Raw genomic sequence first — 139769 nt, forward strand, 5'->3', positions numbered from 1 at the left:
AGATAATGTTATTGGTTGTATGTATGTAAAAATGTCAATAACAAAAATGTTATAGCAAGATTAGTCAAAACAGACTTTAAGGACAAGGCAGTATTGTACTTAGTGATAAATGGCTGAGTTCACTAGAAAGCTAATACAATTCTAGATGTTTGCATGTATCTGATAAAATAGCTTTGAAAATACATATATAAGCCAAAACAACAGAATTATACTATAGCAAGAGACTTTAATGTCTCTCTATATAATTGTTATGTCCAAGAGAACATGAAACAAATAAACAAGTAGCCAGTTATGATGACTCAAGCCTATAATGCCAGCACTTGGGGGAGGCTAAGATAGGAATACTGGCAGTTTGAAGCCAGCCTGATCTACAGCCTGGTCTGCACAGGAACACTGTCTCAACAACAGCAACAACACACACACACACACACACACACAGCAAATATATTGATTTGACCAAGGTAGTCTATAAACTTGATTTATTGGATACATGTAGAACAATAAGCCCAATAATTGAAGTATAGACATTTTCCTCAACTCCTCTTAGAGCATTTGCAAAAACAAACTACACACTGTATCATGAAGTAAACTTCATCAAATTTGCAAAGACTGGTACCATTGCAGAAACTAAGGATACAAAATGCAATGACTGGCCCTTCCTACTGAGCTGAGAAGGGGCAAGGCTGGCCTCTCTTAGCCCAGAGTGCATGCAGTTCCAAGTCATCCAGCCAAGGATGCGTTTTAGGGTGAGAAAAAGCACCCAAGTGAAGGGGTTTGGGAAAGGTGACATCATATGGGGGAGGGCTATGTTGGAGTGGATTTTGCTGCTCTCCAAGCCTGATGTTTTCCAACAGAAAAGTGAGGTCTGGATTCCATATTTGCATAGGTATCTATCCAAAAGGAAGATATGCAAAGTGACCTCTGGGAGTCAGTTAGGGTATACAAATCAGTGTTGACTCTTAGGCAGAGTCAATGGGATGCAAAGAGCCTGCCACTCAGAGAACCTTTGTGGACTGAGGCAAGGAGTCTGTTGTTTTAATTTAGTTAAATGTAAATATTATTATCCTACTATTTCAAGGAAAACAATGGAGACATTGCAAGGTGAAGGTGAAGGCCACCAATGTGCAAATGACACATTTGAATCTTTAACCAGAGAACCTGGAGGCTGAGGATATAATGCTAAGGAGATAAGTGGGAATACATTCATTTGGCTGTTAAAAGCTATCCTTGACATAGGTGTGGTGAGTCAGGCCTATAATCCCACCACAGTTGCTGAGAATTCAAGGTCAGCGCAGGTAAGCAATAAAAAGGGCAAAGTGGTCCTTGACAATAGCAAGAATTGAACTAGTCCTCTCTGGGCCAAGGAACTGAGATACTAGACTAGTGACAGTTGCAACAGCACTCCAACCAGAAGCCAGAGGTCCTCTAGATGCTTGCATGCTTCCTCTTTCAGCAGCCAAAGGATTGAAGAATCACCAAGCAGAACAGGGCCAATTACAGAGAGAAGAGTTCCAGAGATGGAGGCCAGAGAGCAGTTGCAGGGAATATTGAGTGCTTTACTGGTGCGTGGGGGAGGGGAGATTTCAGACCTAGAACAGTACTCCTTGGTGCATTGGAGATAAACTGGACAGTTTCAAGTTGTTTTTGCACAGGGGTGAAGCAGCCTCACCCTCCCTGGGTTCTCACTGGAGGGGAAAGCAAAGCTTGTCTGGTGACTGCCCTGGTCACTGATTTCCAACACCTGAAATACAGTTTCCCAGGCCTCCAGACAAGAATTCATGGTGCTAGCAACGCATCCTAGAAAGCCAGCTCTATCAGACATCATTTCTATATATCACCAGTGCTTGAAAAGCCTCCCTGTGTCCTTAGTGCTTATCGGAACAAGCAACAAACGGAGCTTCTCTTCATCCTTCCTTTTCTTCATCCTCCCCCTTTTCTCCCCCTTTTTCTTTTACTTTCCATCTTTCAAGGTATAGTTCAATGCCTGTCTCATTCAAGAAGCCTCCAAAAACAAATCTAAGTGTATTAGTCTGTCCCACCTTTTTCTGAATGTTTCTCACAAACAGTTTTTTTTCCTTTTGCTTGTTATTAATTAATTAATTAACTTATCTATTGTATTTTCCCTGTGTACCTTTCTACTGCTTAGGCTGGTGACATAAGAAGAAATGGCTGTCTTTTGTTGGTTGGTTGGTATGTTGCATAGCAACTAAAAAGTGTAATTTAGTCACATATTAAAATGTATTCATTGAGCACATACTATATGTCAGAACAGGTCTGAGTGCTGAGGAAGAGTTGGAAACATAAGGGAGCTAGAGGAGGGAAAGTCAGGGAGGCAGTGGTATCATACAGGTTAGCATCATACAGGTTCCTGTGATGGCGGACATTCTTCTAAGCAGATGGGAGGAAGATCAGGACTAAGATGCCCACTTAGAATGTATGAAGCCCTAGATTCCCTCCTCAGTGTATACACACATCTAAGTTAATTTGATGATTGCTATAAAGTTGGGAGACTTAGGAATCTCTGGGCTTTAGGACATTGATCTGGTACCCACCGCACCATACCTACTGTACCTCAGGCTGTACTGAAAGGGTTCTTTCAGAGGCCTCTTGCACAAATCACACTCCCTTCAGTGAGCTCCATGACACCTATAAAAGAAAACCACTTGCTAAAGAACAAGGGCTTTCAATTTAATTAACTATGAACGATGAGGGCATGACATGTGCCACTAACCATGCTATAGTCATTGGTATATTCTTTGTGGCATCAGGAAACGTTTTGCTCAAACCACTCCGGGTCAATTCTGAACCTAAGTAAATGCAGAGAACTTGCTCTACACACATGGCTTTAAGGCAAGCTCCATTATGGTTGTCTTTTCAGCCCCTTCCCCCCCCCCCATGCCAAGCTTCTATTAGGTAGATATCTCAAGTCGCCTTGGCTTGAATCTGATAGCAGACACACACACACACAGACACACATACAGACACAGACACACACAAACACACACACACACACACACACACACACACTGTATTGCTGTAACAGCAGAACTTGTCTAGTGCCATGAGTACACAACACATGAAACGGAGCAAAGAATTTGGCACTGATGGGCAATACAACAACAGACATATGTGATATCTGACAGAAAGAAAAGCATCCATGCCTAAAAAAAAAATGTTTGTAGTGGAAAAATATGAGATGACAAATAGGAGCCAGGCAAATTATAATGGAGGCAAGTGGACTTGGTCAGGGAGCAACAGGGGCTCACAAGGCCTCTGCTGGCGGGGAGCACATACTCTAAAGACAAGGCACTTACTTAGAATCCGCTGGCAGCACACTGCAACACAGTCCCAGTGAAATGACAACACATTTGATTTCTTTAAAGCAACTGTGAATCTGGGGCCTTAGGTAAATACCTATTCCCTCCCTCCCTCCCTCCCTCCCTTTCTCCCTTCCTTCCTTCCTTCCTTCCTTCCTTCCTTCCTTCCTTCCTTCCTTCCTTCCTTCCTTCCTTCCTTCCTTCCTTCCTTCCTTCCTTCCCCTCTTCTCTTTTCTTCTCCCTCTCCTCCTTTTATTTTATTTTTTAAGTCAGAGTTAGGGTGGGGACATGGCTCAGCAGTTAAGTGTGCTTCCTGTGAAAGCATGAGAGCCCAAGGGGCCTGAGATCACCAGAGTTTGAATCTCACATGAATCCCATGTGAACAACTGGATATGGTCAGTCCAGCAGGGGAGCAGAGACCTGGGAATCATTAGAACCCTACAAGCTCTGGAATCAGTAAAGAGACTCTATCTCAAAACAAGACTGGCTCCACCCACCATAGGCAAACACCCCTACCCACAGGGGAGTGTATGAGGCACTACATGGGCACATACACACGCATACACCATACACACACACACACACACACACACGCACACGCACACGCACACCCCATTGCACACACAAGCAAAAGAATAAAAAAGAGACTGAGAAGATTCCTCAGTGGTTAAAGGCACTTGATTGCAAAATCTGATGGTCTGGGTTAATTTCCCTAGTACCCACATAAAGGCATATGCACAAATTGGTGTATGTGTCTGCTTGCAAATAAAAATAAATAAATAAATATATTTTTAAAAAATAATAAAAATAACAATAAGACAGAGTCTTGCGATGCAGCTCTGGCTAGGCCTGACACTCACTATGCAGTAGTAGCCCTTTACTCAACACAATCATCCTACCTCAGTCTACCAATTGCTAGGATTACAAGCATGAGCCACTATGCCTAGCTTTCCTGAGGTTTTTTTTTTATTTTTTATTTGATTTTTTTATTTTTTATTTTTTAAAAAATTATTTATTTATTTATTTGAGAGCAACAGAAACAGAGAGAAAGACAGATAGAGGGAGAGAGAGAGAATGGGTGCGCCAGGGCTTCCAGCCTCTGCAAACGAACCCCAGATGTGTGCGCCCCCTTGTGCATCTGGCTAATGTGGGACCTGGGGAACCCAGCCTCTAACTGGGGTCCTTAGGCTTCACAGGCAAGCGCTTAACCGCTAAGCCATCTCTCCAGCCCTTTCCTGAGTTTTTGATACCAAACAAAAGTGCTCACAAGGAGACTGGGAGATACAGAGAGCACTTAACCTCCCATGAGTGAGGCTCTGGCTTTCATCCTCAGAACAGAAAATAAAAGCTACATTGTCCACAAGGAACACTGAGCCTGAAGGTGGCCATCCAGTAGTGATAGCATTCCCAGTGCCCCGGGAACCAGGCTAGACATGATGCCAAATGAGACTCTGGGGAATCAACCTCTACTGACACGGCAAGCCTGTAAACAAAGAAACTGGGACTTAAGTAGCTTTTGAGGGGAGAAGAGCCACTTAAGCTTACATGGGACAGTTAAATGATCAGATTTACACATTGAAAAGCTTTGCCTCATGCTCTTCAGGACCAATTAGAAGGTAAAGGCTAGAAATAAGGTCATGGTGTGTGTGTGTGTGTAGTGGGGAGGGGAGGTAGATCTAAGCGATACTTTATAATATAATAAATGACTATGATTAAGCAAAGAAATGGGGGATCTGGGAATGCTACATACAGGACAGGGAAGTGTCAAGACTAATTTCAGCCTTCCTCTATCACTGATTTGGCAAACGCGGGATAATGAGTAAGTGGGAGCCAAGTACAAAAGACCACTCAGAGTATTCTAACCCAGGATTTCTCCACCTTGGCATCACTGTCATGTTGAGCGGGTTACATCTTGGTTGTGGGAGTATCTGGTTAATTGTAGGATGCTTAGCAACAGCTCTGGCCTCTATCCACTACATGTCAGGAGCATACCACCTCCCCCCTCCCAACAGCCATGACAACCAGAAATATCTCCAGACATTATCAAAGGTCCCCTGGGATGCAAAATTGCCCTGGTTAGAAGCCATTGCTGTAGAGTCAGAGGGGAATTCCCCGTCCAAGACTTCTCCTTTTTCTTTATTCCACCATGGTATGAGTATCCGTTTAGATCTTATTTAATTGAAGATAGAATGCTCAGTATGAATTTTTTCCTAAAGAACCAGCATTTTTAGCTAAATTCATAGTGTATTCTGGTGTCTGTGTCCATTTTGAACTTGTAAAGATGCTTCTCACTGTTGAGAGGGAGAGCTGACTTTGGAAAGTGGGACAACATTCTTTCTTGTCATGTATCTTGTCTCTGATGCTTTCCAGCTGCACTAACAGAAAGGAGAAAAGCCTTCGTGAGAAAGAAAAGATTAAAGCCAGGAGTGGTCTGGGAGTTTGAACCTAGGAGGCTGAAGAAGGAAGAATACACAAAGTTCCAATCCAACCTGGGCTACATAGTTCCAGACCAGCCTTGGTTATAGAGTGAGACTGTCTCAAAACACACAACCAAAAAAAAAAGTCATATGTGCAGTACACATAGACACACATGCATGCACATTAAAAGCTAACAAGCTTGGTGTGGTGATGCACACTGGGTACTAGGAAGGCTGGGAGGATAGAGTTAAATGTTATCCTGAATTGTATAGCAAGACCCTGTCTCAAAAAGAAGGCAGGGGGCTGGAAAGATGGCTTAGAACTTAAGGCGTTTGCCTGTGAAGCCAAAGGACCCAGGTTTGATTTCCCAGGACCCACATAAGCCAGATGCACAAGGTGGCATGTGTATCTGGAGTTCATTTGCAGTGGCTGAAGGCCCTGGCATGCCCATTCTCTCTGCACCCGCTCTCTCTATCAAACTCTCTTTCTCTGTGTGTGTGTCTCAAAAATAAATTTAAAAAGAAGGGGCTGGAAAGATAGCTCAGTGGTTAAGGCACTTGCCTAAAAAGCCTAGTGACCCAGGTACAATTCCCTAGCACACCCACACAAAGCCAGATGCACAAAGTAGCACATGGATCTGGTGTTTGTGTACAGGGGCTGGAGGATCTACACACCCATTCTGTCTCTCTTCCCACTCTCTGTCTGATTGCAACTAAATAAAAAAAAATTAAAAGAAGGCAGGGAGAAAGGGATGGTGAGGGAGAGAAGAAAGGAGGGAGGAAAGGAAGGAAGGGAGGGAGAAAACAAAAGCAAAGTCCCCCCCCCCAGCTAAGTGGCCTAAATAAGTTTTACAGGTTGGCCCAGAACTCCAGCCACCTCAGGGCCACGGTACCAGAGAGACAACTAGTAGTATCTAGCCCAAGTCATCAGGGCTCTTGGGGTTAAAGTGAAACTTGGTGTTGCCTCATCATGATTTTGATTACTGAAAGCCAAATGGCGTTTCTTGTTTACTGCAGTTCCTGGAAAGCTTTCCGTTCATCTTCATTATTTTTGCACACCAGTGCAATAATGTAATTTAACCCAAAGTGCCCTCTGAATAAAAGCACACAGAGACTACAAATAAAGGTTCAGTGTTGAATAAACATTACTACACCTCTTTGGCTCTAACCATTAATTATTTTATTTTATTTTTTGAGGCAGCACCTTGCTCTAGCCCAGGCTGACCTGGAATTCACTATGTAGTCTTGGGCTGGCCTCAGACTCACAATAAGCCTCCTACCTCTGCTTACTGAGTGTTGGGATTGTAGGCAAGTGCTGCCATGCCCAGCTCTACATATTAAATGTATTTACTTATCTTTATTTATGTATAGGGGGCATGTGTGCCACGACATGGTTGTGGAAGTCAGAGGACAACTTGAGGGTGTTATTGCTCCACCTTCTTTGAGTCAGGGTCTCAAACCAACTACCAGAATGCAAAGGAATATCAGACAACCCTGACCACAGGACACTCTCCTGGCTCCACCTCCATTATTATAGACATATTGGAAACACAGATGCATGGGGTACTTTGCATCTAGCTTCATGGTTTACATGGGTATTAGGGAATTGAAACCAGGCTGGCAGGCTCTGCAAAGAAGCAACTATAATTACTGAGCCTTCTCCCCAGTCCCCTAATTTATTTTTTAAATTGTTACTTGATATTTAAGGTCAGAAAGAAAGGGAACACACTACATATGTTTACTCCCGGACAGTAGACTAGAATTATCTGGATAAAGAGAAATCACTTCCTTCGCCTGCCTTCCCTTCGCTACCCTTTGTCTTTTTTTTTTTTTTTTGTATTCAAACTCTCAGTCTTAACTCAAAGTTAATTATAAGTACCAACCATTATTTTTTTGTAATCATCTGCTGCTATTCCTATTTAATTTGTTAAGTGTTGGCTCAATCTAGGTAGTCAGTGCCCATGATGGCACTTAGCCAGTTTCCAGGGCCTCTTAATCCAGCTGGAGGCTCCTTAAAAGGCAGTTGACATAATCATTTTGGAAATGCTATCATAAACGTACTGTATTTACAGTTTACAACAAATGTTAACAAGTGTACTTGTCTAAGGTGCAAAAGGAAGGGAAGCCTGCATGTAGGTTGTCATTCTGTAATCCAAGGCTATTACTATACTGAGTCCTATGAACTTTGATAGTGTTGTTTTCAAAAACATTATTTTATTCAGATATTTATGAAGAGGAGGTAGGAATTGATACTGAACTTTTAACTGCAAGAATCAACATCCCAAGACTTGCTGCAAATAATCTCTTCTCTTCAGAACCTTCCATGCCTTCTTCTATCTTTGTATCCCAAAATTCTGGCCTTTCTGATAGCCTCTCAAACTTTCTGGAGCTCTTAATTGGCAATATGTGCCTCATTTTCTCTTGTTGCTGAGGAAAGAACCCAGGGCCTTATGCATGCTAAGCACACCTTCTACTGCTGAGCAAGATACCCCCTGCCAAGCCTATTTTTAATGGTTGTTTTCCACAGTTTTTGGACTGCATAAATATTTACTGAATTCAAGAGCCTTCATTCCAGAGTAGAGCCTTTGTTTAGCTAGGTTAAACATCCCAATGACCTTTAGGTGAGGTGAAGACTAGGTATATTATGAGACTTGTTTTGTTTTGTTTTTTCTAGGTAGAATCTCACTCTAGCCCAGGCTTATCTGGAATTCACTTTGTAGTCTTAGGGTGGCTTCAAACTCACTCCTACCTCTGCCTCCCAAGTGCCGAGTTAAAGGTGTGCACTATCACACCCAGCTATTATTAGCTTTAAATTTTTTAAATACTTATTTATTTCTTTGTGGGGGGGGAGCGAGAGAGTGAGCAAGCAAGCAGTCAGGGCCTCCAGCTGCTGCAAACGAAATACAGACTGATGCTCCATCTTGTACATCTGGCTTATATGGGTACTGAGGAATTGAACCTGAGCCCTTTGGCTTCACGGGCAAGTGCCTTAACTGCTAAGCCATCTCTCCAACCTAGCCTTTTTTTAAAATCACTATAGTTTCTCAGTTGTTTTCATGTATAAATAGTGGCTTAATTTGACCAAAATGTACCCCAGTGGGTCTCATCATCCATTCAAATACACCTCTTGATCAGGGACGTGACCAAATAAGGCTGCTTTCAGTCATGTCCTGATGACTAACGCCTGGAGATGAGTTACCTTAGCTAGTAAATGTGACTTTGCCGATGTGATTGGATCAAAGGCTCAAAAAATTATTTATTTGAGAGAGAGAGAGAGAAAGAGAGGGGCGCAGTTAGAGGAAGAGCATGGGCACACCAGGGCCTCAAGCCACTGCAAACAAACTATAGATGCAATCGCCCCATTGTACATCTGGCTTATGTGGGTAGGAATCGAATCTGGGTCCTTAGGCTTCGCAGGCGAGTACCTTAATTGCTACCCCATCTCTTCAGACCCTCAAAGGCTTTTTTGATGAGGAAAGTATTGTGTATTATCTGGTAGGCATAGTCTAATCCCAGGGGTCTTTATAAGAGGAAAATTGAAGTCAGTGGATCAGAGTCTGCGAAGGAGATGTTACAAGGGAAGCAAGCAGAGAACTGAGTGGTACGGCAAGGAGCCAAGGACTATGGGCAGTCTCAGAAGCTGGAAAAGTCAGGGGAAAAGATTCTACAGTTGAGTCTCCACAAGGAACTCAGGAACATGGTTCTGCACATACCTTAATTTTAGCTCACTAAGACATCTGACCAGCATAATACAATAAAACTTCAGTTTCAAGACATTAAATTGGTGGCAATTTGTCACAGCAGCAGCACAAAACTTACCAAGGTTATTTTCTGTTCCCAATCTCACTGACCCTCAGTGCCCAATGTCATAGCCTTTGGACTCATTCCATGCAAATGCTCTTTTCATTGTATATTGTTTTCTTTCCTTCATTTGAGACTGAGTCGCACTCTACTAGCCCAGAATGGCCGCGGACTCATATATACAGCCCAGGCTGGCTTGGAACTGACCGCAGTCCTCCTATGGCAGCCTTTCAAGTGGAGTATTGGAATTACAGGCATTAGCCAACACACTTGCTTTATGGTACTGTCCCTCAGTTTTGGAATGTTGCTTTTTTATCCAAATCAATGTAATGCATTACCAGTCTTCAAAGTTTCCCATTTGTCCTTTTCACAAACCATGGTACCACCAAGACCCTTATTTGGACTTTCAAGCCAACTAAAGGCTCACTTTACTAACCCTGGAGTCTGAGCTCAGAAAATAAAGGCTCAGAGGCCAAAGGCTGGAAGCCAGGTTTCCAGACTCCTGGGCCAAGGTTCTTTCTGCAGATGACTCTGCCCCAGTGTCCAGTAGGGCACAGCCCTTGGCACCGCTGAAGTCCTGCTAGGGCGCTGACTCAAGGGCCAGGAAGGAGCAGGGGTTGTCAGGCACTCTGAGCTGGGTCACGACTTGGTCTAAGACGTGGTGTTCGATGTGACAGGGGCCTGCTGGCAGGTGGCGACGCGGCGGGAGACCAGGTGTCCTTCCGTGGGAGCCGCTGGGCCACGCCCCGTCCGCCCGCGCTGGCGCTCGGATTACCTGCGGCCGTGGGCGGGGCGGCTCTTCCCGTCTACGCTGGCCCCTACAGCCTCCCGGGCGGCAGAGCCGGGAAGTGGGAGAGGGAGCGCCGGAGGCGGAGACTGCTGAGGCTCCAGCCCCGGCCGGGCTCCGAGGCGAGGGGCTGCATGGAGCGGCTGGCGCGGCTCTGCGGGCTGTGGGCGCTGCTGCTCTGCGCCGGCGGCGCCGCGCCCACAGGTAAGTGTGGCCCCGAGGGTCCGGGGGTGCCAGGGATCGCGGGCCCGAAACGCCTGCGAACGCACCCAAGGCGCGGAGAGGGTGGGTTCTGGGGACGGCGCCCTAGCGATCGTAGCTTCCCACACCCGGCCTGTGGGTCCGGGCGCTGGGGACCCAACTCGAGGTGGGGGACCCGGGGGCGCTGGGGCTTTCCCCGGAGCCGTGGCCGGCCAGCAGGACGACGACTTATTTCTCGCTTTCCTTGCTCAGTCGGGAAGAGCCCTGGAGGCTAGCTCCTGGAGGCAGGACCGGAATGTGCCCGTGTTGCCTGGGTGAGGGGGGAATGAAAGACCAGAGGAAGGCGACCCCACTCCAGAGGAGCCTGGAACTTTCCGGGGCTCCTTGCCCAGAGCCAGAGCCGCTCCTCACTTCTGAAGTGTGGCTTTTGGCAATGGAAGTTGAAGGGAGGCTCGTATGATCCCAGCGTCTGGAACGTGAGGGTCCAGGCCTCGTATGGAAGCTAAGAAATCCGTTGAGAAATGCAGCAGTCTCTAGGCAGATGTCCACCCCCACACCTTTAAATAATCCTTACGTTCTAGACTACTGTTAAATTTATGGAAAAGTTAAAAATTGTTCGGGGAGTTCCTCTATTCCCCTCATGAGTGCACAACTTTTAATTTTAATTAATCAGCCCTGCAGAGTTGCTGAGAAAATTGAAGGGTAATGATTTCTTTCTGGATTGTGCCTGGCACACCAGGCCCTCTAGACAGTTTGAGCGACAGTAGTACCTCCAAGTTTTATAGGTTTCATTTTCACATCAACACAAGTATTCACAATTTGCTTATTTCGTATTTACCAATGTGTTGTGTTTTGAAATGCAAGCTCACGTATTAATTTGGAAACTTCCATACTAGTCATTGCCTCTGTCAACAAGATGTATGTAGTGCCTGTTCTGTTATATCCATAGTTTCTAGGGGCTGAGAATATCACAGTAAACAAAATAAATCAAGCTCTTACCCTGTGGAGCTAGCATGCTATTGGCAGAGGAGAGGGCGTGTGTGTGTGTGTGTGTGTGTGTGTGTGTGTGTGTGTGTGTTAAAATACATGGTAAGTCACATGGCACTAAATACCATGAAGAAAAAAAAGGCAATTCAAGAGGGTTAACAGTGATAAATGGGATGGGAAGGTTTCACTAAAAAGTTGGCTTTTGGGCTGGAGAGATGGCTTAGCTGTTAAGCGCTTGCCTGTGAAGCCTAAGGACCCCAGTTCGAGGCTCAATTCACCAGGACCCACGTTAGCCAGATGCGCAAGGTGATGCATGCATCTGGAATTCGTTTGCAGTGGCTGGAGACCCTGGTGTGCCCACTCTCTCCCTCTCTCCCTCTCTATCTCTCTCTCTCTGCCTCTTTCTCTCTCTGTCTGTCGCTCTCAAATAAATGAATTTTAAAAAAATGTTGGCTTTTGAGGAGATACTTGCGGAAGGCTTGAAGTTTGTCTGCAATTGTCTCTTTTCCCCTTGGGGTGTTGGCTTCTGCATGAAGTCTAGATGTTTGCTCTACTGCTGAGCTACACTCCCAACCTTCAGTAATTATTCAAGTGTTGGCCTTGCTTATTTAGTACTGAGCCAGGCTCAAAGGTTTAGAACCTTAGAGTACACAGAATAATCCTTGTGTCCGATGCATCTCTAGTTTAGTGGAGGATACCTGATTTCCATAAGTATATGTGTAAACTGCAGTCTGCAGAAAGGAAGGGACTTATCTAAGGTCACCTGTGTCATTAGTCCCCTAATTTTCACAGCACCATTCTAGCACACTCCCTACATCAGGTACCCTCCTACACACACCTGAAACAGCTGGCCTTCTAGACAATCCTGTTAAACCCCTAACTTAATCAGTTTTGTCACAATAGTTGGTTGGTTACTTGGTCACTTTTCTCCCCATTAGAAATATCCATAAAATTTCATTTGAGGTATGCTATTAAAAACATTGATATAGCCCTGGCGCACCCATTCTCTCTCTCTCCCTCTATCTGTCTTTCTCTCTGTGTCTGTCGCTCTCAAATAAATAAATAAAATTAAAAAAAACATTGATATATTTAGCTACTCAGAGATCAGAGTTTTAATAAGTATGGCATTTGCTAGCCGTGGAACTTACGGCTCTCTAGTCATCAGTCCCCATACAGTTTACACATTGGTAAAAATGTAGAGGTTGAGCTCTATTTATTCTAAGAGTTCCTCCATCCCTGATTCTGTTCATTGTTCAAAAATGATTATGTAGCTTATTTAATTTGATCTTTAAGCTTAATAGTCCACATAGTGGCATGACTTAATAACAGCTAGCATTCACACTGTTTTTCTACATGTCTTGCTTCTTTGTAATTTTGTTTTGTTTTGTTTTTGCTTTAGTGTCTTGAGACTATGTGTTCCCAACTGGCATTGAACTCTGCCCAAATCCTTCTGCTTCAGCCTCCTCAGTGCTAAAATTATAGATGTGTGCTACCGTACCTAGCTCTAAGTATTTTATTTCTGTTTCATTTAATCTTTATGAACAGCCTAAAATGTAAGTGCTCTTAGTGGTTCCCTTTTGTATATGAGGAAGCTAAACATACTGAGGTAGAGACTTACTTAAAGAAAGTGGAGGAGCCAGGCTTGCAACCACAGCAGCCGAATTCCAAAAGCCATGCCTTTAACCACTGTACTCAACTATACCTCTATGGAAAGGAGTGAGGGGTGTCTTTGGCAGGCAGAGAAATTAGGTACCTTCCAGGGTATCAGTGCAGGACTGGTTGGGACCAATGAAAATGTATATGCAGACTAGCCATTAAGAAGGAAATGATAGGCTACAGAGATGGCTTAGCAGTTAAGACACTTGCAAAGTCTAAGGACCCAAGTTCTATTCCCCAGAACCCACATAAGCCAGATGCACATGGTGCTGCTTGCTTCTGGATTTTGTTTGCAGTGACTAGAGGCCCTGGTGTGCCCATTCTCTCTCTCTTTCTCTGTAAATAAATAAATATTTTTTAAAAAAAAAGAGATGAAAAATAAGGAAATGATGATTTTGGAGACTGGCTTTATACTGGCTTGGCTATGTAATCCAAACAATACTCATTCAAAAGAGAGGAAACTTAAGAGTTTGGTAGTTTCACAGAACAGAACAAACAAGCTAAACCTTCAAGAAGGGTAGAATTTTCATATATAAAAAAATAATTGCCAGTGGTGTGTGTTGGGGGGCTGGCAGCAGGAGTGGAGACTCAGAGAAATAGCCAGAGAGGGATGTTGGCAAAATCAGTCCATGCAGAAGAGCTTTATTTTCACTTGAAGGCTTTGAGCTAGGCACAGCATGAGGAGAAGCAGGCAGGGAAGGTGGGGGCATCCATGCACTGTGAAGCTCATCATTAGAAAGGTGGATTTTAGATGGACACCTTCTGTCTAGGACCATGACATACTGTCTGCCTACCTTGTGGGGCTCAGGAGAGTACATTATTGTGATTGTGATTTGGAGTGACTAAGAAAGATGCTGAAGGTATCACAAGAAAAAGTGGACAAGAGTTGACCATTGGATGTGAGGAAAGGAGATGGATGACTCACAGATGATTTACAGTTTCCTTCACAATTCCCGAAATGTATGAGCCTCTGCCAGCTCCTGAGGTTGAAGAGGAGGCAGCAAAAGCTGTCAGCTAAGCTATGTACTTCACAGTGCAAAGAATATTGATTTAGTAACACCCAATTCACGGAGGATATGGTGCTAGATGATAAAGAGACTCACTTGAGGCTTGCAGTTGAGTTAGGGGAGACTCTTGGGTCCCTTCCTCCTCCGCACTTCCCTTTCTAAAGCCAGCGACCAACCAAGAAATGACTGAAAGTAGAGGCCTAAGAAGGCAGAAGGGCTGTCTTGTGTCTGGCTCCAAGCCTGTGAATACAAACAACAGTTTCACAGCAAACTAAAGCAACTGTTAGAACCATTCAGTCTCTTAAAGAGGAAAGCAGCTAGCTAACACTTGTATACTATAACACTTGTGTGTGTGTGGGGGGGGGGGCGGGTTGTAACATATGTAGCTCAGACTGGCCCCAAAGTTTTAGCAATCCTCTTGCCCCAGTACTTGCTTTACAGACACAAGGATGTACTTGTCTTGACTCATGTAATCCTTATAGTAATCCTTTGAAATAGGTTACCATTGTCATCTTCATGTTATAGATATGAATGCTGAGGAATAGGAAGGGTTAAGTAACTTGGCAGTTAGCAGTTGCAGAGATGGGATGTGAGTTTGGCCCCACAGTTAATGCTATTAACCATTATGCTATTCTGCAATTAAGCATGAAATGCCAGAGTCTAGAGAGTATTGCAATTGCAGTCTCCCTTATTTATGTATATGTGTGGATGTATCACACACAATTTACATGTGTTAATATATATTTACATTTTTAGAGACTGTATTTTATGTTTTGGAGAGTGTGTGTTCTTTTTGTATTCTTTTGCTGTGTATGGGTTTGAGCTCAGAGCCTCATGCACTCTATGCATGATGAGATAACTTTTGCAACTCTTGTTTTCACTTAAAATTATTTTTGGGGGGTTAACATACAAGGTAATGCCAGCCCCTAGTTTTTTTTTTTTTTTATTGTGGTAAATTACTGATGACTCCAAACTTAGCAATGGTTTTACTTAAGACTTTTCAGTTTTTCAGAGGCGTGAAAGTAATACACATAATAGTAACTGTATTTCAAATTATGAATTTAATCGTTTCAATAAATTACATGTCCTGGAACTTGCTGTTAGCCCACACTTGCTGTGAAAGTAATACATGTAATAGTAACTGTATTTCAAATTGTCAATTTTCGGGCTGGAGAGATGGCTTAGCGGTTAAGCGCTTGCCTGTGAAGCCTAAGGACCCCGGTTCGAGGCTCGGTTCCCCAGGTCCCACGTTAGCCAGATGCACAAGGGGGCACATGCGTTTGGAGTTTGTTGGCAGAGGCTGGAAGCCCTGGCGCGCCCATTCTCTCTCTCTCCCTCCCTCTATCTGTCTTTCTCTCTGTGTCTGTCACTCTCAAATAAATAAATAAATAAATAAATAAATAAATAAATAAATAAATAAATAAATAAATAAAAATACTAAATGCACATTAAAAATAAATAAATAAATAAACAAATTGTCAATTTTCTTTTTTTTTTTTTTTTTTGGTTTTTCGAGGTAGGGTCTCACTCTCTCTAGCTCAGGCCAACCTGGAGTTCACTATGGAGTCTCAGGGTGGCCTCAAACTCACGGCGATCCTCCTACCTCTGCCTCCCGAGTGCTGAGATTAAAGGCGTGTGCCACCACACCCGGCTTGCAAAATGTGAATTTTAATTGTTTCAATAAATTACGTGTCTTGGAACTTGGTATTAACTCACACTGGCCTCAAACCCTCAGTCATTTTGTCTCAGCCTCCCAAATGCTGAGATTATAGGTATGTGCCACCATACCCAGCCTTGAATGTTTTACTATAAAAGGTCATTGATTCTGGTGGCAGGATTGTTCCTGAGGATTGAATCCAGTGTCTCATGCATGCTAAGCAGTTTGCTGTCCTGGTAAACCCCTGTCGTAGTTGGTGAATGTTGTCAAATGTTTTTCTGCACCAATTGAGAGATGATCACATGAACCTTTTCTGTTTTCATTGTGTTATTGCTTGACACATTTTCATATGTTCAGTCATCTTTCCAGGAACAAATCTGACTTGGTCATGATTTACAACCCTTTTGATATGACCTTTACTTGATTTTGCTAGGTTTTTGTTGAGGATGTGTACCTTGGTTCATAATGGACATAGACTTGGAACTTTTTTCCCTTTTAGTTGTCTGTTTTTAGGGTTGGGAAATGCAGCATCATGGAATCAGTTAGAAGTGTTCTTTGGAAGTATGTGAGAAAGTATGGTATTGTTTTTTTTTTAAGTGTTTAGTGTTTGGAGTAATTTACTCTAAAGCCATCTGGTCCATGGCTTTTCTTTGCCAGGTGATTTTTGGTTTCTAATTCAGTCTCCTTAATTACTAATAGGTCTATCATTGTATGTCTCTTCGTGATTTAGTTTTAGTTGATTTTGTGTTTCTAGGAATTTGTCCATTTCATGTATGGCATCCAATTTGTTAGTGTAGAATTGTTCATACTACTTTCTTATAATCCTTTTTTTGTCTCTTAGAGTTAGTGGTAATATAACTCACTTTCATTACTGATTTTAGTATTGTAGTGTTCTTTTTTATAGAAAATTTTTACTTGGGATGGGGAGATGGCTCAGTGGTTAAAAGACCTTGCTTGCAAAGTTGGCTAGCCTGGTTGCAATTCCCCAGTTCCCACATAAGGCCAGATGCCCAAGTAGTGCATGTGTCTGGAGTTTGTTTGCAGTGGCAAGAGGCCTTGGTGTGCACATGCATTCTCTCCTCCTTTCTCTCTCTCTCTTTCTTTCTCAAATAAATAAATAAATAATTTTTTTTTCAGTTAGGGTTTCACTCTAGTCCAGGCTGACCTAGAATTCATTTTGTAGTCCCGGGGTGGCCTTGAACTCAGCAATCCTCCTACCTCTGCCTCCTGAGTTCTGGGATTAAAGGCATGTGCTGCCACACCCGGCTAAATAAAAATATTTTTAAAATTTTGCTTATCTGCTTTTGAGTTCATAAAATTAACATTGTAGATCTAGATTTTACGGAAACAGATTATGGTGTGTTCTATCTTATAGAAAATGATAGTAGATATTTTTATATATTATCATAATGCATAGCTTCTATGAACAACATAGATTTATATGACTTTCTGATAAGGGGTCTATAAAGACATTACTGAAACCTCTAAGTTAGGGAAAATGTTTTAGGTTCAATATCATTATATAATAGTGATTGGCAATTATAAAAAAATTCATGTCCCATTTTTGCTACTAGCTTTCAAATTCCTGTCCTGTTAGAATTTCATTTTTTAAAGAAAAGAGAACAAGATTTTTCCTAGTTCACAGGAGTATAAAATATGAAACCAACCTACAAAGTTGCTTTTAAAAATCTTTTACCATGCTGGGCATAGTGGTGCATGCCTGTAATCCAAACACTTGTGGGAGGATCAGAGGTTCTAGGTCATCATTAGCTACATAGGGCTCTTGTCTTTTTTTCTTTTTCTATCTAGCAAAGATTTGTTTTAATTGGTAATATTTATTTTTATACTCTTTATATCATTTATCTCTGTTCTAATAATTATTTCCTTCTTTTTCTTTTTTTCTTGTATTAATCTTGCTGAGTTTATTTATTTATTTTTGTAGTTTCTTAAGGTTGTAAAATTAGGTTGTTGATGTAAGATTGTTATTTGTTCATTTGTTGAGACAGTCTTTCTGTATCATTTCGGTTGTACTTGAAATCCTTCCACCTCAGCCTCCTGAGCAGTGGGATTGCAGGTATGTACTACCATGCCTGTTAGTTTTTATTTATTTACTTATTATTTATTTATTTATTTTTATTTATTTGACAGAGAAAGAAGGAGGGAGGTTTATTATTTATTTATTTATTTTTATTTATTTGACAGAGAAAGAAGGAGGGAGGGAGGAAGAGAGAGAGGGAGAGAGGGAGAGAATGGGTGTGCCAGGGCGTCTAGCCATTGCAAATGAACTCCAAACACATGCAGCCCCTTGTACATCTGGCTAATGTGGGTCCTGGGGAACTGAACCTAGGTGCTTTGGCTTTGTAGACAAATGCCTTAACCACTAAGCCATCCCTCCAGCCCAGTTTTTTTTTAACAACTAACCATTCCCTTTCTTCCTTCCCTCCCTCCCTCCCTTTCTCCCTCCCTCCCTCCTTCTGCCCTTTCTTTCTTTTCTTGATACATAGCCCTGTTTGGCTTGGAATTAGCCATATAGACCAGTCTTGCCTTGAACCTGAAGTAATCCCCCTTTTTTCTTAGGTAAGCCCAACAGACTAGCTTTTTTTATGCGAGAGAGTGACTGTGAGCGAGCAGGAGAGAGAGAGAATTTGTGCAACAGGGCCTCCAGCACTGTAATTGAACTCCAGATGTGTGTGCCACCTTGTGTGCATGTGCAAACTTGTATTACCTTGCACATGAGTCACCTTGTGCATCTGGCTTACGTGGGATCAGGGAGTCAAACATGGGTCCTTTGGCTTCACAGGCAAGCACTTTAACTACTGAACCATCTCTCTAGCCTTTCAGTAATCCTTTTGCCTCTATATACTGTAATATGAATATTTACAGTTAAGTATTTATCTATTAGCAAAGTTTTCACTGTGTCCTTTAAGGGTTAGTTGTGTATAATCATGGCTTTCTTAATATTTGGGAAGTTTTCAACCACCTTTTGTTTTTTGTTTATTTTGTTTTGTGAAACAGGTTTAATGCAGCCTAAGCTGGACTTGAGTTTGATATAGCTGAGGATGGCCTTGTACTCCTGATCCTCTTGCTTCAATCATCTGAGGGCTGGGATTATAGGCATGTGCCAATAGGCCTGGATCCATTATTTCTTTTTTATTTATGTGTTAGTATACAAAGAATGATGTTTCATTATAGTATTTTCAAACAATTATTTTCTCTTCCCCTTGTTATTTATTTATTTATTTTTAATTTTTGAATTAGGGTCTCACACTAGCCCTAAGTGTTAGGTCAGGACCAAATGGATTTACAGCAGAAGGGTGAAGTGAATCATCCACATTCCTCAAGAAATTGTCCAGCCATTATCCCTCTCCTGCCTAACAAGACTCCAGGCCTTGTTAGTACTGGCCCCTTTATCTCTCACTGGGTCACTTCTGGTCTCACCCTATGGCTAATGTAAAGAACAGAGATTTACTGCCCCAACAAAAAATTCCTTCCCTTCCTCACCTTTCTCCAACTGAAGAGCCTATAAATCCCACTATCTGTAACCCCCAAGCTGACTGCGCTGCTCTTGAGAGTCAGTTCTGGCAGCTCATGTTTTTCTTCCAAATGAAAACTTCCATCTAGCCAGGCATAGTGGCACACGCCTTTAATCCCAGCACTCGGGAAACAGAGGTGGGAGGATCGCCATGAGTTTGAGGGCACCCTGAGACTACATAGTGAATCCCAGGTCAGCCTGGGCTAGAGAGAGACCCTACCTTGAAAAACAAAACAAAACAAAACAAAAAAACCTTCCATCTTTGCCTCAGAGTGGTCTCTGTGGTCCTTGGTCACTCCTGAACCTTATACTAAGGTGACCTAGAATTCACTCTAGTCCTGGCTTCTTCCCCTACTTATTTTTTAAAATACTCGTTCTGCCCCTTTCTCTCTTCCTTCTGACCACCACTCCAGTGCAAATGCTATTCCAGCGAAGGTAGCCAACAGATTTTTGAATGTCTTTTTACTTTCCTTCAGACATTTTGCTTTCTGTTCTTTTGATTGAATAGTCTTCATTGTGCTGTGTTTGAATTTGCTGGTTATTTCTTTTGCTTAATAAAAATTTACTTTTTAAAAATATTTTAATTTATTTAAGAGAGAGGCAGAGAGAAAGAGGCAGATAGAAAGATAGAGAATGGGCGCACCAGGGCTTCCTGTCACTGCAAGCAAATTTCAGACACATAACACCGATTTATGCATCTGGCTTTCCATGGGTACTGGGAAATCGGACCCAGGTAGTCAGGCTTCATAAGCAAGTGCCTTTAACCAGTTAACCATCTCCCCAGTCCACAACTTTTAAATGCCTGTAGTATTTTTTTTTTTAAATTTCAGTTAGTTCATTTTATTTTTACTTCCATCTTGACACAGGATCTTACTTTGTATTTCTGACTAACCTGCTCACTATGTAACCAAGGCAGCCCTTGAACTTCCCTGTGATCTTCCTGTCTCAGCCTCCTAAGTGCTTGAATTTCAGGTGTGAACCACTCTTCTTGGATTAGTTATTTTATTTAACATTTCTGAAATCTTGTTTTCATTTCTTGTAGGTTTTCTATCTACTTATTGCTGTTTGCTGTGTTTATGCCTTGATTTGAACGTCTTTACTTTTCCCCCAGCTTCCTTCAGTTCTTTGGATATCTAGAAGTTATTTGCTTTAAAGTCATTTTCTAACATATCTGCTTTTCTAGGAATGGTTTGTCCTGAATTTTTTTTTCCTCTTTGCCCATACTTGCTGAGGGTGCCGTTCAGTGGTAGAGTGCTTATCCAGTATATGTAATGTCTAGCACTGTCCATTCTTTCATGGTTTTTATTTTATTTTATTTTTCTCAAGGCAGGGTCTTGCTTTAGCCCAGGCTGACCTAGATTTAACTAGGTAACACTCAGGGTGGTCTCGGACTCACAGTGAACCTCCTACCTCTGCTTCCCAACTGCTGGGATTAAAGGCATGCACCACCACACATGGCTCTTTCCTGTTTATTTTTATGTCTTATCATATTTTTGTTAAAAAGTGGATGTTTGGATCAAATGTGGTGGTGATTCTGGAAAGCAGGTCCTTTACCTTTTGCAGGTTTAAAAAACATATTTATATTTATTTTTTGTAGACAGTCACTATGTTGAGGACCAGCTTGATATAAACATCAAAATTTTGGGGCTGGAGAGATGGCTCCTCAGTTAAGCTGCTTGCCTGCAAAGCCTAATCATCTGGGTATGATTCCCCAGCACCCACATAAAACCAGATGCACAAAGTGGCACATGCATTTGGAGTTCATTTGTAGTGGCAGGAGGCCCCAGCATGCCCCTCTCTCTGTGTCTCTCCTATCTCCCTCTCTGCTTTCAAATAAATATTTTTTTAAATCAAAAAATTTTCTCAGGTATTTGGGGAACTACCTGTGAGTATAGCAAGTTCCTTTCTATTTTCCCCCATACATGCAGTGATTTCTGAATGTCCTCATTTTAATGTCTGCTTTCCAAAAGGGGCAAAGGAGGAAAATGAGGGAGAGGAAAGTTGCCAATATTTTAAATGCCCTGGAAGTTATCCTCATATGTGCTTCAGTTTTTGAATGTCCTAGTCTTTAATGTTTGGCTTCCAAAGAGAGGGAGGAGAAGAAAGAGGAAGAGGAAGGGTGCCAGTACTTTAAACCCCCTGGAAGAGGGGGGAACTTAAAATGCTGAGGGCAGTGTCAAACAACAATGGCCTTGGCCTTTGTGTCCTTGCTTCTGTAGTCAGAAGTGGCAATCAGTGATCAGAATAGAAATCACTAGTATGTAACATGGCATGGTCCTTTTTTTTGTTTGTTCTTTTCTTATTTTTATTTATTTGAGAGTGACACAGAGAGAGAGGGTGAGAGAGAGAGAGAGAGAGAGGGAGAGAATGGGCGCTCCGGAGCCTTCAGCCACTGCAAATGAATTCCAGACGCATGCGCCCCCTTGGACATCTGGCCAACATGGGTCCTGGGGAATCGAGCCTCGAACCGGGGTCCTTAGGCTTCACAGGCAAGCGCTTAACCACTAAGCCATCTCTCCAGCCCTGGCATGGTCCTCTTTTCCTACCCTGACTCCAGCAAACCGTATGACATCTAGTCTAGTGCACATCTACCTATACAGGGTGCTAAATAATTAGCCACTGCTAGGCTGAAAGTTAAAACTGACCAAACATGGATTCAAATTAAACAGCAATTTACCTGGTCCAAACCATTCTCTGAAAATGTCAAACCTTCAGTAACTTCTACAGTCTCAAAATAGTTACACAAGAGAGTTTATTTTCTTTAAAAAATTTTATTTGTATGTGTGTCCTGCCCATGTGTGTGCATGTCACAGTCTCTTGCTGCTACAAACAAATGCCCATTTGGCTTTACATGGGTGGCTGCGGCCAGCAGGCTTTGTAGTGATCCATGTCCCCAGCACTGTCTTGTTTTGTATTTTATATTTTCTTTCTTTTCTTTTTGAGAAAGAATCTCACTTTGTAGTACACAGCGGCCATCAACTCATGGCAGTCCTCCTACTTCATCCCCTCATGTACTGGGCTTACAGGTATGAGCTACATATCTAGTCAGGCTATGTCATAATGTTGCCTGGCATCTGTCAGGCTATCAACAAGCAATACAAAGAAATTAGAAACTTTTTTTTTTTTTTTTTTAGTTTTTCAAGGTAGGGTCTCCCTCTAGCCCAGGCTGACCTGGAACAACTTTTTAAAAAAATTTTTTTTTGTGTATTTTCATTTATTTATTTGAGAGTGACAGTCAGAGAGAAAGAGGCAGAGAGAGAGAGAGAGAGAGAGAGAGAGAGAGAGAGAGAGAGAGAGAGAGAGAGAATGGGTGCACCAGGGCCTCCAGCCGCTGCAAAGGAACTCCGGACACATGTGCCCCCTTGTGCATCTGGCTAACGTGGGTCCTGGGGAATCGAGCCTCGAACCGGGGTCCTTAGGCTTCGTGGGCAAGCACTCAACCCCTAAGCCATCTCTCCAGCCCAACTTTTGTTTTTTGAGACAGGGTTTTACTCTGTAGCCCAGGATATCCTGGAACTCACTATGTAGCCCAAGCTGGCCTCCAACTCCTGAGTTGCAAGGATTACAGTACAACAGGCAATTCTGTCAATTTGCTTGTTGTGTAGGTGGGAAGACATATTGCTGATGCTTCCTCTTCTGCCAGCTTCCCAGAATCCATGTATATATTTTAAAGTGTAGGACACTGAATCTCAACAGTTATAAAGGAACTATAAGAAGACGTGAATGTACCAGGTAGTTCTGTGTAGCCTAAAACACAAATGAGATAGAAGATCTGACTAAATGACATTTCACAAAAGATGGAAAAAATTTAATCTAATCACATTTGAGAGATTGGAAACAGGACAGGCTCTTGTTCTGCTTCAGAACTAAGGTTTAAAAATAAGGATTAGCAGGCTGGAGGGATGGGTTAGTGGTTAAGGTGTTTGCCTGCAAAGCCAAAGGACCCAGGTTCCATTCCCCAGGACCCACGTTAGCCAGATGCACAAGGTGGTACATGTGTCTGGAGTTCATTTGCAGTGGCTGGAGGCCCTGGAGCGCCCACTCTCTCTCTCTCTCTATCTTTCTCTCTGTCAAATAAATAAAAATAATTTAAAAAATAAGGATTAGAGCCGGGTGTGGTGGCGCACGCCTTTAATCCCAGCACTTGGGAGGCAGAGGTAGGAGGATTGCCAAGAGTTCAAGGCCACCCTGAGACTACAGAGTGAATTCCAGGTCAGCCTGAGCTAGAGTGAGACCCTACCTCGAAAAACAAAACAAAACAAACAAACAAATAAATAAATAAATAAAATAAAATAAAATTAAGGATTAGCCCAGCACTCAGGAGGCTGAAGGAGAAGGACCTCTGCAGGTTTGAGGCCAATCTGAGCTACTTAGTGAGTTCTAACCCAGCCTGGGTTACAGACTAAGACTCTGTCTCAAACAAGCAAACAAATAAACACAGCAACAAACATACCAGGGTTTAAATATCTAAGGTTTCCTTAAAGGTTGGAGTCTAATTCAAGTGAACCATTAATAAGCAGTATTATTTTTAATCAGGTCCTAATTGTTTTATGTGGGAGAAACATGGGTGGGTAGAATGATAGGGAGTATCAAATCAGGTATCTTTGATTTCTGTTCAAATGTATTTCTGGAAATTGCTGTTTAAAGCAGATAGATTGTCCAAAATTAGATATCGTCTCCAGAAGGGACAAAAAAATTATTAAAGGCTTTCTACCTGACAGATGATTTCTCTTTAGAAATACCTTTGACTTGATTGTAAGAAGTCCCAAGAAGAATAGCCATAGACTCCTAAAAATCAGTTAAAATTCTAGGTAGTGACCCACTTCCTGAGCCATTGTTGTTTCCAGTCATTAGCTTTGTGGTTTTGTTTGATTTTGAGCCAGGGGCTCATACTGTAGCTCAGGCTGGACCAAAGCTCATTGTGCAGCTCAGGTTGACCGTAAACTCATGGTGATCTTCCTACCTCTGTCTCCCATGTGCTAGAATTACAGGTATGAACCACCATAGCTGTCTACTAGTTTAGTTTTCAGGCAGTGCATTGGGTATTCCCCGTTTTGGCAAGGCATTGTCCTGCTCAGGGCTGTTCCTTCCTGTAGCTGGGCCTTAGGAAAAAACTATCCACAGCAGAGTCAGGACAGAGAATGAATATTAAGGGTCAAGGGCCTTTTGAGCTGCTATGTATGAAATTGACTATTAGGGAAACCTCAATAACATATTGCCTGTGGGATTGCTGTTTGGGCAAATGAAGTTTTTCTCATGGTAGAAGTATTGCTAATTTTATAACTCAGTGTAATCCAAGGTGTTAATGTAGAGTATACAATTTAACTATATAATTTGCTAAAATACTATAATTATAGTCCTTAAATAATAATAGTTGTCATTATTATTTGCAGTAGTAGGGATAGAACCCAGGGCTTCACAAACACTAGGCAAATGTTCTTTTGAGCTAACCCCTCAGTCCTTAGGGAATTAGTATTTATTTTGTTGGCTATTTTTTTCTTGTTATTGGTTTAGTTTGATTTATGAGATGGGGGGGGTTCTCCATGTGTAGCCCAGGCTGGTGTTTAACTGTAGATCCACCTGCCTATATCTTCTAAGTGTTTAGAACACAAGCATGCCTAACGTGCCTGGATAAATTTTTTAACTTTTTTATTGACAACTTGCATAAAATAGATAATATACCGTGATCATAATTCCCTTTCAGTACTTCTCCCTTAAGTCCCCTCTCTACTGAACCCCCTTTTCTATTTTGATGCCATCATTTCCCCCCTCCTTTTATGTAGGTAGCTTCTTCTTGTGTAGGTAGCTTCAGCCACTGTGAAGTCATGAATGCCAAAGTCACTTTGTGTCTAGATGACAGCATTGTAAGCAGTTCTCCCTTTCCTTTGACTCTTACATTCTTTCCCTGAGCCTTGTAGGGTATGATAGAGAAGTCTCAGTGCTGAACACTCCACTTTCACTTCTTTTCATCACTTTGGCCATTTTGAATCACCCCAGTGGTTACCTCCATCTGAAAAGGGAAAGAGTCTCTAACCAAAAGTGAGAGCAGCATTAATATATGGGGCATAAACACAAGTGTTTAGAGGGCAGTTTGATAGTCATAATATACCCATTTACTGACTATAATTAATTTTAAGAGAACTTTAATAAAATTTATTTGGAACACTGTAAAAAATATTTTATTTATTTATTTATTTAGAGAGAAAAAATGGGTACACCAGGGCCTCCAGCAACTGAAAACGAACTCCAAACTCATGTACTACCTTGTGCATCTGACTTACATGGGTACTGGGGAATTGAACTTGGGTCCTTAGGCTTAGCAGGTAGCTACTTTAACCCCTAAGCCATCTCTCCAGCATGGGAATAGTTTTTGACTTACAGAAAAGTTGGAAGAATAAGACAGAGAATTTCTGTATACTCCCTCCCAGTTTTGGGATTGTGACTTTGATAGTCCTGATCTTAAGGAGAAGTCCTCAACAAAGTTTAAAATGGTATTTCAGTTTCTTCTTTTTCCCTTCCCTCTTCAGACTAGTTCAAGGTCCAGCTCCAGCTGCTAAGTGTCAGACCTCAGGGGAGCAACAAAGGCTACTAAACCTCTTTCTTGTACTTCTTTGGAAAACTATATTAAAAAACAAACCAAGGACAAGATCATGTTAGCTTAGCAAGTACAATGGAAGATGAGTTTCATAAACTCACAGGACTGTTGAGATACAATGTCTTGATTGAAATGTGGATCCCAAGTGTAGGGAGCCCCCAGTTCCTGGAATAGGACAAGCTGGAAATGCTAGTATTAGAGTATACTCTTGGGGTTAGGGAGATGGCTCAGCAGCTGAAGTGCTGCTTACAAAGCCTGATGGCCTGGGTTTGATTTCCCAGGACCCATGTAAAGCCAGATGCACAAAGTGGCTCATGTGTCTGGAGTTTGGTTGCAATGGCAGGAGGCTGTAGAACACCCATTCTCCCTCCTCTCTCCCCTCTCTACTTGCAAATAAATACACAAATAGAATATTTTTTTAAAAGTATACTCTTCTCTATAGTTACAATATAAAAGGTACATTTGGTGCTGTGTGCATAGGTCCCTTATCAATGATCTATGTAGTGGCTACATTGAGTTAGGAATTATAAGTAATCTGGAGATTATTTGAAGTCTATGGAAAGGCATATGCAGGTTCTATGCAAACCCTACACCATTTTGTAGAGCACCTACAGATTTTGATATTCTCAGGGGGTCCTGGAATCAGTCTTTCATGGATACTAAGGAAACAATATAAGGAAGAGTATGACCTTGGGACTGGGTGTGGAGTTTAGTGATAGAGCACTTGCCTGTCATGCAGGAATCCCTGGATTCTATCCTCAGCAACACACACACACACACACACACACACACACACACACACACACACACGAGTTGGATGTAGTGGTAAACACCTGTAATGCTTGCACTTGGGAAGTGGAAGCAGGATGGTCAGGAGTTCAAGGCCAGCCTCAACTACAAAGTAAGTTCAAGGCCACCTTGGACTACATGAGATTCTGTCTCACAAATATAAAGAATTTGACATTAAAGCTACATTTCCTATGTTGTAATCCCAGCTCTGCTGTTGACTGATCATAGGTTGTGGAGAAAGAGACTGAGCTAGCTACTGACCTCCCTGGACCTTAGTCACGTTGTTGTTGTTAATTTTGTTTATTTTGAGACAAGGTCTTATTCTGTTGCTCAGGCTGCCCGGAACTTACTATGTAGCCCATACAGGTCTCAACTTTTGGCAATCCTCCTGCCTTAGCCTGCTGAGTGCTGGGATTATGGGTATGAGCTACTTTGCCCAGCCAGTAACTACATCTTTAACAGGAGATTAACAGTTGTCCCTCTCTCAAAGTTTGCTGTGAGGATTCAGCAGATTAATATGTGCAAGTAATTACATAACAGTGACTGTGTCAGTAAGTGTTAGGTATTGTTACCTAAGCTTTGTTATTGTTTTTTGCCTCTACGATGTGGGAGACTGTGTTAAATGAACCATTAAAAATCTTGCTGGCAATGATAAAACATTTTTTCCATATGTTTGATTTGAACAGAAACTCAGCCACCTGTGACGAATTTGAGTGTCTCTGTTGAAAACCTGTGCACAGTAATATGGACATGGAGTCCTCCTGAGAGAGCCAGTCCAAACTGTAGTCTCAGGTATTTTAGTCATTTTGGTGACAAACAGGATAAGGTAAGTTTGCTAGAACATGTGCTATTGCTGAGGTAAAGTGAATACTATGGCTCGAAGCCAAGAATGAGTCAAATTCTAATCTTACTTCAAAGTGGGAATTCTACTCTTACTTCAGAGCAGGAATTTATTTTGAGTTGTATTCAAATTTCCGTTGAGGAAGAGTATAGAAAAGGCTATTGATGAAATTAAAACAGTAAAAAAAAATTGCTAATTATTTGATCATTTAATGTAATTGAAATTTCTCTGATAGAAAATACTAAGTATCTCTTTTAAGCACCTAAATAATTATGTTGTTGTTCTTGGGGGCATGGAGGGAGGAATGGCTCAGTGTTTAAGGCACTTGCCTGCAAAGCCTAACAACCTGGGTTTAATTTCCCAGTAGCCACATAATGCCAGATGCACAGAGTGGTGCATGCATCGGAGTTCATTTGAAGTGGCTAGAGATCCTGGTGTGCCCATTCTCTCTCTGCCTGTGTCTTTTCTCTCTGTCTCTCTTTGCTTGCAAATATTTTTTTTTTATTGTTCTTGGGTAAAGTGCTTGCTGTACAAACATGAGAACCTGAATTTAGATCCCCAGCACCCACGTAAAAGCCAGGGATGATAGTATATGTTTGTAATCCCAGAACTGTGGAGGCAGAGACAGAAGGATTCCCCAGGACTTGCTGGCTAGCTATTCTAACTGCATTGGTGAGTCCCAGGTTCTGTGGGAGACCTATTTCAAAAAGAATAAAGTGGATAAGCTATTATGGAAGACATTAACCTCTGACCTCCACACACATGTGTACACACTTACATGTGCATCTGTACATACATTTGCACCTGAACATATATGAACATGCACAAACCACACATATACACCAAAAAATTGTTCTTACGTTCTTGCTTGTAGCTGTATCACCTTGTATCTATATAACACTCAATTTCCAGGGAAATTTGTTATTTGTCAACTTGCTAATTACGTGTATAGACAGAGAGACAAGAACTGTGATTCTAAAAATTAATGGTCAGTTGGAAAGTGGAAAAACAAGATATTGGTGGTGGGTGGACTTAGAAGGTTTCCTGATGCCTGTGGGAAAATGGGAGGAAACTTAAACTTTTAAAATTAGATGTAATCAGTTGATTTAAATGAATTTTTGTTGACAGGATTGGAAAAATTCTGGTTCTTACAGTAAATCTATTCAATTCTTTTATATGTTTAAACCTTCTTTTGTTGTGTGTGGTGAGGGAGAGGTGTTTGGGGTTGAATTGGTCAGGATTGCAAGGTGGCAAAATTAGAAGCTTTTATTAGTGGCAGTACTTTGGATTAGTGGATTATGACACCACCACTTTCCAATGAACTTTGGTGGCAGGAAGACATGGGCGAACTAGATTCTGGTTAACACACCTCTCACCTGGCCCCTTGGCTGTGATAAGCAGCTCACCCTCTCAGTGCTTCCATGTGCTTGTGTATAGACTTGCCCTTGACCACTCCTCTAGCTTGTTGGTCCACAGAAAATAATGAATGTGAAACTTTAACCGTGAGATTGGAACAGGCTCTTCTTCCAGAGGAAATAATTCCACTCTGCCTTCCTATCCCTTTCCCTGCTGAGGTGTTAACTATGGCTTAGATATTAGCTGCTGAAAAGTTGAGGTTTATCAGAACTACTTAAGATTCAGGTTGTCTAATATGCTACGTGCTGATGATACTTAGCTGTGAAACCCAAGCTCCTCTTATGTACTAATGGCTTTCTCTTGTCCCCTGAAAAAGGGCCCACATTTGAAGTCTTAGTGCTGGTTTCTGGTAGTTCAGCCTTGTAAAACACATTAAAGCTCCTTTTGGTGTAGATCCTCCAGCCATTTGAGTTTAATTAAAACTCTGATGAGAGGTTACCTTTCAGCTCTCCATTAGCTTGTCGAGGATGTCAGACAGAAATGTTGATTATTCCAAGAAATGGAGCCAGCCAATTCTTCAGTGCACATACAGAAATTTAGAATTAAAGGGGGGCTGGAGAGATGGCTTAGCAGTTAAAGCACTTGCTTGCAAAGTCTAAGGACCATGGTTTGATTCCCCAGTACCCATGTAAAGCCAGATGCACAAGGTGGCACATGTGTCTGGAATTTGTTTGCAGTAGCTAGAGGTCCTGGTGTGCCCATTCTCTGCCTCTCCCTCCCCCTCTCTCTTTCTGTGCCTTTTTCTTCCTCATAAATATATATATTTAAAGAGAACCTTAGGAGGCAGTGCAATCAAATAGAATTGAGTCTTGAAAATTTGTTTGTTCCCCTTTATAGCTTTGTTGTGTTGAATAACTCATTTAACCTGTTGGAACACACATTTCATTGTTTTAAACATGTGGGGATGTGGAGGATAATAATAGTATTTGTTTAAGTGGATGGCAAGTATATTAAAGAAGACAAAGTCTTTAGTGAACCTGATATAGTTGGTGCATAAATGATTACTAGCTGATATTAATATTATTATTTTTAGGTCAAAACATATGAACTTGCCATTCTTGGGCTGGAGAGATGGCTTAGCGGTTAAGCGCTTGCCTGTGAAGCCTAAGGACCCCAGTTCGAGGCTCGGTTCCCCAGGTCCCACGTTAGCCAGATGCACAAGGGGGTGCACGCGTCTGGAGTTCGTTTGCAGAGGCTGGAAGCCCTGGCGCGCCCATTCTCTCTCTCTTCCTCTATCTGTCTTTCTCTCTGTGTCTGTCGCTCTCAAATAAATAAATAAATTAATTTAAAAAAAAAACATATGAGCTTGCCATTCTTATGGGACAAAATGGAGTGTAGTACGACAATGTTCCTTTTCTCTTCTTGCCCTTGGGATACCAAGTCAACATCATAAGCAAAGCAGAACTGTGCATATCCTTGAGGATCTTGAGCAGAGATATCAGGATGGTTTGCACATGGTAGAGGGGTAGGCAGATGTCCAGTGGTTCCACGATGAATTAGATAAGCTGTGCATGCCATTTTTAGTCTTTCCATGGGAGGTCTATCAAGATGACAGACAGAGATTTGCAGATGATTTTTCAAGTGGCAAAAACTAGCATCAGTGATTGTCTTCCACCACTGTTTTATCCATGTCTATTAATTCCCTCATCTGGCAACTAGAAGGTGGTTTTGGCAACATATTTTAGGTATATTTTATCACAAGAGATAGGGAAGTCCCACTGAGTAAATTATTCAAAGGCTCTTCCGTCTAGACATGTAGAGAGGCAGAAACCAAGGCTGACTCCCTTTTCTGCTAAGAAAGGAACTTTGTAGTTGGAAATGATGTAATGGAGCCAAGTGGACATTGGTCTTTAGGGGGACAGACAAGTTCAAAACTGTAAACTTGGTTTTTGTTAAGTTCTCAAATCAGGCATGATTCTCTGATGGGTGGAGAATACTCTCATAGCAGCTACCAGTAGAATGATTCATCAGAGCTGAAAGTCACACATCTATCATCAGGAGCTGGGAAGAATGTAGTTCCTTGTCTGATCAAAGAGAGACATGTTTGACTTGGTAATGATTGATACACAGAGTCCCCACTTTATGCATAGCAATTCAATATTGTTTACCTTGAATTTAGAAAGGTATATTTATTTGAAACGGGGTCCATATCCTCCTTCCTCTACTTTCCAATTGCATTGATTACAGGAGTGTATACCATGCCTGACTTGGAAGGAGATTTAATTTTTATTCTGAGCTGTTACTTATATACTAAAAAGATAATATTCAAATTTAGATACTAAAGTATTTTTACTTTTTAAAATATTTTATATATTTAATTATTTAATCGATAGAGAAAGAGAGAGAGAGAGAGAGAATATGAATATGAGCACACCAGGGCCTCTAGTCAATGCAATCGAACTCCAGACACATGCACCACCTTGTGCATCTGGCTTACATGGCTACTGGGGAATCGATCCTGGCTCCTTAGGTTTCACAGGCAAGTACATTAACCACACAAAGCCAACTCTTCAGCCCTACTAAAGCATTTTTAACCCAAAGATTCCACTATATTAAAATGTTTATGTAATAAAATTATTTAGTTCTCTAAGTGGAATAATATTTGATATAGTAAGAGAACTGAGATTCTTCCCCCCCCATGGTCCTAATTTGTGGTATTTTAAAAATTACTTTTAAAATTCAAACATGCTTAAATTTTTTAATAGTACAATTTCAATACTGAGGATTGAACCCAGAGCCTCACACTTGCTAGACAAGCACTGTACTACTGCATTACTCCCACAGCCCTAACTCACAATGTTTGGCATGGTGTCTTCACAGAGCTAAATACAGCCCCAGAGCAAGAGTTATGAAGGATCCTTGAGTTATCATGACTCATTTCTGGGCTGTAATTAGTAAAATAGTGAAGTTGATGAAACTCACATTAGAAGCCATTCTGCCACACTTATCACACTCCTAAAGACAGGTGTCCAACTTCATTGGCTCAGAAATGTTTCCTTGGCATACATCCATATGTCAAGGGCCAATCCTTACTTTACCATGGAAATTAAAGTAAGGAAGCATTCCAGGAAGACTTCTGTCAAATGGTACATTCCATCCCAACAGGCAGAGCCTATATGGGAAGCCAAATGATAAAGGAGGTTTCTTGGCAAGGAATCAGGAATTCGTTGTGAAAATATCCTTGGCTATGAATAGTTAGAGGCCCCACTGAGGATAACCAAAACTATACTGGATTCTCCATGTCCACATGGCTAAATCATTGCCTCTTTTCTCCCAGCCAGGATTTTATTCAAAGTTCTCTCTTTTCTGACCTACTCCCCTTTCAAGAATGTTATCATAATTGTGCCTAAAAACTAATCTGTCTCTATACTCATGTTATTACTCTGGTATACTCATTGGTGATTTGCCAGCTGCCTTTTTGAGGGTATTCTCATGTTCTGGTTTTAGAGGTATCTCAGTCTGCATGCAGGCACATGAAATGTCACAATATGTACTTGGGGTGCTAGATGGAGCAAATTTCCCCTTCATTGTGACCAGCTTTCCCCTCCATGGCCACCCAGATCATATGAAAGGAAATACTGTCAGGAACATGAATCAGAAATTATTGCAAAACAGGAAATGTGCTTCTTGGAGCTTTGATTAAAAACAGTTCCATTCCTAACTATCCCAACTCTTTCACCTTCAGAAATGTTTCCTAGAGAGCCCTTTGATGGCATTATCCCAAATCATAATAAAATTTGTGATTTTTGTGTTAACATATGCTATCTGCTGTATGATGTGTGTAAGTTGGTCTCTGTGATTCACAAACCTTATCTACTTTTCCTAATAAGCATATTAGTGCATTTAACAGTCCTTCAAACTTATAGTCAAATAGCAGAGAAAAATAAAATATGCATTGAAAAAAAGTGTCTCTTTGGAGGCCCTCAGTCCTCAGAGTTAAACATGACCATTAGAGTCTGAATTCAAACATGTGTGTGAGTAGACACACATGTCCCATGTGTGTGCATGTGGAAACCAAAGAACATTAGCTTGGAATTTAATTTTGGTAATCATATGCTGGTTCCTTTAATTTGTTTTAGAAAGTTGATGTTATCATGGTAGACTTATTGTAGGTAAATTTTATGATGTTTATACAGTTAAATGTGGGAAACGATCTGTGTCTATACTAGTGTTTTTTATTGCTTTAATTTTTTAATTTTTTTATTAATTAGTTTTGTATTCAGCAAATACAGTCAGTTTGGTACCATTATTAGGCTCATCCATGACCTACCCCCTCCCCTTAGCCCCTCCATGTTGAGGTATATGGGTCATGCATTGTGGAGTTAGCCCTCAGTTATGGGTAGGATAAATGTCTCTGCATATCATGACCCAACATGTGGCTCTGACATTCTTTCCGCCCCCTCTTCCGCAAAATTTCCCTGAGCCATGTTGGGTTCATTTTGGATCTGCTTCAGTAATGAGGTGTTGGGGGCCTCTGGGTCTCTGGCTGTCTGATTTGGTGGGAGTTGATTTTTCTCTGTGTTGATCTCCTTCACCCTTGTGCTGGTTCCCAGTTCACCAGGAAAACAGCACCCTTGCTTGTTTCACCAGTTTTTCTTAGTTTCAGCTGGGGCCCTTTTGAGGTATGATGGGGTGGCTCTCTCCTTAGGATCTACATCTATCTGAAAAAGAGAAGCAGATTCTCCAATGGAGAGTAAGTTAGCTACTAGTGTTTCTTGATGGTGTCACTACTAACATTTGTTGCAGGATAATTCTCAATGGTAGAAGAAGACTGAGCTGTCTGTAGGATATTAGTATCATACCTGGCCATACTCATTACATGCTAGAAGTGTCTCCTTTTTAAAGTTATGACAACCAGAAATGGCCTTAGACACTACTGAATGTCTTCAGGAATGGCAATTGAGTAAAATTACTCCCGTTTGTGAATCACTGAGGAATATCATTTGAGAATGTACCATTTTCTTATATATTTGAACTTTACTATTTAAATGTCTTTTGTGTGTTTACTATAGCAATATTTTTGTCTTAATTTTCTGACCTCAGCAAATTGCTCCAGAAACTCATCGTGAAATGGAAGTAGCCCTAAATGAGAAGATCTGTCTGCAGGTGGGGTCCCAGTGTAGTGCGAATGAAAGTGAGAAGCCAAGTATCTTGGTGGAAAAGTGCATCTTACCCCCTGAAGGTAACAATCTAAAATTTAATCTCTTAGTGTTTAGAAAGTATCCAAGTGCTCCATTTGCTTATGTTTATTGTTTATAAATCCATTTAATGCTCATATCTTGCTGAGTCTCATAAGGGTCAAACACTTTACTAGGTGCTGATAAGCCCGAGGGTGTCTCTGCTTCTAGGAGCTCACAGACAACTTGAATAACAATGCCAAGTAGTTATTGTATAATTTGAAAAGAACACACACACACACACACACACACACACATATGTGCGCATGCACAGATCTCCCCTCAATTGAATATAATAAGCATGTATTAAGTGAGTAAGGCATGTGTTATTACTCTGACCTGTTTCATGAGGAGGAAGGAAATGGAGTGACTTGCCCTGGAACTTGAGAGTTTAGACCTTGTACTTTAAAGAAAACCATAGTACTGGGCTGGAGAGGTGGGTTAGCAGTTAAGGCGCAGTGGCTGGAGGCCCCTGGTGCACCCATTTTCTCTATTTGTTCTCTGTATCTCTCTCTCTGCTTGCACATGAATAAATAAAAAATATTAAATTAAAAAATAATAATACTATTTACTTATTTAGAAAGTCATAGTTCTATCTTGCTCATGATATATGGAAATAAGTTTGGTATATACAATGTATTGGGGAAATATGTTAAAGATAAGCATGCCTCTGTACATGACTGGTCCAAGGAAAAGCTATGGAATAATGAGGATGATCATTGCCCTCAATATTACTTCACCCATGGTCATTTTGGCTCTTATATACAGGGAAGAATATATACTGATTAAAAGTAAGGCTTCTAGACACTAACAACCTAAGTTTAAATCCCAGCTCTGACAGCTACAAATTGTATGACCTTGGGGGAAATTATTTATTCCTCTGTGCCTCAGTTTCCTCATCTGTAAGACAGGGATGATGGTACCTACCTCCTGATTGTTGAGAGAATTGCATTGTCAGTATATATGATGTTTTTATATTTTTTTGTTTGTTTTGTTTTTCGAGGTAGGGTCTCACTCTGGCTCAGGCTGACCTGGAATTCACTATGTAGTCTCAGGGTGGCCTCGAACTCACGGCAATCCTCCTACCTCTGCCTCCCGAATGCTGGGATTAAAGGCGTGCACCAACATGCCCGGCTTAGTATATATGATGTTTTAAATATTGCATACATGGTATTTGTTAATATCATTCTGTCCCTTGGTTAGACACGCTAAGCCCCATCTCCTGCCTTCAAACCCTAGCACTGCACAGCTTGTTCTCCAAGACACTCTTTTTTTAAAACCTGTTTTGCATTATTCAAACGCATAGAGAGTAACCGGGCATGGTGGCACATGCCTCTATTTCCAGCACTCAGAAGGCAGAGGTAGGAGGATCACTGTGAGTTAGAGAAAAACCTGAAACTTTAGAGTGAGTTCCAGGTCAGCCTGGGGTAAGTGAGACCATGCGTTGAAAACAAAACAAACAAAACCAAAACCAACCAACCAACCAACAAACAACAATAACAACAACAACAAAGAACCAGAGAGGAATGAGGAACAGGCAGGTCACAATAGAGAAACATAAATGGCCCTTCAGTAACCTCCTCTTGCCGCCTCTTGGGCAAGAGCTCTGCATTTCTTCCTTCTCTTAAGATCTGAGCTTCCCTATTTTGGTAAACCTTCTCATGTCTTTAGGTATGAGTTCTGTCTTCTTTCCTTCTCTTAAGATCTGTCTATAATCTAATAAAACCTGTATACTTAAAAAATGGCCAATAAATATTTTAAAATGTGTCTAGCATCCATATACATCAGAGAAATGTAAATCCAAACCACTTTGAAATACCATCTCACTCCAGTCAGGATGATTCATCCAGAAAAAAAGACAACAAATGTGGGTGAGGGCATGGGGAAAGAGGAACCCTAATTTACTGCTGGTGGGAGTGCAAACTAGTTCAGTCACCATGGACATCAGTATGGAGGTGTCTCAAAAAATTAGAAACAAAATTGCCATATGACTCAGCTATACCAAACCTGGGCATATACCTTAAAGACTGTACTCTACTTCTGAGATAATTGCTCAGCCAAGTTTATTGCTGCTGTGTTCACAACAGCTAGAAAATGGAATTGGCCTAGATGCCCACCCATGGAGGAATAGATAATGAAAATGTGATACATATACACAGTGGAATTTTACTCAGTAATAAAGAAAGCAAAATTCTGTAAATTTCAAGAAAATAAATGGATCTGGAAAGAATTATATTAAAGGGGGTTGACCAAAACTCAGAAAGCCCAAAACTTGCCAAGCTGTTGGCTTGTTTTCAAGCAGGAGCCTAAACTCGTGCCTGTATATTCTAGGTGATCCTGATTCTGCTGTGACTGACCTTCAATGCATTTGGTACAACCTGAGCTACATGATGTGTTCCTGGCTCCCTGGACGGAATACAAGTCCTGACACAAATTATACTCTTTACTATTGGTGAGTATTGCTGTATTTACAGTAGATTAACTGGAGCAATGATTATGGTTGTGTTGGGAGCTCTTGGATTCAACCTCATTAGAAAAAAAAAAGTCTTAGCCAGGCGTGGTGGCATACATCTTTAATCCCAGCTCTCAGGAAGCAGAGGTAGAAGGATTGCCGTGAGTTCAAGGCCACCCTGAGACCAAATAGGGAATTCTAGGTCAGCCTGAGCTAGAGTGAGACCCTACCTCGAAAACAAAACAAACAAACAAAAAAATAGTCTTTAAAAATATTTTATTTTATTTTTTGTTTATTTGAGAGAGAAAGAGGCAAAGAGAGAGAAGGGAAAGAGAGAGAGAGAGAATGGGTATACCAGGGACTTTAGCCACTGTGAACAAACTCCAGATGTATGTACTACCTTGTGCATCGGGCTTTACCTGGGTACTGGGGCATCTAACCTGAGTCCTTTGAATTTTCTGGCAAGCACCTTAAATGCCAAGCCATCTCTCCAGCCCAAGAGTAGTCTTTTATAATGTATGGTGGTAGAGCTGAAACATGGTGTCTTGCATGTGCTATGCAATCACACTACTGAATTATATTGTCAGCTCCAGCCTACTCTTTTTCTACAAAGGCAAGATGATGGGCAATTCATTATGCAACTTATTACATAGCATGCCAATTAAAAAAATCAATATAGGGCTGGGGAGATGACTTAGCAATTAACGTGCTTTCCTGCAAAACCTAAGGACCCATGTTTAACTCTCCAGATCCCATGTAAGCCAGATGCACAAGGTGATGCAAGCACACAAGGTCACACATGTGCCCAAGGTGGCACAGGCATCTAGAGTTTGATTATAGTAGCCAGAAGCCCTGGTGAACCAATTCCAATTCTCTCTCTCTCTCTCTCTCTCTCTCTCTCTCTCTCTCTCTCACACACACACACACACACACACACACACACACACACACACACACAAGGCCAGTCTGTTGGGGGCTGGGAGAGATTGCTTAGTGGTTATAAGGTGCTTGCTTGCAAAGCCAAAGGATCCTGGTTCAGTTCTCCAGGACCCACGTAAACCAGATGCACAAGGGGGCACAAGCGTCTGGAGTTCATTTGCAGTGGCTGGAGGCCCTGGTGACCCATTCTCTCTTTCTTTCTCTCTCTCTCTCTCTCTCTGCCACTTTCTCTCTCTCAAATAAATAAATAAAATATTGTATTAGTCAGGGTTCTCTAGAGGAACAGAACCAATAGAACTAACTGTATTAAAAGGGAATTTGTTGGATTAGTTTACAACAGTCCAACAACTGCAGGTTATATGCCTGAGAGTCAAGGAACCTCAGTCCACGAGGCTGGATGCCTCAGCAGTCCCAACCCAGCAATGAAGGCCTGGAGGTGTCCTGGAGAGATGCTGCTCTTCAGTCCACTCCACGCTGGTCTTTGGTCCACCCTGGAAAGCAGCAAAACAGCAAAGCAACAAGCAACAAGCAGCACTGGCAGTCAGGTGGGAGGGGAGGAGAATACTTTTCTTCCCAGAGCTTTTGATAAGGCCTCCCTGGGAGAGGGGCCAGCCACTCTGGGGGAACGGCTCACCTCCTTTAGTTAATCCTTCCTGGAAGCAACCTCAGAGACCAATTTATGAGGAGTGTCTGTGGATTCCTAAACAGATCAAGTTGACACAAACTTAACCATCACAAGTTTTATATTTTACATATATATGTATGTATGTATGTATGTATGTATGTATGTATGTATGTATGTATGTATGTATATATATATATATATATATATATATATATATATATATATATATATATATATATTTAAAGGCCAGTCTGTTGGGCTTGCCTCAAAAATTTATATAAAAAACAAAAATTTCCTGCCCCCATAAAAAAATGAGCGGTTTAATTCAGTAGCATCTACTTTAAGTATCTACTTAAGATTTTGTATCTTTTGTTTTCGAGGTAGGGTCTCATTAGCCCAAGATGACATGAATTCACTGTGTAATCTCAGGGTGGCCCTGAACTCACAGAGATCCTCCTACCTATGCCTCCTGAATGCTGGGATTAAAGGCGTGGGCCAACATGCCCAGCGATTTTATATTTTAAAATATAGACCTACATGGTATTGCAAAAGGTATATAGGAAGAACATCCTCCACTTCTCACTTCTCTCCCATTAGGGAATTCTAATGTGTTACTACTGGGGAATTAAACCCAGGCCATCAGGCTTTGCAAGCAATCACTTTAACTGCCATCTCTCCAGCCCTTGCTTTGCTTTTGAGGCAGGATCTCACTGTAGTCCAGGCTGACTTGGAACTTACTCCAGGCTAGCCTAGAACTCAGGATTAGCCACCTTCTTTAGTCTGCCAAATGCTGAGATTATAGACATGAGCCATCATACCCAGATTAGTTTTTGATCATTCTTTTTTCTTTTTGTAATTCCTTCAGAATAAATTCCCTAAAATAATAAGCCACAGAACAAGGAATAAAGGGCCAGGTTAATTCAGATTCAATTCAATTCAATAAACACTTACTTAGCACACATCATGGGTAAGGCATTGAGTATGTAGCAGAGAAGGAGGCTGTCTCTTTGTTCCTAAAGTTTAAAGTATAGAGGAGAGGTAGATGCCAATGCTCTAAAACAAAAATGACAAAATAGTGTGGAGTATGCTGAATCCTGCTGTGGAAGTATAGGAAAGCCTTTAAGAGAAGTTAGGGTAGAATCATGGGACTGTGGCAGAGGAGGCTGGAAGTCTTTGAAGAGGGGACAAACAGCACCAATATGAAGTTTCTCAGAGGTTGGTCTCTAGTGGAGAATGTTACAAGGAGCTTTTTTTATTTTATTTTTGGTGTTAGATTGGTCAGGACTTCAGTATCTAGTTCAGATTGGCCACAAGCTCATGCATTTTCTGCCTCTACTTCTGGAGTGATTGGAATGCTAGGATTACAGGTATGTGTCTCCACCTCCATTTCAAAGTGGTAAATTTATTTGGACTTTTTGTTTGAGACAGAGCCCAATATATCTCAGATAGGACTTAAACTTGCTATGTACACAAAGCTGGTCTCAAGCTCCTGCTCTTTCTGCCTCTACCTTTCAAGTTCTGGGCTTACAACTATGTCCTACCATGCTGGCTGAATTTACAGGCTTACCTACTCTTTCTAAAGGGTCTGAAAGCCTCATGAGTGCATTGGGTATTTTTTAATTGACACAAAGGCTTTTAACATATTTATGGGATATTTATATATATATATATATATATACATACATATACATATACATACATATATATGTATATGTATGTATATATATATACACACACACACATACACATACACACACACGTCATGTGCAGTGATCAAATAGGGTAATTTCCATGTTCATGAACCTCAAGTGTTGTCATTTCTATGTGGAGAAACCCTTCACTCCCGATTTTGAAGTATACAGCTAGTGGTCACAGGCTCTAGTGTGATTTAGAGCTACTTCCCACCACCTGACTGTTTTTGCTACCCATTATACACCCTGTCACCATCTCATTCTCCTCTATGATATGGGGGTGGTGAGGTATTATGACCACTGTATGGAAAGGGGATAACTTAGCTCAGAAATTTTCTTTCCATATGACTTCATCCTCCTCAATAGTGTTCAATAAAAGTGTTCTGAGACAAAAGGGGTAGAGAGCTATGTCTAGAACTTCTAAAGTTATAGGGATGAATAACCACAACCTTGCACCCTACAGAGCCAGGCTGGGAATGTGACTCAGTGATAGAGCACTTACTTTGCATGCATGAGACCCAGGTTCCATTCCCAGTACTACCAAAGGTTAAAAAAAAATAAAGATAATCCTGGAGTGTCCATTTCATGCAAAATATTTGTACACTATTAAAACACTCATGTCAAGACCATGAAATAGAACACAACTTCCCTCCACATTTTCTTTTCATTTAAATTTATTTTTAAGTGATACATAAAAGCATAAGAATTATACATATTTATGGGACACAATGTGATTTTATTTTTGTTTTTTTGTTTGTTTTATGGGGTAGGGTCTCGCTCTAGCCCAGGCTGACCTGGAATTCACTATTTAGTTTCAGGGTAGCCTCACACTCTTGGCGATCCTCCTACCTCTGCTCCCAAGTGCTAGGATTAAAGGTGTGCACCACCATGCCCAGCTGTGATTTTCAATATATACATACATATATATTTCAGTGTGTAATGTTGAAGTGAGGCTCCTCAAACCGCCTCCTAAAGCCATATGACGTTTGGAATGAAAACCTGCCAGGTAGCATGCAGTCACTGTCCTCCCCAGCGGTGAGGAGGGTCTGCCTGATATGGCAGGGAAGCCAGGTGTTGTGGACTGAGATTGTATGACTTTTTTTTTTAATTAATTAATTAATTTATTTATTTATTTGAGAGTGACAGACACAGAGAGAAAGACAGATAGAGGGAGAGAGAGAGAATGGGCGCGCCAGGGCTTCCAGCCTCTGCAAACGAACTCCAGACGCGTGCGCCCCCTTGTGCATCTGGCTAACGTGGGACCTGGGGAATCGAGCCTCGAACCGGGGTCCTTAGGCTTCACAGGCAAGCGCTTAACCACTAAGCCATCTCTCCAGCCCTGTATGACTCTTTCTAGAGGTTTGTTTTTCCCTACCCAACAAGGTAAAAAAGAAAATCTAATTTGAAGTTTTATAGTTTCACTTGCCCATTTTTTGATTCCTGGTGTCTCTCCTTTTCTTGTTTCCTGTTTTGTTGTTGTGACATTTTCCATACATGAAGATATAATTTGATCATAATCCCCTCCTAATACCTTTTTGTTTCCCCCTTTGCCTATCCCCCTTTACTGAACAACCTCTTTCCAACAAGACCCTCTTCTGTGTTGAGAACTGGATTTTTGCCCTCTTTCACCATCCATGTTGAAATGTTCATGAGCTCATTTTTGTGGCAGTCTTGTGGAGGTAGTGATAGATTCAGCTATGAGATCATAAGGTAATGGTTACTTTGTGTCCAGAAGATAGTGCTCAGACTTGAAACCTGTTGTGGTTCCCTGGTGGCTTTATGGTAAAGTCCAAACTCTTGGACATGACAAAGCGTTTATGACTTGGTGCCTGTCATCCTCTCCAGCTTCCATATCATCTCCCTCTGCCCACTCCTGCTTCTCTTGCAGTCAGCTATCCAGCCTACATTGAATTTGTTTCAGCTCTTCAAACCAACTCTTCAAATGACAGAATAGTGGGATGCAAATAGAATATTCACACAGAATAATGGAAACATTCTGCTTCCTCTCACAGCACATGTCTTTCCCTTTCATCGAATGCCTCTTATTTGTCCTCAGCTCAGTTCAGACACCATTTCCTCTCCAGAAAACCTTCCCGGACCTTTCAAGTCTGGATACATAGCCTGTAGTGGTGCCTGACCGCACCTTGTACTTTTGCATGTCATAGTGCTCAACACATTGTGTTGTCATTTCCTGTTTACTTACTGGTAGTTCTCCTCTGAGAACGTGGGCTGTGTCTTGTTCCCCTCAGTGCCTGACACATGGTAGGTATTCTGTAAATCAGTTGTGAAATGTCTGGTAGGATCCAAAGCTAGAGAACACTCAGGGTTGGAGTGAGGACTTAGGAAATACAAATGATGCAGGAACACTAAAGTTCAGGAATTGAAAGAAAGAAAGGAAAAAAGAAAGAAGGAAGGAAGGAGAGAGAAGGAACAAGAAGGAAGGAAGGAAAGAAGGAAGAACGAAAGAGAGAGGGAGGATTGAGTCTATTTTCTAAATCTTGGTAGCACTGTGGCAAACAGAACTAAGCCTTAGGAGTCATCTGATTGTTGATGCTGCAGTGAAGTCCAGAGAGAGCTGTTACCACATGCTTTGAAGATGTCTTAGGAATGGGTAGCATCCCTGAGTTTATTATGTTATCAATGCCAGAGTCATTTGGACAAAACCACAGTGAAATCTTTTGGAGAAATATTTATATTGGGGCAAATAAAAGAAGAAAAGAAATTTTATCATTCCATGACTGGCTATGCAGGAAGGTAACCCAGCTACTAGGATTGGGGTGGTAAAGGATGGCTTAGTCTTTGAGAATCTAATAAGACAAAATAGCATAAACCAAATCTCAGTGCAAATCACACTAAGAATATCCCATTGGGATGAATGACTAAAAAAAAAAAAAATGGAATGCCTAATTTGAAAAGTACTCTTCTAGGGTGATGTGCACTCTTGTTGCAGTTGAAAGCAGATTGACTTCCAGCCCTCAGATGATACCTTTTGGTAGGGCACACACTGGGTAGCAATTAGAGGTGGCTCAAGAAATGTTCTGGAGAGTTGCAGTTTATAGGCACTCAAGGAGAACAGATAACAAAGATCCTATTTCTTGTCATTTATATTTCCAGACTGAGTCTTTGGCAAAGGATCCTCCCATAGCATACATAATGTTTACTAGTGCTTCTTGACACAGGAGCTGCTGGCACATATGGCTGTGTACATTAATGAAGTTTAAACTTTAGTGGTTCCGATTCATCAATCAGCTTGAGTGGTCATGTATGAAACATTTCTGTAGTCTCACAGATTTCTGGCATACTGTGCTAGTATAGATTTTGTGTCTTCTCTCCTCATACCTTACAACTTGTTCCTTTTGGAATCACTCTGCTTTGGTTCAGATCCGTACTCTCATCCTTAATGAACAATGAGATTTGGGGCAAGGCCCTCTCTCTGAGCCTCAGTTTCATAATCTATAAAATGAAGATAGTGATTAAAGCACCGACTGCATAAGATTGTTTTGAGGGCTGTTATTACATGAAAAGTGCTTGGAGCTGTGGCTACCTGCCAATCTGAGCAGAGTAAGCACTCAGTTGGCGACGGCTGTAGATACTGGTGTTTGTTATTTATCCCTTCTCCCTTGCAGATATAGTCAGCATGTGGCACTGTCTTCTTCCCCATCACATGGAATTGGCTCCAGTCCCATACCTCCTCTTCTCCTGCTGTTCTCTAGACAGATCCTCCCCAGTGATAGCCACAGGCAAGGGAGTCAGGGCATGGCGCTTCTTACCAAGCACCCAGAATGGCTTAGGTGCTGGTGTAAATTACTTCACACAAATGACTACAAATTTCTCCCCTAATATCCAGCCAGAACATGAGGAATCATTTTTTTTTTTTTTTTTTGGTTTTTCGAGGTAGGGTCTCACTCTGGTCCAGGCTGACCTGGAATTCACTCTGTCATCTCAGGGTGGCCTTGAACTCATGGCAATCCTCCTACCTCTGCCTCCCGAGTGCTGGGATTAAAGGTGTGCGCCACCACGCCTGGCTGAATCATTTTTTTTATTATTCAAAAATCATTGTCTCAGCATGGATAGCCTGGCATTAAAAAGACCCTGAGCTGTACAGCCATAGACTCGCCAGACCAATGAATTTGAGAGATTTTCTTCCATATTACTCATCTTCAGAGTTAGGAAAACTGTCTTTAATTTGCCCATTTCCTCCTTGTGTTTTTGTGGAAGAATCCAGTGTGAGGATTTTAATAGAAATCGCCTGTTAGCATTGATTATCATCACATATTTCACAAGAAGTTCAAAAAGTTTGTTCAAAGACAATATTTGCCTTTTATTATCATTTCTAAATTATAACAAAATTGTTTTAAAATTTCACATTTGTAGTCCATGAGTGTCTATGAGATACCGTGGGTACAAAAAGATGGATTTAAAAGGTTGCACATTAGAGGAGTTTTGTTATTATTTTTAAAATCTATTTTTATATGTAGTTTCATTTTGTTATGTAAGAAAAGTATCATTTGATACTTTAGTTTCTGTCTGTGGGTGGAAAACATTCCAGGGCTGTCTGATCCAAAAACTAGTCATGACTTAATTTTGCTTTCAAAAACCACAGAGATTTGCAACTAGGAGGAAAAGGTTTTGAACTATCTCTTAGATGGGCATGTGTCTGTGATACCAGCACTTGGGTGGTGGGGGCACGAGGATCAGGAGTGCAAAGGTCATCCCTAGCTACACAGTGAGCTCAAGGCCAGGCTAGGTTACGTGGGGCCCTGGTCCAAAAAAAAATTAAAATAAAATAAAAATTAACTATCTCATGAAGGACAGCAACCTTTTTCTATATTAAAATGCTTATTTACACCATGTTTATAGATATGCATTAAAACAAATTCTCGTGCAGAATTTCTGTCACAGTGTTGATTACTGGGCTCAGGAAAAAAAAAATCCAAGTAAGGTTCTCTGGAAGGTATGAGGATTCCACGTTTTGAATTACTGCAGATGTTTTTGAGGTTACAGGTCAAGGGCTTGGGAATCTCTACTTTTTGATCATTTCTTAAAAATTATCATCCTTTTCTGCAAAAACTTTGCACAACTCCCATTGTGACTAATGATGTAAGACTTGATTCTGTTTGTGCCAGTTCCCAAAACACAAAGTTCTCTGATAGCTAATGCAAAAAAAAAAAAAAAGAATGTAATGTAAAAACAGTAAATCCCTTCTGCCTGTATTGGGCTAGGTACAGTGGGAAAGCCATGTGTAGAGATGAAGTGGGACTTAGAACACAAGCAGTACTTCTTTTATATGTGAGGAAAATGCTCAATCACTGAGCTACATCCCCAGCCTACCAGCAATACTTATGGAAGTCATTGAAAGCCATATGGTGGCATGGGCATTTAGGAAGCCATTATCTACTAGAATGTTCATGTGGCAATAATAAAAGGGTATTAATAACAAAGGTCGAGGATGATAAACATGCATCCTGAAAGAATGAGGTCAATGGGAATGTCACAGAATGATGGGACTCCAAGAAGCTTTGCAAACAGAATTTGGTGATAGAATATAGAGAAGGGAGCAAAATAAAAGGTGATTTTAGGCTGGGCGTGGTAGCGCAGGCCTTTAATCCCAGCACTCGGAAGGTAGAGGTAAGGAGAATTGCTATGAGTTCAAGGCCACTCTGAGACTACATAGTGAATTCCAGGTCAGCCTGGAGTAGAATGAGACCCTACCTTGAAAAAAAAAAACAGCAAAAGGCGATTGGGCGGGGGGGGCTGGGGAGATTGCTTAGTGGCTAAGGCGCTTGCCTGCAAAGCCTAATGACCTGAGTTTGATTTACAAGTATCCATGTCAAGCCACATGCACAAAGTGGTGCATGCATCTAGAATTTGTTTGCAGCAGCTAAAGGCCCTGGTGCACCCCATTTCTCTCTCTCTCTCTGCTGGGTGTTGTGACTCATACCTTTAATCCCAGTACACAGAATGCGGAGGTAGGAGGATTACTGTGAGTTTGAGGCCAGCCTGAGACTATCCAGTGAATTCCAGGTCAGCTGGGCTAGAGCAAGACCCTACCTAAAAATGAAAAGGGATCTCACCATATTTGAGGATCCTAGAGGAAGTGAGCTCTGAGTAATGGAAATGGGAAGGCTAGAAGAAAAAGTAGTTTGATGGAAAAGAGGATGAATGTGGCTTAGGCACTGAGAGGCAAAATGAAACACTAATGGAGCAGTTAGAAATCTGGGATGAACTGTGAGGTTTAGGAATCCCCAGAATATAAATTATAGTGAAAGGGTGGGACAACCTGGGGATGAGTGGATGAGGAACTCAGAAATAGAGAAGAACCTGGGAAGAGTGAGGGGAGAGAGAGAGAGGAATAAGATGGGGGGTTAGGGGACAGCTGGGAGTGATGGTGCACACCTTTAACCCCAGCACACGGGAGGCAGAGGTAGGAGGATCACAATGAATTCGAGGTCACCCTGAGACTACATAGTAAATTTCAAGTCAGCCTGAACTAGAATGAGATCCTATCTCAAAAAACCAACAAAAAATAAAAATAAAAGGGACAGGCAGAGAGTAGGAAAGGCAAATCATGAATTACATAGACATTTTCAGAAAGGATAAAACTTCTCATGCTGGCTTTAGAGCATCTTTCCTCATATAGAAGAGGAAGGTGAGGATTCCAGCTTCCATGGCTATTGACAATACCAATGCCCATCAAAAATGAAAAAGGTTTTACCCTGACTATGAAATGAACTACATTATAAAGCAGACTTTAAAAAGGTCTTGGGGCTAGGGAGATGGCTCAGTTGCTGGTGGCACTTCCTTGCAAGGCCTGTGTCAATTCCCCAGTACCCACATAAAGCCAGATGTAGAAATAGGGCATGCATTTGGAGTTCATTTGCAGTGGCAGAGGCTCTGATTTGTCTGTTCTCTCTCTTTCCCCCATTTCTGCTTGGAAATATGTAAAAATAGTAATTTTATTGTTTATTATTATTATTTTGTTTATTTATTTTAGAGAGGGAGAGAGAAAATTGGTGTGCCAGGGCCTCAGTCACCGAAATCGAACTCTACACACTTGTGCCAGCTAGTGGCCATTGTAACTTTTCACTTGCCTTACCTTTGTGCGTCTGGCTTGCATGGGATCTGGAAAATCGAACATGGGTACTTAGGCTTTGCAGGCAAGAACCTTAACCACTAAGCAATCTCTCCAGCCCCTTTTTAAATTTTATTAATTAATTAACTTTTTTGTTTTTGTTTTTCAAGGTAGGATTTCACTCTAGCCCAGGCTGACTTGGAATTCACTATGTAGTCTCATGGTGGCCTTAAACTTGTGGTGATCCTCCTACCTCTGCCTCCCAAATGCTGGGATTAAAGACATGCATCACTATGCCTGGCCCATTTTTTTAATTTTTTAAACAAACTCCAGATGCATGTGCCACTCTGTGCAGCTGACTTATGTGGGTTCTGGGGAACCAAACCTGGGTTCTTAGGCTTCACAGGCAAGCACCTTAATGGATAAGCCACTCTCCAGCCCCTAAAATAGTTTAAAAAAAACTATCTTGCTTTATTATAGATATCACTTTTCATAGGCACTCTTTGAACCATTAACAAAATCTACCTTTGTTCTCTTGACCTTATTCACAGTAATACAGAAGATTGTTTCATTTTTATCTTGTAGGCATAGCAGCCTGGGAAAAATTCTTCAATGTGAAAACATCTATAGAGAAGGTCAACACATTGGTTGTTCCTTTAATCTGACTAAAGGGAAGGATTCCAGTTTTGAACAACACAGTGTTCAAATAATGGTCAAGGATGATGCAGGGAAAATTAGGCCATCATTCAATATAGTATCTTTAACTTCCCATGGTAAGTTTTAGAAGCCCTCTCTAACAGCATGGATAAAAATAAGTCATGTCTTTGGAACAATAAAAACAAATTTAAAATGGTTTAAAAATAATATTTAATGATTAAAGCTATTTAAAAATAATAATGATTTAAAAATGATCATTTTGGTTTTAATATCTTGAAACAAGAGACTATGTAAACCTTCCTTTGATAACTCCTATCTAATAGTGCAAGCTTGGAAGTTCTACTTAAGGACATGAGACCTACAGAAATTAGTTGTACAACCAAGGTTGGACTCTGGGTTGTCTAAGATCTCACTTTTTACAGTAACACTTAGGAGGAGGCTGCTTGTAGGACCATATAGTTCCTGGATGATCTCTTAGCTAGAGAGAGCTTAAATTGGAGGCAATATTATCAGAGGTGTTATTCAAATTATTTTTATGGGAAATGGAAATTATGGCTCTGTAAATCCTAAGCACATGTTCTACCAGTGAGCTAAACCTCGACCCCCACATTCAAAATATTGAACACTATGGCATAGGTACTGATCCTGGAACAACCAGGATGACCATATGTGGCTAGACCAGCTGAATGTCAGCCTATTAAAGAACTCAGTTTGAACAGCAAATATCTGGTTGAGGTCTTAGTCACTTCTCCCTATTCTCAAGGCATATAGATTTTCTTTAGCATACTGGTTTACGTGTTGTAATAACCTAACAGGGACCTCACGTTCTGGCTAAGTGGTTTATATGATTTATAGGCAAGAGCTGTCCTTTGACACAAGTTCCCAAGTCTGTGAGTAGAATATTAATTACCACTCTTTCAGATAGTGTTGGAAGTAAATTACAGCAGCCTCATTTGTAGGCCAGGCAAATGAGGTTGGGATAGTTTGCCACATGGAGTAGGTTGAAGCAAATCTCTCTTCTTTCATTTGTTTGGCAGATTATCTTAGATAGTTTCTTGTGTGTATATGTATGTGGTTGTATTTGTGTGTTCAAATGTGTGTATGTGTGTGCCTGTGGAGGCCAAAAATACTCAGGTGGTGTTCCTTAGGCGCCATCCACCTTATTAATGATGCAGTCTCGAGCAAGACCCTACCTCAATAAACAAACAACAGCAACAAAAAGATGCAGTCTCTCACCGAACCTGAAGCTCATCAGTCAGGCTGGAGCCTTAGGGATGTTCCAGTCTCTACCTCCCTAGCACTGGGAATAATTTTTAATATGTGGAGGACCTTTCTATTTTCTTAATTTTTTAATAAAAATTTTATTTGTGTGTGTTTGTGTGTGTGTGTGTGTAAGAGAGAGAGGGAGAGAGGGAGAATGTGCGTGCATTCAGCCACTGCTAACAGACTCCAGAAGCGTGTGCCACCTTGGGCATCTGTCTTACATGGGTCTTGGGGAATTGAACTTGAGTCTTTTGGCTTTCCAGGTGAGCGCCTTAACTGCTAAGCCATCCCTCCAGCCCCCTTTCTACTTTTTGTTTCTATGAATTTAACTATTTCATGAGTAAGATCATACTCTTTGTCTTTCTGATACTGGGTTATTTCAATTAGCAGCATATTGTTCTCAAAGTGTAGCCATGTTGTAGCATGTGAAGGAGAAATTAGGATAATATTTTCATTGTAGTCTTTGATGACAGGGTGAATGATAGAGACCCTTGAACCTGGTGCTTTGTTACCTGTATGGTGGAAGCACATCTGGATCTAAGCACTTTTTATCATCACTCTCTATGTTACAGCTAGATGCCTTGATTATAATCTGGCCATTTTCTAACCAGATGCAGGTCAGAGTTCATGGCATCTACCAGATACCCACAAAGACATTCCTTAAATCCATTTTACTAAGCAGTTTTAAATACACTTCCTCCACTAATTGTAGCTAATTAGAAATTCTAAAATTGCAGATCAGATCATATGAACCCACTAAAATCATCAGCCATATTTTGATTTAATGTTATGAACCCTCATTATCCATTTTACATATATATAATCACATTTTACATGCATATAATCAAATAAACTTTTGGAAGCTAACTTACTTTCTTCTATCTTTTAGTGAAACCTGGTCCTCCACATATTAAAAATCTCTTCTTCAAAAATGGTGCCTTATATGTGCAATGGGAGAATCCAAAGAAGTTTAATAGCAGATGTTTATCTTATGAAGTAGAAGTCAATAACAGCCAAGCCGAGTCACATGGTAATTTTTATGTAAGTTTTTTTTTAATTACTGTTTTTGTTTGAATATTTTCTTTCACTTGAACTTCTTACAATGAAATGTCAGCAAACTATAGCTCCTGCATTTGTCATCAGGTAATGATGATAATGAGGGTGTATTTGCTGCAAGACTCAAGCCATTAATTAATTCCAATAATTCATTGGCTCAAAAATTGTTGTTGTCTACCACATGCCAGACACTCTTATTTCCTGCAGATAAGGAAGGGAAAGTGACACCTAACAGGTTTCTTTTATTTTTCTTCATGAAGATGGCATGTTAGAAAACAAGTTTGTGAGACTGGAGAAATTGCTTAGTGGTTAAGGCCCTTGGCTGCAAAGCCAAAGGACCAAGGTCCAGTTACTCAGGACACATGTAAGCCAGATGCACATGGTGGCACATGCCTCTGAGGTTCATTTACAATGGCTAGAAGCCCTGGCATGCCCATTTTCTTTCTCTTTCTCTCTGCTTTTTTTTCTCTCAAATAAATATATAAAATAATAAAAAAGAAGAAAACAGGTTTGCAAATGAGTAAGCTGATTCCAGGACATGAGTCATAAGAAGAAAATCAAATGTGGTGATATAATAGAATGACTGGAAGGGCCCAAGGGAATATCAGGTAGGGTAGTCATACTAAGTAATGACATTTGGGATGAGAAGAGAATGCTGAGCAGAAGCTAACTCTGTGAATATCTGGGGTTAGAAGGGATAAAAGGTAAAAGGACTGATGCAAGAATGGAGGAGGCTGCTCTGGCCACAGTGCAGTAGGAAAAATGTTTAAGCAACAGGCAGAGATCAGATCATGTAGCTGTGTAGAGGCTCTGGCAAGGCCATTCCATTCTCTTGGAGTTTGTGGCAAGAAACATAGTCAAGCTGGGCGTGGTGGTGCACACCTTTAATCCCAGCACTTGGGAGACAGAGGTAGGAGGATCGCCATGAGTTTGAGGCCATCCTGAGAATACAGAGTGAATTCCAGGTCAGCCTGGGCTAGAGTGAGACTCTACCTCGAAAACCCAATAAATAAAGAAAAAACAAAAATAAAAGAAAAGAAAGAAAATGAGCCAGATGTGGTGGCACATGCCTTTAATATCTCAGCACTCGGGAGGCAGAGGTAGGAGGGTCTCCGTGAATTTGAGGCCACCCTGAGACTACATAGTGAATTCCAGGTCAGCCTGAGCCAGAGTGAGACCCTATCTCGAAAAAAACCAAAAAAAAAAAAAAAAAAAAAAAGAAAGAAAGAAAAAAAAAGAAACATAGTCAAATTTGAATAGTCAGTATTTATTGAATTATGTACATGCTGCTGTTCCGAAACTAGTGCAAATCGTACAAGTTATTACTCCCTGTAGAGCCTTCATCAGCCACATTGTGTCATTTACAACCTTATATATTTGGTGGTTGTTTGATTTTTTTTTTTTTGCTTATTGTATTTTAATTACTTGTCCATATTTAAAACCCAACTACCCTAAGAGTGTTTTTCCATCAGGTGGGGTACCTCAACACCATGGGGACTGCACAACTCACTCCTCACCAACTGCCTGGACCCTTTGTGCATTTGGATTTTAGAGGTCACATGGAACATGTTTTGCATTGGCTTTTAAAAGAGTCCAAAATATTGGATACAAATAACTTTCTTGTTCCAATCGTTTTAACTCATCATGAAACTTTCAAAATCATTGCTACAATAAGCCGGTGTTGACAGGCTGTAACTGCACAGGAAGTGACCAGCTCTACAGCAGAAACATGTGTTTCTGGGCATACACAGATGAATCTGCCTGCTGATATACAGTCATTGTTAATACCAGAAAGTATGGTGTCTCATGAAGTACTACAAAGGGAAAAAGCAAAAGGTTATCATGTGAGGAGGGGGTGCTTGGATTGAGAATAAACAGAATAAAGTGAGTTATCAGCAGAAATATTCTTGATGATTCTAGCATTTACTTTTCCCTAGTGCTTCTGTGTGAAATTCTGGGAAATGTACTACCTGTATAACTCATTTAGCTCCACAACTAGGCCATGATATTTAAAATCTGATCATGGGCTGGAGAGAGGGCTCAGTGGTTAAAGGTGTTTTGTGCAAAGCCTGCTGGCCAGGGTTTGATTCCCCAGTACTCACATAAAAGGCAGATGCACAAAGTGGTGAATGCATCTGGAGTTTGTTTGTAGTGGCAAAAGGCCCGGGGGCACCCATTCTTTCTTTCCCACCCCTGCTTGCAAGCAAATAAATAAAAATATTTGGAGCCGGACGTGGTGGCACACACCTTTAATCCTAGCACTTGGGAGGCAGTGGTAGGAGGCTCGCAGAGGCCACCCTGAGTGATAGTGAATTCCATGTCAGCCTGGGCTACAGTGAAACCCTACCTCCAAAACCATAAATAAATAAATAACAATTTGTAAGAAAAACCTAAAACCTGATCACATGTATGCCTCTTTTCTATATCCTATAGGGGCATCAGATGGTGTCCATTTTGCTTTATCCTTGGTACTAATAGCAGCTTGCATGTGCTCAATGATTGCTGCACTGGGTACTGAATTCTCACTTATAACTCACACTAACCCTAAGTAGCTATGTCCTGTGATTTGGTCACCATTTTACAGATGAGAAATCTTAGGTATACAAGGACCACATTACTAGCAAATGATCAAATCAAGGTTTAAGCAAAGTTCTTACTCCAGAACTTATATTTTTAACCATTAATACCATCTTAATACATGCCTTGCTAGTAATAACTGTCATGTATTAATAGATTAGAATTGCTGTAGAGTTACTCATCTATGTTCTTCTTATACAATAGCTTATAATAAGCCATAGAATTGGGATTATTGGAATCTACTTCTTTTTGAGAAACTTTGGATCAAGAGAGGTTAAGTAATTCACCTAGGTGACAGCTTTTGAAGTCATACTGACTTGTAAGCTCTTTTTGTGCTTGCTGATCTTGAGTTTTGCTGATCAGAACTTTTATTCTTTTGTAAGACTATGTGAGGAATTATTTCGTTGGTGTTACAGTTCAGGAGTGGGGGTAGTACACTGGAGCATCCCTGCTTTGGTCAGAGGTAGCTTATGACAGAATCATGAAGTAAGGAAGGGTTTTCTTACACCCACCCCATCCAAGAAAACTGTCTGTTTGGTGCTCTGTGCTCCTGTTTTCTTCCTCTCAAAGTCATTTGAGCAGCTGACAATCCACACACTAGGATTTGCATTTGTGTAAGAGCCTAGACTTACATCTACAGAGTGATTTATTGACTTGGCATTTGTGCATTTGGGAAATGGTCCAGGAAAGAAGTGACATCAGTCCGCAGCTTGATCCCTCAAGTGGTTCTTGACACTTGTGATTCCCCAGCAGGCCTATGATTCCAGCAGTGGAACTCCATGGCCACCTGAGTAAACTTTACTCTGCCTTTATATGAAAGATTGAAAAAGGGCATTTCCTCCTGTTGGTTTTTCAGCTCTTTGCAGTGCTAGTGGGAACCATCTAGTGAATGATATTAGATGTCAAAACTAATGGCTTTGTGTTCTTGTCAGGTTAAAATGTCATAGACAGGGCTGGAGAGATGGCTTAGCGGTTAAGCGCTTGCCTGTGAAGCCTAAGGACCCCGGTTCGAGGCTCGGTTCCCCAGGTCCCACGTTAGCCAGATGCACAAGGGGGCGCACGCGTCTGGAGTTCGTTTGCAGAGGCTGGAAGCCCTGGCGTGCCCATTCTCTCTCTCTTCCTCTATCTGTCTTTCTCTCTGTGTCTGTCGCTCTCAAATACATAAATAAAAAATTTAAAAAAAATATCATAGACAGAAGTTTCAACTAAGCAACAGATTTCCATGCTGTACTTTGTCTACTATTTTTTTAAAACTCACATTTAAGAAACAGATTATACTCTGCATTAGATAACAAGGGACCTACATTGTGTGCAGGAGAATTTTGCATTCTATTTTTTTATTTTTTATTCTTTTCTCCAATCAAGTTATTTTTATATCTTGCAATCTGAACAGTGGAGGCTAATCTCTTTCAAAATTTTCTACTGGTATATAATGCACTATGTAAACATTACACAAACCATAATGTACAGCTCAATGATGTCTCATGAATGATTATTATTATTATTATTATTACTTCTTTGAGACAGGACTCATGTAACACAGACTGGTTTCAAACTAAGGCTTGTATTGACATTTAATCTTCCCACCTCCACCTCACAAGTGCTGGGATTATAGACATGTGACACCACACTCATCTTCATAAGTGATTTTAGCAAAGAACTTTTAACTTATGTAACCAGAACCTCTGAAACCCCCTTGTGACACCTTCCATTTACTACATTCTCAAAGAGCAACTACTTTCCTGACTTCTAACTTTATAGATTTGTTTTGTTGCTACTATTAAAACTTTCCTGAGCATGATAGATATCTCTTTAGTCCCAGCTATTTGTTTGTTTTTCAAAGTAGGGTCTCGCTGTAGCCCAGGCTGACCTGGAATTCACTATGTCGTCTCCGGGTGGCCTCAAACTCTCAACAATCCTCCTACCTCTGCCTCCTGAGTGCTGGGAATAAAGGTGTGTGCTACCACACCCGGCTTCTATTTTATTATTTTAGTAAAGCAGAGGAATTGCATTGAGAAAACAGTGAGAATGCTCAGAGAGTCAGATCAAACAAGCTTAGGATTTTGGCTGGCCTCCAAAGAAAAGATAGAAAGAAAGGAAATAAAAATATATAATGTTTTTCGAGTTAGAACTTACAGTGTAGATCTATAAGCAACCACCAATAAAACCTTTCTATAAATGAATTTTATAGGACTTACTTCCTGTGTATCTGCTTCTCTCATGAGACACGTTTATGAGATGATTCATTCTCATTGGATACATCTACTTGTGTAATGTATAGCTTTCTGTGTGTTTCATTGATTTGGATAGTTTCTAGTTAAGGGTATTACAAATAGGCGTACTTGTTTGTTAAGCACATACATAGCCATATGTGAACTAAGGTTACACACAAGTGCCTCTAGAAGACAATAAAATTTCTCAAATGTTTGTGTCAATTTGCATATGAAACAGAAATTGAGAATTGTGCATGCCTCATACCCTCATCTACATTTAATATTGTCTAATAGTTGTATACATTGTTACCTCATGGGTTAAATTTGTATTTCCCCCAGTGAACAATGAAACTAAGCATTTTTTCATGTTTAATGGTTATGTGCACATCTTCTTCTTGCAAGGAGCCTATTCAAGTCTTTTGCCTGTTTTTTTTTCCTTTATTTTGTTTGTGGATATAGTGTTTGTGTATGTGTGCATGCGCAGGTGTGTGTACATCCATATTTGTATGAAGGTCAGAGAACAACCTCAGGCATCATCTGCTTTTTTTTTTTTCTTTTTTTGGTTTTTCAAGGTAGGGTCTCACTCTGGTCCAGGCTGACCTGGAATTAACTCTGTAGTCTCAGGGTGGCCTCGAACTCATGGAGATCCTCCTACTTCTGCCTCCCGAGTGCTGGGATTAAAGGTGTGCGCCACCACGCCCAGCTTTCATCTGCTTTTTCTGAGACAGGGTCTCTCATTGGCCTGGAGCTTACCAATTAGGCTAGTCTGGCTGGCCAGTGAGCCCCTAGGATCTGTCTGTTCCCACCTCCCCAGCACTGGAAATTCAGGTGCTTACCACCACACCCAACATTTACATGGGTATCAGGGATCAAATTCAGGTTCTCATGCTTATTAGGTAGGCACTGGGTAAAGTAAACTATTGCCCCGACTCTTTCTATTAAATTTTGTGCATTTATTAATCATTTAATAAGGTCTTTTATTCCTGAAGTTTCAGCTTTTTTTTCAGACTGAGCTATCATCCCTTTAAAAGAGGTCCATGAAAAAGAATTTTTTTAAAAAAATGAGGATCATGTACAGTGTGAAATATTGGTCTTTTTAATGAGCAGTGTTGGGCCAGTTACATATCTTGTCTTCTACCTCACACTATTAACAGGATCAATTTCAATTATGCTACAGGTCTGAGCATAGAAAGTAAAATAAAGGAACAAATATAAACACAAAAATAAGCTGGGCATGGTGGCACATGCCTTTAATCCCAGCACTTGGGAGGCAGAGATAGGAAGATTGTCTAGAGTTTGAGGCCATTCTGAGACTACATAGTGAATTCCAGGTCAGCCTGAGCTAGAGTGAGACCCTACCTCAAAACCAAAAAAAAAAAAAAAAAAATCATAATTAGGCCAAGCTTTTATATGAACGCATAGAATATCTTCATGGCTTTTAAAAGGAAAAGATTTATTAAGAAGAATTGAAATCATCCATTTACCATAAACAGAAAAAAAGTTTTTAAGCAGTCTATATTAAAATTAAAAACTTGTATAAAAGCCAGGTGTAGTGGTATACACGTTTAATCCCAGCACTTGGGAGGCAGAGGTAGGAGGATCACCATGAGTTCGATGTCACCCTGAGACTACATAGTGAATTCCAGGTCAGCCTGGGCTAGAGTGAGACCCTACCTCAATAAACAAAAACAAAACAAAACAAAACAAAAAAAGAAACTTGTGTAATCAAATGGTCCCTTATGGGCCAGGCGCATGCCTTTAATCCCAGCTCTTGGGAGGCAGAGGTAGGAGGATGACTGTGAGTTTGATGTCACCCTGAGATTGCACAGTGAATTCCAGGTCAGCCTTGGCTAGAGTAAGACCCTAAGACCCTACCTTGAAAAACCAATAAAAAAAAGGTTCCTTATGAAATTCCCCGGTGGTCTCATGGTTAGTATTTTGTGCTCTCAATGGACCCTTTTTAGGGAAATGGGTATTAAATGCAGATAAAAGGAAAACGTTTACAATTTCTAACAAAGGAAGAGCATAAACTTATTTTCTACACATTAACAAACTTGGTAAGCTGGCTAAAGGGGTTGGAGAGATAGTTGAGTAAGTAAAGGGCTTACCTCACAAGCATGAGGACCTGAGTTCAAACCCCAGAACCCTTGTAAAAAAAAAAAAGCCAGACATGTTGACATGCTTTTATAATCCTAGCATTGGGGTGGCAGAAATATGTAGGTCCAGAGGTTGCCTAACCAACCATTCTGAGGTTGCCTAACCAACCAGTCTAGTTAACTTGGCAAGTTCCAGGACAGTGAGAGACCCTGTCTCTAAAAATGTGTATAGAGGGCCAGAGAGATGGCTTAGTGGTTAAGGTGCTTGCCTGCAAAGCCAGATGCACAAGGTGGCACATGTGTCTGCAGTTCATTTGCAGTGGCTGGAGGCCCTGGCACGCCCATACTCTCTCTGTCTGGCTCTTTTTTTCCTCTCTGTGTCTTAAATAAAATATTTAAAAAGGAGTATGGTGCCTCAGGAATGGCATGGAAGAGTATCCTCCAGCTTCCATGCATGCATGCACATATGCACATGTACACACAAAATTAAATAATATAAATGCATTTTGGAAAGTCTGAAACCCTATCTTTTTTATTTTCAAGGTTGAAGATGACAAATGTCAAAATTCAGAATTTAAGAGAAACACGGAGGTCAGTAAACTCAACATTCCTTCTTTGGGCTAGGGCTCCAATTAACCGGGGATGGGGCAAGCCAAACACAGTGTAAATTTGAACTGTTCAAAGAAAAACAAACTATTTTGTTTTGTGGGATATTACCAACTTCTTTTAGGAGTTAAAGTCAGATAATTTCAACTGCAATCCAAATCTTAATCATATGCAGAATTTGGCAAATAATTATATTATGATTTAATAGCAGGGCAAGCGAATAAACTTATAATATTCTTTGTGCATTTCTATTTTATATCGAAGGGTACAACTTGTTTCATAGTCCCTGGTGTTCTTCCTGATACTTATTACACAGTCAGAATAAGAGTCAAAACAAATAAGTTTTGCTATGATGATGACATACTCTGGAGTAATTGGAGTCAAGCGATGAGTATAGGTAAGAGAACAGAATGTCATTCCTATGTATAACACCAATGGCTAGAAAGTGGGCTGAAGCTGAAATAGATTTGGAAAGTGCTGTCATTCTTTTTTGATGCCAAAGAGTACTTACTCTTAACACTTATTTTCTGTTGAATTACTTACGTATCACCCAGGGTTAATTGACAAATTACCAGGTGTCTGGACAACTACAATCCCATCTCCATCTTTATTAACAACACAGACAAAGACATAGAAAGTAGGCATAATGACAACAGCAGAATGTTCCATGGTAGAGGACTGCTTTATCTGCTGGTTGATAAAAAGCAAGAGAGAAGTAGTAACCTCAATAGTATTTAATAGGGATAATCTTGTTTGTTAGTGGCGACACTGAGCAAGGCATCTGTAGAGGATGGAAAAGACCTGGGTTATATACATATATGTGTGTTGTAGAGTGAGATACAGGGCTTTACTTGACTGTGAGTTAAATGGTGCTCAACACTGGAGCTCTATATATCCCTAAAAGGCATGTGCAGTCTTGGGCAGCCGGACTAGGGCAGTGCTCAGAACAAGGGGATACTGCAAATTGGGGCACAGTGGTATATCAGACATCTACAGTATTTCTTCCACATGGAGTACCACATTGTGGGAGAGGGAATGGCTAAGTGGAATCTATTATTAAAGTGTAATCGGGATATTCCAGAACCTCAAAACTTGATGAGGAACAGTTGATGAAGTGCCACTGAGAAGGCATAACTGCTGAATTCTCACAATGAAGCAGGTGGTAGAGGAAATACTCCTTTCTTTTGTTGGCCCCTTAGGGGCATTATACAACCAATTTAAGACCTTTTTGAAGTGCTTTCAGGAGTCAGAAGAATGAGTTATTGAGAAAGTCAATTCTTTGTTCACTGAGACACTGAACAAGCTGTGTGCCAGGCATGGTTAATTTAGTTATCTGTTGTTGCATAGTGAATTACACCAAAGTTGGACAAGCATTGTGGTACATGCCTATAATCCCAACACTTAGGAGGCTGATGCAAGATTGCCATAAGCTCGAGGCTAGTCTGGACTATATAGTGAGTCAGCCTAAAATTCTGTGTAATCTGGGCAAAATAAAAGTTTAGTGCCTCACAATACCACACAGTCAGCATCTCTTGGTTTCTATGGGTCAGGAGTCTATGCATTGTTTAGTTTGAGGCCGTATAAGGTTGCATCCTGACTTCAGGTAGGACAGTGATGTCATTGGAAGTCTAGGCTGAGGCTGAAGGATCCATTTCCAGGTTCACTCTGGCAGTTGATGGAAAGCCTAAGTTCCTTGCTGGTTGGTTGTTGGAGGCTTTGGCCAGTTAAATCAAGTCCCCCCCTCCCAAATGAATGTCAAAATCATAACCCCTAATACCTGTGAATGTGACCTCATTTGGAAATATACACTACAAAGATGTAATTAAATTTACATGAGGTTGTGCTGGACTAGAGTGGGCCCCAACTCTAATGACAAGTATCCTTATAAGAAGAGGAGACATTAGTTACATGAAGAGATTCGGGAAAGGAGGTCTTGTGAAGATGATGCAGTTACAACCAAGGAACACCAAAGATTCTGGGAATGACCAGAAGCTGAAAGACAGGAGTTTTTTTTTTCTAGAACCTTTTGAGGGAGCATGGCCTTTCCACCACCTTGATTTTGAACTTCTCACCTCCAGAATATATGTAAGAGAATATATTTTTGGCTTTTGAAGCTACCTAGCTTGTGGTGATCTGCTACAGCAGCCTTAGGAATGAACATAGAGGCTTCCCTTAGTTCCTTGCTCCTGTGGGCCTCCCCACAGGGCTCCCTCCAGACATGTATATTGGCTTTCCCAAGTGAGATATCTAAGGGAGAATAAAATGGAAATGACAGCCCATCACTGCTGCTTGACATTAGTACAATAGCATGTTCAATGGATAGGACATCTTTATTAATACTATCTAAAACAAGATATCCTGGTTTCAGATAATCTCTAATAGTCTTTACTCATCCAAAAAGCTTAAGAACCAGAGCAGGTTTTTTTTTTTTTTTTCCATTTCAAAGTATTATGGTGACAAGATAAGATAATTGAAGAGTTTGCAAAACTAGTTCTGGGTATAGGTCAGAAATACCTGTAATGTCAGTAGCTAACAGAATTGTCGCCTGATTTATTACTGAAAGGATTTTAGTTTCATGTTTTCACCTTGCTTTCCATTCTCTAGGTAAGGAGCCTAACTCCACATTCTACATAACCATGTTGCTCATCATTCCAGTCATTGTAGCAGGTGCAGTCATAGTCCTTCTGCTTTACCTGAAAAGGTAAGACCCCTGCTCAGGTAGATTTTACAGTTGTTGCAAGCCCCAGTACTATTGTTTGTACTGTTCATGTTTGTGTATTGTGTTTCCCTGGTATAGTATTATTGTAGACTTAGGACCATAGCTGACTTCTGCTGGTATGATGTTGCTGTGCCCACTTTCTGATGAGGAAAGCATAATGCTAGTTTCCCATGGTTCCACCCCTTGTGTGGGTGGTTAGCATTGTTGAATAAGCCCTATGCTCATTTACTCTTCCTGGTGCCTGAATTATCAACAGATAGCTCTTGGAATGAAGTTTTAGAAATAGTGACTAGAGGTGGAGCTCAGTGGCAGGGCACATGGTTAGCATGTGTGAGGCCTGGGCTTCAATTCTGAGCACCAAAAATGGAAAGCATTGCTAATGAAATGCCTTGCTTAGTATTAATGCAAAACATTTGCTGCAGAAAACTACAGAGAAGGGAATTTCCCCAGGTTGTCACTAATACATGGTACTCATTCTTTGGCTTATGTCTGAAAGGAGAATCTCAGGAGTTCAAGGTCATGTTTGATTACACAGGGAGTTCAAGGCCAGCCTGAGGTATATGAGACCATGTTTCACAAAAAAAGAAAGAAAGGAAGAAAGGAAGGAAGGAAGGAAGGAGAAAAGAAAAGAAAAAAGAAAAGAAAAGAAAAGAAAACCATACAGAGTGTCATGCTTTCTTTGTACTACTATAGGGACTGTGGCTGCTCTTGCAGTAAATGTTAAAAATTGGAATAAGACTATTAAGCTCATGCTAGAACCAATGTTTTATCGTTGTTTCAACATTCTTCCCATATGCCTATTCTAGGCACTGGTTGTAGGCACTGTTCTAAATTCTGGGCTTATGGCAGTGAATAGACCACAGTTCCTATCCATTTTGGGGGGCTATATTAGGCAGGGTTCTCTAGAGGAACAGAACTGCTAGGATGAATTATTTTTAAAAGGGAATTTATTGGACTAGCTTATGGCAGTACAGTAGCAGTTATATGTCCAAGAATGAGAATCAAGGAACCTAGTAGCTGCTCAGTCCACGTGGCCAGATGCCTCAGCAGTCCCAATCCAGCACTGAAGGCCTGGAGGCTTCCTGAGGAGCCACTTGGTTTCGATTCATGCAGGTCTTCAGTTGATGCTGGTCTTCAATCCACGTTGGAAGGCAGCAAGCAGCTCCGGCAGCCAAGTGGAAGGAAGGAAGGAAGGGCTCTTTTCACCCAGAGCTTCTTTATATAAAGTCCCCCTCTGAGAGTGGCTGCCCACTCTGGGGGAAGGACTTCCTCCTACAGTTAATCCTTCCTGGAAGCAACCTCGGAGACCCACTTGATAGGGACTTCTATGGATTACTAAACAAATCAAGTTGACAACACCTTAAGTATCACAAGTCCATCCCTTGTCAACTTGACACCAAACCATATCTCCTTATATCATACTTAATTTCCAAATGAAAACAGGAACAAGCTCATAATTCTGCCTAAAATGGTATAACTATCCCATGTACAATTTGAAATGCAGAATCTTCCCCCAAACACAAAGCAGGGTTCCTTGAGGAATACTTAGTCTCTAATATAATAAGTCTAATATAAATTCAACAGTTAGCTAGTGACATAATCTTAATATTGGTGTATATATGTACAAACACTCTGTATCAAGGTAGGACAGAAACATTGCAGTTACAATGGGGGAGGCACATATGTGATGCTTTCACATAGTAAGAAGTGAAGTTGGCAAGAGGTGGGGCTAGGCAGTGCCAGGTGATGTTTTTTACACAGAACGGCCAGGTAAAGCCTCTTTGAGAACATGGCATTTAAGGAGAGATTCATAAATGGGTGAGCCATTCAAATAGTTGAGCAAAGAGCATTCCAGGCCAAGGGAACACAGCAAATGCAGAGGCCCTGGGTCTGGAATGAGCTTACCATGTAAGAGAGAGTGGCCAGAGATAGGGCTGGGTATATTGGCAGATTGGATCAAGCAGGCCTTGACAAGCAACTGAGATTTATGCAAAGCATGAGAGGGAACCTTGTTGCATTCTAAGCAGGGGTGGGATGTGGTCTGATGTACAGTTACATAAAGGATCACTGCCATGCCTGAGTGAAGAATGGAAGCAACTGGGCTACTTAGAAGACATTGCAGCACTTGAGAAGAGTGATGAAAGGAGTCTGTACTAGAGAGTTAGCAATGAGGAAGCCATAGCCAGATACATATGGAATGTATTTTGATGGCTTTCAAGGTGACTGCTTGTTTGTGGTTATGGGAAGGAAAGGGAGCATAGAGTTTTGGCTTGAACAGCCAAGTGAGTATGATGCCATTTCCAGAGATGGAGACTGTGAGGAGAGTATCTTTAAGGGAATGGTGAGGATTTCAGTATTGAACCTATTATTTCAGATGCTTGTTAGGCATCCAAGTAGGCATGTGAAATAGGCAACTTTTGGAACTTAAGGCCTTGCACTTTACTGCTGAGCTATATCCCAGTCCTCTTTTTATCTTTATTTTGAGACATGGTCTCACTGTTTCCTAGGCTAGTCTTGAACTCATTCTGTATCCTGGGCAGGACTTGAAAATGAGATAGTCCTTCCTCAGCCTCTCAAGTAGCTGGAACTACAAGCCCAGCTAGATTTCTTTCTCAAAATTATTAAAAAAAAAAAACTCCCTTCTTGTCTGTTAAAAGTACTATATCACCATTTTTAACTGGCATATAAGTAAATTGCTTATGTTGGTATCTCATTTGCTCCACTCAAACTTGGTTTTTTAGGACGCTGGTTTCCCATAGCCCCTTAAAAATATTTTTCACAGGGGCTGGGGAGATGGCTTAGTGGTTAAGTGCTTGCCTGTGAGGCCTAAGGACCCAGGAGGCTTGATTCCCTAGTAACCATGTAAGCCAAATGCACAGGGGTGGGGGTGGTGCATGCATCTGGAGTTTGTTTGCAGTGGCTGGAAGCCTTCGTGTGCCCATTCTCTCTCTCTCTCTCTCTCTCCCTCCCTCTCTCTCTCTCTCTCTCCCTCCCTTCTTCTTTCTCTTTCGGTTGCTCTCAAATAAATAAATAAAAATAAACACAAATTAAAACAATATTTTAAACAACTGCCTTACCACCCAAGGTGACATGTATACTATGATTTTTGTACATGACTTACATGGCTGCATTTTGGCGGGACATTCTTATATACTAGAAGGTTTGATCTAGAATGTCTCTGTTTTTTCAAAGGCTCAAGATTATTATATTCCCCCCAATTCCTGATCCTGGAAAGATTTTTAAAGAGATGTTTGGAGACCAGAATGATGATACCCTGGTAAGCACTGACTCCATGGTGGGGGAATTTTTGATGGGTATGTGATTTTGAAAATTTATGGTTAATGTAAAATTTTCCATTTCAACCATTTTAAGTGTATAGTTCAGTACATTTAAATACATTTACAGTGTTGTGCTACCACCACTGTTATCTGTTTCCAGAATGTGGTCCTTCTCCTCAACAGAATCTGTGCACATTAAACTGGCTTCTCATTCCCCTGTCCCCAGCACCTATTCTTCTTTCTGTCCTGTGAATCTTCCTATTCTAGGTATCTCCTATGTATGGAATCATGCATTGCTTGTCCATTTGAATCTGTCTTATTTTACTTAGTATCATATTTTCAAAGTTTATCATGTTGTAACATGTATCAGAATTCATTTTGTAACTGGTTATTTTAAACTACATTTGATCTAAAAGATTAAAGAAGAGTTGATTTCAGGTGTTGTGTCTCAGGCCAAGCATGCTAGCTTAAGAAAGCCTCAGAACAGTTTGCCTATCTCAGATCCCTGGGTTCCATTCTCTTTCTGAGAAATGAAATATATCCAGACACACAGACCTTTCTTGTGGAAGCTAGCCTAATAGATAGACATTCAGCTTGGATATCCTTTTATAAACTAGGTACAGACACATATAAAGGTAAAATAAACAAAAAGTACTTTTTTCATGCAATTGCATGAAAATCTAGGTCCAAACACATGGAAGAACAAACCCACCCCAACTTGTGGTCTCTTGCACACTCTGATACTAGAATCTGTGCCTAGAAACTTAAAACTTGGGAGCAAAAAGTCTTAGGTTTTTATGATAAATAAATTCACTCTAATAAGATAATTAAGACTCTGAATGAAATAAATATTAATATCATTAAATATAGCTAAAATTAGTAATAACAAACCTAGGATAGTTAATTTAGGGAAGTAGCACAGCATACTAGACAATAGGCTGCGTTCTGGAGACACATTGTCTAGATGCTGAACTCTGCTATGTCATTTACTGTCTTTTTGACCTTAGGTAACTTCCTTAGACTCTCTGTGACTCTTTTCCTGATTATAAAGTGGCGGTAACAATAGCACCTGGCTCATAGTATTGATATGTGCATTACATTAATTTGCTACACAATAACTTAATAAAAAATAGGTAGCATGGGGCTGGAGAGATGGCTTAGCGGTTAAGCGCTTGCCTGTGAAGCCTAAGGACCCCGGTTCGAGGCTTGATTCCCCAGGAGCCACGTTAGCCAGATGTACAAGTGGGCGCACACGTCTGGAGTTCGTTTGCAGAGGCTGGAGGCTCTGGCACGCCCATTCTCTCGCTCTTTCTATTGGCCTCATTCTCTCTCTCTCTCTCTGTCGCTCTCAAATAAATAAATAAAAGAGAAAAATTTAAAAAAAAATAGGTAGCATGTCTGGCACATTGTAAGTACGGAATACTTCTTAATGATGAGTGTTGCTCTTTTATAGTTTCTATTTTTCTTTAACCTCCAATTAACTCTTGTAATAAAAAGGGACTCACAATGAAAATGATGCTATTTGGCTAGAGGAGGAAGGCAAGGAGACTGATCAATTATTAGAGAAGGGTTATTATAGAACACCTTTTCACCACACACTAGGAAATGGAGATGCAGTGAGGTTCAGTAACTTCACTGTGGTCACCCAGCTAGTTGGTGGTAAGGTAAGAATGGATACAGGACTTCAGTTCTCTTGCTTTTATTCCTATGCTGCATTATCTCTTTATAAGAATGCCTGTCCTCAAGGACCTCTCTGTCATCTAAGAGGTCTGAATGACCAGAGAAGGTTGAGATAGGAGCTTTCTAAAAAATACTTGGTGATCACACATTATGAATAGCTTGTAATGAAAAAGTATCAGAAGCTAGGCATAGCGGTACACACCTTTAATCCCAGCCTTTAGGAGGTAGTGGTAGAAGGATCACTGTGAGATCGAAGCCACCCTGATACTACATAGTGAATTCGAGGTCAGTCTGGGCTAGAGCCAGACCCTACCTCAAAAAAAAAGTATCAGTCTACCATGCTGACAGTAGTCTGGGAGAATACATTAGAGAGAAGTGACATAAGCATGCATGGTAGCAAACTGGAAACTTAAGGCTGACCTACCCCATTAGATTTTTTTTTTTTTTTTACTGTTGTGATATATTGAAATTTTTTATTTTTATTAATTAAATAAATTTACAAAGGTTAGAGTCTTATATCCCCTCTCCACTGGATGCACTTTCCTAAGTGTTCTCCTCATTGAGGTTATTGGTATTCAGTGTGGTGTAATTAAGGCCTCTTCCACAATGTTCCCTGAGCCTTGGCAAGTCTGTTCTTGGTAGCCTCGGGGTTTCTGCTTCAATGTGTTTTGATTAACCACTGTGTCTGTTGCCATTTCCCTAGAGCTGGTTGTTAAGCTGGTAGTGGGAGCAATACTACTGTCACTGCTTCCTCTTCAACTTTCTCCATGGCCCCAGTAGCTGTGGTATAGGTGGCATGTCTCTTAAAAGGCATTCAGGTATCTTTATTTGTCATACTGATGGATTTTTTTTTTTGGTTTTTCGAGGTAGGCTCTCACTCTGGTCCCTGATGGATTTTTGATCTCTCCATTGTTCTCTTCTATTTGTAAAATCAAACAGAATCTCTGACCAAGGGATATGCATCATGATTTGATAGACTTCTTTTGTTAATATTTATTTTGCTTGTAAGCAGAGAGACAGAAGAGAAAGAAATAGAGGAAAGAGAGAGAAAGAGAATGGGTGCACCAGGACCTCTAACCACTGCAAATGAATTCCAGATGCATAAACCACTTTGTACATCTGGCTTTACATAGGTACTGGGGAATTGCTTTGCAAGCATGAGCCTTAACCACTGTGCCATCTCTCCAACCCCCGAAAGACTTCTTGATGTATATGCCCACTCTACTTATCCAGAGAGTGTTGGACGCTTTATTCTGGAGTCTATGAAATTCCTTAACATGGGGTTCTGAGTTGGTTCCCAGTTCCAGGTGTGAGTTCTTTCCCACTGAGCAGGTCTCATTTCCAATTGGAGGGCAGTTGGTTACCCTCATGGTCTGTGTGCCATTATTACACAGGTATGTACTTCTTGACTAGCTCGTTGGTTGTGTAGCTTGCAGAATCCCCTGCTTATTCATGCTGTTGGTGATCTTTATCCCCCAGCAGCCCCCATTGCACTTTCCCTTACCATGAGGGTTTTCCAGGAAAGGACTGTGTTTTTTTTTTTTTTTTATCAGTTTTGACATAGTTTCTCAGTGTGATGTGACTCAAACAGTGGTGTCTCATGAAACTAAAAAGTTACTGTACAGACAAGAAAACCATCAATGGAGCAACAGACAACCTACAGAAGAAAACATTCACAAGCTATCTATCTTTGATAGAAGCCTAATATATAGAATCTACAAAGAACTCAAAAAAAAAACTATGCAATAAAAAAGCTATTTTTTTTTAATTTTGGAATTGTATGTAGGGTATGTACTCTCCCATTCATTCCTCACTCTGCCATGTCTGGTTCCCACTGTGCTTTCACATGTTAACCTAAAAGTTAGACCCCTGAAAGACATTTGAGTTCATTCCTATTCTGAGTAGGATGGGGACTAGTTAAATTGACATAGTGCAATGCTCCAATAACTGTTCAAATATGTTTGGGTGCTGGGGAGATAGCTCTGCAGTTAAAGGCGCTTGCTTACAAAGCCTGCCGGCCTGGGTTCAATTCCCCAGGACCCATGTAAAGCTAGATGCATAATGTGGCACAGGTGTCTGGAGTTTGTTTACAGTGGTGAGTCCCTGTTGAGCCCATTCTGTCTGTCTCTAGCTCTCTCTCTCCCTCTCTTTCTATTTCTCCTTGCCAGTAAATAAATGAAAATACCTTTTTTTGTTTATTTTTACTTATTTGAGAGTGACAGAGAGAGAGAGAAAGAGGCAGATAGAGAGAGAGAATGGGCGCGCCAGGGCCTCCAGCCACTGCAAACCGAACTCCAAACGCGTGCGCCCCCTTGTGCATCTGGCTAACGTGGGTCCTAGGGAATCAAGCCTTGAACCGGAGTCCTCGGGCTTCACAGGCAAGCGCTTAACCTCTAAGCCATCTCTCCAGCCCAATACCTTTATTTTTGAGAGAAAGAGAGAGGGAATGGACAGGCCTCTAGCCATTGTAAAAGAACTCCAGACACATGCACCACCATGTGCATCTGGCTTACATGGGTTCCAGGGAATTGAACCTGAGTCCTTAGGCTTCACAAGCAAGTGCCCTAATCTGAAAAATCTCAATTCCAAAATCCAAAACTTTAAAGAATATATTTAAAAATATTTTATTTATTTATTTATGAGAAAGAGGCAGATGGAGAGAGAAAGAATGGGCATGCCAGGGCCTCTATCCACCGCAAATGAACTCCAGATGCATGTGCTACCTTGTGCATCTGGCTTTACATGGTTACTGGGGAATTAAACCTGGGTCCTTAGGCTCACAGGCACGTGCCTTAACTGCTCAGCCGTCTCTCCAGCCCCCAAGCTTTTATTTTTTAAAAAATATTTTTATTTATTTATTTTTGAGGTGGGAGAGTGTGTATGTGCATATATGGGTGCATCAGGGCCTCTTGCCACTACAAACTCCAGATGCATGCCCCACTCTGGCCCTATGTGCATACTGGGGAATTGAAACCCAGGCTGGAAGATTTTAGAAACAAGTACCTTTAGCCACAGAGCAATAACCCTAGTCCCCCAAATCCAAAACATTTTTTAAAGATTTTATTTGTATTTATTTATTTATTAGAGACAGGGAGAGAGAGAATGGGCATGCCAGGGCCTCTAGCCACCACAAGCAAACTCCAGATGCATGTTCCACCATGTGTATCTGGCTTACATGGGACCTAGAGAATTGAACCTGGATCCTTAGGCTTCACAGGCATGTAACTTAACCACTAAGCCATCTCTCCAGCCCTACATCCAAAACTTTTAAAGCATCATATTCATGCAAAGAAAGTGTCAGATTTCTGGAGCAGTCTGGAATTTTGGTTTTGGAATTATGGATGCTTGCCTAACCTGTATATGCTTTGTGGAAGGAAGGCAACTTAGAAAGTGTTATAAGAATCTTTGCTCATAGAACTGTGTTTTTAGAACTATTTCTTAAGGGGATAGCTGAACAGTGCTACAAGAATGATCAGTGCATCATTTGTTTTCTAATATTAAAATTTAGAAACCAATGAAATGCCAACAGTTCATCACTGATTTTTAAAACATTAGGTTTCGAGCCAGTCATGGTGGCACATGCCTTTAATCCCAGCACTCAGGGAGGCAGAGGTAGGAGGATCACTGAGAGTTCAAGGCCACCCTGAGACTATGCAATGAATTCCAGGTCAGCCTGGGGCTAGAGTGAGACCCTACCTCGAAAAAACCAAAAGAAAGAAAACATTAGGTTTCAAAGCTTAATGTCTTAATAAAATATGAGTAAGAAACAGATGACGAATATGTAGTATATTATAATACCAATTGTTACAGAAGTGTTTTAACACACATATAACAAGTGGAATTAAATGGGTCATGATGAATGATAATCTCTAAGTAAAGGGATTGTGGGTAACTGATATTCTCTGCCTTCCTTTCTGAATTTTTCAAATAGTCTATAATGTGCATGTATTACTATAATGTGCATGTATAAGTCCTCAACAAAAAGAATATTGTAGTCATTCAGGTATAGGAGATCATGGAGACTTGAACTCCAGATGCATGTGCTACCTTGTGCATCTGGCTTTACATGGTTACTGGGGAATTAAACCTGGGTCCTTAGGCTCACAGGCACGTGCCTTAACTGCTCAGCCGTCTCTCCAGCCCCCAAGCTTTTATTTTTTAAAAAATATTTTTATTTATTTATTTTTGAGGTAGGAGAGTGTGTATGCAATATAATAACTGAGAAGACCAGTGAAAGACACATGTAAAAGGAGGCTTATTAGGACTGGGTGACTGCGTGGGTGATGAAAAGTAGGGAGAGTAAAAAATAATTTTAAGATTTTAGCTCTAAGTGATAGAGTATGAATGATGGCAACACTGAGAGCAACAGCAGCCATCAATGGTCTTTCTTGGATATGGGAAAATTGCTTTTTTTTTTTTTTCAATTTGCTGTCTAGAGGATAACATGTTGTTTTAGTCCCGATGAGTCAGATAATTCTATAATTTAGTGAGTCAGCTATCCTGACAAGATGGGCTACTGGAAGCGTGAGCTGTTTTTGCTCATGGTGGTTGCAGGCTATTAAACAAAATCAGCTCTTAAAAATGAAAATGTATAATAGGAATATGGTAAAAGAACAAATTTTTCTGTCAGGTTTTAAATATTTTTAAATATTTTATTTGCAAGAGAGAGAGAGAGAATTTGGAAGACAATGAGAGAGAGAGGGCATGCCAGAGTCTCTTGCTACTGCTAACAGACTCCAAGATCCATGTGCCACTTTGTGCATCTGGCTTTACATGGGTACTGTGGAATTCAAGCCAAACCAACTGACTGAGCAAGCAAACACCTTTAACTCCTGAACCATCTCTCCAACTCTTCCTGTCTGCTTTCAACCAAATGAATAAGCTGCTTACTTTACCTGGCAACAGTTCTCACAAACTGAGCTACATATGCAGCATCAAGACTAACCTTTTTCTTGTAGACAATGAGTTGCCAAAACAATCATGGTGTTAGATGCCATTATTCCTTTTGATTGCATGTTTTTAAAACTCTAGATTCTTATGTAAATTCCTCACTTTAGAGATGGGGACTTGGGGGAGCACAGAGAATTCCATCAAGGAATATCATGCAGAGTGATTATAGAATCTGGACTAGATCCAGGTAGTTCAAAGTTGCTAACTCCTACTCCATGTGCCTTGAAACACCCCTTCCACAATAACACCATCAGTGATGCTGCTCTAAAAAGTTTATTTAAATGTGGCCACAAGTAGGTTCAATCTTTAGTATAATTTACCTTAAGGGGTCTGGTGTTGTGATGGTGTTTTGTTCATTGCTGTAGTAACGTTTTGGCCAACAGTATTTCTTCCTGTTGCTTTGCTGCTTGCCTCTTCCTTGTGACTAATTCAGCTGCTGGCAGCATTCCGGAGGGGGCAGGGGTAGCACAGGCACTTGCTTCTTCTCTATAGCCTCATTTCTTTTACCTGCTAAAAATGTGCCAGCACGAGGGTGAAGGAGATCAACACAGAGAACACTCAACTCCTAACAAACCAGATGAACAGAGTCACAGGGGCTCGCAAGACCTCATCACTGAAGTAGACCTAAAACGAACCCATCATGGCTCAGGGAAATTTGTGAAAGAGGGGGTAGGAAGAATGTTAGAGCCACAAGTTGTGTCATTATGCACAGAGACATTGCCTCTTACCCATAACTGATGGCTGTCCCCACAATGCACGACCCAATGAGGGGGTTACGTGTGGAGTGGGAAGGACAGGGAGGAGGCTAATGATGGAACCAACATGACTGTATACACACTGTGCACATAGCTACTAATAATAAAAATCTATTGTTCTTTGTCACTTCTTGGTAACTAATTATATTTTCAGTACCATGGCAGTTTTCTATTCCTGATCAAAAAAATCTTTTAAACTTCCAAATATTTTTAAAGCCTATTTTATCTTATTATATAATCTTTTAAAAACAAAGGATGCCTTCTTCACTAGCCAAAAAAACACTAGTGGACTTTAAAAATTATTAATTCCTTAATATCATCTTAATATGGATGATGCTCACATTTTTCCAACGATTCCACTTGTCTAGGGACAAATACTGTCTTAGCCTCCATTCGTGAGGCTAAGATTGACCACTGCATTTAAGGTCATAACAATATGTCTCTTTCTGTCACCTGCATTTATTTCCCCCATGCTACCTGGAGATACACCATGCAGAAGTGTGCCAGCACCCTGTCACCCCTCCAGCTAACACTTGCTACACCAGTAGATAGCTTTGCCTCCAATAGTCATTTTTTTAGGTGTTGTCAAATGACTGTTTCTCATTTCATCATTTTAGCTACATTCATAGACTCTCTCTTTTCTATAAAGCACTCTTCCCAGTCATCAGCTGCATACTGACTGCTCTGAAACTCTGTTCCTGTTAACAAAGGGGATAAGGCCTGCTTAATTTTGTCCCCTAATTGGTTTTTAAAGTGTATACTTGGGTTAGTAACCATCACAAACAGTACCAAATTAGTCTCTTCCACACCACATTCAATTTGTTCTATTATAAAGGCCGTAGATATTAGCCATAGGCTCTCCATTATGTACTGTTCAACTTTCTGTTTTCACTGTTGATCTGAAGAGGACTGGGGCATTATGTACTTACTGACTTGTGTACAAAAGACCAGGATTTTCTGCACAAAACTCGCTTAACTTCTGTAAATAAATCACTGTAGAAAAATACTTTCATCAAGTTTTGAAAGTAATGTTAAATTGAGACATAATATTCCATTATCCTACTGAATTTATTTCCTAACATACAAAAAAAATCCCACATAATAATAGTAAGCTGGTTTTTCAGGATCACATAACTAACAAGGAAAAGCCAGTTTTAGTCTCATAAACATAAATCTTTTTCATGGATTATATTTTTCCTCTTTGGCAATTATTCTGTGGTTGATGACTTTTTTTAAAGTAACAGTATAGGATTGAATTGTAGACTGGTGATTTTACAGATTTTAAATTTAGAGTGACATAAAATTCATCAAATTGGATACAAAGTCAGAGGCTTTGTATTTGGTCCTTTTCCTTTATTTGGACATATTACATGCAGTGCTCAGGGAAGGGACCTGGTGCTGATAAAAGGTAAAACATAGAATAATACAAGTTTTAGGAATGGAAAAAACAGGCAACTGGAATGTACTCCCACAGATGATTTCTATTTCAGTGTTCACTTTATTGAAACCAATTGCATTTTTTTTCCTATTTGTTTCTCTTCAGTTTTCTGAGACTGACTCTCTATCTAAGTCTAAGCTGGCCTAGAACATATTGTATATCCCAGGCTGGCCTTGGATGCTCAGCAATCATCCTGCCTCATTCTTCAAAGGGCTGGGATTAAAAGTGTGAGCCATCACTCCTGGCTTCCTGATTGCATTTTCTTTTCTAGCACAGCCAGGCATTGAGAATCATATTTAGAAACTAACAAAAGTGCTGTTCAGTATACATTGTTTTGAATAAAATGTTTATTTTAAAAGAAATATATATTTTTTATTATAGGAAATCAGAACTTCAGGTAATCAAAAGGAAAGATAAAATCAATTTTAAACATATCATTTATACTTTCTTTTAATGGTATATGATCCCTACCAAAAAAAAAGACACTTCTTGATAAATGAAATAATAGCAACAACCACAGTGGTTCATCCTTATTGACAATTCACTATGTGTTATATAGTTGCTAAGCATTCTCTCATTAATATGTCCCCATCCTGAGGTAGGTGTACATTATATTAATTGTTCAGCTAAAGAAATTGAGGTATCTACATGTGTAACTTGTTCAAGGTTCCACTGTTAGTACGTAGCAAAGATGGAGCCTGAACCCTAGACATCCTGACTGCAGTCCATGCTTTTAACCAACCATATTATATCATATACTAAATGAGGCTATCATATTGAATTTTATTTGAAACAAACATTTTAAAAATAAATAATTGGAACTAAAGATATTTCTGAATTTTTCATAAATTATGAAAGATTTTGACACTGGGGTTTCACTATGTTCCCCAGGCTGTCATAGAACTCATGGAGACATATAATCACCTATCTCGACTTCCCAAGTAACTGTGACTACAAGTGCATGCTGCTACTCCTAGCTTAAGATATTTTTTATGTGTGTGTATGTGTGTGTGTGTGAGAGAGAGAGAGAGAGAGAGAGAGAGAATTGACATGCCAGGGCCTCCAGCCACTGCAATTAAATTCCAGATCCATGCACCACCTTGTGCACATGTGCGACCTTGCACGCTTGTGTCACTCTGTGTACAGCTTACATGGGACCTGGAGAGTCAAACATGAGTCCTTAGGCTTGGCAGGCAAGCACCTTAAAAGGTAAGCCATCTCTCCAGTCCACTTAAAATATATTTTATTTAATTTTTTTATTCACAACTTCCATAATTGTAGACAACAACCCATGTTAATTCCCTCCCTCCCCTACTTTCCCCTTTGAAACTCCACTCTATATCATACCCCTTGCCCCTCTCAATCAATCTGTCTTTTGTTTTGGTGTCATCATCTTTTCCTCCTATTATGATGGACTTGTGTAGGTAGTGTCAGGTTCTGTGAGGTCCTGGATATCCAGGCCATTTTGTGTCTGCAAGAGCATGTTGTAGGGAGTCCTACCCTTCCTTTGGCTCTTACATTCTTTCCACTGCCTCTTCCGCAATGGACCCTGAACCTTGGAAAATGTGATAGAGATATTTTAGTGCTGATCACTCCTCTGTCACTTCTTCTCAGCACCATGGTGCCTGGGAGTCATCGCAGTGTCACTGTGATCTGAAAAGAGAAGGTTCTGTACCAAAAGTGAGAATAGCATTAATGTATGGGTATGAACATTAAGAGAAGTGCTTATTGGGCAGTTTGATAAGCATGGTATATACACTTAGCCAGACAGCAGCAGACGTCATACCCCTAGGGCTCATGTCTACCCCAGTTTTAGGTTTTCAGTATCAGGGATATATTCCCTCCCATGGAGCGGGCCTCCAGTCCAATTAGAGGGCAGTTGGTTTCCACCATGACAGACATGCCACTATTGTACCTGTTGGCTCATTTGGTCTGGCTGGCCAAATATAAGGCTTTCAGTGTCCACTGTTAAGTATTTTCACTGGTCATTTCTCTTTCTTCCAACGATCTACATGCAGTGTAGCTTTCTCCAGCTTTTTTTTCTGTCAGCTGGTCTACATGGAGGAGGTTTTTCAGCTCAGCTCCAGCAGGATTTCTCAGTGACCTTGCAGCCCAAGTATGTGGATTCTTAAGCAATAAGGTCTTACCATCTATTCCTGGTGGGAAATCAAGAGCCTTGGCAATGGCCTGTAATTTTAGGGGGGCCATCAGTGGCCTCCCTGGCCAACAACTCACTGGAAAGTATTCCATTCCTGGTAACAATCTATGGCTTCTGTGTGTTCCATTGTTCAAAAAAGTAGGTTTCCATATGACTTATTTATATCCTCTTAGATTTTGATTAGCCCTCCGTCCACCTTTCCTTTCCTCAATCTCTTTGCCTAACCTCTCTTTGTCAAGCCTTCTCTTTTCAGATGGCCTTCTCACTCCCATTAATCTGTTCTTCTACTTACATATATACAATACCATACTATTAAGTCCCCTCCCTCCCTCCCTTTCTATTCACTTTATATCCCCTTTCTAGCTTACTGGCCTCTACTACTGAGTTTTGTTCCTACTTAGATAGAAATCCAATCATTTGTAGCTAGGATCCACATATGAGAGAGAACATGTGACATGTGGCTTTCTGAGTCTGGGTTTAATGATTGTTGAAAAGATGATTCCATATGCTTTCCATATTTACCCCCAGTCTTCTTTTGCAGTGCCTGCAATCAAACCCAAATGCTGAGCAAATGCTTCACTTAACACTAAACTATATCCCTACCTATAAAATTTATTTTTATCTTTTATCCATTTTATTTATTGTTTTTTGTCACTCAGTTTTTGGGGTACTAGGGATTGGACTAAGGTATTTGCACATGATTGGCATGCATACTAACACAACCCTTCCCATTGTTAAAGCCCTCCAGTGTCTATCTGCATTGTCAGTGTCATCATACACAGGGATGACCATTAGTCTTCCATGTGTGCATATGTGTTTGAAGCTCACTTACTGGTATTTAGGTCAGTGTCTTTCCAGTCATTTTAGCTGGTTGATGTTCAAAAAGTTTTCTCAAAAAGCTTTCACACAACTATAATTTGCTGAATCATCTATTCATGGATGAACTTTGTTGCATTCATAATGGAAATCCATTTGGGCAGGAATTAAAATCACCTTGGTGTTGTGTCTCACACCTTTATATCTTAGCACACAGAAGACTTAAGGCAGGAGGATTGCTATCAAATCAAGGTCATCCTAGGCAACAGAGTGAGACCGTATTTCAATAAATTAACCCCCCCACACATACACAAACTGGCTATCTTAAATGTCTTATATATTTTCTGGCATAAAATGTTGTCAAAGGCACCTGATAATATAATGTTCTTTCTGTATTAAAGCACTTTTTTTCTTGGTTGTCAAAATAGTTGTTTCATCAAAATAACATATTTTTTTTCAGAATATATTAGTGTTTGTCATTCTGGATTGATTTTTCTCAGGTACAAGATGAGCACATCTAATCAAAACCCCGGAATGCTGTAATATATGGAATGTTTAGAGGACTAACATAATATCACAAATGGGAAATTCCACATCCTAAAACTTCATTTTATGCACAAAATTAATAAAATGATATATAGTTCTACCTATGGTCTCTATGTGTGTGCGTGTGTGTGTGATGCATGATAAATTTTTGTTAAAACTGTGGGTCGGTCCCCAGGATACCAAAGATATTCCAAAATTGAAATTTAAAAATCCAAAACACTTCTGCTTTTAAGCACTTTTGTATAAGGGTTATCTAACATTCTGTTTCTTTGTTTTCCTCACTATCTTCTATATTTGTCAAGCCCTTTTGGATAATTTTTATCTACTCTCTTGTCTTTCGATTTAAAAAATCTGTATTTCATTTTCTATTTTTCTTAAGGCATTATCTAATTATTTGATGTGTTTACTTGCCTGTGTTCCTCCTAGCTTAGTCTTCATTTTTGAAATGAAATTATTTCCCTTTACTTCTAATTCTTTCCTGATTTTTCTCATCTTATTTCTGAATTGCTGCTCTTCTGACTTTTTATGTATTCTTTCATGTCATATACATTTTTTTCATATCATGTCACTTTTTCTTAATATAATTTTTAAATGGTTGATTATAATTTTCAGTGAATTTTATGATCATATCCTTACAGCAGATGCAGATGCTGTAAGGATATTGGTCTGTTGCTCATTTTAACATTAAATTCCTGATTGTTTAGAAAGAGGCTTCACTTAGATTAGTTCTTTTTCAAATTTCATGAATATACAGCTCCCTTTTATTTCTTTTGGGAAGCTTTCAAATTTATGGTGAGAAATCTTGTCCTGCCTGTCTTCCTCCTCTGCTCTTTTTTTCTTTTTATTTCTTTGAGAGGTGAAGAAAAGGATGTTTGAGACAGGATCTTGTTGTGTAGCCCTGACTTGCCTGGAACTCACTCTGTATTCCGTGATGCCCTTGAACATGTGGCAAAAGTCCTGCCTCTACCTCCCACGTGCATCACCAGACCTGGCCTTTCCTTATTTCTCTAAATCCCATCCTTCTTCCTTCCATTATATCCATCTCTGCACATATATGGGCTTTCTGTTCTCCTGGTCTGTACCCTGGCCAGCTGGAGTCCGTCCTTACTAGTTTCTTCTCAGAGCACAGCTCATCCTGCAAGTGAGCTTTGAATACTTACCATTGAATGTACATGGCTCCTTGTGCTCAGCTACTGTGTGAAGTGTAAGCCATTTCCATTCTCAGCCTTTGCTCATAATTTAGCTCACTGACATTTGAATGAATTTCCTCCACTTTCTCAGATCTCTTGGATGCCATGTTGATTCTTTCTGTGTTCTCTTACACAGCCATTTTGGTCTGTAGGTATCTCTGGGTTGTTTCTATCAAATTTATTGGGTTTATAGGTACCTGATTTCCATGTAGTTTAGCTATAGATTCTGTCAGTGAATTGTCTTTTGTTTATGCTTTCCTACTTGCCCTGCTTACTGTTCCTATTTGTTATTATTATTTTTTTTTAATGGTTGCATTTGGAAAGAGTAAAGAAGCATACCATGCTGCCATCACTACCTTGCTCATGTAGTTTTTTTTTTTTTTTTTTTTTTTTTTTTAAAACTTCAGACAATGAGCCAAATCCTGCCATGTGGTATTTGTTTTTGTATAGCCTTTGACCTAGAGTTTGGAGGCTCTTTTTTTCAATAATGGGGATAAAAACCCAGGACAGTACTCTACCACTAAGCTGCTTCCTAAATTCCCCCGTGTTAAACTTGTTGATTTGAATTGACAAATGATTATCCTGAGAGGTTGTACAGGTTAAATAAGTTATGGTACATGTATGCAGTGACATTTGCACAGATTAAATAAAATGAGATTTTAAACCATTTTATACAAATATATAACATATGCTACTAAATGAGATTATCAGATTGTGTAATTTCTTCCTGTTAAGAAAACAGGGCATTAAAATGCACAAAATTAAATTTCTCACAAGAAGCATAGGTTATAACTAGGTTATATGAATTTATATACTTACCATTAGTACACCCAAATGATCATTTGGCTACAATTCTTTTACCAACATGGTGTTACCTAATTTAAGAGATCATTGTCAGCTAGGCATGGTGGCGCACACCTTTAATCCCAGTACTGAGGCAGAGGTAGGAAGATTGCCGTGTGTTCGAGGCCACCCCAAGACTACATAGTGAATTCCAGGTCAGTCTGAGCTAGAGCAAGACCCTACCTCAAAAAAACGAAACAAAACAAAAAGAACATTGTCGAGTTTTGGTACATGAGAAAATATCATATTATCTTAATTTTACATATAAGGTTTTATATTTTGTTAGTTTATTGGCTTGAATTAACTATTTTATGAAATTCTTGTTCCATATACTTTTATTCTCTATGGTATTCATCTTTTCCTTAGTAGTTTATAAAGCTCTTTACATGTCAGATATATGTATACACACAAAAGTATACATGATACTGGGGATCAAGCCCAGGGTCTCCTGCATGCAAGACAAGTAGTTTACCAACTGAGCCACACCTCTAGCCCTAGAAATCACATCTTAATGCATCAGTAGATTGTCATTTATTTTTATTGTATGTACAGTGATTAAATATGCACAAATGTTTCCCCCTTTTTTCTGCCATAAAATCATTATTTTTTTAGGTGTAAAAGCTTAGTCTACCTCAGAGTTACATAGTTGTTCCTCTATAATGTTTTTTTCAATTTTCCTTTGATATTTTTGACATTTAGGTCTTTTATCCATTATGGATTTATTTGTGTAATTTATGAGAGATAGTTTAACTTTGTTTTTAAAATGCTTAGCCTGGTATCTCCATGCCATTTATGGAATAAGCCATTATTTCAAGATTATATAAATTTTAAGATTGTTTTTATTAGAAGTCTGTGTACTTAACATGTTTGAGGTACAATTTTCATATAACACAATTTATTCTTTTTTTTTTTTTTTTAAGGTAGGGTCTTGCTCTAACCCAGGCTGACCCGGAATTCACTATGTAGTCCCATGATGGCCTTAAACTCACAGCAATCCTCCTACCTCTACCTCCCAAGTGCTGGGATTAAAGGCATGTGCCACCATGCCTGGCTAAAAATTATTCTTTTTAAGTGTTCAATTAGAAGAGTTTTAGCAAATATATCTGTTGTAGTCAGATTCACATTGCTGGTAGAAATCACCCAACCAAGAGCAGCTTGTGGAAAAAAAAGAGGTTTGTTTTGGCTTACAGGCTCAAGGGGAAGCTCCACGATGGCATGGGAAAATGATGGCATGAACAGAGGGTAGATATCACCCCCTGGCCAACATAAGGTAGACAATAGCAACTGGAGAGTATGTCAAACACTGGCAAGGGGAAACTGGCTATAACACCCATAAGCCTGTCCCCAGCAATACACTCCCATTAATTCCCAAATCTCCATCAGCCTGGAACCTAGCATTCACAACACCTAAGTTCATAGGGGACCTCTGAATCAAACTACCACAATATCCAATTTTGTATTCACCACTCTAATCAAGATATAAAATATTTATATAATCTCCAAAAACTTCTCTCATGCACTTTTGAAGTCAGCTTCCTCCCTCATTTTAAACACTTGGAACCAATGATCTGTTTTCTTTTCCTAAAGTCTTATCTTTTCCAAATTTTAATCATAGTTTTATGAATCTGACTTCTTTTCCTTAGTGCTGACACATTAAAGAGATGTTCATATTATTCCATATACCAATAGTTTATTTCTTTTATTGCTAAGCAATATTTCATAGCTTATTTAAGCATTCAACTTTTCAAGAACATCAGATGTCCTATTTTGGACTATTAAGAGTTTATAGCTTATGTAGAAGTGCTGTGGGGACATGTTTTCATTTCTTCTGAGTAAATACTTAGTAGTGAGGTGTTCAGGTGACGTGTTAAGTATATGTTTAGTTTTATAAAAATCTATAGACTGTTTTCCATAGTGACTATACAATTTTACATTTCCATCAACAGGGTGCAAGAGATTAAGTTACTCTGCATCTTCACTAGCACTTTGGACTGTCAATATTTTTAACTTTAGCCACCCTATTAGGTATATTAGTGTTAAGCAATTTATTTAGAAAGAACTGGATATTTTAATCTATTTCACAAGTCCATATTCTAATTCTGGACGGTCCTAAGTTACTCAATCTAGTTCCAGTTGCGCACCCTAATATAGCTGAAAAGCCAGAATTCTTCATTTCTCTTATTTCCCTTCTTCCCATAAGCTTAGTGAATCATAGAACACAAAAGTGGAAAAGTACCTTAGTTGTACTCTTGTAACGGGGTGGTGAGGGTCCAGGAAAGTCCTTGCACCCCAAACCCTGGGTTTGTTTCTAATTTTAGTCAAGGAATTGAATAAAAAAAAGAAAATTGAGAAGGATAATTATTAAATTATTATATTTATTGAGGGAATTAGAGCCAAGGAAAGGCACCCACATGGCTAGAGATCCCACGTGGAGGGCCTGGGGGGAAAAAGTATGGAAAGAAAAGAAAAGAGAAAGTTCAAGGAGCTCCTGCCATGTGGAGAGCTGAAGGGGATAAAGAACCCATGTGGAGAGTAAGGGTTAGGGAGCCCTCCTGCCTGGGCCAGGGCCTAGGCCAAGCCCCGTGAAGGAAAAATTGACCCACAGCTGGAAGTTCCCAAGTGATCAGAGACTGCCTGCCCTCCCCTTGTGAAGGTATTTAGGACCTTATGGTGGTGGGCTATCTTCTGGCTCAGGTGAACCAGAGAGCCAGCTGGTTGGTTACGGCTAGGGGCTGTCTCAGGAAGAAGTTAGCTCTGGCACCAAGTTCTGGGGGCTGAACTTGACCAACCAAAATGTTTAACTCCTATGAAAGACCTCCCTCCCAGGAAGGGTCCTGATTGTTTGTGGAAAAATATACCTGAGGCACTAGGGAAGACATAAGAAGCCAGGTTATCTTGGATTTCTAGCAAGTGCAAACTTTCCTGCGCTTTTCACCTTCAAGGGTCCAGTCACCCTAACTCTAACCCCCTCTCAATCTTGTATAGATGATAGCAATTTTCTTTTCCTAAAACGGACCATGTTAGGTTTCCAAGCCATTTCATCTCTGTCACTACTTAAATCTTTCATAATAGCATGAAAGCTTCCATAGGCAATGCAGAAATGAATGGGTATACTGCAGTAAAACTTTCCTTACAAAAACAGGCAGCAAGTATGATTGGCCTGTGGACCATAGTTTGTCCAGCCCTGTTTCAGATCAAAGAACTGAGCTCAGATGCACAAAAGGTGACACAAGCATGCAAGGTCGCACATGCACACAAAGTGGCACATATGTCTAGAGTTTGATTATAGTGGCTGAAGCCCTGGTGCCAATTAGTCCCCCCATTGCTCACTCGCTCTCTCTCTCTCTCTTTCACACACACACACACACACACACACACACACACACACACACACACACAAATGGTCAGTCTGTTGGACTTGGCTCAAAAATAATAATTAAGAAAAAAAAAAAACTGAGCTCAGATTTCACCCTTTCCCCAAGTCAGGACCAGGATGTTGGCTTTTTACCATAGAAGACATGTGTGAATTCCATTCAAGACAAGCATGCCTTATGTATAATGGTCTGGTTTGGCACATGAGGTCAGAGAAAGCGTTCAAAACTTTTAAGTGCACTAAGACTCTTGGAGCATCCTATATTTTGCCATTCACTAGATGTTAATTGACTTTTTGAACCTTTTCTTTTCTGGAGTAATGGTCAAATTTGGTAAGAAAATAATCAAGTGAAACAGTTAGACCAAACAGATTATCTTTTTATTCATCTGTTAAAAGACTGTTACCAATTTTGGAAATATCTAAATTTGTTTTATCTCTTGAGACAGCCATTAAACATCATGTAACAATTTCATGTTTTTCTCATCTTTAAAGTTGATTCTTGATTGTTTTGGTTCACTAATTGTTCAAAGAGATGAATGTTCTCGCACAAAACCAAAACCAGGAAAACATTACATTCATGGTTCTGTGCACGCAAACAAAAATAAGCATTGGCTCTGATACTCAGGGAAAGGACATTGTTTAGAAAAGTCCTCATGTATGTTGTTTCCTTCCTTGCAGCACTGGAAGAAGTATGACATCTATGAGAAGCAATCCAAAGAAGAAACTGATGCTGTAGTGCTAATAGAAAACCTGAAGAAAGCCTCTCCATGACGGGAATAATTTATTTTTTAACTTCAATGCAACCTTGTGAAGATTCATTGCATTCTCCATTTGTTATCTGTAGACTTGTTAAATGCAAACTGAAACTGCTGGACCCATTAAAAACAGGCAGCTCATAAGAGCCACAGGTCTTTAGGTGAGTTGTGCACTGAAAAAAAACAACAAAACTCCAGCTGATGGGCCCTTTCAAGAAGAGAGTGGAATCATTCTCATTAAACTGTAAAGGCAGAGATCCTTCACCAAGATTTCCATCTACAGGACAAAGCAAAAGGTTATGATGACAGCAGAATCTTATCAGAAGTTGTGACAACTTCCTAAAAGATCTGTGCTTGCTTTGTATTCTTTGTGTGAAAGGACATCAAGACATTTTACTTGTGAGGAAACTCATTTTGGGTGTAAATGCCAATGCTGAACTTGACTCAGAGAGACCAACTAGCAAACAAAATGATACAATCTCGTACCTATTGTTTGAGACCCTATTAAGGAACTTTGTGGTGATTAGAACTCTTACCAATCCAAAATCATCTTCCACCTCAGTAGCATTTTCCTCAGCTTTGAAACTGCCAGCAATAAGGGCTGGTCATGATGACAACAAGAACAGAAAGAACAAAGGCAACTTCCTTTCCACAACCATTTTATGCCATTGTAGGCTTTCAAGAACAGTAGAGGCAGAATGACTCACTTTGTATTAGAGTTGGAACCAAAAAGTCTCTCATGCTATATTTTTTTCCTTCACCACTACTGCAACCAACTGTTGAGTATGTGTCTGGTTTGTGTATGGCCCCCAAGCGTGAGGGACAGATCCCCCACCACACACAGGTTTTACAATCTGGTTGGGACTCCTCAGTTCTTAGCACTCTCTTATCTTCTACCAGTCATTTCCCAGACTTATCAGCTTCCCATCTCCTATTCTTATCTCCCCCAATGCCTTATTCCTTATGGTCTTATATAAATCCTCTCAGAACACCTAGAAAAGCAGGGAATGGTTTTCATGTCAGGTTAAGGGTGAGTAGACTTAACAACACTAATTTTTACATATTTGCAGCTTCCATGTGAGCACGCAATTATTTAAGGGTTTTCAGTAATTGATGTTCTCTGTGTGTTTTCTAAACAGAGATGTGTTGTAATATTGGCTTAGAATTTAGCTATTTGCTCGAGAAAAAAAAAAAGAATAATTGTTCCTGTTTCTTTTCTTTTGCACAATGGACCACAGAATTCCCTTTCCCTTGCTATAAATGGTTAAGTAGAGCCTTTTAAGTGATAGCAAGTCCTTCAAGACTCCAACTATGTATTCATTTTTTTTTTGCATAGGTTAGGGTTTGATTCTCTACCACTCTGACACTATCTGCACATATATTCCCCTTACTCCTAATACTTCCCATAAATTTAAGGAAGCATTGAAAGTGAGAGGTATCCCTTCCCTTCCTCTCATACACCCAGATTGCTGGCAGGACCTTTTGAGAAATTGATAGCACAAGTTTTCCAGATATTTACCAGTTCATATGATTATGCTACTTACAGTTCATGTTCTTAGAGTAGAAGAAGATAAGAGACCCATGTTCTCCACAGGTTTGGGCAGAAGTGGTAGCCTGCTTCCATGGTAGTGGAGAAGCACTGTGCTCCAGTGTCTCAGGAAATTGGGATATATGGCAATGATAGATGGAAGAGTGTTTGTTTTGTTCCTGTGCTTTTATTTTGGAAATCATATTGAGACAAGTATACAGGCCTAAAAATGAATTCCTTTCTTCTACTATTCTCTAGAAAGAATGCTTGGGGTTCTTATATAAGAATGAAATAACTTCTTATCCTGGTCTTTATAGTTCTGGGAATCAAAACACTTCAATGCCTTACCCACAGCCATTTGTACAGCAAGTATTTTGATAGCAATTAGGAGAATGCTTTGTAACACCCAAGGGACTACGAATGTTGGCAGCCATGCAGCGTGGGAACGGAGACATCACATTTTGTTTTGTTTTAGCAGTAAAATAGCTACAAGAAAAGGGGGTGGTAACATGGGACCTCTGGTTGTTTCAGAGTAACTAAAAGGGATCCCCAGGTCTGGGGTGCTCTTGGAGACTTCAGTGCATTACTTGTATGAAAATACTAGTAGGTTCTCCTATTGTTTTGACTAATCTATATAGATTTTTCCCCACATACTTAAGTAAACCCACTGTAAGGAGGGCCATTCCTAGTCTTTCATTCAGATAAACCCTTTCTGCATCTGGATATTGAAGGGGTATATGAATAATGTTAACATTTTGGTAATGTCTTCAACTAGGGGTCCTCTATTGAGGTAGGTTCTCACTCTAGCCCAGGCTGACCTGGAATTCACTATGTAGTCTCAGGCTAGCCTCACACTCACAGCGATCTTTTCCTACCTCTGCTTCCTGAGTGCTGGGATTGAATATATGCAAGGGGTCCTTTTGTTTACCTTCATAAAAGAAAAGAAAATAAATACTATCTTTTTGTATGTTACCTAAATGTTTTCCTTTTGTCTTATTTTTGGAAAGGTGTTGTGAAGAGTGGATGATAGAGAAAATTAGAGTTAAGTAACAAATATTTTAAGAAAAAAAAATCTTCAAGGCAGGTATTTTATCTTACAGTCTTTATCCAAAGTTTCCTGATAAGGACATGCATGCACTTAGTTTACTATTAGTACAAACCTTGCAATTAGCACCCAAAGAGAAAAGTATTGATGAATTGTAGTTACAATACTTAGTGGAAATGAACATCTGGCCCTTTCTAATAACAAGTGGGGAGTAGAGCACAACATACCAGGCTTACTATACTGATGTACATGATATGTGCACAGTATACAGGAATTGGCATTGTCTTTGTCATAGGGAACCTCTAGTTATAAGTTTATCATATTAGCAGGATAGATTTGAGACTAAGAAAACTAGTTTTCACTAGCTGGACACTTGAATTGGAATAAAGCTTCACATCTCTATAACTACAACAATATGATTTGAATTTCAGGAATTATTATTTGTGTTAAGTTCTGAGAGTGGGTCTTTAGCCAGACTATACTTATTAACTACTCCAAAACACTACAGCATCTTAAGCTGTATGGAAAGGGATGACATTTATCAAGTTAACTCTGTAACTATTTAGATTTACCCAGGAAGATTCTGGAGATCAGTCTTGAGATAAGTATAGTTGCTTGCTTGTGGTTTAAATAAGAATTCTCTCACTATTAACACATCAATAGTGTTATAACAAAAAAAGAACATTTAACTCGGGGGGGGAGGGCATGTTGTAAATCTATGAGATCTATGGAAAATAAATTCCTGTAGCCACAAACATGCTTGCTTCATCTCTAGGGACAAGAGAAGCCAGAATGATCTAAGCACATTTGCATTCCATAGTAACTTACCACTTTATCACTATCATGTTCTTTTAAAAAATACTTTATTTATTTTAAAGAGGAAGAGAGAGAGAGAGGGAGAGAGAGAGAATGGGCACATCAGGACCTCTTGCTGCATCTGGTTTTCATGGATACTGGGGAGTTGAACCCAAAGCAGCAAGCTTTGCAAGAAAACACCTTTGACATCTGAGCCCTCTCCCCAGCTCTATCATGCTCTTTTAAAAATGCAACATTTTCCCTCAGATGAATAACGCACTATGCCAATAGCATTAAAAAAAAAAATGGAGACTTGTTATGTAACCAAAACTGACTGGGACTTGCTATATAGTTCAGGCATACCTTGAGCTCACAATCCTCCTGTCTCAGCTTCCTAAGTACTAGGATTATTGGCATGCACCACCACTCTGGCTCACTACTATAATATTAATAGTTTATATAAAAAAAGAACAAAACACTCTTTCAGAACTCTAATGATTAGATAAGCAATTATTTTTAAACATTAATACTGTAGCTAAATCTTGATATGCTTTTACTTTAAGCCAAAAAAAGTTTTATTGACATTAGATGTGCTATATTTTTGATTTGGCAGGGTTTTGCTTTAGCCCAGGCTGACCTGGAATTCATTATGTAGTCTCAGGTTGGCCTTGAACTCACGATACTCCTATCTCAGACCCCCCAAGTTCTGAGATTAAAGATATACGCCACCATGCCCTTGTGCTAGATTGTTTTTACGTCAGTCCTAATGATTACTTTTTTCTAAAGGTTATTTGTCTTTTTACTGTCCTTCCCAGTGGTCACATGCTTAGTTTGCTAAGGATCCCCAGCATCCATGTAAAATACTGGGCATGGTGGCCAGTGTTCTGAAGGCAGAGACAGGAGGATCCCAAGGGTTTGTTGCCTAGCTTGTCTAAGTGAATCAGTGAGATCTGGATTCAGTGAGAGACCTTGTCTCTAAAAACAAAGTGAAGAGCTGCCTTGTAGGTCTTTGCATGTGTGCCCATAGATCAGTGCTATTCTCAGCTTTGGTCAGAGAAGCTTCTTGTTTTCACTAGGAAGTAATTACTGGAAAGGCTCAAAACTCATCAAGGTGATACAGGAATTTGGGGGGGGTTTTGTACACCAATAATTTGGAGTATTAACAGATCCTTGACCTATGAATTCTGTAAGGTTCAGGAGTGACCAAGGACCACAGAGACCACTCTGAGGCAAAGATGGAAGATTTTATTCGGGTGGTGGGGTAGAGGGGGAACACGAGCTGTCAGGACTGACTCTCAAGAGCAGAGCAGTCAGCTTGGGGTGGCAGATAGTGGGCTTTATACACTCTTCAGTTGGGGGAAGGTGAGGAAGGGAAGGAATTTCTTTGTTGGGGTCAGTAAATCTCTGTTATTTACATTAGCCATAGGCTGAGACTAGAAGTGACCCAGTGAGAGATAAGGGGGCAGTAAATCTAGGCTTGGAGACTTCCTATGCAGGGGAGGGATAATGGCTGGACAATTTCTTCAGGAATGTGAATGATTCACTTCGCCCTCCTGCTATAACTCCATTTTGTCCTGACCTAACATTCCAGCCTTTTGTTAATGATAAGAGATGAAGGTTCATGCTGACCATAAGGGCAATGAGTTGTTATGGGAGAGGCAGTCTCTCTTCAGGGCATGTGATGAGGAGGCCATGGTGGCTACAGGTGGTAGAGTGGTGAGATCAACAGCACCAGTGTAGCATGTTGTTTGACTTGGTCCTGAGTGAAGCAGAGACTTCCATCATGATCAGGGCAGTCGCTGGCAGACACCTGTTATCGAGAAGGTGAGGAAAATGGGCTCTGTACACCCCATGAGAAGACAGAAGGCAGAATAAAGGAATTTGTTACTCTTGTCAAAATGCCAGGTGTAAAGGGAGGATGAGTATTCAGAGGTGAGAGAGGGCTTGGGGCAAGAGAGAGGAGGCAGAGGGGCATTTTGGGGCCAGGGAAAAATTAGGAACACAAGAGAGTTTAAGTTTGAGAGTGTCTGTTGGGGCAGCAGTGTACTTATCCCTGGATGAGATAGGGTAAGGGCTAAGGAAGGAGGGGATCCAAGGAATAGCTCTGATTTTGGCTAAAGCAAGTGGGAGGAGCTGGGGTCAGGGTAGGTGAAGTTAATCGGGGACAGGCAGAGGCAGAAGGCATGAGTTAATGCTAGAGTTAAGTATCGTAAATCAGCATCAGACAGGGGAGCCTATTAGTCTGACTCATTGTTTATATTGTAGTTTTATATTTCTTGTTGGGTAATTAAGACCATATAGGCTGTCAGAATTAGTTATATACTTTGGAAGTCAATAATGGCTCTGTAGGAGAGACTTTTGGGGACCTCTCATGAGTTCTATGACTCGGCATTGTCATCTGCTAGCACAAGTCAAGACCGTGCTGACCAGGTGTCCCTCCCTCTTTTGGGAAGCCTGGAGGACTGATTCTCCTCCAATGTGACTCTCCTGTTGCAGATACGCTGACTTGTAATTCATTTCTGGGTCTCCACATCCTCTCTGATCAAGAAGCTAGGTAACTTACCAGAGGCTAGAAGTTAGTACTGTCCCATCATCTCCTGTGGCCTTCTGACCCGGGAGCAGGAACTCCATTTTGTCCTGACCTAACAAATTCGAAGAATGAAATCCACAGACCAGAGGATAAGGTTCATAAAGATTTTATTACAGTCAAAAGCTTTAGTAGGATGAAGAGAAGGGTGCTTAAGCCTAGAACACAAGAGAAGGAAGCAAGATGGAGCTCTTGCACAGGGAGGCAAGAGGTTTGAGAATCCCCATGAGAAGAGGGCAGAGCTCTTGCTCAAAGAGGCAAGAGAGGTGTTGGGAAGCCCCCTTTGAGACTCCGATCTGTCTTTGTTTTTGTTTTTGTTTTTGTTTTTGTTTTTTAAATGGGGAATGGCTATGTGAGGAAGTCCAGATCTGCAGGTTGCTATGAACAAAAACCAGATCTTACGCCTTGTCTATAATCTTAGGTGAGAACCAGAGTTTCTGTCCTCTAGAAAGAGTACAAGCTTAATCTAGAAATCTTTCCTGGAGGGTGTAACATCCAGGTTTTCCGCAAGCTTAGTGATATTTCCTGCTTTGAGCCAAAGAATAAAAAAAAAAAAAGCATTCATTTTGGGGTTCTGTTACCCTGACTGCCTAGCCAATTTCTGCCTCCTATCAAAAGTATTGAAAATAAGCAACTGGTGAGTGTTCAGCCCTATATATAATATCTATGTTATTCCTTCACCAAGGCTGAGAGACCATTGTGGAAGAGCAGGCAGAAAGAATGTAAAAGCCAGAGGATGGGGGAAAATGCTCTGGAATGCTTTTGGAGGTGACATGGCTGTTGAGCTCATGAACTCACAATAGCTGCTGCTACCTATACAAGGCCTGCCCGAGAATGGACCTGTGAACATTCCTTCATTGGTAGTGAAGGGGCGCATGAGGTCTTCACCTCTCCCTGAAGAGTTATTGAAAGTTAATTGTTGCTAGAGGAGATAGAGACATTTTCTTCAGTGGTGTAGCCATTTGTAACTTTTCCATGCTCTGGTACATCACCCCTACCCATGCTCATGCAAGTAGCCTTAACTGATCTCAGTGGATCGCAAAAAAAGACCAAGTGGAAGTGGCACTATTTGGGAAGACACAGGAATTGGAAGTGGGAAGTGAACAAGAGAAGGTAATGGGGGTGAATATAGTCCAAATGCATTGTATATGTGTATAAAATTAGCAAAAACTAGGTGAGGAATGATAGAAGGCACCCAACATTGACCTCTGGCCTCCACATGTATGTATACACATATACATGAACCCATATGCATATAAACATACAAACATTCCACTCATACATGCAGAAATGAGAAAATCAATAGTGGCTACTACCTGGCTCAGGGAAATTTGCGGAAGATGGGGCAGAAAGATTGTTAGAGCCACATGTTGGGTCATTATACAGAGGCATTGCCTCTTACCCATAATTAATGGCTAACCCCATAAGGCAAGACCCACATTCCCCAACAAGGAGGGACCCTGCAGAGGGGGGAGGACAGGGAGGAGGCTAACAATGGTACCAACATGACTGTATACACTGTGTACATAACTAATAAAAAAGAGGTATAAACAATAAAAGAAAATTTCTGAGAAAAAAATAGTGGCTACTAGATGTCAAGTTATGTGTTATTTCACTTACTCCCCGTGCAAATCTTATGAGAAAGTATGTATTATCTTCACTTTACAGATGAAACTGAGATGTTAAATGATTAAATTATGTTGTAAATATTCCCTGAATCCACGAAAATCTAGTTGAGTAAATGAGCCGGTATTGGAAAACAATTCACCCAGATTTTAAAGCCTGTATAATGTAGCCAGTGGTGAATTTATTTGTCCCAAAGAATCAGATACATAAAAAGAAATCTTATTTCACAGTAGTGTCAAATTGCTTGTTAACAGGAAAACAGCATTTAAATCATTTCATTGTAAACCCAGATTTTCTAAATGTCTTAAGATTTATTTGCTCATTCATGCATCCTACCATGCAGGAAATGAAGTTATAGGAATTTAGAAGTGAATAATATTTGGCTTAATATAACATAGTTGATTAGTCACAGGAATGCTACTTTGTATAGGAGGAAGGAATCTCGATTAGAATTTAGGAGTTCCAAAAGGACTTCGGCCAGCTAATTCTCCCTGTTTGGTTCTGCTTCCCTGTCAAATGAGGATGTTCGACATGGTCATTTGTAGTCCTGTGGAGTGCCGCACATTAAACCCAGGGCATTTCAACTGCTAGCCAAGTGTTCTACACTGAGCTACATCCCCATCCCAGTTTTGTTTTTATTTGATCACAGAAATCTAAAACTTAAGAGTATTAGAGGGCTTGCTGTAGTTTCTATCTTTAGTGTTCCTCAAAAATACATGTGGCTTAATCTCTACCATGGGAGATGGTGAAAACCATTTCAACAAGTTGGAGTTCTTATGGTATAAATGTGAAACGTCCCCATTTGGCTCGTGTATTTGAGCACTTGGTCCCCAGCTGATGGTACTGTTTGAAAAAGTGATGAAACCTTTTAGTAAGTAGGTGGAACCTTGTTGGAGAAATTGGATCATTGTGGGTGGTCCTTGATGTCTTATAGCCTGGCCCCACTTCCTGCTCTTCCTCTCTTCCTGGCTGTAGTTCACTGTGACCTGCTGCTGTGCCTTCTCCATCACGATGGACTGTACCCTCTAAAACTGTAAGCTGAAATAAACCTTCCCTTCCTTAAGCTGCTGTATGTCAGGTATTTGGTCATAGAAATAGGTAAAGTAATTCAGGAACTAGTCAGTGGCCTTTGAACCATTGGGGACATGCCCTCAAAAGGGACAATGAATAAAATCCTAGTCCCTTCCTCTGTCTCTTACTTCTCTTCCAAGCCACATGCTTCCACCATGATATGCCACCACAGGGCCAAAGGAATAGGGCCAACCAATCATGAAACCAAACCTCAATGATCTAATACAAGCATTTTCTCTCTTTTTAAGTTGATTATCTCAGGAATTTGTGATAGTTATGAAAAGTTGACTAACTCATGATTAAGAAACCCACTCCCTCGACCAGCCTCTTAACTCTCATTCCTACTTTTAGAAGAGAGAGTCCACACCCTAGTTCCTGAAAACGTTGAATGTGTAACTACACAAAAAGGGACTTTGTAGATGTGATTAATGTTATAAACATTAAAATAGGGACATTTTCCTGGATTCAACATTTAGGTCCAGTCTTGAGCCCTAAAAATCAGAGAATTATTTCCTGGAAGGAGAAGAGGAAGAGAAATTCAAAGCACTGCTGTTGATTTGAGGATGTAGGTGGTCATGTAGAAAGTATGAAAAGGAACTGATTATGGGTGGTCACTTAAGTGAATCTGGAATCAAATTCTCCCCTGAGGGCTGGAGAGATGGCTTAGCGGTTAAGCGCTTGCCTGTGAAGCCTAAGGACCTCGGTTCGAGGCTCGGTTCCCCAGGTCCCACGTTAGCCAGATGCACAAGGGGACGCACGCGTCTGGAGTTCATTTGCAGAGGCTGGAAGCCCTGGCGCGCCCATTCTCTCTCTCTCCCTCTATCTGTCTTTCTCTCTGTGTCTGTCGCTCTCAAATAAAAAAAAAAAAATTAAAAAAAATTCTCCCCTGATCCTACATAAAGACAAAATATTGGAAGATACTATGATGTTGGCCTTATGGGACCTCTAAGCAGAGAATTCAGAAGTGTAAACTCATAAATTTGTATTGTTTTAAATAACTCTAACATTTTAGCTCTTTCTTTTGATGATATATGGTATAAATGCTTCTGAATAACATGCTGAATACTTGGTAGTATTTCTTTTATTTAGGTATAAATTACTTATAAATTTCTACCATCTAAGATGTGTAATTTGCATTTTTTCTTAGATTCTGAGTATTGAATCCAGGGCCAAATGTTAGCTTTCTTACGTATATCCTACCCCAATACAAACATATGTGCAAACACACACACACACACACACACTTTTACAAGTATAATTTTTTTCATTGAAAAATTTAGTATTTACATTATGCCATGTAAATAGTGTTTACAGTTGATGCATGTGTAATACAATTATATATTTTTCGTAAATTGACTTTTTGTTTTTCTATATCTCTGACAAGAGTTTAGCCACAAATTTTCTGACAACCCATAAAATTCTACTCAGTATGGTTAAACATATTAAGTAATCTTTGAATTCCATTTATTGTTCTTGGAAGACACCCTCTTGGAGTTTCTTGACCTCCTGATTCATTCCAGAATGGTTATTCTCTATTCTTGTCACTCCAAATTCATTCCAGAATGGTTGTTCTCTATTCTTGTCACTAATCAGTCATCCCAGAGTTCCCTTTGTTTCTTTCCTAAGTTAGCTTCAGTTCCTTAGATCCCAAGTTCTCTTGATTTATATTCTGGTTTCTGGACCCCACCTTTTTATAACTTCCTTAGAAAAGTTACATCAGAAATGATTTTAATATTTTTTTTCTATCAGACAGTATTTTCACACATGATTAAAATTTTCTCTAGGTAAATAATTCCTAATTGGAAACCATTTCCTCTGAAAATGGTAAAAGCATTATTCCAATTATACCTATTATTCCAATACTTTCTTCTAGAGTTGCTTTGGAAAATTATTCTCTGATGATATCCAACTTCTATATGGAACATTTTTCTTCAAGTTTTTCCTTTGGTCCTTAGTGTTTTAAAATCTAATCATATGCCTTATAATGGATCTTCTCACATTTACTAGGTGGAGCAGACAGCTTCAGGTTCACTGAGAGATGAACTTCCAGACTAGGCACAGTTATGGAGGTAGGGATATTTAATGAAGCTTACAGATCCAGGGGAAGTTCCATAAATGGCAGAAGAAGCTGGCCTGCCTTCATAGGTCCAAGCAGAGAGAGAGAGAGAAGCACAAGCCAAAAGCCACCAGCACAGCACACTTCAGGAACTCCAGCTAGGCACACTTTGCCTATCTTTAGATTGAAATCTTAAACCCACCACTGCACCTTAAGATCTGCCCAATGAGGTTGCCTCCAGCCAGGTGGCTGCAGATGCAAACTACAAAGTAATAAAACACTAAATATATTCTGGGCCATTTATTCAAACTACCACATTCCACCCTTGGCCCCCAATAGATTTATAACCATCACACATTGTAAATTATACTCAGTTCAATTTCAAAGGTCCCCACAGTCTTGACCAATTTAAGAAAGTCCTGTAAAATCAAACAAGTTAAACACTTCCAACATATAAAGGCACAGAGTAAACATTTTCAACTGGTATAATGCATAGCAAGGAGAGACTAGAACAATGCCAACTCAATCACCATCAAACATCAAACTTCTGCAGTTCAAGTCCAATAAAATCAGAGACTGACAGTCTCCAGATATTCCAATTCTGCCCCTCCAGCTGGGCAGAGTAGCCAGAGAACACTTCCATCCTAGGCCAACATTGCACTCTATGGTAGCGCTTGCATAGTACTAGTATATCTAAAACATCTCAAGGTCTTCATGCAAACCACAGTCCATCTTCCAAAGGCTCTTTTAGCCTACCAGGGCATCAGGCCCTGTCTTGTGCTGCATCTCCGCAGTGGCTCCTGGAACTGTGTGCAATTCATGAACACTCCTCATATTTTTCATGCTTCTGAAACCAATACCAGGTTTGCATGACATAGCCATGTTCTTAAATCAGGGAGGAAATCAATCCTAACATTGAAAAGCAGTTTCCTTCTCCAGTCAACTCTTTCCCAAAAGTTTGCTTTTCTATGATAGTCTTTCCTCATGCATCCTATCCATTGTTTTAATGTAAAGGAGTTGGGACGTCTTCTTTAATATTGCTAATGTGTTTGACAATAGCAGTCCAATATCTTTAGCCAAGCACATCAGTCCATAACAAATTTAACCTAGGTCAATCTCTTTGGGCCTGGGCAGCAGAATGCAGCCAGCCCTTATGCCAGTAGCCCAGTTCCAAAATGTACTCTTTCCTTCCCCTTAGAAAGCTCATAAGCCAAGCCTTGAAGTTCAGTACTGTCTGTACTTAGCATTCTCAAACTCTCATCAGAATAGTCCATAAAACTTGACTTACCACACCAAAAGGCATTTTCAGTTGCAAGCACCAAGTCCATGCCTATTCCTCCAAAGCAAAGGTTACAAAAGATCAACACCCACATATTCAGGTTCATCTCAGCCCACTCCTCAGTACCAAGTTCTGTAGCAAACAGCTTCAGGTTCACTGAGATGAACTTTCAGACCAGACACAGATATGGAGGCAGGGATATTTATTGAAGCTTACAGATCCAGGGGAAGTTCCATAAATGGCAGAAGAAGCTGGCCTGCCTTCATAGGTCCAAGCAGAGAGAGAGAAGAACAAGCCAAAAGCTAAAAGCCACCAGCACAGCACACTTCAGGAACTCCAGCTAGGCCCACTTTGCATATCTTTAGATTGAAATATTAAACCCACCAAAGCCAGGCGTGGTGGCGCACGCCTTTAATCCCAGCACTCGGGAGGCAGAGGTAGGAGGATCACCATGAATTCAAGGCCACCCTGAGAACACAGAGTGGATTCCAGGTCAGCCTGGGCTAGAGTGAGACCCTACCTCAAAAAACCATAAATAAATAAATAAATAAATAAATAAAATAAACCCACCACCACACCTTAAGATCTGCCTAGTGAAACTGCCTCCAGCCAGGTGGCTGCAGATGCAAACTACAAAGTAATAAAACACTGAATATATTGGGGGCCATCTATTCAAACTACCACATTCCAAGTGACGCAGAAAACTACTAGTTTTCAGTGGGGCCCAGAACATGACAAGGCTCTTCAACAGGTCCAGGCTGCTGTGCAGGCTGCTCTGCTCCTTGGACCATATGATCCAGCAGATCCAATGGTATTTGAGGTGTCAGTGGTGGACAGGGATGCTGTTTGTAGCCTTTGGCAGGCCCCCATAGGTGAATCACAGTGGGGGCCTTTGGGATTCTGTAGCAAGGCCCTGCCGCCATCTGTAGACAATTATTCTCCCTTTTAGAGATAGCTCTTGGCCTGTTATTGGGCCTTACTAGAAACTGAACGCTTGACAAAGCACCATCAAGTTACTATGTAACCTGAGCTCCCCATTATGAGCTGAGTGTTATCTGACTTGCCAGCCCATAAAGTTGGACACGCACAGCAGCAGTCCATCATCAAGTGGAAGTGGTATATCCATGATCCAGCTCGAGCAGGCCCTGAAGGAGCAAGTGAGTTACATGACAAAGTTGCTCAAATGCCTATGGTTGCTACTCCTGTTACAATGCCTTCTGCTCATAAGCATGCATCTAGGGCATCATGAGGTGTGCCCTATGATCAACTGACTGAAGAACAGAAGACTAGGGCATGGTTTATAGATGGTTCAGCATGTTATATGGGAACCTCCCAGCAGTGGACAGCTATAGCATTACAGCCCCTTTCTGGGACAACTCTGAAGGACTTTGGTGAAGGGAAGTCTTCACAATGGGCAGAACTACTAGCAGTGCACATGGTTGTGCATTTTTCTTAGAAGAAAAAATGGCCAGATGTGCGGTTATACACTGATTCATGGGCTGTGGCCAATGGTTTGGAGAGATTGTCTGGGTCTTGGAATGAGCACAATTGGAAAATTAGTGAGAAGGACATTTGGGGAAGGTATATGTGGATAGAACTCTCTGAGTGGGCAAAAGATATAAAGATACTTGTGTCCCATGTTAATGCTCATCAGAAGGTGACATTATCAGAGAATGACTTTAATAATCAAGTAGATAAGCTGACCCAGTCTGTGGATCGTGGTCAATCTCTTTCCTCAGCCACCCCTGTCATTGCTGAATGGACCCATGAACAAAGTGGCCATGGTGGCAGGGATGCAGGTTATGCATGAGCCCAACAACACGGACTTCAGCTAACTAAGGCCGACCTGGCTATGGATGCTGCTGAATCTGCCAGCTGCAAAGACCAACTCTGAGCCCCTGAGTTGGTAGAATTCCTTGGGGTGACCAGCCAGCAACTTGGTTGCAACTTGACTACATTGGACCTCTTCCATCATGAAAAAGTCAGCATTTTGTCCTTACTGGAATACACACTTATTCTGGGTATGAATTTGTCTTTCCTGCATATAGTGCTTCTGCAAAAACTACCATCCATGGGCTTACAGAATACCTTATCCACTGTCATAGTATTCCACACAGCATTGCTTCTGACCAAGGAACTCACTTCACCACCAAGGAAGTATGACAGTGGGCTCATGATCATGGAATTCACTGGTCTTACTATGTGCCCCACCATCCTGAAGCTGCTGGCTTGATAAAATGGTGGAATGGCCTTCTAAATAAACAGATACTGCACCAATTAGGTGGCAAAACTTGGAGGGCTGGGGGAGTGTCCTCCAACAGGCTGTATATGCTCTAAATCAGCATCCTATATATGGTGCTGTTTCTCCTATATCCCAGATTCACAGGTCCAGGAATCAAGGGGTGGAAATGGGAATGGCCCCACTTACCATTACCCAAAGTGACCCATTAGCCAAATGATTGCTTTCTGTTCCCACAACTTTACACTCTGCTGGCCTAGAGGTCTTGGTTCCAGAGGGGTGAGTGCTTTTGTCAGGAGACACAAAGAACATTCCATTGAACTGGAAGCTAAGACTTCCCCCTGGACACTTTGGGCTCATGATGCCCTTGAGAGAATAGGCTGAGAAAGGAGTGACAGTGGTAGCAGGGGTGATTGATCCAGACTACCAGGAGGAAATTGGACTGCTCCTCCACAGTGGAGGTAAGGAAGAGTATGCCTGGAGTGCAGGAGATCCTTTAGGGCGTCTTTTGGTGTTACCATGCCCTGTTATCAAAGTCAATGGACAACTGCAACAACCAATCAAGGCAGTGTGACAAATGGCCCAGATCCTTTAGGAATGAAGGTATGAGTCACCCCTCCAGGTAAAGAACCAAGACCTGCTGAGATGCTTGCTGAAAGTGGAGGAAGTACAGAATGGGTAGTAGAAGAAGGCAGTTACAAATACCAGCTAAAGCCACATGACCAGTTACAAAAACTTGGACTATAATTGCCATGAGTGTATCTGTCTTACCTTGTTAAGAATGTTTGTACATATCTATACCAATATTAAGATGCTTTTGTTCTTCCACTATTTCTCTGTTAGGTAATTAATACTGATTAAGATCATATCACTAGTTAGACTGTGTTGAATTTATATTTGACTTATTATATTAGAGACTGAGCATTCCTCATGGAACCTTGCTTTGGATGGGGGTGGGAGATGATATTGTGTGTTTCCAGTTCATGTTAGGTGGATTTATGACATTGTACTGTCTTCATGTGGAAATTAAGTATGATGTAAGGAGATATGGTTTGGTGTCAAGTTGACAAGGGATGGACTTGTGATGGTTACGTTTGTGTCAACTTGATCTGTTAAGGAATCCACAGACATTCCTCATAAGTGGGTCTCTGATGTTGCTTCCAGGAAAGATTAACTAAAAGATGAATCTTTCCCCTAGGATGAGCCCTTCCCCCAGAGTGGGCGGCCCCTCTCCCAGGGAGGCTTTAGGAAAAGAAGCTCTGGAAAGAAAGGTATTCTCCTCCCCTCCCACCTGGCTGCCAGTGCTGCTTATTGCTTGTTGCTTGCGGCTTGCTGCTTTCTGTTTTGCTGCATTCCAGGGTGGGCTGGACTAAAGAGCAGCATCTCTCCAGGACACCTCCAGGCCTTCAGTGCTGGATTGGGACGGCTGAGGCACTAGGTGAGGCTTGTGTGAGCCTTTTCACTCTAAAAACTAGCTCTGTATTTCTTGAATATTATCTTATATTTTGTCTCACCTAATATTTTCTACTTTTGTTTCTAGAACTCCTATTGATGCAGGATTTTTGAATTTCAGGGAGGTATTAGTAATAGAGATATAAGCCCATTGACTCCAACTTTGGATCCTTGCCCAAGTTGTCAAAGATTTAAAAACATGTACTGAGAGAAGGGTAAATTATTAATTATGGGATTTATTTTTGGGAGAGTTAGGATAAGGGAGGGCTAGCAGGAAAGTCTAAGCCAAAAGAAATTTTGGGAAGGAGGGAGGGAGATGGAGAAAATTGCCCTCATATAGAGAAAAGTGTGTGTGTGTGTGTGTGCACACACACACACACAGTGTTTCTTAACCAATCAGAGAATCATTGGTTTCCCACCTTCTTTTTCTTTCCACTCTCCCTCACCCATGGGGTATAGATATCAACTGGAAAACCAAGGTAGTGTAATGGGGCGTTTGGAATGCAAACCATTTTCTTGGGCCAGGAGTGTAGTCCAAACTTTCAATGTGCATGCAACCCCAAACAAAGCAGACCCGTATTTGGGACACTGCAGAAACTAATAGGTAGCAAAAGTCAAGCACAGGATGAGACCCAGATTAGTTATGGCCTTTGCACTACCAATGTTTAGAGTACTGTGGAGGTTAGAATTAGAATTACAAAAAAAGTACAGAATCTAATTTTGCTCCTTAATTACCTCTTCCCTCTAAATCTTCCTCCATACTTTTTTCCTTAGAAATACAACATGAGCACCCACCAACTAGATCTGATGCCAGTTTTAATTACTTACTAGGTATACATTAGTCCTAGATTTAGCACATATTTATTAGGTGGAAGATGAAACTGAGCAGTAAATCCCTACCTAGTATGGATGAGGCCCTGGGCTCAATCCCCAGTGTCAGAAAAAAAGCAGATATTTATTGTCTAGTATGTGCCAGCATGTTGCTAGGTAATGTGTGATGCTAGACAAGTTATTTCCTTTTCTCAGAGCCTCAATTTTCTCTTTTGTGAAAGCAGGAGTAAGTGATCCAAGGGGGTGTGGCACCTACATGTCTAACCTTTACAATCAACAAAATAGTAATTTCTAATTAGTTTAAGAAAATAATGGAGCTGGGCGTGGTGACACACGCCTTTAATCCCAGCACTCGTGAGGCAGAGGTAGGAGGATCGCCATGAGTTTGAGGCCACTCTGAGAATACAGAGTGAATTCCAGGTCAGCCTGGGCTAGAGTGAGACCCTACCTCAAAAAACCAATAATAATAATAATAATAATAATAATAATAATAATAATGATAATGGAAACTCACTCCCCCAGACACAAAATGGCCTGGATATCCATGACCTCACAGTGCCTGACACTACCTACAAAAGACTATCATAATAGGAGAAAAAGATCATGACATAAAAATAAAAGAGAGACTGATTGAGAGGGGGAGGAGATATGATGGAGGGTGGAATTTCAAAGGGGAAAATTTGGGGAGGGAGGGAATTACCATGGGATATTGTCTATAATTATGGAAGTTGTCAATTAAAAAAAAGAAGGGGGCTGGAGAGATGGCTTAGCGGTTAAGCGCTTGCCTGTGAAGCCTAAGGACCCCAGTCCAAGGCTCGGTTCCCCAGGTCCCACGTTAGCCTGATGCACAAGGGGGCGCACGCGTCTGGAGTTGGTTTGCAGAGGCTGGAAGCCCTGGCGCGCCCATTCTCTCCCCCTCTATCTTTCTTTGTCTGTCGCTCTCAAATAAATAAATATATAAACAACAAAACATTGCATCCCTGAAACACATAAAATCTTTAAAAAAAAAAAAAGAAGAAGAAGAAGGGAAGGGCCTGGAGATAGAGCTTAGCGGCTCAGGCACTTGCCTGCAAAGCCAGAGGATCCCACTTTGATTCTCTAGGACCCACATAAGCCCGATACACAAGGGGGCACATGCATCTGGAGTTTGTTTAGAGTGGCTGGAAGCCCTGGTGTGCTCTCTCTCTCTCCCTCTCTCTCTCTCTCGCTTTCAAATAAATAAATAAATAAATAAATAAAATATTAAAAAAGAAAATAATGGAAACAGGTATGTGTAAAAACTGCAGTTAATCCAAGACTCATAGATCTCAAAATGAATGTTGGGGGAAAGACCATAAGGATTCTATGAGTTTTTGTTTGGCACGAGAACTGAGCTAAGAATGAATTCTGTATGTCTTCCCTCCATTATGTCTGCTAGAGGAGAGGCAGAAGTAGCTCTAATCAAAAAGTGTGTTTTTTAAAAGTATTTTTCATTTACTTGAGAGCGAGTGAGAGAGAAAGAGACAGATAGAGGGAAAGAGAGATTGGGCATGCCAGGGCCTCCAGCCACTGCAAACGAACTCCAGGCTCATGCGCCCCCTTGTGCATCTGGCTTACGTGTGTCCAGGGGAATGAAACCAGGGTCTTTAGGCTTCACAGGCAAACGCCTTAACCGCTAAGCCATTTCCCCCAGCCCAAAAGGTGTGTTTCCTTCACAGCTTTGACACTGCGGCTACATCCCACTGGCTCCCACCAGTGTCCATATAGAAGACACAAACCCTCCACCTTTGGCGCATACTACTTTCTTTTACCATCTCTCTAGATGTTGCCATCCCTACCCTCTCATTCAGTGGCTAACATTGGCTTGTCCACTCTTGCAAGAGTCCATGTTCCAAGCCCTTCCTAAGTTCCTCTTTTCACACACGTCCTGTCTCATTTCCTGTTTCTTCTAGCCTCTGCCTCACCATAACATAAGATCAGTTCATTCTTGCAAATATTTCAGAGAACTAGAAGTTTGTGGGTTGGCACTCCTGAATCAGATTTATTTTATATGCAGGCTCCTCAAAACCCTACCGCTTTCATGGTGGATTATAAAACAACTTTTAAAATTGAAACAGATATAAAAGTAGAGTTGATTACAATGAAAAGCCATGGGCCCATCATCCAGCTTCAACAATGATCTATATATTGCATCATCTAGCATGTATCTTTATCCTTGTTTAGTCTACACACAATGAAATAGTTTGAAGGAAATCTAAGACATCATGTACTTTCATCTGTAAATACTTTAGTATATATCTATACAACCTAGTAACATCTTTATTAAAGAAAAACACATAATCTGGGGACAGTGAATTACATCTGTGGTCCCAGCTACTCAGCAGAAAGACTGAATATAAGTAAATATATACATACATTTACCATTATAATACTTTACAAATAACCAAAAATAGGTTAACATTATTCAATATCCCATTAGTTTTCAAATTTCTACAATTGCCTCATGAATGTTTTTTTTTTTTTCTACATTTCCTCAAATCAAGATTCAATAGGGCTGGGCATGGTGGTGTATGTCTTATCCCAGCACTTGGGAGTTTGATGTAGAAGATTACTGTGAGTTTGAGGTCAGTCTGGAGCTACAGACTGAGTTCCAGGTCAGCCTGGACTAGAAAGAAGCCGTACCTTGAAAAAAGTTTAAAAAACAAAGATCTAACAGGGCTCATAGTGGGTGTTTTAGTATTAATGCTTTGTGACATGCAAAGTCAAAGATTTGGGGGAAAATAATTGTTCAGCTTTTAAAATAATATTATGACATCAAATTAAAAGAGAGACTAATAGAGGGAGAGGATATGATGGAGAGCAGAGCTATGAAGGAGAAAGTGGTGGAGGGGAGGGAAATACCATGGTTTGTTGTTTGTAAGATATATATATATATATATATATATATATATATATATATATATGTATATATATATATATACACACACACACACATATATATATGTATGTATATATGTGTGTGTATGTATGTGTGTATGTGTATGTATATATATATATATGTGTGTGTGTGTGTGTATATATATATATATATATATATATATATATATATATATATATGTATATGTATATAATAAAAAAGTGGATGGCACCATTGAGGAACAACAAAAAAAAATCATACTATGTCAGTATCTATAATGAATATAGTCCTGTCACCACAAAGTAACTCCTTTGTCCCTTTCCAAATTGTTCTTACTACATGTTTGTTTAGTTATCCCATTGGATTCCAGGGATTCTTTACAAGCACAGTAAGACATCTGTGGAAATGTGAAAGAAGTGAAAACTGAAGGTTGGATTTAATGTTTTAATATAACTAAAACATAGTCTTCCTTAAAGAAAAACAAAACACTTAGGCTAGGGGTATAGCACACTGGTAAGGTTTGTGTTTAGCATGTGTGAAACCCTAGGTTACATCCCCAACTCCAAGCCAAAGCCTAAAACAAAGCAAAATAACTCCCCACTGTGAATGACCACCCATACACATAAAAACCAATTTCTAGCATGTTTCAGGATTATGCTTGCACAGAACGCATCTGTCTTTTATCATTCCTCCTCCATGGAGTAACAATATAATTATGTTGGAAATGGGATGTTAAAAGAGAGCACTTCAGCATGAATTAATTAAGAACAAAGTGTTGCAACCTTTTAGAGAATATTTTAAGTGCACAGAAAACTTGAAACAAGGTTGGAAAAACAGGTTTATAAAGCTGAGTGTTTGGTTGACAAAAATAATGTGTGGCGAAATGTGTGTTTCTTGGATCTGATGAGTTCACACTTGATAATGAAGTTTTCAGTCAGTTGCTGTCATGAATGTCATCGGGAAATACTGTTACGAGACCTAACCCTATCGCCAACTAGATATATGGAAAGACTAGAGTGAAAACAGCTGATTGAATTCAACCAGGGAGTCTAGGAGTCACATTCCTGCTGGTAAAGTTTACTCTATTCCACTTAACATTTTTATTCATTAATTTTTTAAAAATTTTATTTATTTATTTGAGAGTGACAGACAGAGAGAAAGACAGATAGAGGGAGAGAGAATGGGCGCGCCAGGGCTTCCAGCCTCTGCAAACGAACTCCAGACGCGTGCGCCCCCTTGTGCATCTGGCTTACGTGGGACCTGGGGAATCGAGCCTCGAACCGGGGTCCTTAGGCTTCACAGGCAAGCACTTAACCACTAAGCCATCTCTCCAGCCCTTATTCATTAATTTAAGAAACCTTTAAATGTACTTAGATCACATACAAGATGTTGTGGTTGATTCAAAATAATAGGAGACACTTTCTGTCCTTTCTGCTTATAGTCCAGGGCAGAGATGGCAGGTGTGTTTCATCTTGTGGATTGGTTCTCCTGGAATACGGTTTCCAAAGGGACTTTTAGACTGGGCTTCAGTTCAGTAGGAACCCACCTAAAAGATATGTATGAGTGTGATGCTTCTCTCCAATAGGTGCTTGCAACACAGGGGAGGCTGAAGCATTTGTGCCACCTCCTTTCTGCCTGGGGCTAGGTGCTCGAGAGGGATACTACAGATTTCTCCTAAGTCCTCCATGGCTTAGGGAACAAATAAAAGAACCATAGAATGTGTTAACATACTTTGGGGTGCTGTCCTCCTAACCTGAACTGACTGGTACATTTGTGATCCCACAGAGAATACTGATACACCTACAAGACCAGCATGGTTCTGAGCCCATCAACATTTTGACTTGGATAATGGAAGATGACAAAAGGAAGTAGACAACAAAACAGAAGAAGGGCTATCTTTAAAGAGGAGTGTTCTCAGGGGATAGTGGTATTGGGGAAAAGGACAAAAAAGGATAAAGAGATAGGAACATGATTAAATTACTGTATGTCTTCCCCGCAGGAACCTGGTGCATTCATGACCTGACAGTGATTACCTATACCCCCACTAAGGAGGTCCTTCAGTGGAATGGGGGTGGGAGGAGAAGACAGAAGAGAATAACTCAATGGGAATACAACCTATTTGTAATATGTTCATATATTAAAATTCCCAATAAAATTATTTAAGTTACTGTATGTTCATATATAAAAGTTCCCCATAAAAATAAAAGAATCAGGGACACAAGACAAATATGCCAGCTTTCTTTCACATGTGAAATTTAGAGTGTGTGTGTACTGCCTTGGATGAGAGGAAAGGGTTTATTTTGGCTTACAGTCTTGAGGGGAAGTTTCAGCATGGCATGGAAAAGATAGGAGAGCAGAGGCTGCCATCATGTCTTGCCACAGCAGCTGGCAGAAAATAGCAAGAGAGTGAGCTTAACTCTGGCAAGGGGGAAACTAGGCTATAATACTCCAAAACCTGCCCCTAATAATCCAATTCTTACAGCATGGCTCCATCTCCCACGTCACCACCAGCTGGGGGCCAAACATTCAATACACATGAAGTTCAATCACAAACACATGAGGCAATGGGGACATATGGATATCTCATTCAAATCACCATCATGTATGTATGTATGTATGTATGTATGATGGTTAAGTTGTTGTCAACTTGATCTGCTTAGTAATCCATAGAGATTCCCTTTCCACTGGGTCTCTGAGGTTGCTTCCAGAAGGATTAACTGAAGCAGGAAGTCATTCCCCCAGAGCAAGTCCTTCCCCCAGAGCATATGGCCCCTCCCTGATGGGAACTTTTTTTTTGAGGTAGGGTCTCACTCTAACCCAGGCTGACCTAGAATTCACTATATAGTCTCAAGGTGGCCTTGAACTCTCAGTGATCCTCCTACCTCTCCCTCCCAAGTGCTGAGATTAAAGGCGTGTACCACTGCACCCGGCTTCAGATAGGAACTTTAAAAGGAAGCTCTGGGTGAAAAGAGTCTCCTTCCACTTGGCTGCCAGAGCTGTTTGCTGCCTTCCAGCGTGGATTGAAGACCAGCGCGGACTGAACACCAGCATCAACTGGAGACCCGCATAGATCGAAACCCAGAGGCTCCTCAGGAAACCTCCAGGCGTTCAGTGCCGGATTGGGACTGCTGAGACATCTGGCCATGTGGACTGAGCAGCTACTGGGTTCCTTGACTCTCATTCTCGGGCATACAACTGCTATTGTACTACATAAGCTAATACAATAAATTCCCTTTTGAATATAATTTGTTCTGGCAGTTCTGTTCCTTTATGTGGAGAGAGATAAAAGTGGAAAGGGGAGTAAGAGAGGGGAGAAGTACTCTAAAGGGAGGAGAAAGGGGAACAAGAGAAGGCAATAGTATAGAGTGATATGAAAGCAGATGGGAGACAATTTGAGTGGAGGAATGAGGGTAACAAGAGAGGGGAGGAGGGAAGGCAGAGGGAAGTGAGGGATGAATGTAAACAAAGTGTAATTATGTAACTGTGTGAACATGTCATAATTAAACCCATTCATTTCTATGCTAACTAAAACAACAACAACAACAACAACAATAGAAAAATCAGGGTCATGGGATCCAGCCACCAGAGAGAAACAAGTGATATCATTCACAGAACTCACGAGCCATTGCTTTGTCATCACAGGTCAAGAAAACTCAAATCTAAGTTTGCTGTGAGGCAGTCATGTGCTGACAAATTAGATGGGAATGCAACCTGTTCAGCAGGCACTTAAAAAAAATCAAGAATAGCATACTGCTGCCACCTGGGGGCTACACTTAGAAATTGTAATAGCAACTTTGTGATAGCCATTTGGGACTTTATTTTGGCATTATTAAGACCAATCCTTACAAATGCATTTTATGGTGCTTTTGATGAAGTCATCCTGACTCTTACCCAAGATACTAAACAAAAATGATTTTTTTTGCTTTATTTATGTTTCCTTTTGCTAACATCCGGTTGTGATATGGAACTGGATTTTCATTTGAGCATTCATTCACTCATTTATTCATTCATATTCATTCAGTGGCTAGAGCATGCCAGTGCTGGAGAGACATTAGTGAGTAAAAATAGATGAAACAAATGGATCCCTTCAACAAGCTGTATTTCATGTAACAGTAAAGGCTGACATGTGAGCATGTGTATATATGCCTGAGGTTGGAACACAGGGCCTTGTACCTGCTATTTAAGCACCCTACCACTGAACTACACAGCCAGCCCCCAAACATCATTTTAATGCAGAAATACTGTGAAGGAACGGTTGATGATGTGGTGAGAGCAGGTAATGAGTATCTGCTCAAATTTTATAGGATGACAAAATATTCTGAGATGTTATATTTAAACTGAAATTTGAAGTATTGGTATGAATTAAGCAGAAGTTAATTGTTGGGAGAAATGTGAAATCCACATCTATGAAAATAAGAGGTTCTCCTGTACCCTCTGTCTCTAAGAAGGTAATGCACCAGAGACTGAAGCCCTTCATGCAGGCCAGTCCTGGGAGAATCTTCTCTAGTTGCCATGTCCACTGAAGGAAAATGTTCATGTCTAAGGGGCTGGAGAGATGGCTTAGCAATTAAGGTGCTAGCCTGTGAAACCTAAGGACCCATGTTCTCTCCAGACACCACGTAAGCCAGATGCACAAAAGTGAGGCAAGTGCAAGGTTGCATATGCCCATGAGGTGGCACAAGCATCTGGAGTTTGATTGCAGTGGCTGGGGTCCTGGTGCACCAATTCTCTCTCTCTCTTACTCTCTCTTTCTCTCACTCTCTCTCTAAAACAAAATTTTTAAAAGTTCATGTCTCAAATAAAAATGCCACTTTCAGCATCAACAACAATCAGAAAATTCTGAATCTTTGAGATAACAATGCCCCTACCAAATAATCCTATATCTCCAAGTTAGGTTGCTAGGTGAAAAGGAGTAGGTACAAATGAATGCTGATGTTCTAGAAGTTTTGAAATGATGTATTTCAGGTTCATTCTTTTCTCTTTTAAAGAACTGAGCCATTTTTTTTTCTTTTTCAACATAAGATTTCCCTATGTAGCCAAAGTTGTCTTTAAATTTTGCATCCTCCTCCCTTAGCACCCTCCACCCACCACACTTGACTTGAACAGAACCAATTTAATGCTTTTTGTATATACTCATTTGGACAACTTGAACATAATGTCTCAAATCTTCTAACACAGAAAATCTGAATGAAATCAAGGCATCAAATGTTCCTTTCCTTCCTGCTTGTAGTCAGCCATGGTTCATGCAAAGTCTCATAACTGGTCAAAGTGCTAAAAATAAGGCTTGACAAATGTGCAGTAGTGGGGGCATTAAAAAATGTAGGAGCTGGTGGATGAGGAGGAAGGCGGTGGAGCTCTCTCACCTGGACACAATGTGGCCATTGCACTCATAGTCACAGCAGCTGTGGTTATCTGCACTCAACATGCCAAAGAAGGGGCCATCAACAGTCCATCCTGGATAGCAGAGGGGTTTCTACATGATGGCCTTTCAAAGACTAAAAAGTACTTGACATATATGTCTTATTATATTTCTCTTTCACACTTACTTCTTCACTCATTACTCATGCGTTCTTCAACAGTATTGATTGAACATCTGCTTTGTGTCAGCCCAGACCTGAGTACTTTTGGTATGGCAGAGAACAAAGTTCATTCTACCTGCTCTCATGGAACTTGGAGACACCTGTGGGCAACCAGGAGAAATCAAATTACATAACACAGAATTCTTTCTTTTAAAATGTAAATTTTTGTGTGTGTATGTGTGTGGTATGAATAAATGTGTATATGCATGTTTGTGGGGGTCATATGTGTATATGCACGTGTATAATCACACATGTGGGGGCCATAGGTCAATGGCAAATGTCCTTCTCAATCTCTCTCTACCTTATTTTTGAGCCAGAACCTTTCACTGAACCTAGAGCTCACAGATTAGGCTAGCTCCAAGGATCCTTCTATCTCTGCTTCCCCAGTTCTGAGATTATAGACATGTACCATCACACCAGACTTTTATGTGAGTGCTAGGGATCCACTCAGGTCCTCATGCTTGCAAGGCAGTTTACTGGCTAAACCATCTCCCCATCCCCAACAAATAATGACTTTTTAATGTGAGAAAACTATAAAGGAAGAATGAGGTGAGGGGAAGTGGTATAAAAATGCCTACTAGAAGGTTCTGGACCTGGCAAATGGCCCCATCACCTAAGGCTGTAAGTATTAAAAGGGCAGTTAGCCACAGAGATTATCACGCCTTTATGAAAAAAAAAAAATCTGTCAGCTGAAAGGAAAGATTTGTGAGTCCAGGCGCTCAACTTTGGACAAGAATTTGACAAGTGGTTCTATCTGCTCTCTTAAATACCAGAGAACATTGAGAAGAGATTACCTGTAGTTTAATGATAGCTGCTGTGTCCTAACAAAGTAGGATTGAATAGCTTTTGTTCCTTAGATAAGCTGGCATCAATCAACAGTAGCAGTCCAGCCAACTCCTTAGAAACATGGGGAGTGCCTCAGAAACCACCGTTGTCTGTTCCTGCCCTGCTGTGCTCTTATCCATAACCAGTTCTAGCCATGACAATCGGACCCCTTGCTACACTATTTCAATCATAAGAACAGAAGCTCTAATGGAAATCCTGCCAGTTCCTATAGTAGGATTGGCCTTACAGCCTAGGTGAGAAAAGTTGAGCATTAGAGTCATCACCATATCTTTTCCTCAAGGAATATAGCCATCAATGAAGAGGGTGGGTTCAAAGATGGAGCTTGGGATGTGCTCTCTATGGTGTGCTCTGATGTTCCAAGATCTGGAGCAGAAAGAGAACTGTTGAAATGAAGGTTGTGGTTTCCAGGTCATGATCAAGGGTTTCACACTGGGCTCCCTCAGATTTGATGGCCTATGCTCTCCTATGGGTTGTACACTTCCTCTAATCTGAAAATCCTACTTGGGGTTTGGCCAGACCTTAAAAATTTTATTTATTTATTTATTAGAGACAGAGAGCGAGAGAGAGAATGGGCGTGCCAGGGCCTCTAACTGCTGCAAACGAACTACAGACGCATGTGCCACCATGTGCATCTGGCATATGTGGGACCTGGAGAATTGAACTGGGGTCCTTAGGCTTCACAGGCATGTACCTTAACTGCTAAGCCATCTCTCCAGCCCCCCAAAACACTTTTGATGAGATTCTTTCCAAAGTGACTACACCATTTTTCATCTCCACCAGTAGTGTCTGAGGATTCTAATTTCTCCATATCCTTGCAAATACCTGTTATATATTATAATTATCCCATTAGAAAAAAGGGGTGCCTCATTGCGGTTGGTCCTGATGTCTAATGATGCAGTACATCCTTTCATGTGGTTTATGTCCATTGCTATATCATCCCTCGATAAATGCCTATTCAAATCTTTTGTCCAATTTTAAATTGGATTACTTGTCTTTTTGTAGTTGAGTTATAAAATATTTTATATATTTTAGATAGAAGTCCCTTACTGGATATATTACTTGCACATCTTTTTCTCATTCTGTGAATTGTCTTTTACGTTTCCTGACAGTGTCCTTTTGATACACAAAGTCAAGTTTATCTGTGTGTTCTTTTGTTGCTTTATACCTTGGCGTTATATCTAAGAATGCTTTGCTTAGTTCAAGGACACCAAGATTTACTTTTGTGATTTCTTCTAGGAGTATTACTATTTTAGGTCTTATACATAAATGCATGCTCCACTTTAACTTTTGTACATGGTGTGACATAATGGTCCAAATTTGTGTGTGTGTATGTGTGTGTGTGTATGTGTGTCTGTGTGTAGGCAGCTCGTGAGCATACATACAGAGCTGAAAGGAAAACATCTGCTATTGCCCTCTATCATTCTTCACCCTTATTTCCCTAAGACAGAGTCTCTCACTGAAGCTGAAGGTTGTTATTTTTGGTTAGACTGGCTGGCCAAAGAGCCCCAGTGATCTTCCTATCTCCACTGTCCCCAGTGCTGGGGTTACAGGCATGCACAACTATGCCTGACTTTTGATGAGAGGCTGGGGATCAAACTCAGGTCCTCATTATTGGACAGCAAGCACTCCATTACCATTGAACCATCATTCTGGGCATTTCCCCCCACCCCCGATCCAGTTTTTTTTTTTTTTTTTTTTTTTGCATGTTGGGCATTTAGTTGTAACAGTGTAATTTGCTGTATAATATTTACTTATTGGATGGTCTTGTCAAGAATCAATTGACTACAAATGCCAGAGGTTTATTTCCAGACTCTCAATTTTATTACATTGATCCATGTATATATCCTTATGCTGGACCCACAATCTTGATTACCGTAGCTTGGCAGCAAGTTTAGAAGTTGGAATGTATGAGGCCCCCAACTTTGCCATTTCTTCTCAAGATTGTTTTGGCTATCCTGAGTCCTGTGCCTTCCCACATGAATTTGGGGGTCATATGTAATTTCCACAGAGATCCAGCTAAGATTAAGCTAGGAATTGCACTAGATCAATCTGTAGATCTCCATCTTAGCAATATTAAGTCTTTCACCTCACCAACAGATATGAGATGTCTTTCCATTCATTTAGATATTTCATTTCTTTCAACAATGTTTTGTGGGTTTTAGTTTAGGATTTTTTTTAACTTCTTTTATTAAATGTTAAAAATATTTAATTTTTGATATTATTGTGAATGGCATCATTTTCTTGATTTTGTGTTCAGACAGCTTATTGCCCGTGGGTAGAAACAATTTTTGTGTACTGATCTCATATTTTACAATTTTGCTGAACTTGTTTACTAGTTATATTGGTTTTTAAGTGATCACTATAAGGCTTGCTTTATTTTTTATATTTATTTTTCAGACAGGATTGTAAGCAACTCAGGCTGGTCTTGAACTTCTGATACTCTTTATTTTAAAAATATTTTATTATTTATTCATTTATTTGACAGAGAAAGAAGGGGAGACAGAAAGAAAGGGCACGCCAGGGCCTCCAGCCACTGCAAATGAACTTCAGTGGTGTGTGCCCCCTTGTGCATCTGGCTAATGTGGGTCATGGGGAATGGAACCTGGTTCTTTTGGCTTTACAGGCAAGTGCCTTAACTGTTAAGCAATCTCTCCAGCCCAAACTTCTGATACTCTTGCCTCCACCTCTTGAGTGCTGAAATTACAGGGATGTGCCACCATACCCAACTCTCTAAGGGTTTCTATATTCACAATCATAACATCTACAACTACATAGGGTTTTATGCATTCTTTCCAACTTGTATGCTTTTCATTTCTCCTTCCTGCCTAATTGTCCAGCCTATAACTCTCAGTACGTTGTTGGCTAGAAGTGGCAAAAGGGCATTCTGACTTGTTTTAATTTCTTTGTTTCCTTATATTCTGATATATGTATCATGATTTTTAAAAAAATTGGACTTTTTGTTTTCTCTTTTTTTTTACATCTCAAGATGGATAATTCACACATTAATTTTGACCTCTTTTTATAGCTAATAGAAATTTTCTCCTTCTAAGCACTACATTAGTTCTCACCCTCAGGTTTTGATGTATTTTTATTATTGTCCAGTTAAAAATATTTTTAAAATCTACCAGCATTCTTCTGTGACTCATCAGTTATTTCTGAATGTATACCATGGTTTCCAAATATACTGACATTTTCCACTTCATTTTCTGTTATTGATTTGAAATTTATTTGCATTGTGATCATAATTCAATTCTTTACAATAAAGCCTGAATAGAACCCTTGTCTAGCTATATTTATATCAGACAGAACATACTTGAAAGCAGAAAATATTATTAGAACAAACCAAAAAAATTCTTTACAATATATTGAGATTTTCTTTCTGGTCAAATTTTGTAAATAATCTATATGTATATGCAATGGTCTGTACTTTTGCTATTAAAGTAAGTTACTAATCAAGCAGTTCAAAAATTCTACATCCAGGAACATCATTGTCTCCTTGATCTACTACTGAGAAAAGTATAGTAAGACATTCCATTGTGATTATATATCCACTTATTTCTCCATTTAGTACATTAATTTTTCCTTTGTATAATTTGAATCTTTGGTATAAGTGCATAATAATTTGAATCTTTTAAACTTCCTGGTGAATTAAACCTTCATTAATTCTTTTTTTTTTTTTTGAGGTAGGGTCTCACTCTAGCTCAGGCTCTACTGGAATTAACTATATAGTCTCAGGGTAGCCTCGAACTCATGATCCTCCTACCTCTGCCTCCCGAGTGCTGGGATTAAAGGCGTGCGCCACCACGCCCGGCTTTTTCTAATAATATTTTCTGCTTTCAAGTATGTTCTCTCTGATATAAATATAGCTAGACAAGGGTTCTATCCTTTATATATTATTTGCATGATTTATCTTTCTCCTTTTTACTGTCAGCCTCTCTGTACACGTTTTTTGGATCTGTCTCTTTTAAACAGTACTTAGTGCTATTGATTAATCCCACTTCATAAAATTTGCTTTTTAACTCGTGCATTTAGTTCAAAACCTTTAATAGAATTATTGTTATGTCTGAATTTAAAGCTATCATTTTATTTTGTACTTTTATTCCTCCCTATATTTCTTCCATGTTTTCTTTCCTGACAACGTTAATTACCAATAGATTGCATGCATAACATGTACATGAGGGAAGCCCTGGGGTCCATACTCAGCACAAGAATACATAAATTATATGAATTGAAACAATTTGTTTTGAATTAATTAAATTTCCCCTTTCTACTCATTTGGAAAGCTACATCATTTTGCTATTAAATAGTTACATCATATTAATTGCTATATATGTAATTACCTTACCAGAGTGCAAGCTCAATACTGACACAATACAAGGTTGCTAGAACAGTTGAATTCTATTCATGCCTTTGCTGACAGCTTTCCTTATTATGCAGTAGTTTATTTAAAAAAAAAACCAGCAGGTTTCCTGGTTTTATTTAAGCACAAATATAAGATGTACATAAGCTGTTTATTCATTTTCTTCTCTGAGCAGCCTGGTGTTGGGATTGTTGACTTTACCAGCCAGCTGGGCTGCTCTTTCCACAATGGCTTTGCAGTTCTTTGAAGAAACGTTGTGAGCAGTCTCTGCACAGGAAGATTTGCTGCACATTGGGAGCATTTCCAGCTCCTTGATGCTGCGGACCAGGAACTTCCGGAAGCCACTGGGCAGCACGTGCTTTGTTTTCTTGTTGCTCCCATAACCAATGCTGGACATCAGAATTTGGCCTTTGAATCTTCTCCGCACCCTGTTGTCAATACCTTTGGGTTTCCGCCAGTTATGCTTTAATTTTGACATTTCGGTCTGACTGGTACCAAATGAACTTCTTGGTCCTCTTTTTGACAATCTTGAGCTTCACCATAGGTCTAAGGGCAGCCATGATGCCAAGCAGAAGATGGCAGCCACCTCCGCAGGCAGAGCTGAAGAAGAGCCTGGTTACCTGTAATGAAATTCTGTAATGATGATTTGCCAAGCTTCTGTGGATGTCTGAAGACTTTATTTTTGCAGTCATGACCTTAGGCTGGACCTAAGTTTATGTAAACCGAATCATGCTGTCTGTCTTGTTTGTAGATGCTGACAAAAGAAAACTAGACCGGGCTGGAGAGATGGCTTAGCGGTTAAGCGCTTGCCTGTGAAGCTTAAGGACCCCAGTTCGAGGCTCAATTCCCCAGGACCCACGTTAGCCAGATGCACGCATCTGGAGTTTGTTTGCAGTGGCTGGAGGCCCTGGCGCACCCATTCTCTCTCCCTCCCTCTCTCTCTCTCTCTCTCTCTCTCTCTGCCTCTTTCTCTGTCTGTCACTTTCAAATAAATAAATAAAAATAAACAAAAAACTTAAAAAAAGAAAACTAGACCTTCAGTTTTTTGTTTAGACTTTGTGTACTGATGCTGGCTATAGATTGTTGCAAGTAGAAGTAGGTCTGGCATACTCTCCAATGATACTGTTTTAGCTTGAGTATTCTAAAATACACTTTTTATAGAGAATAATATGCAAAATCACTACATATAAAGTTTGTGGTAAAGGTGTAAACATTTTGCTAATAAAATGATAATTTTACAAGTAAAAAAAAAAACAGAATGGGGCTGAAGATATGGCTCAGTGGTTAAGTCACTTTCTTGCAAAGCTAAAGACTCAGGTTCAATTCCCAAATACCCTTGCCATACACACTAATTGGCTCATGTGTCTGGAGTTGTTTGCAGTGGATAGAGACCCTGGCACACTTGTTCTGTCTCTTAAATAAATAAATATATATAGAGAGAATGGGTACGCCAGGGCATCCAGCCACTGCAAACAAACTCCAGATGCATGCTCCACTTTGTGCATATGGTTTAAATGGGTATTGAGGAATCAAACCCGGGGTCCTTAGGCTTTGCAGGCAAGTGCTTAACTGCTAAGTCATCTGTCCAGCCCAAATTTGTTATGGCAAAGCCAATAAACATATGCCAAAGCAATTTAGGGATTGCTGTGCCTCTTTCTCCCAGGCTGATAGAGAGTTTTTCCTTGCTGCAGGTCGCAATGCCCTGCTGGCCAACTTACTTTTTTTCTCCATAAACATCTGGTTTGTCTCAAAATGGCATGTTAAGTAGTAGTATGAAAAAGTCATCCTATGATAATCTATGCTAAACTAACACAATAATCAATGAGCCATGAGGTGAGCTTAGCTGGGTTATCTCTCTCTGCCCTTTTTCCTTTCATTATGGTGTTACAGAAATGTCCCCCACAAACCATATTGTTATTCAGATCTTCAGGGATGAGGACGATCCAGAAACCTGAATCTCCTGGAGTTATTCTCATGCTAATCAGTGGAACGCTTTGCGTCAACATCTGGTACCTGGCAGATGTTCAATAAGCCTGTTCTTGCGCCCCCTGCCGCCCTAGGGCAGGTCTGCATCTAGTAAGGCTCCACCTGTAGTGTCAAGTGTGGTCACTAGAGGTCGGTGTGAGATCACCATGACGGCTTCGTGGAAAACCAGCTTTTCCGTCTCAAAGAGTTTCAGAATGCGAGCATTAGAGAGAGCCTGGATCTTGCCTTCTTGCACTAGAGTTGCACAAGCTGTCTGTACAGCCCAGCAAAGTTCCAGGTTGGGCACAGCAAAGGCAACAAGTGAGGTGGGAAGTTAGAGGGTACAAATGCAAGAGACCCTCAGACTGGGGGCTCAAGGGTCTTTGGCCATAATTCAGATTCTGGTACCTGACACTTTCCCTCAACAAAATGGGGGAGGGGTAGAGTACCGTTCACAACATCTGGCCTAAGTATTCGTATGTATTCAGCACGTTGAATTTGGACAACTTGAAGATCTGGATTAGGAAACTCAAGACATACCCCCCCCAAGAAAGTAACAGAACTCTAAACCGTGGAAAGCTCAGTTAAATACCCTAGTCTTTGTTTATCATTTTCTTTGTTTGTCACATTTTTTTAAATTTTTAAAATTTTTTAATGGATTTGGGTGATGGCACAGTGGTTAAAGGCTGTCCCTTGAAAGGCAGATAATGGGGAATGATTCCCCCTACCTACCTAAAGCCAGGCATACAAAGTGGCACATGCATCTAGAGTTTGCAGTGACAGGAGGTCCTGACTGTCCATTCTCTACCTCCATAAATAAATAATATTTTAATAATAATAAATGATCTTTCCCAAGCTGAAGAATAAAAGCATAGTGGGCTAAGCCTCTAGGCTTCTGTCCTCTGATATAGAGCCTCTGGCCCCTCCACTTTCAAATTAGCCAACATGTCTAGTGTCTTTACTTAAACCTAAGCTGTCCCGCTGCAGGACCTTGGACCTTGCTGTGCAGGTAATAGCAACATAGTACACTTCCCTTGCTTTTCATTCCTTTCTGTTTTTCATTCTTCTGAGATCATCTTCCCTCTGAAGTACATCTTTAGAATCTCCATGATTGTGATCTCCTGGTGAAAATCTCTCAGTTTTGTTGGCTGAAAGTACACTGACTTTCTTTTGGAATGTTTTTATGGCTGACACTGCCCCTTAGGGTATTGGGTTAGCATGGACAGGCCCTCCCACAAGCATCCCTTTCCAGGTGTTGACTTCAGATGAGTCCAAGTGTTAGTAAGAAGTGCCCATCAGCACTTAGCACTTTGGTAGGATCATGATGACTATCACAATAGGGTTGTTTGGTTCCTGAAAAGAGAAAACAGAAAACTCCTGCCACAGAGGACAGAGTTAGCCAAAGGTAGTTATTATCTCCACTGAAAACGTCTGCTCTTAGCCTTCGGGATTTTAAGGTTTCATTTCTACAACTGGCAATGACATAACAGTCCCCTTAGAGCCATAAAAGATAATGGAAACACCCTTGCCCCAACTCTTCTCATTAAACCTGAGGCCAGAGATAAGGTAGACTGGACAAAATGGCAGCCCCTTTAGCAAACATTCCTCCCAAATCTCCTTGAGACCTCAGATTGGTTCTGATGGTCTAATCCAGCAATCTTTACACAATCAACATTTTTATCCAAGTTCTAACATCTAGGCTTTGTTGGGTACTAAGGCCCACTGTAGATCACCAGATCTGGTGATGAAGCCAGTTTAAATCTAGACCCAGATTATGTTTAGAGACACGGATTAGATATCATGGTACCAGGGCCCAGAAGCAAGAATCTGAAGCAAACCCACATGCTACTGCCAGCCACACCTCTGACTCTGCGAAGTGAACAACCTGCCTTCTCTGTGTCTCCAACATGGAGCTGCTTCTTCTCTGGAACCAGTGACTCCAAACCCTTCAAAAGAGAAATCAGGGTCTGGAGAGATGGCTTACAGGTTAAGTTAGTACTTGCCTGTGAAGCCTAAGGATCCAGGTTCAGTTTCAAATATCCATGTAAGCCAGATGCACAAGGTGGGACATGCATCTGGAGTTCTTTTTCAGTGGCTAGAAGCCCAGGCAACACCCATTCTCTTCTCTATCTGCCTCTTCCCCTCCTCTCAATAAATAAATAAAAATATTTTAAAGCCAGCTGTGGTGGCACACGCCTTTAATCCCAGCACTCAGGAGACAGAGGTAGGATCACCATGAGTTTGAGGCCACCCTGAGACTACATAGTGAATTCCAGGTCAGCCTGGACTAGAGTGAGGCCTTACCTCGAAAAACTAAAAAATAAATAAATAAAAAGAGAAATCATCTTAGAGCCCACAGAAGACCCAGAATAGCACCCCATCCTTGAGCTGAACAAAAGGAAGGGCTTCATCAGTGATCAAAGGGCTGTCACTTGAGCATCTAGTCCAATCAATGTTTTAAACACGGAGACTCATATAGCACAGGATGAACTCAAACTCACTATAGCTCAGTCTAACTCTGAACTCCTGATTCCACCACCCCCCAACTCTACCTCTTAGGTACTGGGGTTACAAACACGTGCCACCATGCCTGGCTTAAGTTGGGTTGCATTTTATACACATCTTCAAGTGTGGATTGAAGGAAGAAGATATTAATGAAGAAAGATTATACAGGAATGTTTTTAGCCTTTTTTATTGACAACTTTCATATATATACAATGTACTCCAATCATAATCCCCTACGACCATCCTATTTTCCCCCCTCATTGGCCCCCTCCACTAAAACTTCTTCTTTCCAGCTAAAACCTCTTCTATTTTGATGTCATCATTGTTTTCCACTCCCCCACCAACCATGACAACATGCTGATGGGCCCAATATTATGCAATTCTTGTTTGGGTAACAATGACTTCTATGATGTCAGAAATACAATCACTTTGTATCTGGAAGACAGCATTCCTCCCCTTCATTTCGCTCTTATATTCTTTCCTCCACACTTCTACAGTACTTCCTGAGCTTCTGAGGGTGTGAAAGAGAAGAATCATTTAATGCTGCACACTGAACTGTCACTTCTTCCCAGCACTTTGGTAAGTTCCCCCCACTCCCCAAGTAGGGTCTCACCCTAGCTCAGGCTGACCTGCAATTCACTCTGTAGTGTCAGGGTGGCCTCAAACTCATGACTATCTTCCTACTTCTGCCTCCTGAGGACTGGGATTAAAGGCATGCTCCATCACACCTGGCCTTAAGTTCTGAGTCTCTCCAGTAGTTATCACCATCTGAAAGGAGAAATTTCTTTAACCAAAGGTGAAAGCAGCATTAATATATGAGCATATGTTGGGTGCACACTTTTAGTCCCAGCGCTCAGGAGGCAGAAGTAGGTGGGTCACTGTGAGTTCGAGGCCAGCCTGGGGCTACAGAGTGAGTTCCTAGTCAGCCTGGGCTACAGTGAGAGCCTGCCTCAAAAGAAAACATATATATGACCCTATTGCTGAAGACACCATTTGTTGCCGGCACAGAACACGGAGAGACTTGGCTGGAATCCAGAAGAGAGCCAGAGCCCAAAAAGTTAGTTCATCTAGTGTTGGAAAGTGCTACATGAGCTCCTGGGGGAAAGTGGCCAACAAATATCTAAGCTACTCAGAAGCAAACACCCTGACAGGATGTACACACATCACATAATCCAGATGCACAAAGTTGGTGCATGCATCTGGAGTTTGTCTGCAGTGGCTAGAGGCCCTGGTGCACCCATTCTCTCTCTATCATAAATAAATACAAATAAAATATTTTAAATTAATAGAAAGGACTAACCCTTAACCATGTGTCCTTAGGTAGGGTTGCATCCTTCTGATCTCTCTGAGCTACATGTCAGAATCAAGCTTAACTCTTAAAATGACAAAAGACAGAATCAACACCTAGGAAATTATAACATCCTCCATAATCTGAATTCCTAAGAAGATCCCCAAAATGATTTGATCCTTCTCTTTTTTTTTTAGGAGGATCTCTCTCCAGTACTCATTCTCTCCCCTTCCTTCCCTCCTTCTTTCCTTCCTCTTTCCTTTCTTCCAGACTGTATTTGAGGCATACGTGAGTATTGGTTAGTAGCCAAGGTGTTCCAAGTTTTTGTGGGTTTTTTTTGCGTTTAATAAACACAATCAGTGCCATAGGCTTTAGGATAAGAGATGTATGTACGGAAGTGATTACACAAGGCGCTTTTCACAAAGGTAAGGCAATTTCACTGTTTTACTTGCATCTGCCCTCAAAAGGGCAGGAGAGGGAGAAGGGAAGGATTGAGGGAAACAGTGTCACAGACTGTGGGGGTAAAATGCAATTACCTAACCCAGAGGCACTTGCTTTTCAAGCCTGTTGCATCCCCCCCCCCCCAACCCGCAGGCTGCGCAAGGAGGCTGCCCCCGCACTCCACTGATTGGCTAACCTGTCCTGCTCGTCACGCTCTTTTGTCACAGTAGATAGCTGATAAAAGCTGCCAAGACTGCCCTAGGAACTGCGCTGCCTGCCTCGATCTGGCTACCTCTCCTTAGGTGGCCCTGCGGAGCAGCTCCTTCCGGCAGCCCCGAGTCGTTTAGCGGCTTCGGAGGCGCTGGTCCTTTTTTTCTGCTGGAGAACCACTCTGAACAGCCGCTGGCCAACAGCAGAGTGCAGGTAAAGAAAGGGGTACAATATCCTGGTGCGGAGAAGGGAGGGTGAAATCCCGCCAGTACTGGGCAGCTCCTCTCTCCCCTCTCCCCACCCGCCTGGAAAATAAGCAGTTTCAGCAGGGTAAGGAGCATTCACGGTGACCTGGCTGCTTTAGGGTCATCTGGAGCCCGTCCACTTGATTGAATTTGCCTGGTCTGGGGAGGGGACAAGGGGGGAAGATGAGGGAAAAGGAATCATGTTTGCCTTGAAGCCCTTTTACATCTCCTCATATTTTCCTGGGCACTGTGTGGGTAGGTGTGTCTTAACTCCTATTGCATTTCTCCTTAGTAGCCCATCATAACGGAATCTGAACTTGAATTCGGTGCAGGTAACTGTAGATTTGGTTAGGCCGATGGTGCCGCGTGATACAATGTGTGTGTGCGTGGGGGGCGGGGGGTTCCTTTTGGCTTGTATTCAGAAAGTGGAAGAGGTAAATTTCCGCCTGGCAACAGCGGAGGCGGCGGGAGGAGGGAGGGAGTACCATGATGACGATTGAAGATGTTTCTGACCCTTCCCTTCCCTTCCCTTCCCTCCTCCTGCTGTGGCGCAGTTTTGAAGCCCTGAGCATCCGGATCTGCGACCCCCTGTGGACCCAGACCTACCAACTCTCGAGGCAAGGTTTCTCTCAAGAGGACACAGGTTGCAGAGGCTGTCAATAAAGGTGCATTCTTGTTCCCCAGCTGGTGTAACAATCTGAGTAGTCATCATGAGGGGGGAGGGCTATGAGGAAGTGGGTGGGGATGAGACCAGAGCTCATGAAGTTAATAAGGTCTTCCTTCTTTTCCATGAATCTGTGACAGCTGTCCTTTCTGTTTAAAACCCTACATCACTTCCAAATACCATTAAACCTAGAATTTAAAGCAACAGGTGTCCTCCGTCTTGAAGGACTGGTGGAGGGGGATGGATGGGGCTGCATGAAGCACCCTGCTGGCATGCTAATATTGGCTAGCTCCAAGAGGCTGTAATTGTGTCTCTTGTGAGATGTGTTCAGGGTGGTGAATAGATAAAAAATGTAAGGCAGACTATTGAGATAGAGAATATACAGCTGCAGCTTTCTTCTTTATTAACTGCCCTCCTTGTTTTCTTTTATTTTTGCAGCCCTCTACTGACATCGGAGGCCCCTTGCACGACTGCAGATTAGGAGTTGTTTTTGTTTTTTTTTCCCCTAAAAAGCCCTCGGCGTCGTGTATTAAGACTCCCCGTCTTCATTAGGCATGGCTAGTATTCTTGCACATATGGCTAATAACGGGGGGCAGAATGCAGCATTGCCACCTTGGGCCCATTCCATGCTGAGGACCCTGGGAAGGAGTCTTGGTCCTTTAATGGCCAGCCTAGCAGAGAGAAACATGAGATTGTTCTCTGGGAGGGCGGTGCCAGCCCAGGGGGAAGAAACCTTTGAAAACTGGCTGATCCAAGTCAATGGGGTCCTGCCAGATTGGAATATGTCTGAGGAGGAGAAACTCCAGCGCTTGATGAAAACCCTTAGGGGCCCTGCCCGGGAGGTTATGCGTTTGCTCCAAGCTGCCAATCCTAGCCTAAATGTGTCAGATTTTTTGCGGGCCATGAAACTGGTGTTTGGGGAGTCTGAGAGCAGTGTGATGGCCCATAGTAAATTTTTGAACACGCTGCAGGCGGAGGGGGAGAAAGCTTCTCTTTATGTGATCCGTTTGGAGGTGCAGCTCCAGAATGCTATTCAGGCAGGTGTCCTGGCTGAGCAAGAAGCCAACAGGACTCGCCTGCACCAGCTCCTTGTAGGGGCTGAGCTGAGTAGTGACCTGCGTTTCAGGCTTAAAGGTCTTCTTAGGATGTATGCAAATGAGCAGGAGAACCTTCCAGACTTCCTGGAGTTAATCAGGATGATAAGAGAGGAAGAAGATTGGGATGACACTTTTATTAAGCAAAAACGGCCCAGAAGATCTGAGCCAATTATGGAGAGGGCAGCTAGCCCTGTGGCATTTCAGGGCTTCCCACCAATAGTGATTGGTAGTGCTGACAGCAACGTGATAGAAATAGATGATTCCCCCGATGACTCAGATGAGGATGTGATCCTGGTGGAGCCTGGAGATCCTCCAATGCCATCCTTCAGTGTCCCACCCCTCCAAAGCAGGGCCACATCTCATGACCAAGTGCTGGTCATTGATGCCCCCCATAATTCTGGGGCTCAGTCTGCTTTCACCAGCAGTGGTTCTGGGCCCAAGACCAGTAGTCTTGGTGCTCTGCGTAGAGGCAGGAAGCGGAGACACGCAGTCTACTGTTACCATTGTGGGGAGGAGGGCCACTCAAAAGAAACCTGTGACAATGACATTAACAAAGCTCAGGTGTTTGAGAATCTGATCATCACCTTGCAGGAGCTAACACATACAGAGGAGGAAAGGTCTCGACAGGCCACTGGAGAACCTAGTGACCCCTCTGAGCTACAGTAAGAAGTGTGCCTCCAGCCTTAAACAAACCCTTACATGTATTCAGAGTTCAATGATGAAAAGCTTGAGATGAACTTCTGGTTGAATGAATGAATCCACTGAGTTGAAGAATCTTGTATACCATTGTACCAGAGAAAGAAGGCCTGATCTCTGGCCTTGCTCCCTCTCTCTATTGCCTAAGTGTCTATTTTCTGTGTGCACCTATTTCCTTGATGGCTTTATTCTCTTTGTAATGTGGCATAGTTCGTTGTTACATCTTCAAATAATGAAGAAACTTACACAAAGTACAAATTACCCAGAACTCTCTACCCATACAACTGTTGTCAGCCCTTTGATGTCTAGCCTTCCAAATATTTCCCTATACCTATGTACCCAGATAAATATATGTATAGATAAAAGTGCTCAAATGTAAGTTGTTCTATATGCTGTATTTTTTCACCAAAAATATAAGTTTTTGGCTTTTTAAAAATACCAGTAAATATATGTGTGTATCAGCATCTACTTTAATGTCTGTGTTATTATTTTAAGAGGAAGTTAAGGAAAACAATTAAGAAAAATACAGTGAAAAGGTATAAAGGGGTAGGATCATACTCTGAAGAGGGCCTTGTATTCAATTTGCATATGAGAGAAACAGCCAGGTCTGGTCATGTAAACCTGAAATACTAGCTACTTGGGAGGTTGAATCAGGAAGACCCACTTGAGCTATGGAGTAAGTTCAAGGCCAGTCTGGACAATTTTGTAAGACCCTGTGTTATCACTTTCTTATTGCTGGGACAAAATACCTGACCAAAAGTGACTTAAGGAAAAAAAAAAGAATTTATTTTCAGTTTACAGTTTTGAGGGTAGAGTCTGGCATGGAGAGGGTTGGGGAGTGAAGGGTCAGGGATGGGAAGAGGGGTGGGAAGTATGGAAGGAGCAGAAAGCCAGCGCCACATGATCATATCAGCATAGCAACAAGGAAGTAGAAAGAGCTTAATGTTGCAAGTGAGGCTGGGCTATGTAACCTCAAGATCCATGCATAGCAATACACATCCTCCAACACTCTACCTCCTAAAGGCTCCACAACCTTCCTGAACAGTACCACCAACTGGGATGTAAATATTCAAATAGGCACACACTGTCAAAATTTTTATTAAAAAGGGATCGGGACAGTTGCTTAGAAGCAGAGCACTTGTTTAGCAGACACGAGGTCTTTATTCTATGTTCATTCCCCAGCACCATATAAAAAGAAAAACTGAGCTGGAATAAATCCTCAAAGCAGAGGATCTCTTTGCCACAACTGACCTGTCCCATAGAGCCAAATTATGGCCTAGATTAATTTACAATACTCCACTGTTTTCTTTTCTAATGATCCGGAGGAGTCTGCTGAAGGGGAAGTTTAGTGTTGAGGCCAGGGGGATTTGAGGGAGTCTATTCCTGTTCACTTTGGGAAAGGGCCAGCTCTTCTGTAGATAGGTTCCTTAAATTTCTGCTGTTGATGGAGTGTTGGGCCCTGAAAGGCCCAGGCGTGGGGCCTAGTGGAACTTCCTGAGCCTAAAGTTTGGTGACCTGTCTCTGGCCAGCTAGGACTCAGCAAGACACCTAATGGCTTCTTGCCTGCCACCTCCAAGTGGCAATTGTAATTACCATTTCAATAGTTACAGTTTACTATTGGCCCTTACCTCTCCCCCCCACCCCACCCCTATCCTAAAATCCCCACCTTTGTCCCCGACATTATATAGGCAACTGCTCATAGCAATAAAGCAAGTTTTTTGTGAGTTCCTGCTTCCAAAATACTCCCGACTCAGTGTGTTTTTTTTTTTTTCAGGTGGCCAGGAGAGGTTTCTGAGTCGTCGTATGCTCATCTTCCTCCTTACGCCTTGGGAGGAACCAGTAGGCCTGATCCTTCTGCCCGGGGAGGAGCCCAGAAATGGAGAGCATGTTGGTCTCTTCTGTGGGTTAACTCCACCCTTTACCACCTTCCTAATTAAAGATCAGCTCCTCACAGCACCCAAGTCTCACCCTGTATATTGTGATACTATATGCTACAGGACACAAGTATCCCAAGAACTCCAAACCCATATCCACTCCATTCCTTCATAGGGAAGGTATGAACAGTAATCTAGTTGTCATGGCACATGAAAGGACATGTGAGTAAGAAACCCAGGACTGTACACAATGCTACAGAAGAGTAGAGGGTACACACAGGAAAATGAGAGAAAAGAGAGACCTTTCTAGGAAAATGTCCTTCAGAGGTCCACCCTGTCCCTTCTACCAGTCTCAAATTTAAGAGTGTACCTACACAAGACCATCATAATAGGAGGAAAAGATCATGACATCAAAATAAAAGAGACTGATTGAGAGGAGGAGGGGATATGATGGAGAACAGAGTTTCAAAGGGAAAGTGGGGGGAGGGAGGGTATTACCATGGGATATTGTGTACAATCATGAAAGTTGTTAGTAAAAAAAAAAAAATTTTAAATTTAAAAGAGTGTCAAAAGAAGCCAGGCGTGGTGGTGCACGCCTTTAATCCCAGCACTTGGGAGGCAGAGGTAGGAGGATCACCATGAGTTCGAGGCCACCCTGAGACTACATAGAGAATTCTAGGTCAGCCTGAGCTAAAGTGAGACCCTACCTTGTAAAACAAACAAACAAAAAAGAGTGGTAAAAGAGTAAGTGTGACTTTAGACCCTGAGTGGCTATGTTTCCTGCAGGTGCAGGACAAGGTGGGGGTGTGCCTAGGAATGGTGGTGTAGGGCATGGGGTAGAGAGTGAAAATGGATTCATATCCTGAGAGATGTGGGAAATACAGGTCCCACAGAACTGAGAGGTCAGGGTCTGCAGCAGAGAAAGCATAAAGCTGTATGTGTCAGGGGACAAAGTGAGGGCACTAGGACCACGGGGACTCCCATGGAGATTAAAAGGGACAGGAGTCACAGATACAATGTTTCATGCAGAGGTCTGGACTTTGTTCCACCAAGAATAGCATAGATTGTGAATCTCAAGTGATGTATTAGGGCTCTGATTTATTCTAGCTATCTAGGGAGGGGTAGAAGCCAAGGGCTGTAAGAAGTCTTCCCTGGGCTGTCACATCCCAAACCTGACGTGAAGTGCTTTTTTATTCATGTCTGTGTTTCTATGTATGGGTGTAATGTGTGTGTGTGGGTATACTTATACATGTGTGTGCACATACATATGGAGGCCAAAGATTGATGTCCAGTGCTTGTCTCCTATTGTTCCCCACCTTGTTTTCTGTTTGTTTGTTTGGGGGTGGGTTTTTCGAGGTATGGTCTCACTCTAGGTCTGGCTGACTTGGATTTCACTATGTAGTCTCAGGGTGGCCTCAAACTCACAAAGATCCTCCTACCCCTGCCTCCAGAGTGCTGAAATTAAAGACGTGTGCACCACCACGTCTGACTTCCACCTTGTTTTTTGATACAGGGTCTCTTGTACTGAAACCCACTGATCAGCTAGTGTAGGTAACTGCTGGATAAACCCAAGGAAGTCCTGTCTCCACTTACCCAGTGCTAAGATTACACATGTATGCCATTATGGCTGATCTTTTTGTGGGGTTCTTTTTTGGCATATGTGTATGTGTTAGTATGTGTTGTGTAGTGTGTGTTTTGTGTATAGTGTATGCACATGTGTGTGGAGATGTGCATGCCCTTTGTGTTCATGAGCAGAAGATAGAGGAGAATGTTTGGTGCCCTCTGTGATTTCTCTGTGTATTTCCTTGAGACAAAGCCTCTCACTGAACCTGGAGCTTCTGCTCCAGCAATTCTCCAGTTTCCACGTTACATGCCACTCTTAAATTTTTAGGTGGATACTTAGGATGGAACTAGGCCCTCATACTTGTACAGCAAGAACTCTTACCTCTTGAGTCCCTATGCCTCAGATTTTATGTTGGGTGCATACTCTATGCCTGGGATCTTAAGTCAGGTCCTCGTGCTTGCACGGCAAGCACTTTATTCCCTGAGCCATCTCCCCAAACCCTACAATGCTTCTCTTTTCTAGAAATACCCTCACAGTTTTTCCATGCCTCTTGGTTCCGCTCCATTCATGACTTCACAACCCATCCTTACAATCCCCATCGTGCTCCGCTCCACACTGTGAAGCCATAATAGTCTTTAGGTAGCAGGTGTGAAGGCTCAGCCTCCTATACCTTGCTGCCATGTCCATTCCTCCGCCCCCAACACTTCCCAACATTCAGTGTCTTCTTAAAGCCTCTGCCTCTTTAACACTCATGACCAGAAAAATAAACCTGGGAAGAACCATTAGCTCTGACCTTTTAGGCTGAAACTCAGTGAGGAACAAAAGACTCAAGAGGGCCACTCCTTGCATCCCTCCAGGGCACCTCTGAGCCCTTGGTAGACTCCTTGATCTCCCCAGACACTTCCTGCATTCCCAGGCAAGAGCAGCTCAGGCTCCTGAAGCCACAGGAGCTTCCAACCTTCCCCACTTTGTACAGGTTTTAACTCCCAAATTTTTGAACCCTCCATAAATCTGCTGTAGTAGTTATTTTTCTCATTTCTGTGACAAAATATCTGACAAAAGCAATTTAAGGAAGAGAGAGGGTTTACTTTGGCTCACAGTTGGAAAGTATTGGTTTATGTTGGACCACAGTTGGAGAGCACAGTCCATCATGGTGGGCAATCATGGCAGCAGAAGCTGGAGGCAGCTGATCACATTGCATCCAGACAGGAAGCAGAGAGAGATGAATGCTGGTGTTCAGCTGGTTTTATTCTTTGTATTCAGTCTAGACACTTCCCAGGGAAGAGTGCCACCCACATTCAAGGTGGATCTTCCCTTCTCAGTTGAACTTCTCTGGTAACACCTTCACAGACATACCCAGAGGTATGTTTCCATGGTGATCCAGCCAACTTGACAATAAAGATTAGTGATCACATCTACCCTTGTGGGTATCTGTTCCCCACATCTAATTTGTGGAGGCCAGAGATTGGTGTTGAGTGTCTTCCTCCACTGTGCTCTAGAATATTCTTTGAGACAGGGTCTCTTTTTGTCCTGGAGCTCAGTTTAGAAAAAAAACTTTTTTTTGAGCTCACCTTTTCTCAATTTTATTATATGAACACTTACTGAGTGATTTGTCCAAGGACAGGGATTATGCTTCCATAACCTTCCTGGCCCTAGGCAAAGTAGAAAAAAAAAAAAAGAAAGAAATCTTTTTTTATGGTTTTTTGAGATAGGGTTTCACTCTAGCTCAGGCTGACCTGGACTTCACTATTGTTGTCTCAGGGTGGCCTTGAACTTATGGGGATCCTCCTACCTCTGCCTCCCAAGTACTGGGATTAAAAGCCTGTGCCAACACATCTGGCAAAATCAATGTTGTTTATCCCATCTCTGAAGTCAGCTGGGGCCTACTTAGAAAACCTGTTATGAGGCCTAGTCCTTTCTCTTTCTCCTCCCTCTTCCTAGATTTTTTTTTTTTTATGGTACATATTCAAAATCATCAATTAATTTATTTTACTAATATAATGTAACCTGACATTTATTTTTTACATCATTCTGTGATATACAGACTTTCCTTCACATAAAAGCATATGTCTTTTCTTGAAATGGATACCTGAACATTCAGATCAGGCTACTGCAACTAGCAGAAGGAAGGCTATTGGAGAATGCTGGGATCTGATGTTCTTCATTTCAAGCTATGGGCTGATTTTCTTCCCTTTGCTTTTACTCTTACTGGTTGCTACCAGACCACAATGGCTCTTTTGTCAGAAGCAGTTGGTCTCTGAGTGGCCTTCTGCATTATCTTTCTCCCTCCTGGCAAGTTTTCCCTAGGTTTCCATGACACCCTTCTTTTTTTTTTTTTCTTCACTTTTTATTTATTTGAGAGTGACAGAGAGAGAGAGAGAAAGAGACAGAGAGAGAGATTGAGAACAGGCGCGCCAGGGCTTCCAGCCACTGCAAACGAACTCCAGATGCGTGTGCCCCCTTGTGCATCTGGCTAACGTGGGTCCTGGGGAACCGAGCCTTGAACGGGGGTCCTTAGGCTTCACAGGCAAGCGCTTAACCGCTAAGCCATCTCTCCAGCCCGACACCCTTCTTTTATGGTCACCCTTTGGCCCTTTTGGTGCCCACTTCTCAGTTTCTCCTGTATTACCGTCCCCACCCCTTTGTGTAATAGTAATGAAAGCAACAAAAACTCATTACCTCTGTTTTTTTTGAAAAGCTTATTTGCCAGACAAGCCTGTATCAAGCTCTTTCAACACATCAGTTCACTTAATCCTTATACCAACCATGTAAGATAGGACCATGGTCACATATTTCCAATGAGAATGCAGGTTGACTACTTTAAAAACCTACCTTTGTCTGGGGTTGTTCAACTGCTTGGTGGGCAACCAGAGGTTAGTCTCTGTGGTGACTGACATTAAAGCTTAAACTCTGAGGCCTTTTGTGGTCAGCACATCCTGTCATGTATTGTTACTGTCCACATATGTTACACAAGGGAACGAATATGTGAACCCAGAAAAGGGCCTGCTATTAGCAGGTGTGACCTGAATATGAAATTAGCACAAGGAAAACCCATTGTAATCTACAAAGAGATGGCAGGCACTGCATTAGAATGTGCTTCTCTGCTACAGAAGGAAGGATGAAAGAAATTGAATGTTGCTCCTGCCAAAGAGCCACTGCTTATTCAGTGTTTATCTGAGGAGTGACAATCAGACTCCTTGACTTGCACTGAGTCTGGCAGGCATAATAGTCAATTCAGAAGCTGCTGGGGTTTACCAATGATGTCAGGATAAAGGAACACTTGTTGAATGCTCAAGTAGATTTCTTTTTTTTTTTTTCAATTTTTTTCAATTTTATTTATTTATTTATTTATTTGAGAGCGACAGACACAGAGAGAAAGACAGATAGAGGGAGAGAGAGAGAATGGGCTTGCCAGGGCTTCCAGCCTCTGCAAACGAACTCCAGATGCGTGCGCCCCCTTGTGCATCTGGCTAACGTGGGACCTGGGGAACCGAGGTCCTTAGGCTTCACAGGCAAGCACTTAACCGCTAAGCCATCTCTCCAGCCCTCAAGTAGATTTCTTGGGCCAGATCCACAGTACCTCATTCGTCCTGTGCATGGCAAGGGGTGTGGTTTGTGTTTTGCTGAGATTTTCTCTTTCCATAGCATGTTAAAGGCCCTCCTCTCCTTTCAGAGAGGTCAAAACAAGCAAAACCATTTCCCTTCAGAAATGACTGTGAAGAGAGGGTCAAGCTGATTTCAGAGTGACATAGAACATCCCAAGTAATTTGGAGTTTTCCCTCTGGGATTAAATGTTTCAATTCAGAGGAAACTGCCATTCAATAGTCATTAAAAGGTGGGTCAGAGAGAGAGCTGAGTTGGATCTTGGGGCCTCATCCCCATAGGATACATGGATCCTCGGTTGCAGTGATTTATGTCCAACAAGAGGTGACAACTTAGTATGGCTCTCACAACTGCTCTTTTAGATGTACATCATGTTCACCAGCGTCATTTTATAAAGACATCAAGGCATACCCAGTATAAGTCACTCATCTAAGATCATACAGCTAGTATGGGCTACAAGTGGGATTGAACTTCTGATATGTCTCTCAGCCAAGTCAAAAGTTGTTACTGTCGTGTTGTGAAGCTATTCCCAAGTTAATGGGTATAAATATCTAATCATTTTGTTGGCCATATTGTGGTACTGACTTTTACTTGCCAAGTCAGTCAGTAGCATGGCCTCAGTATCATTTCTTTCATTAAACAAGACAAAAAAAAAAAAAAAGAGAGATCAATTTAGGAATGTCCTCTCAGAATCTGAAAATGACAAATTTGGTGAGGAGGTGTACATATATTATCTCTCCCACATTGCTGACAGGACTAAAATTGGGACCACCCTGGCTGGCAGGCTGACTATGAAATGCATCAGTGGTTGAAATATGAAAATCCCTGGATCCAGCAATATAACCTTCTAAAGTTGAGGCTGAGGAATTAGATGGATAAATGTAAAAAACATATGCAAAAATGTTCACTGTCACTTTTTATTAGTCTCAATGGCAACCTGGGAACAATGTAAAAGACCATGTATATTAGTTACTTTGCTCATTGCTATACTTGGTACATGACAAGGGAGGAAGCATTCATTTTCTTTCTTTTTTTCCTGTAGTTTACATCATAGTAGAGAAGGCATAACAAAAGGACCATATGGCTACTGGTCATATTGTGTCCCTAGTCAGGAAGCAGAAAGAAGACAGGTAGTGAAGCTTATATAATAAACCTCATGGCCTGCCACCAGTAACTCACTGTCTCCAATAAGGCCTCAACTTAAGACTTGCTCCCATCTGGAGACTAAGTGTTCCAACACATGAACCTCTGGGGACCATTTCACATGAAAACCATAGCAACAGGAGTAAGGTTTGGCTGAATGAATTAGGCTCCATACATGCAGCAACATGCTGTCAGTTCATTGGATTTACCTGAAAAGGAAATGATGTGTGGCTCTTCTGGAAAAGGCCTTGGGGGATAGAGAGATGGGTAAGCAGTTAGAGATACTTGCATGGAAAGCCTGATGCCTAATGATCTGGGGATGGTTTGCAGTGGTAAGAGGCCCTGGTGTACCTATACTCTTTCTCTCAAATAAAAATATATTTAAAAAGAAATAAAAGGCTTTAGAAGACCATTGCACCATCAGGCCATCTGTGTTATCTTTGACCTCCCAACATGTTCCATCAAGTCAGACCCCTTCAACACCTGTCAAAACCATGGTCAAGCTTTAAGTATCATGTCACATGGAAGATTTATATCAGCTTACCTTTCATGTCACAACAGACTTGTATCAGCTTTCCCTGATTCCTTTAAAGCTCATTTTCTATATCTTAGTGAAGGAGAAATAGCTAGCTTCTTCTAGGCAGTTTCAGTTAGAAATTGAGGCCCACAGAGAACCAGGAAATGCCATTCCACATGCCAACCCTCCTTTGCATGAATGAAACTCTTGGTAGGAATGGACTTCATGTCTGATCAAGACTTACATATAAGACTAAACTACAACCAGCTACAGTGCTCTCTCCTGCCCACAATCTAGCATACTATCTAGGTGGGTTGACTCTGGGGTCCACTCTCCAAATTTACAAACCAATTGGGTCTTCCCCTTACATATCTAAGTCTACCAAAAGAATACATTTTCTATACTTTAAAGGCTGTGGCCTTCTTCCTGTGGCTGTCTTTGCCTGCCTCTTCTCACTCTGGCCATAGAGATACCCATGAGTCTGGCCTCTCCCTGCTGGGTAGGGGGAGAGCATAAAAATGTTTCTTGGTTTGCAGAAGCTTTTCTGCTTGCCTCTGCTTTATAGTTTGGGATAACTCCTCACTTTAATTAGATGTATGATTTTTCTCTGGTCTCTAAACCTACCACTTGTGTATTTACCTTATATTCCAGATCTACCATGTGGATGTTTTCATAAACTCTAGGCCTGTTGCCTGTGTAATTTCTCTAAAGTGGGGGTAGCTATGGGTATAACTGTCTTTACTAATCATTTCTCATCTGAGTTTCTTGGTCTCTGCTTTGATACTTTCCCTCTGCTATTTTTCCTTAAGTTCCTAACATTTGCCCTCTTATTTTCACAGGGAAGCTCAAGGTAGACGCTGTGTGTGTTTCTTCTAAATCTCCCTACATATGTATCTTCGTTCTACCTTCCATGTGCTTGCAACTCAACTCCAGTCTTTCCTTGCAATCCTCAATTTCTCTTAAATGAACTTTGAACAATACAGTGTGTATTTCCTACTTCCCACATGTTTATGACTCTGCTCTAGCCTTCTTCCTAGATCCCAATTTCCCTTAAATAAACCCCACAATTTGTAATTTTTAAAAATATTTTATTTTTATTTATTTGACAGAGAAACAGGAGGGAGAGAGAGAGGAAGAATGGGCGTGCCAAGGCCTCCAGCTTATGCAGATGAACTCCAGACATATGCAACCCCTTGTGCATCTGACTAAGGTGGGTCCTGGAGAGCTGAACCTGGGTCCTTTGGCTTTGCATGCAAATGCCTTAAACACTAAGCCATCCCTCCAGCCTGTGATTTCTCCCTAAATAAACTTAATAACTCCTAATTTTTCCTTCTTGAGTCCATCTTTATCAATTATTTGTTAAAGGTAGGACTGCACCCAAACTTGGGGTTCATAAACTTAGGGGACCCTTCTTGGATCCCCAAATCCTACATCACTAGGTAGTATTCATCATATTGTTATAACTGCTTATACAATGACCTGTCTTCATTAGGCTTACTGCCCTGGTGTCTAAGACAGTGTTAGTGGGGTGTGTTGACACAAAATCAAGGCACACACTCACCTGCTTATTTCCTTATCGCATGTCTGCCTTCTCCTATACAGTAGCATACGATTTACAGAACTATTATATTGTATATTGCTACCTTCCCTCATTATATTACACACTTAACCAGGCTGGACATTTTGATCTATTTAGCTAACTGAATGATCAGCTGCTAGAACAGTACTTGGGACAGAGCTAGTTGGCAAATGTTTTTGGTTGGAATAAACAAAGTGCCTGACATACAGTAGGCACTCAGTGAATGGCACCCTTGGTTACTTACTGCAACACATCTGTGGTGGTTTGATTCAGGTGTCTCCCATAAACTTGGGTGTTCTGTATGTTAGGTTCCCCAGCTGATGGAAATTGGAAATTAAAGACTCCTGGAGGCAGTGTATAGTTGGGGGTGGGCTTATGGGTTTTATAGCCAGTTTCCCCATGCCAGTGTTTGGCACACTCTCCTGTTCCTGTTATCTGATGTTGGCCAGGGGGTGATGTCTATCCTCTGCTCATACCATTGTTTCCCTCTGTTGTTGTGGAGCTTCCTATCGAGTCTGTAAGCCAATTTTTTTTTCTTCAAAGCTGCTCTTGGTCAGGTGATTTCTGCCAGTAATGTGACCCTGACTGAAACAGTAATGGTGGTACTGCTAGATACATGACTGTGTGGCTTTGGCCTTTTGGAGCTGATTTTCAAGAGGAATGTGGCAGGATTTGGAACCTTGGCCTAAGATATGCCTTGCAGCGCTGGTAAGTACAACTTGATGGACTATTCTGGTCAGTTGAAATAGCTGAATGTGGTAAGAACTATGGACCATGAGGTTTGGCTTATGAAGGTGAGAAGGAGCTTTGCCTGGACTGGGCTTGAAGCAGTTTTTTGTGAGAGGCTTGCTGTTATGCCCATGTCCTCAGAATTTGTGCAGGATTACTTTGTATAGAAACGGACTGGTGTGAGCAGAGGGATATGGCACAGAAGGGAAATCTTTTGGATGAAAAATTCTGCCATTCAGCTACAATTATATGAGAGATTACAACATTTGAGATTGTGCAAGCTGATCTTCACTGGGGCAAGAAGAAGAATGTAGACTGTTTTGAAGTGGCCTGAGTGCTCAGGGAGTGTCATGTTCTTCAAAGTCTGCTTTATTCCCCCCTGGATTAACAAATTGGCACCCTACCTGGTATCACAGAGCATAAGAAATACAGGAAAGAGAGGGTCATTTGAGTTTGCAACATGGTCTTGTGTTTTGGAAATGACCATCGGTAGTGTGAAGCAGTGGAGATGCCAGGACCATGAGATGGCTGCCAAGGAGAGCTGCTGGCCCCGAATGAAGTTTTCCAGGACTGTGAGTAGCCTAGCTGGAGGGGCAAAATTGGAACTCTAGAGACTTGTTGCTGGTTAGAATTATCAGACTTGGAGACTTGTCACTGACTAGAGTTGTTGGACTTGAAGCTACAGAGTTTAATGTTTGCCCTGGCTGTTTTAAATCTTACGTTCGCTGAATATTTCTTTGCTATGCTCAATGCCATCTTTTGCAGTGTCATTGTTTATTCTGTGCCATTATGGGTTTTGGGGGTATTATTTCTTGGTATTATGGCTCAGTTAAAAGATCTTAGACCATGGGGATGTATGAACATCATTGGAATTGATAGAAACTATGGGGACTTTTAAAAATGTACTGAATGTATTGCATTTTACATCATGTATGGTTATCAATTTATGGGGGCCAGGTCAGAATATGGTGGTTTGATTCAGGTGCCCCCCCATAAACTTAGGTGTTCTGGATGCTAGTCTCTCCAGCTGACGGCAATTGGAAATTAATGCCTGCTGGAGGCAGTGTATTAATGGGGGCAGGCTTATGGATGTTATAGCCAGTTCCCATGCTAGTTTTGGGCACATTCTCCTGTTCCTGTTGTCCACCTTATGATGGTCAGGGGGTGAAGTCCACCCTCTCCTCATGCCATCATTTCCCATGACATTGTAGAGCTTCCCCTCAAGTCCGTAAGCCAAAAGAAATCCTTTTTTTCCCCCAAAGCTGCTCTTGACCAGGTGATTTCTGCCAGCAATTTGAACCTGACTGCATCAACACCCACAAAGGTGATACTGGAGGGGATTCTGTCATTGTGAGATCAGTAGGTATTGAAAAACTGACATCCACCTAGTTGAGGTCATAACCTATGAGAGATATTCTAGATCAGTGCCTTCCTTGTCACTACCCCCGGATATCACCTAGTATTATATCAACCATTCACTCCTTGCATGGGAAAGTGGAAAGTGTGATTTTTTTTTTGCAGTTTTATCCCTGTCACATCATCAAAGTTTAGGTTTAAAATTCCTAATCATTCTTTGTGCATGTGTAAATACTAGAAATATCTGTCCTGAAATACATGACTGTTTGGGATACTCTACTATTTTCCTTCTATTAAAGAACAATCAAGAGTAATAGTAATATTATTTTAATCTGTATATATTAAACTTGTCAACAATAAAATGGGAATAAATATTTTTAGTATAAAGGACGTAAGTGAGTCTTAGCAAAAGGCAGTAACAGAAGTGATGTATAGTTAGGAAGCAAATGATAACTTGAGAAAGCAAATGATAAACCCAAAGATTCTGAACTTCCATCATAATTTCAAGTTAAAATGCTGATATTGCTGTGAAAAACTGAATGACAGTGGAAGATCAGTTGTTGAGGTAGTATCAGGGGCAGGTATGAATACTCAACCAGTTTCCTAGCCATCAAGCACAGAGTAAGGCTGTTTGAAAATTTCCTAGTGGGGGCATGGTGGAGATCGGTTTAAAATGTCCAGGTGAACAAAAATCCAATTCAGGGGCAGGAGAGTTGTCTTAGCAGTTAAGGTGCTTGCAAAACCTAAGGACTACATTCTAGTCTCCAGGTCCCATATAAGCCAGACCCACAGGGATACAAGTGCACAATGTCACACATGTGCACAAGGAAGCATATGTGTCTGGAGTTCGTTGCAGTGGCTAGAGGGCCTGGCTTGCCAATTCTCTTCTTTCTTCCCCCCTTGCATACGTGCATGTACACACACACACACACACACACACACACACACACACACACTAGTCGGTTGTGCTTGCCTCAAAAAATAAATAAAAATAAGGAAAAAATCTAATTCGGGCCCAAGCAAAAATAATTCAAAATAGACTATACAGTATAATTGACTCTGGAAACTAAGTAAATGATACATAGTGCTGGGTGTGTACTTCAGATGGCATAGTGCTTGTCTAGCATGTGAGAAGCCATGTGTTTATTCTCCAGCACCACATAAACTGGGTGTGGTAGTACACACCTGCAATAAATGCCAGCACATGGGAGGTGGAATCAAGGGAATCAGAAGTTCAAGTCCATCCTTGGCTACATAGCCAGTTTGAAGCCAGCTTTAGAAACATATGAGATTCCATCTATTAGGCAGGGTTCTCTAGAGTAATAGAATGAACAAAATAAATATAAGACTATTTATTTGATTGGTTTATGTGGCAGTTTGAATGCAGGTCCCCATAAAGGCTCATGTTTTATTAAGATTTATAACTTGGATTTCCAGCTCCTTGGGTGGAAGAGATGTCGTCAGCATGGGCATATCCTGACATCTAGCCCTAAGGTATTTCTGGGCAGATTTGATTCCAGCCTAAAAGTACGCAGAGCAGTCTGAGTTCTGATTGGGTCCCTGTAGTTTGCTGCAGTTCCCTGCTGATTGCTGCCAGTTTTGTGCTTGTTTTTAATGTGTGCTGGCTCATGGTGGTTTCTCTTTGCTTGGATCTATGAAAGGGAGCCAGCTTCTGCCACCATTGATGGAACTTTCCCTGGATCTGTAAGCCTGCAATAAATCCTGTTCATCCCATAAACTGTGTCTGTTTGGAAGTTCATCCCAGTACTATGGAACTGACTATAACAGCTTACAGGAGAGAGCCTGGGTAGTCCAACAATGGCCATCAGCTCACTGAAGAGGCTGAGAACCCAATACCTGCTCAGTCCACAAGTTTGGATGCCTCGGCAGTCCCAATGTGGTGCTGAGGATTCCTGGAGAGCAGCTAGTCTTCAGTCCATATTGGAAGACTGAATAATTTGGGTTCAAATGTCAGCAAAGGATGGCAGCAATAGGATACATGTGCTCACCAGCAAGGGAAAAGACAGGCAGGGAAAAAGCATTACTTTTTCCTGGGACTACGTATATGTATATGTGTATGTATATGTCTATGTCTATGTACACATACATAGATATATTAGCTGCCACCTGAAGTTCCTGTCCATTCTGGTACAGGATCTTCTACTTTCAGTTAATCTTTCCTGGAAATACCCTCACAGGCCTGTCCAGAGGCATATCTCTTAGTGTGATGCTTAATATTGACTGTCAACTTGATTGGATCAAGAATTACCAAGGAGACATTTCTTTGGGTTTGTCTGAGAGAGAGTTTCTAGATTATGTAAACTGAGGTGGAAAGATGGACCCTGTGTGCAGCGCCATTCCATGGGCTGGAGTCTCGGACTCAATAAAAAGAAGTGAGCTGAATATTGGCATTCACCCATTCCAGAATACAGATTGAATGAGACTATCTGATTCCCACTCCCTTCACCATGATGGAATGGCCCCTGACATTGTAAGCCAAAATAAACCCTTCTCTTTTTTTTTTTTTTCAGGTATTTTGTCATAGCAATGAGAACAGTACCTAATGCCACATGTGGTAGTTTGAATGGTGTTTTTTAAAAATATTTTTATTTGTTTTGAAGCAGAGAGTGATAAAGAGAAGAGAGACTGAGAAAATAGGCACACCAGAGCCTCCAGCAGCTTTAAATGAACTTCAAACACATGTGCTTTGTGTATCTGGCTTTATGTGGGTACTAGAGAATCAAACTCCGATCATTAGGCTTTACAGGCAAGTGCCTTAATCATTGAGGAACCTCTACAGTCCAATTTTATGTGTTTTTTTTTTATGTAAGTAGGAGATTCATTAGGAAAACTAAAAGATTTAAAAATATTTTTATTTATTTGCAAGAAGAGAGAGAAAGAGTGAAAAGGGACATTCCAGGACCTCTTATCACTGCAAATGAACTCCAGATGTACATGCCACTTTGTTCACCTGGCTTTATGTGGGTATTAGGGAACTGAACATAGGCTGTCAGGCTTTGCAATCAAGCAGTTTTTGTTTTTGTTTTTGTTTTTGTTTTTTCAAGGTAGGGTCTCACTCTGGCTCAGGCTGACATGGAATTAACTCTGTCGTCTCAGGGTGGCCTCAAACTCACAGCGATCCTCCTACCTCTACCTCCCAAGTGCTGGGACTAAAGGCATGCACCACCACGCCTGGCAATCAGGCAGTTTTAATCACTGAGCCCTCTTCATTCCTAATATGAAAGATTTTATATGGACAATAATTAAGCAGTCATAAAAGCATGCAGAAAGTGGCAAAAATAGGGAAATATCAAACACTTTGGCATATTTCTTTTTGACATTTTTTGTTGAGGATTTTAATATATGAATATAATATAATTTTCTCATATTCCCCTCCCATTACTCTCTTTTGCCACCCCCCCCCAATCTCCACCCCCACAGAAGGTTCCACTGAACCATCTACTCTTTCAAAAAAATCTGTTGAGCTGGAGAGATAACTCACCAGTTAAGGTGCTTGCCTGGAAGCCTAAAGACTCATGTTTGACTCTCCAGATCCCACCATAGCCAAACACACAAAGGTGAAGCAAGCACAAGGTCACACATGCCCACTAGGTGGCGTGTCTGGAGTTCAATTATAGTGGCTGAGGCCCTGACATACCAGTTCACTCTTTCTCTCCCTCTGTCTTTGACTCTGTCTCTTTCAAATAAAAAAAGCATCTTTTTGTTTTGATAGCTCATTATTTTTGTCCTCTTCCATCCTTTATGTCAAAATTTTACTGGGTTAAGAACTGCCCAGGTCTTATGTAGGTAACAATATCCACTGTGAGGTCAGTTCATGTCCAGAGGGTAATGCCCCAAAGTATTCCTTCTCATTCTGTGGTTCTTGCATTCTTTCTATCCCCTCTTTCACAAGGTTCTTCTGAGCCTTGGAGGGTGTGATAAAAGGGTCTCATTTAAACTGGGCGTGGTGGCACACGTCTTTAATCCCAGCACTCAGGAGGCAGAGGTAGGAGGACTGCCATGAGTTTGAGGCCAGCCTGAGATTGCATAGTGAATTCCAGGTCAGCCTGGGCCAGAGCGAGACCCTACCTTGAAAAAAAAAAAAAAAAAAAAAAAGTGTCTCATTTATCTCTGAACTCTCAACAGCCTGTTTTGTGAAGTTTGATGACTTAAGTATCCTGTGCCCACAGCCATCTCCACAGATATGCTTCTCTGGCCAGTGGTGAAAATAATATAATAGTATTCCTTCTGCATTTTGGCATATTTTAAAAACCTTATTTATAAGTCTGTTCACATTGAATTCTACATATAGTTAGAATATATAAATATAATTCTACACATGGCAAAACTGTTTTTATAATAAGTGTAAGTATTATCATTTCTACAGCCTAAAATAAAAATTATTTGGTGGAAAAGAGGTAAATCTAGAAACATACCAACAAAAACCTACAAGAAACAAACTGCTATTATTTCTAGACATGTAATGATGATGAGATGTATTACAGTTTTTCTTGACAAAGCCAGAGACCAGATAGAAACATATCTGAAAACAAAATGATGAGATATTAGTACAAAATCTGAGCCAGAGGTGGTGGCACATGTCTTTAGTCCCAGTACTAAGGAGGCTCACTGTGAGTTTGAGGCTACCCTAAGACTACATAATGAATTCCAGGTCAGCCTGAGCTAGAGTGAGACTCTACCTTGAAAAACCAGTAAAAAAAAATGTGAATGTCTTAGAAGAACATAAAATTCTTTGGAGAACATTACTAGAAGAATTCAACTTAGCTGGAAGTGTGATTGCCAGGGTAGAGAGGATGACATCATTATAAATCACCATGGCTTCACCCACATCATCAGCCACTTCACAATTACAATGCAGGGACCCCTTGCCATGTCCCCCAGCCCTGGCTCACCACTATGGACAGGGAATGGAACAAGTGGGGGTGAGAGCACTGAAGCAGGTGAGCAAGCGGACAGTGGGAACACAAGAGGACAGATCTAGAAACCAGGGAGTCAGGAATGGCTTCTCATAGGGAATGATGTGTGAGCCATTGCCAGCCTATGATCTTTGGCAACAGAGAGCTCAAGGACACAGATCACAGCTCCAATCTATATGAGACAGATGTACCCTACTATAGAGTCACAGAGCCCCAAGCAGGAAGGCTGCGGCCTGAGGGGACGCTCCATTTCCAAATCAGCCTTCAGTGGACCTCCATGGGCCTCAGAGCTGTCAACTGCTGGCTTCTCAGGGCCAACCAACACCCCTGTGATAGGTCAAAGATGAGCATTCTGCCTGTGTCAGTAAGGGAGAGCTCCACTCACAATCCTTTTGACAGTGCTTCAGGGAGAAAAGGCAATGATGTATTGAGAAATGAAAGTCTGTTTTAATATGGTTGTCTTTAGATGTGGGTATCTGATGGAGATTGGGTAAAGGTTTAGGGATTTGTTTGAGATTGGCTAAAGGTCATCATACTAAGTTCTAGGATTGGTAGAAATAGTAAGAACTTAAAGGAGGAATCTTTGAATTTTAGGGTACAAAGTTGTTGATACTTTTCATTGAAGAGTGGATGGGTGTGTGTAGGGGGAACCCTATAATGGAAGATACACTGTACCTGAGATTGGCCTCCTTCTGCCTTCCAAGTGCTGCAATTACAGGGGTGTGCCCGTGTGTCTGAGTTAATGAAGTCCTTCTTATGTGAGACTAAGGTGTGGTTTTGTTTCTCAGTGTCCAGGCTATGAGGAAAGACATCATTCTAATTTTCATACACATACATGAGGAAAAAAAAATCTTGTTTGCTAAACCCCAAGAAACAACTTAAACTAGCCTTGACCATTGTGCTAAATTTTATTTAATCTTCATAAACACCTTATGAGGTAGATGCTATTTATATATCCATTTTATAGACTAAGAGACTGTGGCCTGGACTGGAGAGATGGCTTAGAGGTTAAGGTTCTTGCCTACAAAGCCTAAGAACCCTAGGTTCGATTCCCCAATACCCATGTAATACAGATGCACAAGGTGGTAAATGAGTCTGTTGGACACAACTAGATTCAGCTAAATTTGATTTAAATTGTTTAGGTTCGGCTCTTCTCAACTAGGCTCGTGTAAGCTTGGTTGGACTCAGCTAGACTCAGCAGGATTTTGGTGGACTGGGCTAGGACTCATCTATGCATG

General features: G+C 41.0%; 2 protein-coding genes and 1 pseudogene across 5 annotated transcripts; 2 read left to right on the forward strand and 1 right to left on the reverse strand.

Annotated features, from left to right (window-relative positions):
* The first annotated feature begins 10419 nt into the window (after positions 1–10419).
* On the forward strand, positions 10420–84428 carry Il13ra1 (interleukin 13 receptor subunit alpha 1). Of its 2 annotated transcripts, none has more exons than XM_045140788.1 (11): positions 10420–10526; positions 27433–27572; positions 34047–34185; positions 36512–36632; positions 47545–47732; positions 49769–49920; positions 57365–57412; positions 57692–57824; positions 60032–60128; positions 63339–63423; positions 75722–75781. In XM_045140788.1, the coding sequence occupies exons 1-11, from the start codon at positions 10457–10459 to the stop codon at positions 75740–75742; spliced, it is 1194 nt and encodes a 397-aa protein (XP_044996723.1). In that variant the 5' UTR covers positions 10420–10456; the 3' UTR covers positions 75743–75781. The 2 variants fall into 2 exon arrangements, with proteins under 2 accessions (XP_044996723.1, XP_044996722.1); XM_045140787.1 differs by lacking the exon at positions 75722–75781 and adding an exon at positions 81852–84428 and having other exon boundaries at positions 10421–10526.
* Positions 84429–112269: 27841 nt separating this feature from the next.
* On the reverse strand, positions 112270–112678 carry LOC101600998 (annotated as a pseudogene).
* A 5877-nt stretch (positions 112679–118555) lies between these two features.
* On the forward strand, positions 118556–121693 carry Zcchc12 (zinc finger CCHC-type containing 12). 3 transcript variants are annotated; one of them, XM_045140693.1, is made up of 4 exons: positions 118556–118740; positions 119065–119104; positions 119327–119437; positions 119875–121693. In XM_045140693.1, exon 4 carries the CDS (start codon positions 119991–119993, stop codon positions 121197–121199), a length of 1209 nt encoding a protein of 402 aa, XP_044996628.1. In that variant the 5' UTR covers positions 118556–118740; positions 119065–119104; positions 119327–119437; positions 119875–119990; the 3' UTR covers positions 121200–121693. The 3 variants fall into 3 exon arrangements, with proteins under 3 accessions (XP_044996628.1, XP_044996629.1, XP_012807380.1); XM_045140694.1 differs by having other exon boundaries at positions 119068–119104; XM_012951926.2 differs by lacking the exon at positions 119065–119104.
* The last annotated feature ends 18076 nt before the right edge of the window (positions 121694–139769 follow it).

Source organism: Jaculus jaculus, chromosome X, assembly GCF_020740685.1.
Source record: "Jaculus jaculus isolate mJacJac1 chromosome X, mJacJac1.mat.Y.cur, whole genome shotgun sequence".
Classification (NCBI taxonomy): domain Eukaryota; kingdom Metazoa; phylum Chordata; class Mammalia; order Rodentia; family Dipodidae; genus Jaculus; species Jaculus jaculus.

Excerpts from the sequence above, each read along its gene's own strand:
- Il13ra1 (XM_045140787.1), top strand. The coding sequence starts at position 10,457 with ATGGAGCGGCTGGCGCGGCTCTGCGGGCTGTGGGCGCTGCTGCTCTGC. Across the intron at positions 27,573-34,046 it reads TTGGTGACAAACAGGATAAG|CAAATTGCTCCAGAAACTCA; the intron begins GTAAGTTTGCTA and ends TTCTGACCTCAG. Across the intron at positions 57,825-60,031 it reads GAGTCAAGCGATGAGTATAG|GTAAGGAGCCTAACTCCACA; the intron begins GTAAGAGAACAG and ends TCCATTCTCTAG.
- Zcchc12 (XM_045140693.1), top strand. The coding sequence starts at position 119,991 with ATGGCTAGTATTCTTGCACATATGGCTAATAACGGGGGGCAGAATGCA.